General features: G+C 51.6%; 6 protein-coding genes and 1 long non-coding RNA gene across 18 annotated transcripts; 4 read left to right on the top strand and 3 right to left on the bottom strand.

The window, feature by feature from the left end:
- Positions 1–2327: 2327 nt before the first annotated feature.
- On the bottom strand, positions 2328–4742 carry LY6H (lymphocyte antigen 6 family member H). 4 transcript variants are annotated; one of them, XM_012752939.3, is made up of 4 exons: positions 4557–4742; positions 3993–4120; positions 3182–3301; positions 2328–2909 (listed from the first exon to the last, which is right to left on the bottom strand). In XM_012752939.3, the coding sequence occupies exons 2-4, from the start codon at positions 4057–4059 to the stop codon at positions 2674–2676; spliced, it is 423 nt and encodes a 140-aa protein (XP_012608393.1). In that variant the 5' UTR covers positions 4060–4120; positions 4557–4742; the 3' UTR covers positions 2328–2673. The 4 variants fall into 4 exon arrangements, with proteins under 4 accessions (XP_012608393.1, XP_012608390.1, XP_012608392.1 ...); XM_012752936.3 differs by having other exon boundaries at positions 4607–4730; XM_012752938.3 differs by having other exon boundaries at positions 3993–4072; positions 4607–4695.
- Positions 4743–25520: 20778 nt separating this feature from the next.
- On the top strand, positions 25521–28269 carry GPIHBP1 (glycosylphosphatidylinositol anchored high density lipoprotein binding protein 1). 2 transcript variants are annotated; one of them, XM_076004663.1, is made up of 4 exons: positions 25521–25626; positions 26220–26342; positions 27261–27374; positions 27514–28269. In XM_076004663.1, exons 1-4 carry the CDS (start codon positions 25572–25574, stop codon positions 27750–27752), a joined length of 531 nt encoding a protein of 176 aa, XP_075860778.1. In that variant the 5' UTR covers positions 25521–25571; the 3' UTR covers positions 27753–28269. The 2 variants fall into 2 exon arrangements, with proteins under 2 accessions (XP_075860778.1, XP_075860779.1); XM_076004664.1 differs by having other exon boundaries at positions 25538–25626; positions 27553–28269.
- Positions 28270–39754: 11485 nt separating this feature from the next.
- On the top strand, positions 39755–53331 carry ZFP41 (ZFP41 zinc finger protein). Of its 4 annotated transcripts, none has more exons than XM_012752929.2 (4): positions 39755–39952; positions 43125–44678; positions 47611–47732; positions 51192–53331. In XM_012752929.2, exon 2 carries the CDS (start codon positions 43281–43283, stop codon positions 43890–43892), a length of 612 nt encoding a protein of 203 aa, XP_012608383.1. In that variant the 5' UTR covers positions 39755–39952; positions 43125–43280; the 3' UTR covers positions 43893–44678; positions 47611–47732; positions 51192–53331. The 4 variants fall into 4 exon arrangements, with proteins under 4 accessions (XP_012608383.1, XP_020144628.1, XP_075861086.1 ...); XM_020289039.2 differs by having other exon boundaries at positions 43122–44678; XM_076004971.1 differs by lacking the exon at positions 51192–53331 and adding an exon at positions 50430–51179 and having other exon boundaries at positions 43122–44678.
- Positions 53332–56775: 3444 nt separating this feature from the next.
- GLI4 (GLI family zinc finger 4) lies at positions 56776–66159 on the top strand. The gene is made up of 4 exons (XM_012752919.3): positions 56776–57121; positions 58699–58860; positions 63821–63919; positions 65232–66159. The coding sequence occupies exons 2-4, from the start codon at positions 58737–58739 to the stop codon at positions 66050–66052; spliced, it is 1044 nt and encodes a 347-aa protein (XP_012608373.1). The 5' UTR covers positions 56776–57121; positions 58699–58736; the 3' UTR covers positions 66053–66159.
- Positions 66160–76194: 10035 nt separating this feature from the next.
- On the top strand, positions 76195–84356 carry ZNF696 (zinc finger protein 696). Its single transcript, XM_012752915.2, has 3 exons — positions 76195–76482; positions 77680–77786; positions 80649–84356. Exons 2-3 carry the CDS (start codon positions 77771–77773, stop codon positions 81734–81736), a joined length of 1104 nt encoding a protein of 367 aa, XP_012608369.1. The 5' UTR covers positions 76195–76482; positions 77680–77770; the 3' UTR covers positions 81737–84356.
- A 3588-nt stretch (positions 84357–87944) lies between these two features.
- Positions 87945–107667, bottom strand: TOP1MT (DNA topoisomerase I mitochondrial). Of its 5 annotated transcripts, none has more exons than XM_076004964.1 (14): positions 107510–107667; positions 103937–104052; positions 100471–100592; positions 97209–97331; positions 96253–96440; positions 95417–95561; positions 94908–95051; positions 94550–94735; positions 92071–92194; positions 91806–91907; positions 90274–90401; positions 89716–89810; positions 88732–88881; positions 87945–88357 (listed from the first exon to the last, which is right to left on the bottom strand). In XM_076004964.1, the coding sequence occupies exons 1-14, from the start codon at positions 107632–107634 to the stop codon at positions 88294–88296; spliced, it is 1812 nt and encodes a 603-aa protein (XP_075861079.1). In that variant the 5' UTR covers positions 107635–107667; the 3' UTR covers positions 87945–88293. The 5 variants fall into 5 exon arrangements, with proteins under 5 accessions (XP_075861079.1, XP_020144623.2, XP_012608360.1 ...); XM_020289034.2 differs by having other exon boundaries at positions 87945–88250; XM_012752906.2 differs by having other exon boundaries at positions 87945–88250; positions 91793–91907; positions 92126–92194.
- A 10487-nt stretch (positions 107668–118154) lies between these two features.
- LOC142871919 (uncharacterized) lies at positions 118155–124177 on the bottom strand. The gene is made up of 2 exons (XR_012920135.1): positions 124037–124177; positions 118155–118362 (listed from the first exon to the last, which is right to left on the bottom strand). It is a non-coding gene; the product is annotated as an uncharacterized LOC142871919 (long non-coding RNA).
- Positions 124178–139565: the final 15388 nt, after the last annotated feature.

Here is a 139565-nt window from a genome sequence, read left to right as displayed (position 1 = left end):
CATACATATAGGTACAATGACACAAAGACACAAGCGACAGATTGCAGGAAAATACTTGCAGAACATATAACATGGGGAAGGGTCACGTCCCTGACACACAAAGGGTTGTACAAATCGGTAAGAAAAAGATGAATGTCACGACAGCGGGCAGGCAGAGGATGTGCCCAGGCAATCACAGAACCAAGCGGAGATGTTAGGAGTCTACTTTTTGTCTACAGGAGCGGCAAACCTTCCTGACGTCGAGTAACACCCACTACAAGCGAGGGCGTGAGGAACTGGCGGGAATGTAAACCAACAGTGCCTTCTTACAGGCAGCTGTTTCCCCTTCTAGTAGATTTCCTCTCCATCGGTGACCCCTTCTAGGAATCAATCCACACGCATAACCACTTGAGCCCATAAAGACACGAGGACAAGGACGGTCACTTCAGTGTTGCTGATGAGTAAAGACTGGAAACGATGCCGACCAATGAGGGATAGTTAAATAAACAACAGTTCGCTCACTCGGGGGATACTAAGCAGACATGGAAAACAAAAGGTTGCCTTAGACATACTGACCTGGACAGCTGCTGCTGGTGACCTGCTCGGTAACAAGGCTGGGCAGCACTGCCACGCGCCTGCCTAAGCGCTTCCCAGCACTGTGGAGCTCCACCCACCAAAAACAACCTTGTTGTGGAGGGACGGTGGGTAAACCGTGTTAGAGGAGGGAACTGGCTGAGTGCAGGTGGGAGCTGAGATGCGCAGGTCTGGCAGTGTGCTCCCTGCACCCCATGAAGCCCCTCCATCCAGAGGAGGAGGGGAGGGAAAGGCAGAGGGCAGCTCCTTCGAATTTTATATAATTCTTCAAAGAAGTGCGGTGCTCCTTTTGCGTTTTTAAATACTTCCTGAGATAATAAATTCAGCACGCAAATATTTAAGTGGAAACTGACTCAAACTTCATCCTCATGGGACGTCCTCCCTATACCACCAAGGCTTGGGGGAATGGTGTTCCATTGCCCCAGGGGTCTTCACTGGCTCTGGCTTTCTGCCTCTTCTGAATTCTCAAGCTTCTCTGCAGTCCTCACGCCCCCAAAACACCAGACTCAAGACAAGGACAGCACATTTTACTGAAGGGGGTGGGGTGGCAGGGAGGGGCCAGGGGCACAGAGTGAGCAGCCAAGGAGCCAGCTCCCTGTGGAAAAGTCCCTTGGCTGCATCCACCAGCAGGGAGTTGACACCATTTCTTGGTGAGGGCTGGAGGCCCCGCCCACTCTCTCCCTGGTTCACCACCCTGCACCCCAGATTTCTCTCCATCATTCTGGGAAGAATGCCAAGCCTAGCTCTTACAGGAACCATTTTTCTTCCAAGGAGTCCAGGATTCAGCAGTGACCACAGGTCTGGGTCAGCCACAGGTGGCATCAGTAAGTATGGCCCAAGACCAGGCCCCAGAGAAGCCCTAGGGTGTCTGCCAAGCATCACATGGTGAGCTTGGGCCACAGGACGAGCCACTGATGGAGCACTGAGCACTGTGGCCAGTGGGTGTGAGAGGCTGGGGTGGATCAGGGATGCAGGGATGAAACTGGCAACCCACAGCGGGAGCAGCTGCCTGGCTGGGTCTTCCCTGCCCAGCGTAGATCCCAGGCCATCTGTGTGAGCCCACAAGGTGAGTTGGCTTCCTTAGTCCCTGGCCACAGGGGTGATGTCCAGTGAGGCAGGGTCTCCACCTGCAGCCTGGAGCAGCCCCAGTGGCTCTCAGCAGGCCGGAGGCTCAGGGGAGCGGGCCCCAAGCACTGACCCCCCCAGGGGTGGGGGGTAAGAGAAACCAGGCAGGAGCTAGAGGACACTCATATGCATCAGCACGTCTGTGCGTCTGCAAGTGACCACGTGTGCGCTGGACACTGAGCATCCAGGGAAGACATGCACAGGTGCATTGGGACACAGCCGTTTGAGCTGGTGTGATGTCAATGTTTTAGTTCATGTGCGTGGAGACGCCTGTGGGAGTAAGCACATACGTGTATGCGAGCAGGGTGTGGATGTAGAATGTGTCACTGCAGGTACAGGTGTGTGCATGTGTGCCCATCTGGTGTCTGTGGTATGTGCACACACAGTTCCAACGCCCCCCGGCCCCAGGCCCATCCTCTCATCTTGTTGATCTCAACTCTGCCCCCACAAGTGCTCCCAAACCTCACCAGGCCCAAGCAGCCACAGCACACCCAGCCAGCACCCTGCCCCCAGGCCTCCTGAGCATGGGTGAACCCCCCCTCCCACCATCTCTGCTTTCTCAGCACCTCACTCCCTACTCTCAGCCAGGATCCCACTCCCGCCCCCACTCCCAGGCTCAGACCCGGGTCTCAGGACTCATAAGTGACTTTATTTCTCCGTAGAAGATGCCTTTACAGCCAGGCTATTGGGCTGTGCCTAGCTTGGCCTCACCTCCCCTCTGGGACCTGGGGGTCCCAACCCCGTGCCTTCACTGCCAGGTCTCCTGCCCAGACGCCTAGTTTACTGGAGACATCTGGCCGCCTGGGACTCAAAGTTGGTGGAGAGACAGGCAGGTCTCATATCTGGAGAGGGGTGAGAGCCACAGGCCACGGAGCTGGGCCGAGACTGCCCCGAGCCCCAGCCAGGCCAGGCTGAGGAGGGGGCAGTGACCAGCCCAAGGGAAGGAGCTCAGAAGCCCCTAGGAAGGAGCAGACCTCAGGGCCCAGCCCAGAGCAGGGCAGGCCCCAGGCTGAGCAGCAGCCCCCCAGCCAGAGCCCAGGGGCTGTGTCCCACCCCGGCCGCCCCATTGCACAAATCCTTCTCGCAGCAGTCCACCTCGACTTTTAGGATCCCAGAGTTAATAAACCCCATCAGATAGTCTGAGAAAAAGTGCCGCTTAACGAAGTCGCAGGACGAGGCACACATCTTGTTCACGGAATGATCCTTCCTGCCTGGGGAAGAGAAAGTAGGGTTTGGGAAAGGGGCTTCCCTAGCCCTCTCTGCCCCACCCTCCCCAAGACCCAGCCCAGGACCCTCCAGGGCAGCCCTCCACCCACCCATGCTGTTTCCAACTATATGGAAAGGGCCACCATGGAGCCAAAGAGGGACAAGCACCTGCTCACTGCCATGGAGCTGGGCAGCATGCTGACACAGACCCATGCTCTTCTCCCAGGCCAGAGGGGCTCAGAGGACACCTCTGACCTCTCCCAAGAGCCCAACTTACTGCTGCTGGGATCAGTGATTCGGACACTGGCGCACACTGTGTCTGACGGCTGGCACTGCTTCGGGGTGCAATGGCTGGAGTTGGTGGTCAGGGTGCAGTCCTGGCACCACAGGCCATGAGCTGGGCAGGGCATGGGGAGGAGGATGACCAGAGGCCAGCCAGGCCCCTGCACCCCTCATCCTCCCAGCCAGCTCCAGGCACTCCTAGCAGAACCCTGAGGATGGAGGCTCAGGCTCCCACCCCACAGGACTGGGTAGGCCAGAATGACCCTGGAGGGGAGGCTCTGGTACAACCTGTGCCCATCCTGGACTCTGAAGTCCTATAGCCCCTCCCTGGACCCCCACCCACGCACAATTACACACCCGGCCACACACATCTCACACCTACAGTGCCTCCTATACACTCCCACCCCACCTCACACTCCCCCAAAGTTCTGTGGGTTCCAAGCCATGAAGGGCCAAACTGGATTTGATGGGAGGCCCCGTGAGGCTGAGAAGTGATGGGGCAAGACCCCTGCCCTCGGGAGCGAGGGCATCCATGCAGGACAAGCTGCCCACCCGCACAAGGCCCGAAGGAAAAGCTCTCGGTGCCTTCTGACACTGGGAGAGGCCCGCGTGGCTGGCGCGGAGCGGGCGAGGGCCAGGCTTGGGTCGCCTGGGTCCAGGAGGGGGTGTGGGCTTTCCAGGAGGCACAGTGGGAACCGTCGGAGGACGGTGGCCTCACAGCCCGGCTTCTTCGGGAGCAGCCGGCTGGGCTGGCCATGGGCTCTCCCGGGGGAACCCGACCCAGCCCCCCGCGGGCCCCCACTCACCGGGCGCAGAACACAGCAGGACGGCCAGCAGCGCCAGACCAAGGCCCTTCATGGCTGCAGGCAGCATGCTCCGGGCAGGCCTGCGGGAGGTGCGGGGGCTGTGGGCGGGGGTCCTCTGGGGAGCAGGCCTGGCGGGGAGAAGCCTCGGTCAAGAGACCCAACCCCAAGGACCCTCCCCTCTTCTAGCCTCAGGACGCAACCTTCTCCCGGAATCCAAGGCGGGGGTCAGCCTCGAGCTCGAAAGCCCCACCCCCAGCCCATCCCCCCGAGGGTCCACCATCACAGCATCCCCACCGAGAGAAAAGGTCTGCGCTCTCAGGCGAGGTGACAGCCCGAGGTGCCCCCTCCCCGCGCCCGGCACCTGTACGGGGGTGTCTTCTCCTCCCTGAGGAGCTGTGGGTGCGTCCGGACAGGAAAGGGCAGCAGGAGGTGGGAGCCGACTGTACCTGCCGACTGGGGGAGGGATGCGCGCCACGTCCCCACCCCCACCCCTGGGCTGGGGGGCCGGGAACCCCGCATCGAGTCCCCTCCCGGCCTCCCGCGCGCGCGCGCTTTGGCGCTCACCGCGGATCGGGGCGTGGAGCGCGGGCCTCGGGGTCGGGGGGCGCACTCACATCCCGGGGGTGTCCGCACTTCAGGCTTGGGCGGCGTGCGCGGCGCGGGGAGCTGTGCCCTTCGGTCTCCCTGCGGACGGGAACCCGGGCGCAGCCTCGTCTTTCGGGGAACGCAGCCGCAGACGCGGACCCCGCGCGAGGGGCGGGGCAGAGCCGGGGCGGGGGCCGCGCGGGGGGCGGGGGCGGCGGAGATGCGTGGGGCGGGGGCGCCTGGAGCTCGCCGACCCGTGGCAGGTCGCTGGCCCGGGCCTTGCTGCGCCCCCTTGTTCACGCGCGCTCTCTCTCCGGGGTCCCTGCGCCCTCCTCCGCTGCCCCCCGCCCCCACACTCCTCCCCACCTCCACGTCTCCCTGCCAGGCGTCCGCAGGGTCCCTCCCCCGTCTGCTTGGCTGAGATTCCCCTTGGAATTTCTCGGTAGAACGTTTATTGCGAAAGGAAGCAAAACGCACAGAAACGCAGAAAGGAGAGGAGGGAAGAGCTGCGGTGTTGCGCACAGGTCCCTGTTCACAGACCTTTGGGACCAGACTTCCAACCCTGGGCCCCTCCCTCCTCATCTGCGTTTCCGATTGTTCTCGGCGGTTCTCTTCCTACGAGCATCCGTGAAGCCCCCACCGGAAGCTGCAGCCCAGGGACATCTGTTGCCAACGACACCCGCACCCAGAGCGCAAAACCCAAATGCTGGCCTGGGCATTCGAGGCTTCGACCAGCTTCTCAACTTACTCTCTCGCCTTCCCGACCTGCCCCACTGGCCTTCCCAGGTGCTGCGCCTTTGTGCTTCGGGTCCCAGTGCCCGGATCTGTCTCTGTCTCTGCTGGGCACTGGGTAAGCCACAGTCGGCCTTTGGTGGTCTTCATCTTGTCTTCATCCACTCGACTAGAAAACCACAGACTTGGGCTGCCCTGGGCCCTGGGAAAGGCAATGGAAAGACAGACGTGGTTTCCACTGTGCTGGCTCTTACGTGAGCCACGTGGCTATCACTAATGCAGTGTATCTTTGCAAGACGTGCCCATCATAGCTAACATTAACTGAGCACAAACTATGTGTTGCAATTGTTCTAAACACTTCATATGTATCATCTCATATGAAGTCTCACGGCAGCCCTCCTGTGCAGATATGACTATCATCTCCATCCTACAGATCAGGAGACCAAGCACAGAGAGACTGAGCTCCCTGCTTAGGGTCTCACAGTGACCAGGTGACACAGCCAATGTTGGAACCCAAGCAGTGTGGACCCCAGAGCCTGTGTACCTCACCACTCCACTGTGCAGCTGCAGAGGAATGGTGGCAGAGGAAGAGGTGGACAAGAAAGCATTCTGGTTTGCATTAGGGTCAGAGAAAGCGTCTCTGAGGATGTGACATTTTAGCTGAGACCTGAGTGAGGAGTTGAGATTGATAAGGTGCAGAGGGCAAGAACTGGATCCTGGCCCAAACACAATTCCTTTCAAAGCATTGCAGAGCTCTCAGGAAAGTAAAAAAAAATCTCTGAATTCATAAATAAATACATAAAGATAACAGAGCCACAAAGCCTGTCTGCTGAGCAGGATGCTGATGTGGAAGCCAAAGTAGTCCGGAGCAGAGCCTGGACCTGCACTGGGCCTGAGGTCCCAGGTCTTGGTGCGGATTCTCCCAGAAGCAGAGCCTGAGGCAAGGATTCAGGGCCAGGCTGTAGTCAAAGGTGCAGGGAGCAGCCCTGGGAGTGGGGAAGGAGATCAGGGAAGGTGTGGGATTGAGTGAACTGCCATAGTGGGGAACTGGAGCCTGGTCTCATAGAGGAGCTCAGGGAAATGGTTTGGAATGTAAGCCTCAGAGTGGTCTCACCCAAGGGATGAAGGAACTGAGGCATTTTTACAGCAACTCTCAAGAAGCTGGGGGTTCATTCTTCAATGCTTTCCATTTGCCGCCCACACAAGGCAGGCAGAGTAGCTTCCTTCTGGCACAGAGATGCTGACACTGGTCATTGGAAGTTATGTTAGAACACACCAGCGTGGTTGGGGATTGGGGCAAGTATTTGTAACACCCACCCAAAATGTGTGGACAGAGGAGAGAAGAGGGCTGAGCTTTCACAGGGAGACTGAGAAACTCTCACAGGAAGCTAAGATCCCCAAGAGAACCAAGACTACTCTGGGCCAGGCACCACTGCATGCACAAAAGCAACCCCCAGGAGCTGGGCTGGGTGGCTCACACCTGTAATCCTAGCACCCTGGGAGGCCGAGGCAGGCGGATTACTTGAGGTCAGGAGTTCGAAACCAGCCTGAGCAAGAGCGAGACCCTGTCTCTACTATAAACAGAAAGAAATTAATTGGTCAACTAAAATATATATAGAAAAAATTAGCCGGGCATGGTGGCGCATGCCTGTAGTACCAGCTACTTGGGAGGCTGAGGCAGAAGGATTGCTTGAGCCCAGGAGTTTGAGGTTGCTGTGAGCTAGGCCGATGCCACGGCACTCACTCTAGTCTGGGCAACAAAGCAAGACTTTGTCTCAAAAACAACAACAGCAACAACAACAAAAAAAAAACACAAAAGCAACCCCCAACTTAGGGACTGGGGTTCTCACAGATTTAATGGAATCAAAAATGAATTCAAAATCAAAATTCAGCAAATATCCAAAGAAAAGCCTCCCAAGTAAGACTCAGCAGAAACAATGGCAAGCAACAGATTAAATCATGGCAAGCTTTCCAAATTGAAGGTGTCAAATTTAGAATATAAAATTAACCTTTACTATGTTTAAGATATAAGGAACAAGACACTGTCAAACTGACCACCATCCTTATCTGAAAAAATAGAATCTCTAGAAATGAAAACCTTTTCATTGAAATTAAAAGGTCAGCAGAAACCTTAAAAGATTTATGATCAGTGAAGGAAGAAGCCAGTCACAAAAAAACACATATTATGTGGTTTCATTTGTATGAAATACTCATAACAAGAAAAACCAAAGAGACACAGAAGGTAGCTTAGTGGTTGCCTTGTGCTAGGGAAGGAAGGAATGGGGAGTAATTGATAATAGGCACTATAAATAAATGAAGTGATAAAAATCATTTTGAAATGACGAAAATGTTATAAAAATAGATAGTGATGATGGTTGCATGACTGTGAATATACTAAAAACCACTGAATTGTATGCTATCAAGGGATACATTTTATGGTATGTAAATTATATCTCAATAAAGCTGTTATAAAAAAATACTTAGCAGATGGATTAGGCAGCAAATTAGACATGGCTGAAGAGGGAATTTGTAAACTAGAAGGTAAATCTAAAAATATTACCAAGAATGTAGCACAAGGGATAAGAAGATAGAAAAGAGAAGTTAAGAAACATAAAAGGAGGCCGGGCATGGTGGCACATGCTTATAATCCTAGTACTTTGGAAGGTTGAGTTGGGAGGATCGCTTGAGGTCAGGAGTTTGAGGTTGCAGTGAGCTGTGATGATGCACTCTAGCCAGGATGACGGAGTGAGACCCTGTCTTAAAAAAAAAAAAAAGAAAATTCTGTCATTTGTGACAACATGGATGAACTTGGAGAATGTTATGCTAAGTGACACAGACACAGAAAGACAAATACCAAGCATTTGTCACTTACCTGTGACAGATCTCACTTATCTGTGGAATCTAAAAGAGTTAGTTACGGAAGTATTGAGACTGGAATGCTGGGGACAGGAGAGGGAGAATGAAAAGATGTTGGTTAAGGGGTACAAAGTTTCAGTTAGGAGGAATATGTTTTTGAGATGTATTGCATAGCATGGTGACTATAGTTCATACTAATGTAATCTATATTTCAAAATTGCTAAGAGTAGATTTTAAATGCTAACACCACAAAAAATATGATAAGTATGTGAGGTGGTAGATGGGTTACCATCTAGGTAACCTAGATAGGTTAATTTGCTTGATTTAAGCATTTCACAATGTATACATGTATCAAACAACACATCATACCCCATAAGTATATACAATTTTTATGTATCAATTAATTTTTTAAAAACTTTAGATAAATAGATCTTTTCAGATGAACACAATTGAGAGAAGTGGAGAGGGTTTACCATTAATAGTCCCTCACTAAAGAAGCTTCAAAAGAATGCACTTCAGGAAAAGAATGTATTACAGAGGGCCTAGAATGCAAGAAGAGCAGGTGAAGAAATTGGCTAACAAAAAGGGAAATCTAAATTCACACTGTCTTTTAAAATCATAAGAAATGTCTGATATGTGGAGTTCAAAAGGACTTCACTGGGGCACTGGACAGCAGCAGCACGTGATGATCTGAATTAAAGGGTTCTGAGCCCCTCGTGTTGTCGAAGGCAGCTATGATCACGATGCCTTTGAGGTGCCTTCAGGGGCCAAGGCACACAGTGAGGTTTCAAGGGTGGCCACCAGTAGGGCTCAGGGAAGAATATTTCATGTGGGGGTTCAACATGTGCAAGGCTGGGCATAGGAAAGACCTCCGCTAGTTCAAGAAATGGAGAGGAAGTCAGTGCGCCTGGTACATGGCAAGCCAAGGAAGCCCTGAGGGGGATGAGGTAGGAAAAGAGGGTAAATATCAGACCCTAAGTGGCACTGAAATCATATTATAGATCATGGACTGTGTGCTAAGGACTTTAGCATGTGAGTCAGGAAGTCTTTGGGCTGCAAGTAACAAAATACCCATCCAGGAGTGCAATGGTTAATTTTATGTGTCAGCTTGGTTGGGCCACGGTACCCAGGTGTTTGTGAAAACATTATTCTGGATGTTTCTGTGAGAGTGTTTGGGGGTAAGATTAACATTTAAATCAGTGGGCTTTAAGTAAAGCACATGTCCTCCATAGAGTGATGGGCCTCGTCTAATCAGTTGAAGGCCTGAATAGAAGGAAAGACCAACGTCCCCTGAGCAAGAGAGAATCATATGCCAGATGGCCTTTGGCCTTGAAGTGCACAGTCCCCAGCCGCTGGCTTCCCTACAGGTTTCAGACTTGCCATCGTCTGTGATCATAGAGGCCAACTCCTTAAAATAAATCTCTGTGTATTCACGCATCCCGTTGGTTCTGTCCTGCAGCGAACACGGAATACAAGGAGTGGCTCGGACCAGAGGCTCATGCTTGCCTATGATCCAGCGAGCAAGGGCACTGGCCCCTCTCCTGAGATTCTTGTGGCCCTTCCCTCATTGTCAAAGACAACTGGCTGTTAAGAAAAGTGTGTGGGCCAGGCGCGGTGGCTCGGGCCTATAATCCTAGCACTCTGGGAGGCCAAGGCAGGCGGATTGCTTGAGGTCAGGAGTTTGAAACCAGCCTGAGCAAGACCCCATCTCTACCAAAAATAGAAAAAAATTAATTGACCAACTAAAAATATATATAAAAAAATTAGCCGGGCATGGTGACGCATGCCTGTAGTACCAGCTACTCGGGAGGCTGAGGCAGTAGGATCACTTGAGCCCAGGAGATTGAGGTTGCTGTGAGCTAGACTGATGCCACAGCACTCACTCTAGCCTGGGCAATAAAGTGAGACTCTGTCTCAAAAAAAAAAAGAAAAGAAAAAGGAAAGTGTGTGAATGACTTTGCAGCAAGTGATCAAAGATGTCTACAGAAATGGGAAACACAAGGTGGAAGCAAAGGATGGACGTTGTTGATTTACATTCGAGAAGATCCTATGACTACAAGTGGAGAATGGATGGGAAGGTTCTGGAACAGAACAGGGAAGCCAGTGAGGAGGACAAAGCTCTGACCAGGGCTATAGCTGTGGACATGGAGTGAGTGGGGAGGCTCACAGCCTCAGTGGTGTCCCTGTCTAGGACAGCTGCCTTGCAGGCCCCCAGGTGAGATGCAGTTGGGTCTAGTGCATGAGGCCAGGAAGAGCAGTGACTTGAAAGGTGTGTGAAGCACTTTATTAAGTTGGGGATTCCTGGGAGGCACCCAGCAGGAGATGGGACTCCAAAGAGAAGTCAGGGCTAAAGACAAAGACGTGGGCATTATTGGCACAAAAAAGAGAGCAAATGCAATCACCTAAGGATGCACTGTCTCCAAAGAGGGGAGAAAGGGTCCTCAGGCCCGCCCCCTGAAGCACTGGCCGTGGGGTCCAGCCCTGAGCAGCAGAGGGCTCAGGTTCTTCTTGCTAAGGGCGTAGCAGAAGCCAGGTCCTGATACGGGTGCTTGGCACTCATCACAGTTGGGAGTGCCAGCCCTACATATCACTGACCCTGGCAGCTCTGAGTCCGGGAGCCATATGTCCGTGTGGGGTACTCTGCCATCTACATTAGTTGCTGCAGTCCCCAAAGGGTCACACAGAGCCCTTTCCACCCCAGGTCCCATTGTTCCTGTTAAGCTACCTCCTTCCCCTTGAGCCCAACCACTTCCAAATGTCTCAGAGCTGTTCCATCAAGGCCCCAACATCCTTTCTGCTTCCAAGATGCTGCCTCCTCTCCTCCCCGCTTTACTCCACCCCCATCCTTTGCCCCCTCACCTAGTCCCCACACCAGGCTTCACAGCCATCTCACCTGCATCTGCCTTTGCCCAAGACCCAAATCTCAGCATGCAGGGTCTGAGAGGATGGACAGAGCACTCCAGGGCGTCTGGAGAAGGGGCAGATCTTGAGTGGGGCAAGGAGGGGGCTTTGCAAGCTCCAGGTCCCAGAGCAGGAGGGAGCAAGGGTGCAGCCCAGTGGAGGGGCAGCTGAGATCCAAGAGGGACAGGAGGCTCAGGCGCGTGCTGTGGAAAGGGGCTGGATTTTATACTGAAAGCCACAGGGGCTGGGAAGGGTTTGAGGCAGGCAGCATCCAGATCCAGCGGTTCTAGGCCTGATTCAACTTGTCCATTTCAGACTTTACACTGCCTTCTCCATGGGCCAGAGAACAATATAGGCTGTGCCTGGATGCTCTGGTGCAAGGTCAGCCCCTGTCCCTTTTTGTCTTCTGGACTCTGAAATCCCTGCACTGGCAAGGGTGGCACTTGACGGGTCCCTGCTGACCGCAGCCAGTCTACTGCTGGGATGGGAATCTCTGCCAGACTTCTGTTCAGAGAGGGGGACAGTCCGTGCCAGGCCTGTGAGGCAGGCCCTACCTGCCCACACCCAGGACTGTGGTGTGGTGGGCAAGCTCCCAGTGACCCGCACCCCCTGTTCTCATCTTGCATTTTCCCAATCCCTGGAGCACAGGCCAGCTTACTGACTTGCTTCTAATGAAGAGAGCACAGCAGAGTGTTGGGGTGTCACCTCCGTGGTCAGCTATGAAAAGACTGTGGCTTCTGACTTGGCACTTTCTCCCCGACCCTCAGACCCTCCTGCTGGGAGAAGGAGGTAGCCATGTGGAGGGTCCAGCTGACCAGGGTCTGAGCCGACAGCACTGTGAGCGAGCTTGGGGGAGTTCCCCGACCAGCCAGGCCTCCGGATGAGCCTGCAGCCCCTGTCCGACAGCTGACGGCAGCCTCATGAGGGGACACGAGCCAGAGCCCCAGCAGAGCCTGGATTCCTGCCCCATAGACACTTAAAGAGAATACAGTTTGTTGTTTAAGTCCCTCAGTTGTGGGGAAATTTGCCACACAGCAAAAGATTGTGCAGGTGGGTAGAGCCTGGCTTGTACATGACCTTGGGCAGGATGGGCTGTGTGCCAGCATGGCCAAAGCATTGTGCCTGAGGAGGGGAGGGCCAGCCCCAGGAACTCTACAACCTGAGCTCGGCTCTCCCCACGCAAGGCTGGGTTGCCAGGGAGACAAGATTCCTAACCCAGTTTCCAGGCTATTCTGTCTTCTTCCCAATGAACGCAGGGCGGTTTCACCCTATCGGGGCTTTTTCAAACACGAATAAAAATCTCAGTCATGATTAGGAGAAGAAATGCCCTTTTTCTGTGAAACAGAGCACACCAATGTCAAGGAGTGGCCTGGCCTTTCCAGTCTGGGGAGCCCCTATGGGGACCTGGTGACAGTTGGCCTTACCTCCCTCCTTCCAAGCCTGTTTCCAGAGACATGAGGAAGTAGGAGGTAACAGGCTACCCTGACACCATGTCCCCACGCTGGAGACACCTGACAAGTGCCCCACAGCCACATCCAAGTCTCCTTTGTATGCTCAGAGCCTGGTGAATGATTGGAAGGCAGCTGACAGGTGCAGTGCGGACAGGGCCTGAGCCAGGTGCAAGGGGCAGGGCACACCTGGGACGTGCCACAGGGCCTCCTGCCTTGCGGTTTTGCCCAACATTTTCTAAACACTCCAAGCGCCATAGATGTGGGTGAGTCAGAGAAAAGACACGCCTGTCCCAGGGACTCACCCTGTGTTTCCCCAAAGATGGGCTCTGCCTCACCAAGGGGACCAGTGGGGGTTGCACAGAGACACTATATCATTCACACATCAAACATGTCTTGACGGGCTGTCAGATAAAGAGAAAAGCCTCGGGATCCCCAGGGTCTCCCAGAAAAGTGGAGGAGACAGGGTGTGTAGTGGGCTGATTGCTGGCCCTACAAAAGATATGTCCACATCCTACCCCCCCTACCCCCGCCGAGACCTAGAAACATGGCCTTATTTGGAAAATGGGTCTTTGTTGATATAATTAAGTGAAGGATCCTGAGATAAGATCATCCTGGATCTAGGCTGGGTCCTAAACCAAATGACAAGTGTCCTTATAAGAGACAGAAGGGGAGAGACAGACACAGGGAGAAGGCTACATGACCATGGAGGCAGAGATTGGAATCATGTGGCCACAAGCTAAGGACACCTTAAGCCACCAGAAGCTGGGAGAGTCTAAGAAGGATTCTCCCCTCATCCTTTCAGAGGGAGCGTGGCCCTTGCTGAACCTTGATTTCAAATGTCTAGCCTTGAAAACCACAAAAGGATCAATTTCTGATGTTTTAAGCCACCAAGTTTGTGGCGATTTGTTATGGCAGCCCAGGAAACTGATCCACCATCCTTGGTTAGTGGGAGCCTCTTAGGTTTATTCCTGTGTCCTCTGACACGACCCTATGGGCTTTTCCCCAACACACTATTATGAAAAATTTCAAGCATGCAGAAAAAGTTAAAAGAATTTCACAATATACAGCCATATACCCAGCACCTGGATTCTACAATTAACATTTTGCTATATATTTGCTTGTCATATATCTACCCATCCCTCTATCTACCCACAAACCTACCTCATATGCTCGATGGACTTCAAAGTAAGCTGTAGACACCTGTACATTTCCCCTCTAAAGACTTCAGCTCGCACATCATTAACTATTTAGCAATTATGTTTTGAAGTAAAATTGCATTCAGTAAAATGCACAAATCTTGAGTGTAACATTCCATTGCTCTGACAAAGGCATACATACACCTGCATAACCCCAACTTCTATCAAAATACAAGCATTACTATCACCCCCAAAATTCCCTCCTGCTCTCTCCCTGTCAGTCTCCAACTCCTCCCATCTGCAAAGGCGACAACTGTTCTGACATTTTAAAAACCGTATGTTAGTTTTGCCTGTTCCAGAACTACTTCACATAAATAGAATCATACTGTATGTATTTTTTTGCAACACTGTTTGAAGACAGCACTGTATGTATTCTTTTGTGCTGGCTTTCTGTGATATATGTTGTTATATATGTCAGCAGTTTGTTCCTTTGCATTGCTGAGTAGCATTCCACTGGATGAATGTTCCAGAGTTTGTTTATCCAGGTTCTTGTGGGTGAACACTGGGTTGTGTGCAGTGTTTGGCTCTTATGAAACAAGCCTTGGTGTGTACCTGAGCTGCCCATTCTCTTGGGGAAATAGTTGGGTGCAGAGTTGCTGAGTCCTGAAGTTAGGTCAATGTTTAGTTCCTGACCAGGAAATTGATAGACTTTTCCAGAGTGGTTGTGCCATTTTACACTCCCTCCAATGATGTGCGGACATGCTGGCTACTGCATACCGCACAGACACTGTGTCAGCCCTAGGAACTCCCAGCCGTCCCACGCGTTCCTGCCCTGGACTCTGACACGATTCTGCAGCTCTGTTTCTTTCCGTGGTAATGGTATTCAGAATCCATAATGTAGACACTAGGCAGGTCGTTGTTACAGGATTTTCATTTGCCTCTGGGCCTCTGTGGTTAGCAAAGTTAGGAGATAAGTATACTTTCTATGAAGGAAAAAAAAATCACCATGTCCACCCTTTTTTCAGTTCAAACTTAGGATTTCAGTGGTTTTATTTAATCTGATTTCTTAACATGTACCTCTTTACTTTTATGCTGAAAAATCTTTGTTTTTAGAAACATTAACATATTTATTTGCTTTATTCTGTGATGTACATTCACTTTCTGGGTTTTTTATTTAATATTTTATTATGTGTGGGAAAATATATGGATATTATTATGGCTTTTTAACAAATTGTATTCAGAGAAGTTTCACTTTTATTCTTGTCTCCCCTGCAGTGTTCTCTCCCTGCACCTGTAAGGCTAATCTTTTCATTGTTTCTTTTTTTGTAAATATAAGAAATTATTATTTATTATTTGTATAATTGTATAATTAAGAAATTATTATTATATAAGAAATTATTCTTAAACGTACATTCCCCTCCTTACACAAAATGTAGCATATGAACAGTGCTGTTGTTCCCTGGCCTTTTTGCATGTATTAACACAGCCTGGAGAAGCCTTCCTACAGTGCACAAGGGCCTCACTCACTCTTTTTCACGGCACTGCAGTCTCCAGTGGGATGTGCACCTGTGTTCTCAGGCAGCATGCAGTGATGGGCCCTGGGAGGTTTGCAATCCTTGCTGTGTCAAATAATGCCACAGTGAGAACCACTGTGCTCTGTCATTTTGTATGTTTGGAGTACACCTGTGGGATGGATTCCTAGAAATGGGTCAAAGGGTAATCCACATGCAATCTTGCAAGGTATAGACAGACATCTCTCCATGGGGGTTGTAGAATTCTGCATTCCCACAGCCATGCCAGGGAGAGGTATGGGACCTCCAAAAAACAATGGTGATCATTCTATAATTTGGGTTTTGAGTCTTTTAAAAAAAATCAAAAATTTCCCTTAAAGAGAATAACTTGAAATTGAACAAAGAGACTCCATAACTATAATAGAAAAACCTAAAGAAAATGGAGCATGTGGAAAATTTACTGAATTGATTCCTCTTCCTTCTTCCACCCCTACCTCTCCTCCCCTTTCTCCCTCTTTTACTCCTCCTTCCAGCCAGATTCCAATCTGGCATCTCCAGGTAACCAGAGGTCTCATGGAAGTGTCAGAGGTACAGTCTTCATGGCATTCAGTGGTACAAGAAGTTCTCTCTCTCACAAGTCATTAATAATTGGCTCATCCAGGGACATACATGAGTGTTGGTCACCCAGTGCTCCAAGGCCCCATGACTGCCTTAGGCAAGTGGAGGGAGAAACCAAGACACATAAGATGAGTGACGGCCATTGGAAATGCTTCAAGCAGCACATTCTACCCACCACATTCCTCACTAGCATTGCTGACTTGCTGAGCTCTCACAATGGAAAATAAATCATCTAAAACTGAAACAACAGGACACCAAACATCCAACCTTCAGCCAGCACTCTGGCAGTCTTCATGGATACAGAGCCTATACTTGCAAGTATCTCCCTAGATGGCCCAGTAGGGGGCGGTTACTAAAGAAGATTTAAGACTGAAATGGCCAAAGACATTAAGGCATGCAGGTTTTCTATGGCTCCAGCTGGCCACATATTATGACCCATTCTAGTGCACTTTTTTAAACTGATGGTCAAATTACATCAAGGAAAATTCAGAGCTCAAATAATCATTACTTAAAAAAAAAAACAAAAATGCTGCAACTATAGAGTCAACATGTAGTCTTCTAAGTTCCCTGCCTACCTCTCTATTTTTTGTCCTACCTACTTTGAATCTGCTGGCATTTCCACTGATGTTGAGATAAAACTTACTGCTCATGGTATTACTAGCTCAAGGTTACTTGGCTGAAGGAAAGGGGAAAAAAACTATGAAAGAGATCTTTTTAAGTCAAACTTCCATGGAAACTACTTTACTCAAATATTGGTCCACAACCTTCATTAGATTACCCATCAGGGCAAGTAAAGTTTAGCCATGTGAGCAGGTTTCCATTTTGTCAGGAAAGTAAGTTGAATCTAGCTATCTTTTAAACTGGTAAATTTACATTACTGTCTCATAACTAAAATTTTTAAATGTAAGCTATAAGATCTTTATTTGTGTGTCTTTATATGTGTTTAAATATGTTTCTGTATATACATATGTTATATGTTATGTCTACATGGTGCCAAATTGACGTATAAATAAGCACTCATAAACTAATACGCCCCAATATTTTCCAAGTTCATTTAGGTAAATCTTTAATACATAAGCTGATTTTAAAATTGTTAGTAAAATAAAATAAAAACTTCTTCAAAATTTAATTTAAGGCCGGGCGCGGTGGCTCACGCCTGTAATCCTAGCACTCTGGGAGGCCGAGGCGGGCGGATTGCTCAAGGTCAGGAGTTCAAAACCAGCCTGAGCGAGACCCCGTCTCTACCATAAAAATAGAAAGAAATTAATTGGCCAACTAATATATATAATATAAAAATCAGCCGGGCATGATGGCTCGTGCTTGTAGTCCCAGCTACTCGGGAGGCTGAGGCAGCAGGATCGCTTGAGCCCAGGAGTTTGAGGTTGCTGTGAGCTAGGCTGACACCACGGCACTCACTCTAGCCTAGGCAAGAAAGCAAGACTCTGTCTCAAAAAAAAAAAAAAAAAAAATTTAATTTAGACATTTTTTGCCTGGATCTATTGGTCAGATAGGTTTGTGCTTCCTCTGACAGATGTTTTAAAAGTACAGAAGCAGTACTTTTGATACTCGCTGAATGTGTCTATAAGTTAGAGCTGTAAGGGCTGGCCTGCTGGGCTCCTCCAAAGACTGACACATGTCTTACTGTGGGCTTGTCTTTAGTTTTAAGCCTTTGGATTACAAGATCCAGACAAGTGATGATGGTGACTGGAGACAACAGCCGGGCCTCCCCATCTCCCTGGCCCAGTTCCTCTAGTTCCTCCATGCTCCTGCGCGTGCCTCTGCCACCCCTTGTTCCTCCACATCACTCCCCCTAACCCCCATCCTGCTCACCCCCCTTGCACCGAGGATGTGGTTCCAGTGCATTCGAGGCCTCTGTTTTACCCGCTCCCACCAGTGCAGGCATCCTGCTCTATGGTGCATGTGGATGCCCCACCGTGAGTATAGACACTGTGCCCCACGGCAAATGAGGACTCAGCCCGTACCCTGCTCAATCCCAGAGGTAGCAGATTCCACAGAAGACCGTATGAGTGCTGTGAGAGCACAAAGCTCGGGGTGGAGGGTGAAAGGCTTCTCTGGGGAAGCAGCAGTTAAGATGGGATTCCAGGGGGAACAGGAATTGGCCAGCCACAGGAGAAGGGGGAAGACTGTTCTCAGGGAGCAGCAAGTGCAAAGGTGCTGAGGCAGGACAGAGTCTTTGAGCACAAGAAGCTGAGAGGAGGACCGAGGCTGGGGCTGAGAGTGAGGGGAGGACAGGTGGGAGAAGGGGCAGGAGTAGGGTCACCGGAGGACTTTGGGCTTAGTGCAGCAGTCCCCAACCTTTTTGGTACCAGGGACTGGTTTCATGGAAGACAATTTTCCATGGACTTGGTGGGGGGCAGGGGAGCTCTGTGGCCCAGTTCCTAACAGGCTTCTGGCTGATACCAGTCCTTGGACCTGGAGTTGGGGACCACAGAGAACAATGAGAAGCCCTCAAAGGGTTTAAACAGGGAATAATCAGGCCCCCTGTGTGTTTGCTGAGGCAGTTCTGGCTGCCACAGGAGAATGGATTGGAGGACAGGAGTCCAGGAGGGGCTTAGCAGGGGTCCAGGTGAGAGGCTTTATGCCACTACCAGTTGGTGGCCTTGGGAGGATGAGAAATGGCCAGTCCTCCCAGAATGCCCACTGGCTCCCACAAGGGTCAACCTCTGCCCTTCTGTCTCTCCGTGCTGTGGTCTAAATGTTCATTCCTCCCAAAATTTATGTTGAAACTTAAACCCCAGGCTTTCATGTCTCTGCAGGGCTTCCAGGACAGCACACTCTCCACTGTCCAGTCCCTGGCTTCAGGACACATCTGAGGGGACAGGGCTCCGACACTCTCAGTGTACACTTCTCCATGCCTGCACCACATCTGCACAGAGACAGAGAGAACCGAGACGGTCACGGAGTGTCGTGGACTGAATTGTGTCCCCAAAAAGTTCATATGCTGAAGTCTTAACCCCCAGCACCTGAGAATGTGGCTGTGGAGAGAGCAAAAGCCAAGGCTGACTTTGATCCTGCAGGATGCTGACTTGCAAAATCAGGTGAACTCCACCCCCAGCAGCTGAGTGGGAAAGTCACAACATGGACCAGGAACTGGGAGGGGAGCCTGGAGTATCCCGGAGTCCCCGAACACCGAACACCTGCAGCCTGCTTTCCAGCCACAACAGCCTCCTCTTGCATCTGCTAGGCTGTCCCAGCCCCGTTTGCAGACCCTGTGATGATGGCACCTCCCAGAGATAAAGGGAAGAAGCAGCCAGTGGCGCCCACCACCCTCCTGGCTCCTCCTCCCCAATGCCTCCCTCTGATTTCTGACTATAGTCAGAACATCACACCCCAGGGGACAAGGCATATGAAAGGAGAAGGCTATCTGGCAAAAGATTCACAAGAGTTTGTTGTTTCACATCAGCAAAAATCAGCTGAACGTGGGTGGGAATGGGGAGGCCATCACTGTAGCCTGCCTGGACGTGCTGGTGCGGACATAGCCCCAGCAGAAACTTTACATTCAAAGGGGCGACTCTAGCAGCTGGCAGGGGTTCTAATGCTCTGCTCACCTTGGTGACAGAATTAACAGTCCCTCTGTGGCTGAGGTGCTGGAAATGTGCAGCTGGTAAGGAAGGAGCCCCCGAAGCAGGTGCAGGCCATGGAGGCCCCTGAGCTGGGAACAGAGGCACAGCCGGTCTCTGCACTCAGTCCTCAGGCCTGGGTCAGCTCACAGACCCTGCTGTCCTTGCAGGGCCTGCTGCAAATTTCCTCTCAGCCTCCGCACAGGGCTACGCCATGTGTCCTAGTTGTTGAGGAACAGGCAACAGGGAAAGAAAAGTGCCCAAACGTCCTAGGGGAGGTCAGCACCGGCTCCAGCCAACACTGTCTATTTCTGGCCACCCTGATTGCCCAGGGGGTTCACAGTGATGTGGGGACGTATGAGGGTGAGGTGTGGGGCTGCAACCTCCTCCTTGGTAACTTCCCCAATCCTGGGTGCTATAACTATTGGGAACCCCCCAGGGGCTCCCCAGTCCTTAGGGGAAGGTTCTGTGGGATATGAGCCCCAGCAACACAGCGGCACCCTGGGGTCTGGCAGTGAGTAGGGAAGCAGGTGCCTCAGCCAGCACACTTGGCACCCCCAAGAGATGGGGGTGGCATCAGGGATCATACAGATGTGGTCTGAATGCCAAAGGACCCTCCCTGGAAAGTCCAAGTTGCCTAAAGCCCAAGGAGGAACAGCCCTGGGAGGGGGTGCTCGTAGCTGGCTTGAAAGCCTAGGCCCAGCAGGGAGGGATCCTGCTCCCCACACCAGCTCCCTGCACCGCCCTAGCATGCCAGCCTTCCCTCTCCTGACGCCACTCCCAAGCCCAGAGGTGGGGGGTCTGGTGCCCCTCAGCTCAGCAGCCTGATGGGGCGGGGGCAGTGGGTGGTGGGTGTCTTTGGCCTCTGACAGGCCTGGCCAAACTCCGGTTCCATATTCCTGGGATGGCTCTAACCAGCCCCTCCCTGTGCCTCCGTTTGCTCATTCACAAAATTCAGAGACTCATTTCTCCCTCAAAGGGAGGGAGCCCTCTCCTGCCTGGCCACAGAAGGGCTCTGAGAAGGCCAGCAGGGGCCTGGGCAGATAGTACGGCGTGGTCTTCCCTGCCCCCAGGAGACAGGCCCCCAGGAGGGAAAACAGGGCACCTGCTGAGGTGAGGCCTGTCCCTGACCAGATCTGGTCCGAGGGTGCTCACCAGCACCTGTGGCCACAGCCCTGGGACAAGGTGGGGAGGGGTGACAGCAAAAGCCAAGAGGGACCCTCGAGGGCGTGATGTGGCGGTTACTGTGCCAACTGCTTTTCATGTATTGATCTGCCCCACACCCCTACCCCTTAGAGGGAGGCTGTGGTTATCCCATTTCACAGGTGCCTAGACTGAGACAGATGCCCTGACCCACCCAAGGTCACACTGGGAAAGCAGGCTCGGGCTCCAGATCCCCCAACCTTCCTCTCTTGTTTCTGTGAGCACCTGTTTGCCACTGGCCCAGTCCCCTTCATACCCAAACCCCAGCTGAAATGCCCCCAAACCCAGTGAAGAAAATATTGCCAAGCCTGTCCCATAGACAAAGACATGGTGGCAGGGGCACCCGCTGGCAAGTGGATGTGGTGCAGCTCCCCGCCTGGGGCTCATCCTCCCTGGGGGGTATCGGAGCATATGGGGTGGGGTCCTGCTCTCCCAGGCATAGGGCACCCAGGCCTGAACAAGCACCTAGGGCCTCTGGCTCTGCCACCAGCCTGCACTGGCCTCTCTGGGCCTGTCTCCTCATCTGTAGGTAAAGTCAGATGCAGAGTATCCAAGCTCCAACCAAACAATGCACTCAACTAAAACCATGCCAGGCCTGGGAGCAGAGCAGAGAGCAAAGCAACCACTCTTCAGTAGCTGTCATTCCAGGCACTAGCTGGCCCTGGCCAGCAGTTAGTCGCAGCTGCTGTGCAAAGCAGTAACCCCTACAGAGGGCCCAAACCAACCTTGGCCTGGGCAGGAGTCTCAGCCTCAGCTTTCTGGACCTCCACCCGCCCCCCACCCCCTGGCCCCAGACCCCCATCCAGAGCCCCAGAGTCCCAGAGCCACGTGCTCTGGCTGAGATGTGAAGGCTGCACCCCAGGGTCATTCTAGTCACCCTGCTAAGCACAGAGCTCCTAAGTCAGGCTAGGAGGAGGAGAAGGGACCCAGGCAGGGGCAGGAGGCCTAGGTTGAGCCCTGGACAACAGGGAGGGGCAGGAGGCTGCTGGTGGCCACCGCTGCTGGAGGGGTGGACAGGGCTGGGGCCTGGGGCCCTCACCCAGCCTCCCACCCAAGCCCACCCACAGCCAGGACCCTTCTCCCCACCAGGGCCCATTCCAAAATGAGCAGGACAATGCTGTACATGGGAGCTTTGGGGTCTTAAGAGTCCCAGGCCCCATTTCCTCTGGAGTCGTGAGCCCAGAATGGAACAGGCACCAGATGATGGCCGAGGGCAGTCAGGAGGAGGTGCCTGTGGGCAAGAGTAGGGGATGGCATCTGGCCTAGGCTGGGGGGACCAAGGAGCTGATGTGCACCACCACTGGCCACCATCCCTGTCCTGGCCACAGTGTGGGAAAGTGAGCCCAGAGGGGCAGTGTCCCTGCGTGAACAGGCAGCGGTGGCATGCGCAGCCGCCTTACTTCCTGCTTATACACAAAGTAGCTCACGGCAGCACCCGGGTCCCTGGCTTCATCTGTTTCCTGAGCTCTGACTCAGGATGTTAAGAGAGCCTTCATCTTCCACACAGCTGCAGAGTCTCTGCATAATTATTTTTAGTCTTTTTAAACATGCCAGTGTGAGGGAGATTGATTTCTAATGGGGTAAAATAATGATATGTACAGTGTGTTCCTTGCCCTTGTGTTTTTCTGGTGGGAGGGTGTTAAAGCCGAGCCTTAAACCCTCAGCCGGGCCAAGTGCCCCGCGCAGGGGGTGGGTACAGAAGGGGTTCGTGGAGAAAGGACTCTGGAGAGGGCAGTGATGGGCCTGAGTCTCTGCAGCCAGGAGAAGACACTGCCAGGAAGGGCAGAGGGCTGGGGCCCTGCTGGCTGGCGTTAGACAGATGTCAGTCTCCTCCGTCAGCCACCCTCTGTCAGCCACCCTCTGTCAGCCACCCTCTGTCAGCCACCCTCTGTCAGCCACCCTCTGCTGGTGGGAGCTTGGAGGGGTGAGGGAAGGGGAGACTCTCCAGAGTTGATGTGGATGGCCCGAGAGTGTCTAAGGACTAGAGAAAGGGCTCCTGGGGTATGGGCTGGCATGGAAGGGAGCACGGACAAGGGAAGGATGCCCACATGCACGAAGACTTGATGAACCAGCTTCTGAGACCGTCACACGTCTCCCTTGTGGGTTCCTGGGGGTGAATGCGGGTGCAGGGTGTGGTGGCTTCTCTAGGACCAGACAGACTGCTCCCTCTGGCCCGCCACATCTGCCTCTGTCTGCAGCTGGATTCCAGGGAAGAAAGGGGCCTGTGCCTCAGTTGGACTGTGGTGAGCAGCCTGCCTGACATGGCACCAGGGGGTCCTCAGGGGGAGAAGGACCCGGGAGAGCTGCCCTTCCCCACCCACCCAGGGTAGGAAGGTCTGGACTTTGCTCTAAAAAGGAAGCCCCTCTGTCTGCCAGAACCAGGTTCCCTGATTCCCAGAAACAGAAGGTCAGCTGCAAAGAGGGTGGGAAGGAGCCGAGAGCAGGGAGATGGTCGTGAGGGCTGGCACATCTGCAGCCCCCACTCTCCCAGTATGGATGCCAGACCCTTGGCCCTCGGTCAGAAACATTCGCTCACCCTTCCTCACAGGCAAACACTGCTCACCCCTCGCCCCCCGACCCAACATGCTCCCCTCGAGGGTGCATCCCTGATACTCCCACCCCAATCTCAGGGGCTGCCTCCTTGGGGACTGGATCTGACTGGATGTGTCCCCAGAGGTTACCAGGGGAGTGCTCAGAGTAGTCCCTCAAGGCCAGCAGAGCCCATAGCCCCTCCCTGGCAGGATGCCAGCACTAACTTCCCCACAAGCCCCACCCTCACCTCTCACCCACTACTGGGCAGAAAGGAGAACCGAGCTCTGGGTCCAGGGCTGCTGCTGCCAGAAAGAGCAACGTGTTTCATGAGGGCCCCCGGGGAGGAGGGGACCCAGAGACCAGCAGTGTCCAGAAGAGTCACCCATGGGAGCCAGCCCTGCCAAGCTAGGCACAGCAGGCAAAGCCAGGGCCCTGAGGCACAGGGGTCTGTGGGCAGGGAGTTGGGGTGACTGGGCTTCCCTTAAAGGGCACTGTGGGGTGTGGGCACGGCCTGGGGAGGAAGCGTGGGCCTGGAAAAGAGGTCAAATGCAGGGTCTTATAGGACACAAGCTTTAAAGTGGCCCACAGTGGCTGCCCTCAGGACCATCAGCCCTCAGCCCTGGCCCTATGGGGGCATGGTCCGGCCCTGGATTCTCAAGGAATATGTCCCCACCCTGGAGTATCTGAGAGGACACAACCCTGCCCTGGGTGCGGCGCGGCAGGCTCCACACACACTGAGCCAGTCACTTTGCCCTTTAGGCTGGAGCAGTGCTAGGGACCAGGTGTCTGTCACCAAGGTGTCAGGGCAGGGGGCAGAGCTCCCCCAGCCTCGTGGGGCCATGTGGAACCTTCTGTATGGACTAGGCCAGATCCCACAGCCTTTCCTGGCTGGGAGAGAGGGAGCAGGATGTGGGGCCGTGGGAGGGATGGAGGCAGCAGTAAAGCAGGGATAATACTACCGCCCCCTAGAGTTTTTAAAGACCAATACATTTAAATTTAATTTCAATTAGTGAATTAAATGTTGCTGATATTGTCCCTAGGTAGACTGTCACAGGCTCTGGCTGAGCTGGGCAGTTTGCACCTGGGCCCAACAGGCGCTGGGCCCAGAGGGGGGCAACTCGAGGGGCCTGGGCCCGTGTGGAGGGGGTGGCAGGTGAAGACGCCCCTGCTTCCTAACAGAGTTCTGAGAACCCTGGGAGAGCTCTTCCTGGACGCAGCTCCCCCAGTCAAAGGGGCTGTGATAAGGCTGGGCACCCAGCGAGAGACGGGGGACCAGACAAGGGTGGAGGGCAGGGGTAGGGTGGGGCAGAAGGCTGGACACGGGTGGGAGGCAGGGGTACGATGGGACTCGAGGGGGCGGGGCCAGGTGGGGCACGGGTGGAGAGCAGGGGTGGGATGGGACATGAGGGCAAGGTGAGCATTAGGCATGCAGAGGTTGGGGGCATGAGTCCAGCTATGGCGGTGAGCACTGCTATAGGAGACCCTGGTTTGGAAAGTGACCTTGGCAGCCAGTACAGGGAGGGCTGGAGGCTGGGGAGTGGCCCATAGGGTAGAAGAATGACAGGTTCCATAGGAATTAAGGAGGGCCTGTTGGCTGGGTGACTAGAACTGTGATCCTACCGGACCCTGAAGAGCTGTCACCTGCACCAGGCTTTGTCCTAAGCCCCAGCATGAGATGGGGCTGCCGGGGAAGGCCTCTCTGAAGGGGTGACATCTGAACAGAGACTGAATACGGTGGAGAGACAACCAGGTGCATACTGGTGGGAATAGCATGCCAGGCAAAGGGAACAGCAGGGGCAAAAGCCTGAGGTGGGAGCAAGGGGCAGCCAGGAGGCCAAGGTCCAGCGAGGGCACTGATGAGGGGCAGGGCGGAGGTGAAAGGAGGGAGCTGAGAGTGTAGCCTTAGCAGAAGGACATCGGCTGTTTTTTTATTTAAAAACACTGAAAGAGGCCCTGGGTGTGATGCTGATTTGAGGGCAAGATGCCTGGCCAAGGGTCTGCAGATAGAGGGTCCCTGACCCGGAGCTCCTGCGGCTGTGCAGGGCCACGGTGTCCACACTCCAGACAAGGGGGTGAGGGCTGCCAGGCGTCTCCAGGAGCTGCCCAGCCCAGAGTGAGGCTCCCTGCCCCAAGCTGCAGAGCTGAAGCTCTGAGGCCCAGTGAGGCAAGGTGGGGCCCAGTGCCTCCTGTGGCCGGCACCATCTTCCGCCAGGTGCAGCAAGCAGCGCAGGTGGACAGGACGCTCCAAGACCGGCCACAATGACTTCTCCTCCCCCTTGGGCCGCAGAGGTCCTGGCGGGAAATGGCTGTCCCTGGCCTGGTGCCTGGAGCTGGGGACCAGTGTGAGGCCCATTGTTTGAGGCTGGAGCTGGTGGGGGCCACCAGGAACCCCCCAGCAATGCCCTTCATCCCACTTACCACAGATCCAGAGCCCAGAGCGAGGACCCAGCGTGAGTGAGCAGCAGCGTCCAGCATGATGAAGGCGCTCGGGGCTGTCCTGCTCACCCTGCTGCTATGCAGGCAGCCAGGTGTGGGGCCACCCGTGGCCCTGCAAGCAGGGTCACACAGTCCCTGACCACAGAGACCTCCTGGGACTCCCAGCCTGGGGACTAGATGTGGGCTTAGGGAGAGGAGGGGATGAGGCTGGAGTCTCTAGCCAGAGGGAGGAGGATGGAGGCTGTCCTGGGCTACCACGGGTCCCCAACATCTGTGGCCCCAGCCAGGCCCTGGGGGCTCTTTTCCCCCAGGCTCCCCCTCCTCCCCTGCCCCAGGCTTGGCCTCTCCAGCACTGCAGTTTGGGGATCTGGCTTTTCTCCTAGCCTCAGTTTCCTCTTCTGTAAAACAGGCCGGCCACAGAGAGGGTTATGTGGGGTGGGGATTCGGGTGGCCACAGCGAAGGGCCGGTGCACAGCGGCTGGGTCGTTGGTAATGAAGATGCCAGGACACACTTGGCTGCAGGACAGGCATGGAGGGAGTGGAATGAGGCACTCAGGAACGCGAGGGCGTGGGGGGCAGGGGTTGGGGGAGAGGGTGGAGGGCTGGGTGCGGGCATTTGCCTAGAGCAGAGCGGGTGTCCTCGGTACCGGGCAGCTGATGTTTACAGGTGTTCCTGTGTGGCTAGGGAGAGGACAGCTACAGGAGGAGGACGACGACGGGGACTATGGGCTAGACACCTACGAAGAGAAAGATGACGATGAGGATGAAGAGGAGGAGGCCAACAGTATTCCTGGCAGCAGTGGCAGAGGTACCCCATCCACCCCTACCCGGGACCCTGCACTTCCCAGTCTGCCAGAGCATTCCTTCCACACTCAGTGTGGTGCCAGCTGGGTGGGGCTAGTGTACCAAAACCGATCCCCCCACAGCCACCGTCCCTTTCCCTCCTCGCCCCCCCACTGTGAGCTTGCCTCCAGTGGAACAGGGGACACTCAGCACACCCCTTACCTCTCACCCTCAGCATGGTTTGCAGAGGTTGAATAGGGGTTCACAAGGGTGGAGACTGGTGAATGCAGAGGCCCCAGGGCTGGGGTTCAGGTGGGAAAGGCAGGAGCAGGCAGATGGTGGACAGCCAGGGAAGGGTTTTGAGCAGAGCAGAGTGGGGGTGAGCAAGAGCAAACCCAACAAGCCCCTCCCCCCATGGCTGGGCCCACCCTCTCCTCTCTCCAGTTCCCAAGAAGAAAGCAGAGCAAATGGCCACATGCCACCTGCACGGTCTGCCCCTGCACCACCTGTGCCTGCAGCCCAGCCCCATCCCCTGCCTGCCAGCTCTCTCCCCATAGGCCCAGCCCCACCCCATGCCCCTCCATGAGGTCCCCCCAACTGGGTCCTCTTCTGCCAGGCAGGATTCCCTGAGGTGGGACTGAGTCAGGCTCACCTGCAGGTCCTCTGCACCCACGTGGAGCAGGGGCCTGGGCAGTGCCACCCAACAAGAAGATGAACGGAAAGTTCACCCTTGACAGCACAGGCTCCTGCACAGCTAGGCATGCGGGGCCCGATGTGGGCTTGCTGGCCAGTCTGAGCAGGGGTGCAGGAAGCTGCAGCAGGGCAGGCTTTGTGGGGGGCAGCTGAGAACAGGGAGGTGGACCCGGACTTAAGAGGAAACTGGAGGGACACAGAGCACAGGCTCGGAGGGCCCGCCTGGGCCTGAGCCAGGCCTTGTCCCCAGGGCTGCGGTGCTACACCTGCCAGTCCCTGCGCAGGGAAGAGAGCTGCAACCTGACGCAGAGCTGCGCACTCAGCCAGACCTTCTGCACCACCCTCGTGGCCCACGGGAACACTGGTGAGTGGGCATGGGACCCTGGCACATACACATCTGGGCAGCCAGAAAGTGAGATGCCCCAACACCCACCCAAGATGGTAGAGCCCCCTTGGTAACCCCCACCCAGCCTCAGCCCCTATTCTCCAACCCTCACCCCCAGAATCAGGCCTCCTGACCACCTACTCAACGTGGTGTGCAGATAGCTGCCAACCTGTCACCAGGACAGCAGAAGGGACCCAGATGACCGTGACCTGCTGCCAATCCACCCTGTGCAACATCCCACCCTGGCAGGGCTCCCGAGTCCAGGACTCGCCGGGCAATGGAGCAGGTGGCTCTGAAAGTGTGGGCACAGCCCTCCTGCTCAGCCTCCTCACTGGCCTTTGGGCAATGGGGCCCTGAAGACCCTGACCTACCAGCTCCCTGACCCCTGCCCACCCCACCTGGCCACACCCTGGCCTGGCCAGCATTCTGCCAGCGACTTCCCCTCCTCTCCCCTCCCCATTCCACCAGCTTTGGAGAATAAACCTGAAGCATCTTTCATGATCCAGCCAGCACTGGCTCCTCCCAGCTGGGTCTGTTTCCTCAGTTTCCCTGCCCAGCAGCCTTGGCCTCCGTGCTCCACTACCTGTGAGCAGCATGATGGCAGCTTGCGGGTGTCAGCCCCAGGCCCCCAAGAGCTGCAGCTCACAGGGTGGGTCCACCAGCCCAGCCCGAGCTAAGATGACACTCACCATGCACCTGGGTGAGCACCCCAGAGTCCCACCGCGGAAACTCCTCTGTCCTTTCCCGTGTCTGCCTCCCACCTGTGCGGAGGGAGGAGGCTTTGGGAGGGAGGCTGTAGGCCACCCACTGGGGAAAGGGGCCCGGTGGGGCTGGAGGGGCTGGGAGGGAAATAAATTTCTACCATGTGAAGCCAGTTATTTGGGGTTTTTCTGTCTCATACATACACAGACTTATGTATACAGCCCCTACTGGAGCGCAGCTCAGGGGTCAGGCTGCCTCGGTTCAATTCTCGGGTGGACCCTTTACCAGCTCCATGATCCTTGGAACCACTTCACTCCGCTTGGTCTCCTCCCCAGTGAAGTGGGAATCGTGGAAAGCAGCATAATGAGACCCTGTTTCTAGGATAAAAGAAATTCTGAAACAGTTTAGAGAATAAAAAATAAAGGAAAAAAAAATGAATCCACTGGCAGAGGGCTTGCCCTGGCCTTGGACTCCTGCCTAGGTGACAGCCCCACTCCCAGGGTCCTAGGGCCCTGCTGGTAGCTGGGGTGCCCCATCCCCATCCCTGAGGAAGCAGGAAGTGCAGCCCAACTCCTCACTGGGGTTCTAACCTGCCCTGTCTGAAGACGCAGGAGGCAGGTGGCGTTTTGAGTGTGCCAGTGGCTTGGGAAGTAGGCGAGGGGCTGAGCCAGGAACAGAGAAGCCTGGTCTGCCGGGCACCCACCCAAAACACCAGCCCCCAGCAGCCCACAGAGCTCTCTGTCCTGGCACCAACTCAAGCTCTGAGCAGGAGGAGGGGCACTATGCCAAGCTGTTTAAGGGGGACCCTGTCACAGCCCCCTGGCTGAGGAGAGGCTGGGACCTGAGGCTCCAGCTCGAAGTCACACAACTGAGTGGAGGCAGGTCCAAGATCCAGTCCCAGGGCTTCCTGCCAACCGCAGCCAGCTTCCCCAGGGTGTGTGTATGGGGGGCAGGGGGTGGGAGGGGTGGGGAGGGTGCTGGACTCCAGCCAAGGCCAGGCTGGATTCCCAGGCTGAGTCCAATCAGAGCCAGGCAGGTCAGAGGTACCAGCAGATGGTCACAGCCAAGACATCCCAGGCCCTTCCCAAAGCCCAGGACATGGTGTCAACCCCAAGAATGAACAACAGGATATGGTGGGAGGCTGTGTAGAGAGGCAGGGGGCGGGGAACAGATTCCCATGATCTTAGTGACTTAAAATAACATGAGTTTGCTCAACGGTTCTGGAGGTCAGAAGTCTAAAACCAAGGCTCTAGCAGGGCTGTGTTCCTTCTAGAGAGAACCCATTCCTTGCTTTTTCTAGCTCCTGGTGGCCATTGGCACTCCTTGGCTCCTGGCCCCTTGCTCCCTCCTCAGACCACAGCTCCTAGGCTTGCTTCCCTCCCTGCCCTCTGCTGCCCACTCACGAGGACCCTGAAATGACATTCAGGGCCACCAGGACAGTTCACTAAAGTCTCCCCTCTCAGAGCCAAAAGTTCATCACAGCCACAAAGTCCCTTCTGCCACATCATGTGACATTCACAGGCTCCAGGGATTAGGATCAGACCCTTCCTGGACACCTGCCCATGTCTGGCTGTGCTGTAAGCCTAGAGACCAAGGAGCCAGCCCCAGGTGCCTGGACACTGGTGGGCACAACCCAGAGTCAGACCTGGTCATCAGAGCCCCAGCTTGGCTTCTAGCAAAGGCTTCTTCCCGTCTAGACACAATTCATGCCCTTTGCATACAGCTAGATTTAGGCTCCTCGAGACAGGCATTTTTAAAGTTGAAGTATCATCTACCAGTGGGGTGAGGGTCAAAAAATAAAACATTTGATGGATGAACAGGCCGTGCCACGGTGCCTGGCCCCACCTGCATGCAGAGCGGCCTGGCCAGCCTCTCAGAGCCCCTTGGGGCGCTCACCCAAGACCAGGCCTGGCTGTCCAAGAGCCGGGGGGTGTGGCGCCCCTCTCCAACTGGTGCAACAAACTCCAGCCACATGCACCCCCCCATGAGCTCTGGCCACTCACACTTGAGGGCATACATAAGGAGAGATGTATGTCTCCTAACCCCCAGGCTCCGTGCTGGCCAGTGCTCACCAGCCCCTTGGGGATAGGAGGACACAGACACCCTGGCTGGGAGACCTGGGTGCGGGCAGATGTATAGGGCTGCAGGAGAGACACGGAGGGAGAGGACAGACTCTGCCCAGCACCCTAAAGGCCGTCAGACTCTCCCCAGAGCTCACCATGTTCATCCCTCCTCCTCCTTAGGGACTGGGACACGAAAACACTGCTCCAATGCCTGCTCTCCGAGGGGCAGAGCCAGAGTTGCCTTGGAAACAGAGGTCTGGGAATAACTCCGCTCTTTGTCTCTTAATTCATTGGACCTAATGGTGACGTCTACAGCCCAAATGGGGGAGCAGATGAGAAGCTGAGAGGAGAGGCCCACCTTGCCAAGCCCACCCTTCCCCCAGCCCTGCCTCTGCTCCTGGGGATCCTGCAGCTCAGCTGCACTCCAGAGGCTCTGAAATGCAAAATGCGAAATGCGATGCAAGTCACGCTGCACCTGGGCAAAGCTAGCTAATCCCAGGGACCTGGCAGCTCTCAGGCTTTTGTCCCCACATCAAGCTAGGGAGCTCATTAAGCTGGGGCAACAGGGCCCCATTACACTCCTCCCTCAAACCTTGCTTCTCCGCAGCTTCTAATTTCCAGGCCCTTGGCTCACAAACATTGCTCCAGAGAAGCACAAAACTCCACCTCCACCCTGAAAGGACCTAACACCCACTGATACTGGCTCCCAGCTCCAGCTGAGAAACAAGATGGAGGGGAAAGCAGCAAAACATCTGTCAGATGTCCCTGCACTCCCAAGTCCCAGCACTCGCCCTGGCACCCACACCCTCCCTGGAAGTCCCCGGCCCAGCGAGGGCCTCAACCATTTGGTGTAGGGAAGGAAGCTCTGTCTGCACCTGAGCTGAAATTGCAGCTTGCTCAGCCTGAGGTCTGGCTCAATTAGAAATTTGCCTTCAAACTGCAAGGAACAGAAAATCCATCTAATTGTACCTTTTAAAATGGAGGTTTTGTTTTGCCTCCATAATGAGAATTCTGGGGGCAGGTGGCTGCTAGCATGACTCAGGGGCTTAACAACGCTGGTGAATGAGTGGGCAGAGGCCTGGCTGTACCTGTTCAGAGAGAGGAGAAGCAGGGACTGGCACACAGGGCACATAGAGCATGAGAAGGTAACCTCAGAATGTCCTGGACCACCTGCTTCTGCCCTGAGTGACCGCCAGGTCCAGGGACCCTCAGGTCCAGCTCAGGATGTTCCCTGCTGGCCCTCAGCCTTGCTCTGTGTGCACACACCCATTACTCAGCAAGCCCCCCATTTTCCTGGCTGGTGTGAAGGGAACTGGTGACCCAGCCTAGAATCTAGGAACCCGGAGAGCTCGGACAGAGCTTCCCAGGCCCTTCCTTTTCCTGGGCTGGCTGCAAGTTTCTAGGAGACTTACCCCAGGGCTGGTGCCCGAATCCTTACCCCTTTGGGAATCTGTGGAGCTAGCTTCCCCAGAACTTGCCCCACATAGTGACAGAATCTACCTCATGGCCAGACAGCCCCTACCCTGAGTTGTAGCTGTGCCTCCCTCAACCAGACCCTGAATGTCAGGGCCAGGCTCACAGCAGTACAGGGGCGCACCTGCTGAGCCAAGGCTCCCCAGTGGCTGGTGGTGACACAGACCACTCCTCTCCCCACGTGTGCCTGCGGTGCTGCTGTGTGCTAGGCACAGGGTTATCTGCGTTGGCTGAGATTCTTGTCCTTGCTGGAGGCCCAAGGATGGGAGGGTACACAAGGGCTGAGGGGCTCCAGGGGGCACAAAGCAGGGTCAGCAGAGCTAAGCCCTAAACCGAGTTTATAGGAGTCTGCCAAGGAGTTGGAGGAGGAGGAGCTGTAAAGGTCCGCCCCACCAGGACCTTCGGGTGGACAGGGCTCAAACACTGAGACCCGTGGCTCAGCCTCGCCGGGTGCCGGGCAGTACTCATGGCCCTGGCTAGTGCTTTTGGTGCCCAGACAGGGTTACCTGCCCCCTGCCGCCCAGGCTGGAGAGGTGCCTTGGCGGTGACAGAGCCCAGCACGCTGAGCACTTTGAAGGGTGAAAGGGGCCTATCTGACCCAGGGCTTGTGGCCAGGGGTCCAGGCTGTGGATTGGCCTCTGGACAGTGGCCTGGCAGGCAGGTCTTGATGACCCCAGGGCGCACCCCTCAGCCCAGCACGTGTAGGCAGCAGGGCCCACCCAGAGAGCACCACACTCCAGAGAGTGTGGTGCAGGACACTTCCACAGCCTGGTGGCCTGGGGCAGGCCTCTGCCCTGCAGCTCAAGACAACTGTTTCCTGGTCTTTGTCAGTGAGACATGGGGGACCCCTGAGATGGAAAGGGACCTGTGTGGCCCGGGGTTAAGACTACTCAGGCCTTGAGTGTGACTCTGCCACTTGCCAGCTGTGTGATCTTGGGCAAGCTGTTTAGCCTCTCTGTGCTCAAGCCCTTCAAAATTAGAGAAAACAAAGCCCATCTTGTGGGAGTGGTGTAGAGGGTCACTGCCCTGCTGGCAGCCACACTGGGCATGGTACCCCAATTTGGCAAAGATCCTGCTCAGTGTCACTCAAGTTTATCTCCCTGGAGCCTCCTTGCTCGAATTTACCACCCCCTCTGGGCCCCACCCCTTCCCTGTGACAGATCTCGCAGGGATTTGACTGGGCCTGATGTTGTCCTGGGGATATTCTGTCTCCAGGGACAGGAAGCAGAAGTCCATGGTTAAGCCTCCTGCTCCTTGTTCTAGATTGTGGGAACTCGCATGGGAAGGAGGCAGCCTTCCCAAAGCAGGAAATTCCTGAGGAAGGAGACTCTCTCGGCATCATGAGCCCCAGGCAGACCAAGTGGCGCTCTCCTGAGACCACTGAGGTTTGCAGAAACCGATGGACAGGGGACAGGTCAGTGCCGGGATGCAGAGCAAGGCCATGACTCCTCTGCATGTGGGTCCTCAGCATGAGATGGCCACCATCAGGCCTCCAGCTCAAGGTCATGGAGGAGGCACCCTCAGGCCAACCTCAGGCCTGTGCACATCAAAGGGCTCCTGCCCAGAGCAGGGCAGCGGGTGTGGGGAAGGGGCTGGGGACCAGCAGGGGGCAGGGACATGGGGGAGGGCTGTCAGACTGCAGGCTTCTCAGCAGCAGAGAATTCACACAGGGAAAAGCCAGTTGAGAAGCTCAGCAACACTAGAGAAGCCCCAGGCGCCCAGCCAGGAAATCCTCTGAACAGGGTGACAAGGGTAGAAAGGGTGAAGTCCCACAAAGGAGGCCTCATCAAATTAAGAACTTCTGCTCTGGGGAAGAGCCCCTGAAGAGGCTGAAAAGACAAACCGCAGTTTGGGAGAAAGCGTTTGCAAATCGCATAGTGGACAAAGACTGGTGTCTACAATCTACCTAATAATACAATGTATCTCAAAACTCAACAGTGAAAAAACAGTCCAGTGAGAAGATGGGCGGGAGACAGGAGGAGATATTGCACCGAGAGGACTTGCAGATGGCACATAAGCTCATGAAAAGATGTTCAACACTGTCAGTCCTCAGGGAAATGTAATTTAAAACCACAATGAGATATCACTATACACCTGTCAGAATGGCTAAAATAGCAAACAGTGATCACACAAAATGCTGGTGACGAAGCAGAGAAACTGGATCACTTGTTCTCTGGGGGTGGGAATGTCAAACAGTGCAGCTACTCCCAAAAACAGCGTGGCTGTTTCTTACAAAACTGAACATGTAGCTGCCATAGCACCCAGTGACTGCACTCCTGGGCCTTCATCCCAGAGAACGAAGACTACACTCATACGAGAACCTGCACATGAATGTTCACAGCAGCTATATTTGTTATAGCTTAAAACTGGAAACCTGCCCTGATGTCCTTCAAGGGGTGAACAGTTAAACAGGGTATGTACACCCACGGCAGACAACTCAACAACAAAAAGGAGTTGCCATTGAAATACACAGCCGCCCGGATGCATCTATGGAGAATTAGGCCATCTCAGCAGGTCACACACAGGTGGTTTCATTCATGCACCTTTCTGAAGTGACCTCTCTAGAAGCAGAGAGAGCAGATTGGTGGCTTGCAGGGATCCAAGATGCGCCCCCTCCCACAGAGGAGGTTGTATTATTGTACTATAGTTATGCAAAGTGTCATTCTTGGAGGAAACTAGCAAAGTATACAGTGGATCTCTGTAGGAACAAGAGTGACTTTATTTTAAATGTTAATCTGCCAGGCTAGCCCTGAGTGTGGGAGAGCCTCCGAAATGTCCAGCTGATATTTTACTCTTCATGCAGGGACAGCTATCCACAGTAAGTTTCACCTCTCCTCCAAAACAACCCGGATGCTGTCCAAGAAATAGTACATAATGCATTCTCTCGGCCACCTGCACATTCCTTCGAGAGCATGTAGACTTTGTCCCCAAGATATAAGCCCTGGGAGTGGGGATTGCTATGCAGAGATCTACTTGTCTTGTGACCACCCAGGACCACTCCTGTCCATAAGTCCCCCAATAAATCATCCTTTACCAACAAACTGGATTTGCCTGCCTCATTCTTTGGTTTCTGAACTCCTTTGGCATTTGGGGGTCACTTTGCACATATGGCCCTTTCATGGAAAACTCTCTTATAACTGCACGTGAATCTAACAATTACTTCATTAAAATCTTAATTAAAAATAAAGGCAGCAGATGTCAGCAGCCTTAGAGAGTCTGGCTGGAGGGAGAGCCCAAAGGTGTCCTAGGTGTGGACCTCACTGGACAGGGGAAGCCCTGTGGAGGGAAGCCCGGGGCTAGGAGTTTGTCCATAGGTCAGCCTCCCCTGGGCATTCAGGAGTTCTCCCTGGAGGGAGGCTCCATCAGCCCCCAGCCCTCTTGCCCCCCACCCCGGAGTGGAAAGGCCCTTCCTGTCTCAGGATTTAGGCCAAGGAGACCCAGGGATGGACAGGTTGCAGGAGCATCAGACTCTGTGGGCTGAGTCAATTTGGAAGAAAGAATACAAGGTGACTAAGCTCTGCAAGAGCAAAGCCAGGCTTTTGGGTGGGTTTTGCTTGTTTGTTTTGTACAGTGCTTTGTTGAGCCATGCATTAAATCAGAAAATAAGTATTTTATATTTATTGATTGGTTTCAACTGATGTTGGAAAACCTGGGCACCCACTCCTGTGCTTCAGCGAAAGTGTCCAGGCCACCAGCTTTGGAAGCCCATTGCAGGTTACACCTAGCACTGCCTTGGAGTCCCAGACGCAGGGAGGGAGACGGGTACCACAGGGGATCAATCCCGAACTCAGGGCCCTCTGGGTGGCCACCCTCACGCCTCTGCCCTGGCACCACAAGGCCACAAGGCAGGACCACCTGGGCTTGGGTCTACCTCTTCTGGGGTTCTCCAGTTCTCTTCTGTACCACAGAGCGGCTCCTGCTGAGGGTCCTGGGACTTGTGAGAGGGCAAGGAAGGTCAGATGTACAGAAGCCACTCACACCAGGGACTTCCCAGCCACCATGTTCCTCTACTGTTCCATAAACCTGTCCTGAGGCCTCAGGCACTAGGCCCCTCGTCTGGCCTCCTCCTGCCCATCCACAGGCACCTGAGGTGCCATGCCCTGCCTGGCAAGATGTCCCTGGCACAGCCCGTCATCTTGGCCCATGCGTTGGGGTTTGACTGTCTCCCCTGGACTAACGTCAGCCAGCCCTGCAGTTTATCCCTCATCCAAGATGCTCCTTTCCCACACATGGGAACACACCTGCTACCCCTCCTTCAGGCTCTGAGTAGGCCTCCCCTGACCCCACCAACCTGTGACGGCCCAGCCACACCTGCCTGCTCCCCAGTGCCCGTGACAGAGCCAGGAGCACAGAAGGCACCTACGGTTAGTCAGGAACCAGTGGGTTTTGTTCTCAGGAATCTCCAGCTTTGGGACAAGGAGCCTCCTTTCAGTAATCAATACCTGTTCCTTTTAACCCTCCCTCCCCATTCCCCAACCCTCGGCTCTCCCAGGGTTAATGGGCATCCTCTGGTTGAGGGGAGTTTGTCAAATGGGTGTGGTTTTTTCACTATATCTCTTCATCTACAGAAAGGGTATTATATAGTCAATTCTGTTTATTCCTCACGCAGGCAATGGAAGAGTGTGTGTGTGTGTGTGTGTGTGTGTGTGTGTGTGACAGAGAGAGAGAGAGAGAGAGAGAGAGAGAGAGAGAGAGAGAGAAAGAGAGAAATGAGAAGCATACTGATAAATACATCAGACGCATAGTTTGGGCCTAAGACAAGGACTTGGGTGCTGAGTGCAGATATTCTACTTGGGGGTCTCAGAGCGTGAGGCAGGGAATGGGAAAGTGAGACGGGAAAGGACAGATGTCAGTAGAGGGTGTGCAGTGTGCCACAGGGCGCACTACCCGGGAAACTCTCTGGGGATTGGGTGAAGGTGCCTGTGAATAATCCCTGTGAGGGGGACACTGACATCTGCCCGAAGTCCCGTGGGGTGTTTAGGGGTAAGGCAGGGCTGCTGCATGCTGTGAAGTGTGGGCCATTTTCTGTAGTTTCCACAGGGGTGCCAGGAGTTCCAGCACCAGAAACAGAGAGGCCCATCCTTCCCTACTTCTCTGCAGAGCAAGGCCAGGTGTCTGCACCTGGGTTACTCTGTTCCCCAGCCCTCTCTGTCTGCTCCAGTGCCCAGACCACACTGTCTTAATTGCTGTCATGAGAATTCACTATCTGGCTGAGCAAACTTTCCTCCATCATTCTAGTTCCTCAGCTATTTTTCTTCACTTGCAATTTCATGTAAGTTCTGGAAATAGCTTTTCAAGTTTACAGAAACCATGCTAGGACTTTGATCAGAACTGCATTGCATCTGTGAGGTAAAATTGAGAGAACTGACCTTTTAAAAATATTAAGTCCAGCAATCCATGAACATGGGCTTTAACACCATTTATTTGGGTCTTGTTTAAGGACTCGCAAAAACATTTTATAATTTTCTCCATAGAGACCTTCCACGTGTTTTGTTAGATTGATTCCAAGGTATTTCATATTTCTGATACTGCTGTGAGTGGTGGCTTTTCTTTTCCGTTGTCTCATTGTTTGTTGCTGATGTACGAGAATACAATTGATCTTTATATGTTGATTTTTAAAATTCAACTTTGACTCTTATTAATTCTAATCATTTATCTGTATTTTAATGGATTCTCTCCCTACACAATAATGTCACCTGCAAATAGTGACTATTTTGTTTCTTCCTTTTCAATCCTTCTAGCAGTCACGAGGGTGAACACCTGACACTGCACTCCACAGCCAGCTGTATTGTGTAAGTACGTGAGATGTTCCACACTATTGTAAAATAGGTGTTGTGTTAGATGATTTGCCAGCTGTCACAAGGTAGGTGTCTGAGCACTTCTGAGCTGGGTCAGGCTGCGCTACAATGTTTTCAAATCTCTCCTAGGACAGGGAGTGCTGGGTCACACAGAAACTCTAGGTTAAACTCTTTGAGCAACTGCCAGGCTGTTTTCCAAAGTGGCTGCATTATCTCACGCTGCCGCCAGGGGCGCACGAAGGCCCAATCCATCTTAACGTGTCACCTCCCTTCCGCTCCCCACCACTGTCAGGCAGTTCTCTCCCCCGGAACAGGGCATCAGCACCGTGACCCACACTCTCTGGCCTCCTCCTCCCCAGATAATTCCCCAACAGCCTCAACAATATTTAGAAAACACAGATCGTCACACTCCTGCTCAGGATGCTCCATTGACTTCTCGTGACCCTAAAGTAAAACCCTCCCTCACAGGCCCCCCAGGCTCGGGTGCTTGCATCTGCTCTGAAATAGCTCCCTGAAATGCCACCTCTGCTGCAGAATTCCTGACCCCCAGCACCACACTGCTCCATGTGGGCCAGTGGCAGGGGGAGAGGACCTGCGACCTCCCATCAGGAGCTCAAATGAATGGGCAATGAGGACAGGTGAATCCTGCCCACAGCAGAGAGTTTGCAGACTTTCCCAGCCAGGCTGGCATCCACTCCTCATCCTGGCTACCTGCCCCCAGCCCCACCCACAGCCACATTCTCCTCTGCCCTGCCTTAATCAATATCATAAAATTCATCCTAGAAAGAATGTCCTACAAGTGGCAAATGGACAGCACCTTCAGTAGAACTTGGACCTTATTCCACATAAGAGAATTCATCCTAAAGAGAAACCCGTGACATCCCAACATCTGAAAATTCACCCTTTGAGTACAATGGATGCAGGGAAGGCTTCAATTCCAGATTATCTGTTAACAACACCAGAGGAACCACACAGAAAATTTGCATGTTAGAGAAAGCTTACAATTATATTGGGAGTGGATTTTTAAATTTAACATAGAGGAGTTATACAGAAACACCACAGCCTTTGAGCAAAGGTGCATCTGAGAGTGAATCTGTACTGGAAGGAAGCTTCCTTTGCCTAGTAAGTCACCTCCCTGTAAGTGTGTAAATGGACAAACCTGGGAAAGATTGTGTGATTGAAGAACGCATGCACTAACCACCAATGTCTTATCATAGGTGGTAAGCCAAGGAGCAGGTGTTAGTTTTTCTAATTAAATTTGTGTGACATATAATTAAGGAACATGCCCACAGGTAAGAAATCAAATCGATATTTCTTGGAAGAATGATTAAGCTGGAAGGCCCAGCTGTTCTGCCTCCTCCTCCATGCGGACAGCCTCCTGACACACCTGCTCAGGCAGTCCCTCCCTGGCATCTGAAACAGCGGTCTGCACTCTGGCTTCTCCCGGAGTCATCTAGGCTGCTTTTGAAAAATATCCCATGGGCGCCCCGCACCCCAGTTAAACTCGAATTTGTGCAGGAGGGCCCTGGGCAGCACTTTGTGAAGCTCTTGTGTGTTACAAATGAACAGCCTGAGCTGCACACACTACACCCAGGAGAGTATGCCATCTGGTGACACTTAATCCTGACTGACCATCAAAATCACTGGGAAGCTTCTAGAATCACGGGTTACCATGGGTTACTAGGTTCAACCCCAATGGCATTCTGTTTGGATGACACATGGAAATCCCTTTTTAAAAAGTATTCCAAAGTAATTCTGACTATGAGCAGGTTCAGGAAGCAAAGTCACAGAGGGTGTGAACATGAAAGGGGAGGCAGCAGCCCCACCGGGCAGGGGGAGACCCAGGAACTCCGTGGGGTGGGGGGATTGGTGGAGGCGCAGGTGCAGGGCACGAGGCCAGAGGGCGAAAGAGGCCCGAGGGGGAACGAGGCCGGGCGGCATGAGCTCTGGGACTCTCGGCCAGGCAGGGTCGCTCTGCTGGTAGGCGCGGGGGCGGGAGAGGCTGTCAGGGTCTTCTGAAGGTGCGGCGCAGGCGAGGCAGGCGGCGGGGAGCGTACACCGGGCCAAGTTGCACCCCACCGTGGCCACCACCGTCCTCCCAGGATCCCAGAGCCGCTGCATTCACCCAGAGAGCCGAGACACGGCCGGGGAGGGGCGGGGACGGGATCAGGAGGGACAGAGGACTTGGGCCTGGGAGGGGCGAGGCGGGGCCGGGCCGGGATGGGAGGAGCCAGGGAGGGGCGGGGCCGGCGTCCGGGCCACACACCACCATCGAGAGGTCGGGCCTCAGCGGCTAGAGCGGCCCCGGAAGGGGCGTGTCGGCGGCCGGGCGCTTCCTGCGGGCGCTAAGGGCCGGCCAAGCGGCTGGGCTGCTAGGCAAGGGCTGGCGCGGTGAGCGGGAGTGTCTGCGGCGAAGCGGGCGCGCCTCTCCTGCGGCTGGCCCCTGCGAGGGCGCGCCAGCCCCGTCCACCCTCCGGCTGTCATCGTCCGCGCCCTGTTCCGTTATCGCGTCTGCAGTCAGGTACTTCTGAGCTCCTGCCGCGTCGGGTCTGGGACGCGCGGCGTCAGGAGGGGCTCTGCTGCGGGGGCAGCCGCGTCCCCTCACCCGCTGCCCGGCGCGCTCCAGGCGGGAGGGGCGGACGGTCCGAGGCTGTCTCCGCTCCGCACGCGGGTCGCGGATCTGTGGTTGGTGAGGGGCGTGCCGCTCTTCCAGGAGCGCGGGAGACCCTGGTGGGCTCCTCTTCTCTGCCGGTTTTCAAAGGCCTTGTGTCGCAGGCCTTGACACAGCTACCTGGCGGGCTGTGGACCCGATGGGCTGTTGGGCCCTGAATCGCAAGCCCACCAATAACGCAGTCTCTCCCTGACACCCTGGTTCCTGGAGGCAGAAGGAGTAAGTAAGGGTAAGTGAGGTTTCCTGGGAAGCCCCACTGCTGATGGACAGACACCCAGAGATTACAAGTGAAAAGGTCTCAGCCCAGAGAGGTAACAGAGCGATAGTGAAGTTGTGCAGTAGAACCAGAACCCTAGCCTTTAGGCCAGGTCCCTCATTTGCTGTGCAAGTGTGGGTTGTGTTGTCTGTGTAGCTGTAGCAGTCACTCATGTCTGCAAGCCTGTTGAATGAGGAGGCCAAGAAGACAATCAGGGTAGTCCACTGTTTTTAACAAATATTAAGTGAGAATTCCAGTCTCTGCTCTTAAGAACCTGCCAGCTTGAGTTGGGCAGACAAGACTGTTATCAGGAATGTTTCCTGAGCACAGTATGTGACGGAGATTTGGAGATGAAAAAGACATGATTCTTGCCTCTGCCTCATAAGAAAACTGGCACGTTAGTAACCAGTGACAGATGTCCTGGTGGAGGGCACAGTGCTATGGAATACAGAGGACCCCCCATAGGCCTGGGGCCAGCAGGTGTCAGGTTTCCTGGGTACACAAATCACGCCTCTCCATCGAGTGGAGTCAATATAGAGCTCGGGAGAGGAGCTGGTGCCTACAGTTCAGCCCCACCACATGAAGCACAAGGATCGTTTGCCCTTTTGTATTAGTTCTTGGTTTTTATCTCAGTTTTCTACTAAAGCTAGACCCCCTGCCTCGGACTCCAGCCTGGTTGACTGGGGTTGTGATTCTCTGCCCATCTCAGCAGAGCTGCCACCTGATTCCTGCGTCCTCCTCTCAGTGCAGATAACCTTCCTTTATCTTCAGTTCTGGCTCCTACCCAATGCTGAGAACCACCTCCTCCAGAAGCTACCTTCAGATAGAGCGCTCAGAAAGTGATGTTGGCCTGAAACTGAATCAAGTTTATCTAAACATTTTCATTTAGAAAAGACCAGACTCTCAGACTCCTTGCTGACATAGGAAATTTATATAGGCATTTTATGCACTACTTCCACACATGAGGAGAGAAGAGAGAAGGCCAAGCATTCCCCTCTTGACTTAACAAAGAGAATTCGAAGTATTTATGCATTAAAGCATACATCATTTGTATCTGAGCTCAATTTGCAACTAAAGTTCGACTCTAGCCTTACACTGCAGCCTGGTTGACCAAGAACTAATACAAAGAATTTGGAATATCATTACTTAGAACACCACATTTTTGGGTAAGACAGCTGTCAGGATTGTGGACCGCCTAGTGGACAAGAGTAACTATCACAGGACACGAAGCTTCTTTGCTTAGTACACCTTCTTCAGGGTGGTTTGAAGAGTCAGACAACGATCTGCTTTCCTTGGCATTGCAAAGGAAACAGTACTTTCTGCTAATCTCATGGAGATTTCTTTCACTATCAGTTAAAAGAGCCTGGTGTTTTTTGACGCTGTATGCTGGAATTTCAATACTTAGTACCGAGAGAAAGAGGCAGGTCAGAAAGCTCAGAAATGATACAGAAAAGAGACAGCCATGCAAGGTGATGATTCTGTAGACACCTGGGCCTTACCAGTCACTTCCTATTGCTGGGATTGGCTAATTCTTATTTGACTTTGTAGTGAGATCAGGATGCTGCTAGACTGAATGATCTTTCCCTCCCCTTCAGAGTTTATGAAAGACATTTGTGTGGAATAAGGTTCAGACAGTGCCAGCAGGTCCTGGTTAGTGATCATCAGGGGCTTCTACCCCGAGTCCAGGTGAGAATTTGCCTGGGCTGCAGAGAAGGGGCTGTGCCAGGGACCAAATGTTGTCACTTGCTATCGTGTGACCTGGGGAAATGGTGGTGAAGATGAGGATTAAATATGTTGATACTCCTTAAGTGCTTAGACAGGGGACATGTTAAGTGATAGCATTGTTTTAATTTTTCAGTCATTCAACAAATATATGATGAGGAGCCTCCATGTACCAGGAGCTGTAGGGAAGCACTAGGATAGATAGCACAGTGAACAAGCCATGTTTAGTTAAAAAATAACAAAGGTTTAGCCCATGTTAAGTGCTTGGAGGAAAAGTAGTGCTGGGAAAAGAGGGGCAGCGTGGGTGGGGCATGTCATCAGGTCAGGGGTGTCTCTGAGAAGGGGCCACTGGAGCAGAGCTCTGGAAGGCAGAGGGTAGAGGGAGCCCAGCGCAGAGGCAGGAAGGATTGAGTATGTTTGGGGAAGCCAAAGAAGACGAGAGTGATGAGGGGGTCACCAGAGGAGAGGCATGTAGTGCCTGTGAATCTGAGGGAGGCCATGGCCATCTGCACGGGGTGTGATGTGATAGGGCTAGCTGGCTCTGTGGGCCAGCTGGGAGTCCAGGCTCCAGGAGGCCCCTCCCATGGGCACGAGGCTCCTGCAGCCTGTAGCTCCAAAGCATGTGACTGGCTCCAAGCACAGGATGGTGGAGGAGGAGTAAGACCCTGGCGGGAACAAGATAAATTTGGGGATGTGGAGATGGGACAGCCACAGGGCAGATGTTGGTCCATGTGCCTGTCAGATTCTAATGCAGCCACAGCAGTGTGCAGACCCATCCCCTGGCAGAGGGATAAGGATTCTTTGGTCAGCAGCTGAGTGAGTAGTGATGCTGCTCACCGAGAGAAAGAAAATGGGGGAGAGTGACTTAAGGTTCTGGGGAGATCAGGAATTCAGTTTGAGATGCTCCTTGGGGAAACCATTGGAAGGGAGGAACCGCACCCCCCACCATGTCCCCTTCCCAGCACTTGCCATCCCGCCCCTTGATTGTGCAGCCTCTGGAAGACATGTTAATCTGAGGTTTGTGATCTTGCTTCTCTCCAGCAGCACAAGGACAGGCCACTCTTTCCTTCCTGGCACAGAGTGTCAGTCACATGCTGGAAAAATGGGGAGTTCCTGGGCAAGCAGAGCCTGGGAGGAAGGCACCAGGAGCCCCAGGCTTCCTGCAGCTCAGGCTGCAGACCCTTAGTCCGGGCAGCTTCCATGGAGCTGAGAGAGATGGAGAAGGCTGCAGGCAGAAAAAAGAAGACACAGACCCCAAGGGAGGAGGCAGATGTGCCGAAGGACACTCCCACAGAAGAGCAAGCCTCTGGGGGAAAGAAGCCAAACAAGAGATCTGCTGTGGCCAGAAGGCACAGTAAGGGGCCCAGCCTGAGTCCGGAAGATGAAGAACACATCTTTGACGCTTTCGATGCTTCCTTTAAAGATGACTTTGAGGGAGTTCCTGTGTTCATTCCTTTTCAGAGGAAGAAACCTTACGAATGTAGCGAATGTGGACGAATCTTTAAGCACAAGACAGATCACATCCGCCATCAGAGAGTGCACACCGGAGAGAAGCCCTTTAAATGTGAGCAGTGTGGGAAGACCTTCCGGCATAGTTCCGACGTCACTAAACATCAGAGAATTCATACTGGAGAGAAGCCCTTCAAATGCGGGGAGTGCGGGAAAGCCTTTAACTGCGGCTCCAATCTCCTGAAACACCAGAAGACGCACACTGGAGAGAAGCCTTATGAATGTAAGGAATGTGGGAAAGCCTTTGCCTACAGCTCCTGTCTCATTCGCCATCGGAAGCGCCACCCGCGGAAGAAGCCCTGAGCACAGGGAAGCTGTGACTGGAGTCTGTGCCACGCACTCCTCCTCTTTCCGCATCCGAACGAGGCAAGGACTGGGGCCGTGTTCCCAGAAAATCAACCCCATCAGATATGGGAATGCCAAGCAGGCAAGAGACCTTTCTCACTCCAGATAATCTCTTTGGATCAAGACACCGGCTGGTGTGGAAGCTCCTTGAGGCTCTGTGGAGCTACAGGCCATTTTTCTGAACTACCTGATGCCCTAAGAATCAGCACCATGGATAGAGGAGCATAACAGCTGCCGTCAGTGCTGCCCAAGAACACTCAGCAGGAAAGGCCCCTGGCACTGTGGACCAGCATCTCCTGCCGCCATCTCTGTGGCATCCACTGTGCTTGGGCCCTTTCAAGGCTCCAGTCTGTGGACTCTCCACCTTCTGGGTCCTCAAGCTAGACAGGGGTGCTCTACAGCGACCTCGGGGAAGCAAGTGTCCACTGCACTGCACCAAACCCCCCTAGTCCTGGTCAGCTGGCTTCAGTGACCATTCTGTGGTTTGTCCTCTGGCTGGAGCACCAGCCCCAAGAGCTGGGCCACACCATGTGTCCTAGCCCAGATGGGCAGCCTGACTTACCTGGAGGGACCACTCGGGACCTGGGCTTCTCAGGGCCTTGAACCTCCCACCATGGAGACTTTGTCCCCAGCCACAAAGTGGGGTCCCCAGCAGACGACAGCAACTTACATCCAACCTGTGTCTGCCACTCAGCCTCTGGACACAGGCAGTGGCCCCTGCCCCACAGCCAGCCCTGTATTCAGGTTAGTCCACTTCCCCATGCCTGTCTCCCAGGTCCACACTCTCTGCCCCTTGGTGTTCCTCTGAGAGTGGTCTTTGTGAGGCTCCTGCTCTCCAGGGGACTATGGTTTGTGAGAGAGTAGTGAGGTGACTTTGTCAAGCAGGAGGTAATATGGCTTCTTGTTGAGAAAATTGGCACCTGTGTTTCCAACTGGACACAGAAGACTAAAAATGGCCTTGACCTTTGGGATTCTGAGAGAAGGGTCTCGAGTTGGAGCCAGAGATGGGCTTGTCCATCAAGCAGTCAGAGAAACCAGCTGGGGGGGTGGGACGCACCCCAAACAATGGAGGACAGTTGTGTCCTGGTGGAAATTGTCATGGTCTTTCTAAAAGCTATAACATTCTAACCCTTCTGCATGGGCCCAGCCTAGCCCAGTCCCTGGCAGTGCATGAGACTGCCATCCTTAAGAAGTGGCTGGGGGCAAGCCTCCTCTTCCACCTTCAAGAGTGCTTTCAATCTCTGCCCTCATGGATTTATTTAAAGTATGTTCCAAAATATATGCCAAGCATCTCTCTTCTCCTTGACTGCTCACACTGGCCAGTGTGGCCCAAGGAACCCACATCATGGCCTGAGGAGCCTGGGTGTCATGGTGGAGGGGGGCAGGCTGCTCAGCTCTCAGCCTCTCTCATACCATTCCCCAAGGTGGGTGCACAGACAGATGGCAAGTACCAGTTCTCCCCCGCCCCCCAAAAAATCACCTCTTAGAACTAGAAAATAAATTCACCTAAATCTCAGAAACAAATGAAAGCCCACCATGGTTTAGTCTCTAGCCTAGTCAGCTTCCTCTACCACAGGTCTGAGAAGAGCCTGTCCACATGTTCCCAGCCAGATCCTGGCCCCAGGACAGTATCCCACAGGTTGTTGGAGGAATCTCAGAGGTCAGTATTGGCACTCATTCCCCTGGGCTGGCCATGAACCTGAGCAGGCTGGTCTGAGGGGAAGGTCCTCAGCCCTCCCATGCCCCAGCACACATGTTTTGTTAGTATAGTTGTGGTCACCTGCATGGCCCTGCTGTGTTTGGGCTGAGGCTGTGTTGGCCTTCATCAGACTTGTCCGGGCTCTTCTGCTCTTGTGACCACACTGGCGGGACACCCATCTCCAGATGCACAGGTGATTCTCAGTGTCTCCCAGAAGATGGCCTTCTCACTGTCCTGTGCCATGGTCAGTGCTGGAAGCACGGCCTTTGCAGCCCTCCTTCCTGGTAGCCTGTGGTCCCAATGAAGGTGGGAGGCATGTCCCATAGTCTCGTGTGCCTGCCTGTGTCCTGCACTGCCAGGGTATGTGCAGCCAGCCTTGCTGTCTGGCTTCCCAGGGCTGTGGTCAGCTCACTGCTTTCTGCATTGGGGTGAATAGAGCGAGGTAGGAGGTGGCCCTGGCTTCACCTGGACTGTTCTGGATGCTACAGGTGGACCTAGGCAGTACTGTGCCTCCCCCAGGGTGTGGAGGGCCCTCCCTCAGTGGGATCTCCTTATGCCGTTGTTCCCTGGGGCTGTCCTACCTGGGCTGGATCTCCTTGGACAGCTGTCTCCAGGAGAGGAAGCCTCCTGGTCCCAGAAACAGAGAGCTGATGAGGTGAAATTATTCAAAAGCAGGGATCAGGCCGGGCGCTGTGGCTCACGCCTGTAATCCTAGCTCTTGGGAGGCCGAGGCGGGCGGATTGCTCAAGGTCAGGAGTTCAAAACCAGCCTGAGCAAGAGCGAGACCCCGTCTCTACTATAAACAGAAAGAAATTAATTGGCCAACTGATATATATATATAAAAAATTAGCCGGGCATAGTGGCACATGCCTGTAGTCCCAGCTACTCGGGAGGCTGAGGCAGAAGGATCACTCGAGCCCAGGAGTTTGAGGTTGCTGTGAGCTAGGCTGATGCCACGGCACTCACTCTAGCCTGGACAACAAAGTGAGACTCTGTCTCAAAAAAAAAAAAAAAAAAAAAAAAAAAAGCAGGGATCAGAGCTGACGTGGGAGACACACAGGTCAGTATGAGCCTCACTTGGAAGAGCTGCTTAAAGGACTTTGTTGGGACACTTGGCAGACCTGGCACCAGTTTTTCATGGACCATGGCCCTCCTAGGTTATGTCCTTGCTAAAGATGCACGCTAAGGTTGTCGGGTCATAGGTCATGATGTCTGCAGCTTATTCTGAAATGTTCAGGAAGGAAACAGTAACAATACATGAGTGCTTGTACTGAGAGAGTGACAGAGCAGATTGGCTAAATGTTAGTCATTGGTGAGTCTAGAGCAGGGGCTAGCTGGCCTTTTTCTATAAAGAGCCAGATAGTAACTATTCTTTGCTCTGCAGCCCTATGGTCTGTGTCACAACAACTCAGCTGCCGTGTAGGGCAGCAGCAGTTGTAGATAGTACATAAGCCATGGGCATGGTGTGTGCCAATAAAACTATTCACAAAAAAAGGCAGTGGGCCAGACTTGGCCCATTTGCCAATCCCTGTTCTAGATGAACGGTATGTGAGAGTTCACTCCCTATCCTTGTAAGCTTTCTGTACATCTGAAAGACCTTCAGAATTAAACGTTACAGGGAAGAGCTGGCTTAGGAAGTCAGAAAACCTGGATGCAGGTAGTGGAATGAGACCGTGGGGGCAGGAGCTGTTCAGAGCAGGTGTCCTCTCCTGTTTATCTCAATGTGCCAGGGAGGGTGGTGGCTGTGGACAGCTCAGGACACTCGCACACATGCCCTGGTTTAGTTTTACTTATTATAGTATTATAATTTTTCCATGTTTCTACCATTGGGAAGCATTACTTTTAATGACTGCATGGGGATCCATTGAATAGAAAAGCCAGAGTTGACATAACCATTTGCCAACACGGGTACATAGACTGTTTCCAATTTAGGTTACTATAAATAATGCTGTGATAAATATCTTTTTCTCATTTAAGGCTGATAGGATGGACCCCCAGATGCAGAATGACAAATTGCGAAAGACCTGCCTCCAGGTGTGCCCACGTAGACGCCTGCAGAGTGCATGGACACAGGGCCGCCTCCACCTCTCCAGCAGTGGGTAGGTGGGTTCTTAGTCCTTGTCAATTCACTGGGAGAGATAAAAATGTAGTTTAACTGATGTTTGGTTTGTAGGAAGGGTGGTGCAGAGCATAGCTCTGGAGTCACAACTTGTAGACTTGACCCTCACTCTGGAGCTGTGGGACCTTTGTCTCAGTTTCCTCAAATATGAAATGGGGATGCTGACAGTGCTTAACCCATATAGTAGCCAAGAATTCAGAAACTCAATGTGTGAAGTTCTAAGCACAGTGCTGGTTCCTAATTGTTTAACAAATGTTAGGTCCTGTCATGTTAGTGCTCTTAATGAGACCAAGTATTTGTTCACATGCATGCAGGGATGGCTGTGAAAGCTGATAGCCTTAGATGCCTCTTCCAGAAAAGATGGGCTGACTTCAACAAAATCAGTCTGGAAAACAACAAAAGATACATTTTTTTAGGCCAGCCAAAACTGGCTGACGTGGCTGACGCCTATAATCCTAGCACTTTGGAAGGCCAAAGTGGAGGATCATTCATGGCCAAGAGTTCAAGATCAGCCTGAGCAACATAACAAGACCCTGCCTCTACTAAAAATAGAAAAATTAGCTCTGCATGGTGGCATGCTTCTAGTCCCAGCTACTTGGGAGGCTGAGGCAGGAGGATCACTTGAGCCCAGGAGCTTGAGGTTGCAACGAACTGTGATGATGCCACTGCACTCCAGCCTGGGCAACAGATTGAGACCCTGTCTCAAAAAAATAAAAAGGATACTAGTCAGCCATAAAAATAAGTGAAATTTTGATTCATGGATGAACCTTGAAACCATGATTGATACTTAGAGAAATAAGCCAGACACAAGACAAATAAACATTGTATGATTTCATTTATAAGAGCCACCTAGAGTAGGCAAGTGCAGAAAGAAAGTAGACTGGTGATTACCAGGGACTAGGGGAGGGGAGATGGGAAGTTAGTGTTTAATGGAGACAGAGTTTATGTTGGGGATGATGGATGGACAAACATTCAGTGGACTGAATGTTTGTTTCTGCCCAAATTCATGTGTTGAAATCCTAACCCCCAAGGTAATGGTATTAGGAGGTGGGGCCTTTAGGAGATGATGAGGTCATGGGATGGAGCCCTCATGAATGAGATTCATGCCCTTAGGAGGCCAGAGAGCTCGCTCACCCTTTTTCCACCATGTGAGGACCCAACAGGAAGATAGCTGTCTGCAACCAGACCCGACAGCACCCTGTTCTCAGACTTCGGGGCACCAGGACTGTGAAATATAAATTTCTGTTGTTTATAAGTCACCCAGTCTATGGGACATTGCTATAGCAGCTCCAATGGATAAGACAATGTGAAACTTTTGGATATAGGTAGTGGAGATGGGTACATAACATTGTATTATGTGTTTAATGCCACTGAATTATATACTCACAAATAGTTAAAATTATAAATATATTTTACTGCAATGAAAAAAATTAAATTTGATACATTATTTTTAAATGCAATTTTCAAAATATTGTTTATTATAGCAATAAAAATATGCAAGGCCTTTATGAAGAAAATTTTTTTACATACCTAACAAAATGAAGGAGATATACCATTTCATTGATAGAAGGTCCTAAAATTATAAAGACATTGGTTAGTACCCAAATTAATTTAGAATCAGTGCAATCAAAATCCCAGCCAGGTTTCATTGTGGATCCTACATTGATTCAAAAGTATGTGTGGAAAAGCAAATTAACAAGACATTGAAGAAAAAACAGATGGAGGTATGGGGAACCTGCCCTATGAGAAACCAGACCTTTATAAATTATGAGTATTGGGGACTGCAGGACCTGGAGCAGCCCACGCACTTGGAGCTGGACTTGAGCCAGTGCCCACGCAGGAAAGTTAGAATGATCTGCCCCTCAGCCATTTGGAAAAAAATCTCAGATGGATCAAGAGAGTTTAAAACTTTCAGAAAAATAAGTATAGGAAAATAACTGTATGATTTCAGGGTAGAAGAGGAATTCCTAAACAAGATATTAAAAAGTACAAATCATAAAGGAAAAGACTAATACTTTTGATCATATTAAAATTGACAATTTCTGTTCACCAGAAGAGAGAAAAGACAGCAAATAGGAGGATGGTGATGCAGTCCCAGAGCCAGCAGTGGCAGGGCACATGCTTACAGTGCTGAAATTGTCTCATTTAATTTCTGGACACAAAGGAAGACCACAGATCACAGACCTCCTTGCAGCCAAGGGGGCCCATGGGAATGGGTTCTGGCCAGTGGAATGTGAGCAAAGTGGTAGACACCTCTTTAAGCCTGGCCTCCTGGAAGGTTCCCCACGATCCACTGCTCTCCCCCCTTCTATGACTGAAAGAGAAGGACTCGGAGATGGCAGAGCCACACACCGGAGGAAGGAGCCAAGACCCAGAGTCACCCTCAGGGAGAGCCTCAAGCACCTTCATGATGTGAGCAAGAAATGAACATCTACTGTATCAAGACACTGAGGTTGGAGGTTCTTTATTATCACGGCCAGTGTATTCCCCTGACTGCTACAGTGACAGATGACTAATATTTGAGTATATAAAGAATTCATAGAAAGCAAAGGAGTGCTCATCCATGCTGTTAGACTGTTATGTGGTAAAGCAACTTTGGAAGATGGTCTGGCATCTTCTGGCAAGTTGCAGAAAGGCATTCCCTGCTAACCCAGAGACTTCGCTTGTTCATTTACAGTGGAGACACTTTCGTACGTGCACCCAAAGAGACACATACGCTAATATTCACAGTGAGCACACCCTGTCAGGAAGACTGGAGATAACCCAAGTCAGCAGCACGGTGGACATAGGATTGTCTGTTGGTGCAGGGAAACCTATTCAGCCATGATGATGAAAATAGCCACGACTGCACCATCACTGTGGACCTCAGACTGATGGCAGGCAAAGAAAGTAAGGCACGGAGACAGGTGGGAGGATTCTAATTACCATGAATTTCAGAACCAGACAAAACCAATTGTGTTGTGTGGAGCACATGTGGTAACATGCTAGAGAAAAGCAAAAGCCTGGGTCATCCCAGACTCAAAAGAAGAGGGGCATGCACACAACTCGGAGATCTGGGTAGTGTCTTAAAATGGACAAAGGTTGAGTGGTTGTGTGATCTGCTGTCACTCATTTATGTGATCTCATCATATACACTTTTACTTTATGTATGTTTGATATATCTTCCAACTTTCTTAAATTTTTTTAAAAAAAATATTAAGTGTTTCCCATGAATGTATTGCCATCCAGGCCGGGGGTGCACAAGCTTGTGCCCCACTCCCCCTCCCCACCGCACTCATCATGAGGCACCCACCCCATGCCATCTACAATCACTGACAGGTGCCAGTTACTACCTAATCAAAGCCATTCTCTTGTTTTCATAGTCTGGTTTTTACCAGCAAGGGAACTAGGTAATAACTGCTTCCTTATTTACTGAGAAGGTGTTTATCCTCCTTTTCAGGCTGTTAAAGCAAATTACTCCAAGCAAGAAGTTCCTGATGAGATACGCTTACAAAGGAACCTTAAAAGTAACAAGAAAGATTCACCTGTTCCTGAGTTCAGAGGCAGAGCAGAGACTAAGCAGGAAGAAGAGAGCGCTCTGGGGAGAAGAAAAGTGAGCTTGTCCAGAGCAGCAGTCCCCTGGCCCAGGACAGCATCCATGTGCACGAGGCCACCTTGGCCCTGGGAAGGGCTGTTGCTGCAGGGAGGGTGAAACAGGGTAAGCGCAGGGAAGCATTTTATCTGAGTCACCTGACAAAAAACTAGAAACAACTGCAGGGAGCTTTCACTTGGTCCCCAACCTCTTCAGAGATTTAAACAGTCACAGTGGGCAACTTTTCCTCAATCCTTCGGTCCTTAAGCACCGTCAGTGGGGCCAGGGCCATAGGAGAGCTGTGTTAGCAGGGACAGACTGAGGCTCCTTCTAACTTCAGCATAGCCACCCTGGAGGGGAGTTCTGGGAACCAACTCGATGTTCAGAACCTGAGAAGCATATGGGGGAAATCTGAAAGCCCCTCAGTCAAGCATCAAGGTTCTCTTTACAGGAAAAGGTGAAAGCAAAAACCCAGAAGCTTCTCAGGAGCACAGAGTGTCCACACAGCCCTCCTCGACTGCCCTGCCCAGCAGGCACTGCCCACCGGGCCTCGTTCTTGGGGAGGAGCACTGACCAAGACAGCTCTGGCTGGACCTCAGCACAGAGAACCTCCCGGTGTCTCATCTCTGTCTTCCCACCAGAAGTCTGGGGGACACACCCAGCTCTGGGTGGCAGAGCCCTTCCCTGTCTGGGCCTCCTTTTTCCTGTTCCACATGGAAAGGGAGGGCTGACAGTGACTCAGGTTTGCTGGCTCTGGGCAGGTCCCCCTGTGCTGCTGGGTGCACCTGGGCCTGAGTCCTAGTGAACTCTTGTATCAATCCCCAATTTGGGCACCACGATGTGATTGTTTCTTTCCTGTGTGAGTGAGCTGAGACACCAGGACATGCTGTAGAGGAAAACAGGACTGGAGCATAAGGTTCTATGGCCTCAGCACCAGGGAGAAAAGCCACAGCCTCTGGGGAGACTTGGATATTTGCTCTGGAACAAGGACAGAGAATTGGTATTGAGGCATGGCTCTCAGGGAGCCAGGACAGGGTGGGGGCATTCCGTGGTCAGCAGAGAACAGCTGAAGCCCAGGGAAGATGGAGTAGGCTCTGGGTCCCGTCTCAAACACATTATCCCGTGGGCAAGGAGGGCACATCAGCCTGTGCCTTCAAGAGCCTGTGCTCCCAGAGCTTGGCATTGCTTTCTTGTGGTTTCCTCCTCAAATCCAGCCACGTGTTCAGTGCACTGAGGGCAAGTAGAGTGTCTAGCTACAGTCCCCCTGGGATCCCTCCCTGGCCACAGTGGTGACTCCCCAGTCTGGCTAGAAAGGATGCTGTTGCCCTACAGTTCCTCTTGGAGATGGCTCCAAGGAAGGTGGCTCTGGGGCCTGATGAGGGTTCCTGGACAGAAGAACCCCTGAGCCTGGGGCCTTTCAGCCCCCACCTGCCTGTCTGTACCTCATCTGGCCCTGGTGTCCTGGTGTGGTTTAGGAAGCACTGCACACATGCCTGTCGCTGCAGCCTCAGCCACTGCAATTCAGCTGGTGGTTTTGTTTTTTTGTTTTTTTTTTTTGGTGTTCACAACTCTTTGTCTTGTGTGTGTGTGTTTCTTGGTCAGGTTGAATGCTGTCATGCCTCAATACTCCTCACATTCCCTCATGGCATGTGTGTTAAATCGCACAGCTCATGTCCTGTGAACGCTCTTGTAACATGGTCTTGGCCTCCTGTGTTGGTGGCAGATATTGTCCCTGGTCCAGTATTTCCCACTGTTATTTTGTATTGCCCCCAAATTTAACTTTCCTACTAGCCAAAGTTGTTGAACTTTTATATTCTATCTTTATTCCTTAGTAAGTATCCTCTACATTTGGGATAAATACTCTATTTTGTTTTTGACTACTTTTTCTGTGGCTTTTTACCTGGTTTTTTCTTCATTCTGCATGGATCACAGGATTTGTTACAGAATGCTTCCTTCTCCTGCTTGTCCGTACCTATTTTCTCATACAGTAAACATCTGTTTCTGACTTGTTACTGTCCCATTGGTCTCTCTGCAGTTTGGGGGTGCAGTCAAGATCCCCCCCAAGGAGGCCACTGGCTTCCTCCCAGGGAACAATTGTAGTTGCCATCTCCTGGGTCCTCAGGACTGCAGACGCTGGCTGGTCACTGCCTCTGGTGAGTCTCTTCAGGACTGCTGCCCATGAACCAAACTCATAAGAGACTGATACATAAAGCAGAACAATAGTTCACTAACTTATAGTGGATGTGACTCCTTTTCAGTGACAAAATGCACTTATCACCTCTCTGGCCCCAGATACCTGGGAAACTGAGGTTCAGGGGGTTGCTTTGTGCCTGCAGTCAAGACCCCAAGAGGGAGGCCGGGGAGCCATCCGGAATGTCTTTCAGACCCTGTAATCAATCCATGTCCAGCTCCCCTAAGTTCTGAGTACACAGTATTGTCCAGTGCTCTGTGCACTAGCTTACTCATCCTTCGTTTGGGCAGTCATTCCCAACAAGGGGCAGTTCTTCCCTTCCGGGACACTTGGCAATCACTGGGCACAATTTTGGTTTCACAGCTGGAAGGAGGTGCTGCTAGAATTGGTGCGTGGAGGCAGGGATGCCACCAACAGCCTACTGTGTGCAGGTCAGCCCCCACGAAGGAACAAACAGCAGTAGGGTCAAGGGTGAGAAATGCCAGTTTAGACCCATGAAAACTAAGCAAACAACTGACAAGGTGATTCACAAGGACACAAAGAATAGCATACGAGATGTCCAGGGTTTTGGAAGCTAAAAAACAGTGGAGGAGCATCTTGGGGGGGGAGGGGGGGTCAGGACCCGCCCAGCTCTCCCTGCCCCGGTAACTACCCCCCTCTACCAAGACTTAGCCAGCAAAGTGACACGGGGTCATCGGACACAGTAGAGCTGAGGGCCAGGCTGAAGAGGATAGCTGGTGAAAGGCAAATGCATCCAGCTGCCTCGGTTTGGCAGTTTCTTAAAAAGTTAAGAGGAAACTTATGACCATGCAATCGACTCTTGGGCATCTGTCCCAGAGAAGTGAAAACTAATGTCACATAAAACTGGACACGAATGTCCATAGCAGTTGGAATAGCCCCAACATGGGAACATCTTCCGTAACTTGTACGATATCTAAGCCTGCACTGTTGATCTCCTGCCAAGCCCTTTCTAGAGAGGCTGCCCCATTTGCATTCTCAACAGCAATGAATGCGAGTTCCAGTTGCTCCACATATTTGCAAGACAGTACTTGTTAGCATTTTTTCAAAAATTGTAACCCAAACAAAACAGGGCTGTGAGCTTAACGGGGCTCAGAGCCACCTATTTTTTGCCTCTGGTTTAGAAAAACAATACAATCACTTTGTGAATATCCAAGAAAAATTCCGAGTCCTGCATAAAATGATCTCCATTAAATACAGAATAGTTCCACTGTTCTCCAGCTCACATTCAAAACCTTCCCTGATTTGGCCTCTGCCCACCCACCTTCTTCCCCATCCCAAAAAGCCTGCATGCAGCTCCATGCATGTCCTGCCCACACCTCGCCCACATGACCCATTCAGGGCAGTGATGCTGGGGAATTGCATGAACAGGATTTCCTGGGTATGAGCTCCTTCTTGGGAGACCAGGGTCAGGTGTGTGTTCAGGAGCCCCCACCTGATCCTCGGGGCCTCCAGCACACACAGGAAACTCACTCAAGACCCCAAGGTTCTGCCCAAAGCTACAGCCCTGCTGAGAAAGCCTGAGCTCCAGCATTAATGCCTGTGGACTATTTGACACTTGCAGAATGCCATTTCACTTATTTCTCAGGGCAGCCCCCAAAGTTTATCCCCTAACACATAGTCCAGAGGGAAGCTTCAGAGAAATGGGCACAGGCCTTGTAGCCTTAAGAGCAGATCAAGGACTGGAACTAGCTCCCACCTGGAGTACAATGTTGTCACTCAGCAGATACACACAAAAGTACTCAGCTCAGATGCCCCAACTCAGTCTTCCTCCACTCGAGCAGGATTTGCCAACTCCAAATCAATGCCATGCACAGCTGGAATCAGCACAGATTTAGTGGAGCATCAAGGGGCCTCCAGAGGACAAGGGGCCCTGGGGATAAGACCTCATCAGAAGGGCTGACCGACACCTGGGACACCTAGTGATTTCAGCAGGGCTGGACAAGGTGCAGGCAGGACAAGCCTCCTGGTCCTGGGCTGCACAGTGCAGCCCACTCTCTTGTACCTACGGACATTCCATTGAAGGCTCTGCATTGTTCCTGTCTTCCTGGGACCCGGGACATCTTGCCCAGGGTCTGAGTGTCCCTGGACTTCAGGGCCAGCTTTCTCCCAAGGCCTGAGCCCTGCTCCCCTTGCTCCCCAGGGAGCATTCTCCCACTCCAGATTTGCTTCAACCTCTGCCCCAGCTCTTGTCCTAGTTGTTCCATTGGCCCAGTGTCACCCAAGGGCAGCACCTCCCCCATGCTCCTTTAGTCAGGGGGCCAAGGCTTGCCACACATCCCTGATGGCCCAGCTTCTCTCTCCTGCCTCAGCACCCCACCCTGACATTGGACATCTCTCCCTGGGGGGGTCCCTCCGTCTCTGGGCTGCCCTCCCTCTGCACACACCCAGCTTGGTGGTCCCCTGGCTCCAGATCCTCCCTTGCTGAGGCTGCCCAGAGGAGTTGTCTTCTTGCCTGGAGGCAAGTACCTATGCTGGACAGACTCATAGAACCCTCCCCTGGCCATTTATCCCAAGGAGGAGTGACACAATTTTCTCTTTTCCAGGTTATAAGGACAGGACTGAGAAACTATGGATGAACATCAGGAAAATTCAGGAAGAAAGAATTCCATGAAAAGGTCTTAAGAAAACTTAACAGCTACTCCTCAGGCCCTAGAGAATACATGTGGATGCCAGGGCAGTTTAGAGGAGTACTGGACGTAACAATAAGGAGTGAGACAGCCTGTTTTCCAGCAAGTTCCCTGGCGCATGATGGCCATCTGTAGAAAACCATCCTGAGGAAAGAGAGGTCATACTGAGCACGATGTGGGTGGAACTTTCAAATTGAATCTCACATCAATTACAGACGAGAATTCCAAGAGTAAAAATCTTGCCGCCACCTTTGTGTCACCTCCAGCACTCGCCCTGCCCCGGGGTACAAGGCACCCTGCACCCTTTAGAGTGTTGAAAGGGGGAAGTTAGCGTACAAACTCACAAACACAAAGAAGCCGTGTGGACCCAAGGACGGCGGGAAAGGATCCCACCAAGTCTGCAACCCCACTGACCCTGCAATCCTGCCCGAGCCAGGCTGCTCAGTAGCAGGTGCGCGGGAGCGCACGGCCCGGCACCGGGGGCAGCCTGCCTAGCGGCATCTCCCCGCCACCCCAGCCCGCACCGGGAACCGCGTCCCCAGGACTTAACAGGGGCAGGGGGGGGACGGGGTTGGAGAGGAGACGTCCGCAGCACCTGGCCCGGTGCGCAGCACTGGAGGACGGCGGCCGCTCCGTAAGGTCGGTGAATGCGCCGGCCGGTGGCTCCGCAGCTCCCGCGCCCGGGTCACGGCGGCAGAGCCGCAGCAGACTCCTAGACCGTTAGCACGGCCGCCTATTGCGGATTCCCGGCCAGTGAGGACGTGGAAGCCACGCACCAGCAGGGTCCTTGGAGGGGGCAGGGAAAGGCCCGGGCTTGGCTGCTGGCCCCGCCCCCGCGCAGCTACTGAAGCGCACGATCCTCCCGGAGCCCAGAGCGTCCCGGAAGTGCACGCAGGCGGGGACAAGGCGGAGCCGGGCGCGCTTCCGGCTGGCGCGCGGCGGCCTCCTCCCGCTCCAAGGTGAGTGGGCGCGGGACAGTGGTGGTGGTTCGAGGCGCAGGGGACCCGCCCGGCCCGCGTTACTGCGCGGTCTCCCGCGGTGCCGTCTTGTCCTGCCAGGCCGCACCACCCCTCCCTGAAGCCGTCCCTTGCCGTGGCCTTGGTCTTGGGCCGGGCCTGGGGGCGAGGGTGGGCTCCGCGTGGCGGCAGCGCACCACCTTGCCCCGCAGCCGTGGGCGCACCGGTCCCCGGGGATCGCGGTGTCCGTTTGCGGAGCGCCTTCCTCACGCCGGGTGACGGGAGCTGTGATCATACCCTCTTTGCAAGTGGGAAACTCAAGCTCGTGGTCCCTTGTCCGAGGTCCCACGGCTGGATGTGTGAAGCCGCCAGACCTGAACCCAGCCAGGCCGCTGCGCTCCGTGGCTAAGCTCCCCGAGATCGGGCCCTTTCCCACGGGGCTGGGAAAAGAAGGGGCACAGGTTAACCCAGAGCCGGTGGCAACCCCTTCAGCCTGTCGCAGCAGCGTGGGCGTGCAACGCAGTGTTTGTGCCCGAATCCTTGTGGGTGAAGGGGCTTCCACCCTGTTACTGCCACCTCTGCTCAGCCCTGAGGCCAAGACAGGGATCTTTTTCCAGATGAGTCCCCAATAAGTTAGCTAAATAACTTCAGATGTGACTCAGGATGGTGAGGACCTGCACCCAGCGTCACGCTGCAGCCCCGCCCTGGGTCCACTTACCTGGCTGCCTACCCCCTTCCCATCGTTAGGCAGTGGGGCTGGCCCACAAAGCTGGTCACCTTGCGGTGGCTCTACTGACTGCCTTTCCCCCTTGTTTGAAGAAGGTACTGTCTGTGACCCTTGCTGAAGGTGTAACATTTGTCCTTCTCTCCTCATGTTCTTTTTCACTGTCCACCCCAAATAAGGAGTTCCTACTTTATCACAGTATGAAAGAGAAAAATCATTTGTCCTATTGGACTCAAGCTATTTTTGCAAACCAAATTAAGGAAAAGTATCTTTGACCCCTGAATGAGTTTCAGAGCACTGTGGCAGTGACAAACTTGGGGGATTACAGCCTGCAGCCTCTGAGGACGCCATAGGATTTGAGAAAGAGGGTTCTGTTGTATGGTATTGTCTCCCCTTTGCTATTCAGGAAATGCTTTCCTAAGATTTCATCTAAAACATTCATGCCCCAGTAGGCATGGTTCATTTTTTTCACCCTCCCACAGGGCCAGTGACCCCCAGCTGAGGTTTTTCTGGAAGAATCAGCATTCTTTTCTCTGTGGGTCATGCTGTAGCTTGGAAGGACACTGCAGATCCTTTGCTGGGATGAGAGCTTTGGTTTAGCCCCTGTGGATCTGTCGGTGCATCCAGGTGGTACCCATGTAATAAGCGTTTCTTACTGAATAAACGTGCCAGGTCTCCAGATGGCCTAGTACTCCAGGCCCCACACGTCCCCACGGATGCACCTTTCATTCTTGTTCCCCGTTGAATGAGCCTCTGTCTCAGCTGGAGGGTTATCCTGTTCCCCTCCCTCCACCCCCCCCCCATCCCAGCATTCCTCTCCATACCCCTCATCTGCCATGGTTTTCATTTTCCCCAGGTCCTAGGTGTGCACACCTTCAGCAGGTCTCAGGGAAGATGGCAGCCCTAGGGGACGTTCAAGAGTCCCTTCCTGTCCAGTCCCCTGTCAGTCTCTCCTCACCGGGGACACCAGGAGCCCAGCACCACGAGGCACGGCTTCACCTCCACGGGCATCAGCATGGTACACACCCCACTCTGCTACTTTCCCTCTGCCCACATTCTCTACCCCATCTCCAGCACCATGGAGCCCTCCACTCTGACCTGCCACCCTGGCTGACTGAGTGGCACCACCAGACACTTGTGCAGCTCAACAGGATGCCGAGGCTCCCACATGCTTAGGCCAGAGCCCTCGGGGGGTGACACTGGGCTAGGATGGCTAAGACTGGGCCTGGGCACAAGCCCAAGCCCTGGCTCCCTAGGGGACAACCCCTAGGACTGTTTCTTTCCTGGGTTTGGGGTGTAGAAGGAAAATCTGGGTCTAGTGTGACCGGGAGCAAGTCATCTCCCTGGGTCTTTGTTCTCATGCCGGGAAGATAGAGTATCCAGAGTTCTTTCAAGCCTGTTGTGGGTGTGGCCCCTGAGGGACCTGCAGGGACAGAGCTGCCAGCCTTGCTCCACCCCCAGTGGTGTGGCCTCACTGGTGACCTGGTGGGGACTGGGTATCAAGTTGTGGGGGGAGTCCTAGTCCCATGGTGCCTCTGGGACCTGCTCCCTCTCAGAGGTCAAGGGGTTCTGAGGTTCTCTGCTGCACATACCAAGGATGCCCGGCCTCACCACCCTCAAGAGTAGGATGCTGGTATGGGCCAGTGCCCAACCTCAGTCCCACCCTTTGGCCAGGATCCTCACTCTTGATGGGTTTTGGCATCACAGTGGATAATGTAGTGACCGCTGAGGACTGTCGAGAGTGGCTGTGCTGGGTGTCAGGCACTGTGTGGATTATCTCCAGGTGAGGTAGGCCCTCCTGTCCTATTACTGATGAGGACGTAAAGCCCAGAGAAGAGACCATGAGGCCAGCAGAATCCATTCTACATTGGTCTGACTTGAGCCTATGCCCTTGACTCCTCTGAGGCCCTGAAGTGTGGCTCATCATGAGGCGCCAGTGTTTGGGGGAGGTGGGCAGACCAGCAGATCATCTGGGGGCATCAGGGGACACAGGCTGACGAGGCTGTCAGAGTGGGTTCTGCAGAAGGCCAGTGCCCAGGATGGAGGGTGGGCCTGGGGGTGCAGGGTTGGGCTTCCCCTGGCCCTGTCTCCACCAGCCATGGGTGGCTGGAGCATGGAAGGCCAGGCTTGGGCCCCTGCCTCAGAGGCCTGGAAGCCAGCCTGTGCGTGCCTCTTGGATAGTGGAACCATGTCCAAGTGCCCTAAAATCCTAGGAGCTTTGCCCATGGAGAGAGTCTGGGCTACATCAGTAGCTTTAGCTCTCTCTGTGCTGTGCCAGAGTCAGAATGCAGGAACACAGAGTGGCTATAAAGAACAGCTGTGAGGAGAGGAGGTGCCGGTGCTCCAGCGTGGAAGGGCCCATAGGGTAGGCCCTCCCGGGCACCACTAAGGGGCAGAGGCAGGTACCTCGGCATCTTTGGAAGCTGCCCAGGGCTTTCATGCCAGTCAGGGACCAAGCAAGGACTTCTTGGAGCCCCAACTCCCAGACCAGAATCTGAGATAGGCCAAAAAGAGGTTCCAGGGACCCACGTTGGAACGCCTGGGTCTCTCTCACCTACCTTAGGGCCCAGCAATCTCCGGAGCCCACCCAACATGCCTGGTCATTTCAGGAGCCTCCCAGTCCTCTCCACTCCCCACTGACAAATGGCTCCTCCAAAGGACATCCTTTGCCTCCCAGTCTGGGTACAGTGCTGTGCACCTGGCTGTGAGGCAAAGGATGTCCTTTGGAGGAGCCATTTGTCAGTGGGGAGTGGAGAGGAGGGCACAGCACAGGCAGAGGGGGTTTGCAGTGTCCCTATGGGCATGTAGCTGGGGTCACGAGGCAAGAGTGCCAGGCCACGTGCTGGCCTACCCTGAGCCTCTCAGAGCAGAGAGGCCGGGCAGATGGGGCAGGACACAGACCTTCTCCCAAGACCTCTCTGAGGGGCCTGGCACAGCTCCTAAGGGACTGCATTGTGTCCACCAAAGCCAGCACTGCCAGAGCTAGTTCTGGAAGGTTTGGTCAGGAGTCCTGCAGGTGGAGGGCTATCTGTGGGCCAGGGGATGGAGGAGGGCCTGTGGCCCTGTATGTGCTTACAAGTGCCTAGGCTGGCAGGGAGGGGGCCTGTGGCAGGGCCTACCCCATCTTTCCAGGTGGGGCACCTGAGACATGGACTCCAGGTGACCCACTGGCTCCCCCCAGCCAGCTGCCCCCTCTTCCTCACCCTGGGCCATAGCCAGGCACACATCACTTGCTGTGCCATTTTACATAGAAGAGAAGCCCCTTCTAGCCAGGGAAGTGTCACCTCCTTCCAGTCCCCTGGAAGGCTGAGCCTGCACAGCCTCCTTGCCCTCCACCTGGACAGCCCCCAGCAGGTGGACAACCTGGTGTTTCTCCAGTTGTTTCCCCACCCAGCATGGTGGGGAGTGCAGCAATGGGCTCAGTAGGAGGAAACTCTGGGAACTCACCAGGTGAGGGAGTCAGTGAGCCATGGGTGGGGTTGGGGCAGGCTGTGTACCTGGCAGGGACTGGCCCAGCCCAGGCACCGGGCGGCAGTGATAGCGGTTGATCAAGCTCTGCAGAAACATCCAGTTGTGGGGACAGGTGCTGGGAGCCAGGGCTTAGGCAGCAGAGTGACAGTGACCCACACTGTGACCTGCCTGCACCCGACCCTAAGGCGACTCCCATCTTCTCCCAGAGAAGGGCCTAGGAAGTGCTGTGTGTAGCTTAAAGGAGTAAACTCTCAGGGACCCAGGGGGCTGTACTGAGTCATCTCCTGCCTGCGCCAGTCCCTCCCATACCAAGGTGAAAGCTGTTCATAGTTGTCCAATGTCCTTTAATCCCATCACTTCAAAGTACTTCCAAGGGTTTCTCCAAGCACTCCTGCAGGTGGCAGCAGCTTTGGCTTGTTTTGTGCCCTGGGTTGTGTTGGTGTCACTGTGCCTCTTACAGTGACATCCTGCCTGTACATGTGAGGGCCCCAGGAACAAAGCTGGAGGCCAGAGTCTGAACTGCTTTCTTTCTCAGAGTCCTGCTAAGTCCCCTCTGGCGGCATCCAGCCCAGGCAAGGGTGGCAAGGGTGTCTGCAGCTAGTGTGGGCACAAGTGTGCCTGAGAGGTGGCTTTGGGAGGCCCACTCACACCCACTGCTCTGCAGGAGTATGTTGGGGGAAGCCTGCCCTGCATTTGGCCATCCATGGAACAATCTAGCTCCTTTGGCTGCTAGGCGATGGTGACATGGTGGCCATAAGTGGGTCACAGCTCAGAGACGCTGGTGCTCCCAGCCTGTCCCCACATTGGGGAGGGCACCTGGACCCCTCTACCTTGCTTCAGGGCAGCCATGCAGGTCCTAGCGACCCCTCTACTCTCAGGAAGGGGGTGTCCCACGGCTGCACCCACCCCTGGAACGTCCCAGCCCTTCATGGCTCTGTGGAGGGGAACTACCTACAACAGGCCAGGGCCCCTTCCCTGCCACACAGCTACCAACTCCCCTGGCTCTGCAGAGGGACTCCAAAGGGGGCAGATGTGAAGGGCCAATGGGTGTGTTGGGTGTACATGTGGCCAATGGGCAGAAGAAACCAACAGCAAAGGCCCTGCCCTCGAAGGCCGTCTCCCTCATTCATAAAACATGCAGCCAGGGCAGCGCCTGCTTGAGGTTGGAGAGTTCCCTGAAAGGCTCACTGCTTGGCACTGGCATAGGGCGTGAGGATCCAGACCCCGTGCCCCCCTCTCCATTGGCACCACGTGACACTGGGGGCACCCATGCCCAGAGAGGCCCAACGTGCCCTCCATGCTGTGGGCAGAGGGCAGAGGAGGCACTGTCGGTGGGGGAGCACTGAGGACACGGGTCAGACACACATACACACACACCCCTACAGAGAGGGGTGAGCTGACAGCTGGCCTCAGGCAGCAGAGCCTGGGACAGGGCCCCTCCCTGGGAACACTGAGGGCCCTGCTCAAAAGCAGTGCGTTCCTGCATCCTCCCTGCTGTGGTCATGCTCCACTAACACTAACGTGACGTGCTTGGAGACTCAATGTACCATCTTGGCTGTGGGCACCTGCACCTGGAGTGTCCTGGGGATGATGAGCTGACCAGTGGGCCCAGCCCATCCCTGCTTCTCTGCCCGAAGGTGGGGAGCAGGTCCCCTCTACAGCTCAAGCAGCCAGCATCAGTCCCGCAGTGGGCCTTGGTGTGGACTTGGCAGCTGGAGGGAGCCTGGGGCTTTGGGGCATGTTGGAAATGGCTGCTTCCACCTGTTCTGGGTGCTGGTCAGGGGCTCTCCCCTTTGTGGGCAGGGTCCTGGGACTGGGTCAGGCAGTGGGGAGTCCAGGAGGGACAGTAAAAGCCACAGGCAGAGAGTGACTTTGTGAGGCAGGAGCACTCCAGTGTGAGAGCCTGCAGGGTGGCAGGGGATGGGGCAGGGGCAGGCTGTGCACCTAGCGGGGACTGGCCCAGCCCAGGCACAGGTCAGCAGAGATGGCAGTTGATCAAGCTCTGCAGAAGCGTCTAGGTGTGGGGGCAGATATAGGGAGCTGGGGTTTAGGCTGCAGAGTGAAGTGACCTACACTGTGTCCTGCCTGCATGTGACCCTAAGGGGCCTCATGGCCAGGGCCTGTCCAGAGCAGCGAGAGCCATCACAGGGTGAAAAGGTCAAGCCAGAGTCGGCCAAGATGACATAGCCACCCTGGGTGAGCAGGAGGGCCGCTGTTTTGTCTCTGCTTACTGAATTAAAGGGGGTGAGCTCCCAAAGCGCATTTCAGGAAGGCTTCCTGGAGGTGGGGGGGCGGGTCTTGACCAGGCTGGGAATGAAGTTAAAGGGTGTTCCTGGCTGGAGAAACTGTAAGCAGCAGCACCATTGCAGGCTGGTCTGCTGTTCGGGGCAACACAGAGGCCAAGGAGGTGTGCTTGTAGGCATAGCTGCCAGTCCATGTGGTTCTAGAGAGACGAGGGAGGCAGCACTGGAGAGTGGGAGGTGAGCCATGGCCTTCCTGCCCCCCAGGTTCCCCCAGTTCCATCCCTGAGGTGCTCTCCCAGCTGTCGGACCTGGATCTCCAAGACATAGAAGAAGTTGAGATCGGCAGAGACAACTTCTGGCCTGGTGAGTGAGGAGAACCTCCCCTGGCGGCCTCAGGCTGCTCTCAGGGGCTACTTGGGGCTGGAGCTCCTCACAGTGCCAGGCTCTGTCAACACCCACAGCCATAGGCACCCCTGCCTGGGGACCCTTCCAGTCCCTGGCTCTGGCCTCCTCCCCCATTCTAGATGCTTCCCAAGGCTGTGACTACATCCTAGACCCCTCCTGTGGATCCCAGACACCTGTGGCCACCTGCCCCAGTGGCCTCCGGTGTACTCCCGCAGACCCACTCTGAACATAAGAAAGCAGACTCCTTTCCTTCCCCTACCCCCTGCCTTGGGCTAGGGTCTCTGACTCAGGGCACCACTGTCCCCCCCAGCCAACTGGGGAGTCATCCTGGGCCCCCTCCTCTTCCACTGTGTGTGCCCTGGGACTGCTATCTGTCCCCTTTGTGGAGCTCTTGGCTGAGCTGTGTTAAGCCTGACCCCCACTACCATCCCCCTGAGAAGTCCTCGGGACGCTTCCTTGAGGTCTTCAGCACAGCACGTGGTCAGCATTTGGTGGCATTAGTGATACCAGCTGGATTTCACGGCTCTGAGCTCTCCACCCACACCTGGGTGGTCCTGGGGGACAGGTGTCTGGGGTCAGGTCCCTGGGAAGTAGACCTTACAGCAGAGATTTTGCAAGGAGGTCCCAGGGGGGTGAGCAGCAGTGCAGTTGCCACGCAGGCCTGAGCCAGCCCCATGGAAAGATCTGGAGCAGGCATGAGCCCATCGGGACTTACCCTCAGGCAAGGGCAGAACTTGGGATTCAGCAGCTGGCCTTGCTATAGGGATGGGACTGCACCTGGTGGAGTCTGGGCAGCCCCACAGAGCCCTTTCGAATAGGATGGCTTCACTTCTCTCTGATCCCTGGCGTGTCACTTATCTTCCGTGGCCCTGGGGCCATCCCTCTCCCCAGCCTCTCAGGTATAGGACCACTTTCCAGAGCCTTCCAAGTTCTAGACCCTCACTGACACTCAGTGTCCACCTTGGCACCTCTTTCCCAGGTCATAGGTCTCATTAGCCATTGCAGGTTCCATACCTGGGTTCAGGCCAACAGAATGACTGGGTGGTCCTAACAGCTCTCAATCACCCTGCAGCCTCCCGACCCCATCCTTAGGACAGCCCTCTGGCCAACACTCAGAGCCTCTGCCTGAGTTCTCATGGATCTGGTGTCCGCCTCCTCCCTCATCTCTGAGCCTCCCTGGTCCCCGCCCCCTCGAGTGCCACAGCAGGGGCTTGGCAGGCGGACAGAGGCATGGGCTGGCACTATCTGCCTCTACCCTTTCTCATTTCAGATTCCGAGTCCCAGCCGGAGCAGGCTGCCTCTCCCCACTTGCACATCCCTGCAGACAGGGTGGACCAGGATGGGGGGACGTTGCGGGGCCTCCTGAGGAGCCTTCCCCGTGGAGCCAAGTGTCCAAGCCTTGGGCAGGAGTCCAGCTTGGAGCGGGCTGCCGAGCTGGGCGGCGGCGGCTTCAGCCTGGGCACAGGCCTCGGGACGCAGCAGGGCAGCCCGAGGGGGGCCAAGCCGCACCGGTGCGAGGCCTGCGGCAAGAGCTTCAAGTACAACTCGCTGCTGCTGAAGCACCAGCGCATCCACACAGGTGAGAAGCCCTATCCCTGCCACGAGTGCGGCAAGCGCTTCCGCGGCTGGTCAGGCTTCATCCAGCACCACCGCATCCACACGGGCGAGAAGCCTTACGAGTGCGGCGAGTGCGGCCGCGCCTTCAGCCACAGCTCGCACTTCACGCAGCACCTGCGCATCCACAACGGTGAGAAGCCCTACAAGTGCGGCGAGTGCGGCCAGGCCTTCAGCCAGAGCTCCAACCTGGTGCGCCACCAGCGGCTGCACACGGGCGAGAAGCCCTACGCCTGCAGCCAGTGCGGCAAGGCCTTCATCTGGAGCTCCGTGCTCATCGAGCACCAGCGCATCCACACGGGCGAGAAGCCCTATGAGTGCGCCGACTGCGGCAAGAGCTTCCGTGGCCGCTCGCACTTCTTCCGGCACCTGCGGACCCACACGGGCGAGAAGCCCTTTGCATGCGGCATCTGCGGCAAGGCTTTTGGCCAGAGCTCCCAGCTCATCCAGCACCAGAGGGTGCACTACCGAGAGTAGCCAGGGCGGGGACTGGCTGGCTGGGGCCCAGGGAGGTTCCAGGGTGGAGCTTCTGCCTCTCCTGACCGCAGGCCGAGGGTCCCCAATAAATTCTTTTTGAGGATGGACATGTGAGCACAGGCTCCTGCCTAGGGGAGGCCTCCAGCTGCTTCCTGTCCCTGAGGGCCTGATGCGGAACAAAGTGACAGGGCTACTCCATCAAGACCTGCCATGTGGCACCCCATTGTCCCCTGAGGGGCCTGAGGCCTGGTCTTACCCAGAGTCAGGCTTGCCTAATGCTGACACCTCAAGAGAGAAACCCAAAGCAGGGGGGACAAGGACAGTGCTGGCTTGCCTAGAGGAGGGTACACAATGCAGGCCTGGCCAGGCTGCCTCTCCTCCATCCTGAGCCTGGGATCTCTTTGGCAGTTAAGTTCCCTTAACTCTTTTGAAGGTCCCTGATTCTAGTCCATTCTAAATGTGGCGCATTCTTCAGGAACAGTTCTCGGGTCTGTGCCCCCTCACCCCTTGCCTTTGCATGCAGCTGTGGCCCCGGGCCCGTAGGCTACCCCAGGAGGTGCTTCCTGCCCACCTTTCCCTGCCAGGCCTTCAAAGTGGCTTCCAGCTCTGGGAAATTGGGGCAGGGTGGGTGCACAGGTCTTGACAGGTGCAGGCTGCTACGGCTGGGTCAGAGCCATGGCCGTCTGCAGATCTGCTGTGACTCCTCTCCTTGACAGGGCAGTCTCAGTCCAGCTCTGGGACTTCCAGCCCCTTGTGGTAAGTAACGAGCTCAGCTGGGTGGTGGTGGCAAGGAATAAGTGTAACAGCACTTTCTCCCTGCCCCACCTGCACATTCTGGAATGGTTGGGGGGGCCCACCCCACCTTGACTAGTCATCCTGCCCCTCTGCAGGCTGCACCTCTCCAGGTCTCACTCCCCCAGTCCCTCCTCTCCTGCTGTGATTCAGATGTACCTGTACTGGAGCAGGTCGTTTATCCTGTTGGAAAACAAAAGCTAGTGGCTTTTGTGGCATCGTCTCTGGGTGCCTGCACTGTCCACATATGATGTCATTGGCCCCCAGCAAGCCCATTTTCCAGAGGATACTGAGGGTCCAAGGTGTCCCGTAGCTTGCTCAAGGTCACAGGAGCAGTGACAGCACACCAGACCAACCCCAGGGCTCCCTGACCAGCCATCCACCTTGGCCATCCAGACCCCTGCCGAAACAGCAGGCCACGATTCCTCATCATGAGCTCTGCAGTCACGGCTGGACACAGCTGTGAGGGCAGGGCCCATCCACTTCCCTGCCGCCTAGTGGGCCTTGGCTTGAGATTCTGATTCTTGGGCCTGAGAGGTGGGGGTAAAAACGCATGCCCGCCTTCCCTTCACCTCAAGTGTGTAGCGTGAGGCTTTGGCCCTTGGGCAGCCAGGCTGAGGAGCTGCCTCTGCAGGGACTGCCCTGTGGTCCTAGACTCTCCACCAGTGGCCCGGGGTGCCTTGAGGGATGGGGCCAAGTGTGTACAGCCTTGCAGGGGTAGGACCAGATGACTCCCCTACGGCCCACACCAGACCCTGGGGCCACAGGCACGTGCTGGGAAAACTTGGGGGGAGGGGCCTGGCGCATGCCGTAGGCCAGGGCAGCTCCTCCAAGCCACCTCATAAAAGCTCAGCAAGGTCATTGGCCTTTCTTGTTGGGCAGGGCCTGCCAAGATGAGCTGGAATGGTACCTGTGTCTCCCTTGGTGTCCTTGGCTCCCTCTCCAAGCCCAAGAGCACTGGACTGATTGTCAAACATTCCATCTGATCCCCTCAGCATTTCCCAGGAACCCAGAGTGGGCCCCGTAGGACCCAGACGTGACCTTTTAAGGGTATTTTCTCTGCCTTGTGCCCACCCAGTTCATCAGCACCTTGCTGAATGGGACATGACATCATCCCTCCCTGAGCCCTCCTGGGACGCTTAGGTGTCCCCGATGAATCCACGCTGCGCTCTGTCCCCCTCCATGGTTTACATCACCCAAGGCACCCTGTCAACACCTGCCAGCCCTAGGGCTGGTTCCTGAGCCCCCAGTTCCAGCGCTGCTGCCTTTGCGTTCTCTGAACCAAATCTGGGCGCAGCGCCATCCAGAGGTCTCTCAGCCAACATCTGAGCCCAAGGTGCACCAACCCCACACCACCATGCCATCCCTTCTCTGACACAGTTCCTGAGCTCCCGGCCTTCAGCCTCTCCCTCTTACACAAAGTGACCAGAACCCGATGGTCTCCAGGAGCTCAGGTCTGGGGTCTAACAGTGCTGATTCCAGGCCCTGCATAGAACCCATTTCCGCCTCTGAAAATGGAGCTAGCACAGCCCTTCTGGCACTGCATATGGAGGTCGGGTGTTGAGTTCTTTGTGCACTACTCGGCACAAATCCCCATAAAAAGGGCTCCCACAATGGCTCTGTCAACACCCAGGGACAGTGTAAGTGGACAGTCATAGCAGGCTGCCACCTGAGGCCCTGGCTGGCCACAGCCAATGTGAGGGACCATCAAGAGGATCTGGCAAGGAACCAGGAGCAGGGTTGTGTTTCAGAACCCAGGAAGTGATTGTGTCTGGCACAGTGTCTGCTTTGGGCCACAGAAGGAAATGCCCTAGAGGGATGCTGAACTCCAAAGCACTGGAGCTGCAAAAAAAAGGGGGCCCTCTGAACAGCTTGCAGGAACCCCAGCCACGGGAAGGGAGGACTGAGAGCTGACCTGGTCTCAGGCTTGGGTTTTGTGTGGAGGCCTTGGAGCGGGCTGTACATGCCTATGGATTAGCAAATAAATGAGCTTTAGCTGGGAGAGTTTTCAGTTGGATACAATGGTTTTTATTTTTACATAGATTTAAATCAACTTTGAAATTTAAAGCTCAACTCCACACTTAACTGTGAGGTTGTATTAACCTCTCTGAATCTGTTTCCTAATTAGTAAAATGACGTATTGGGTTCTCCAGAGAAACGGAACTAATAGAGTATGTGGTGGGCAGGGAGGGAGAGAGAAGAGAGAGAATATAGGGAACTGGCTCACATGATTATGGAGGCTGAGCAGTCTCAAGACGCAGAGCTGGAGGCAGGAGAGCCAAAGGTGTAAGTTCCATTCTGAAAGCCAGCAGACTTGAGAGCCAAGAACTGATGTTTCAGTTTGAGTTTGAAGGCAGGAAAAGAAATGTCCCAGTTCAAACAGTCAAACAGAAGTTCCCTGCTCAGGCCTTTAACTGACTGGATGCGGCCCACTCACATTACGGAGAGCACCCTGCTCCACACAGTTCATAAATTCAAATGTTAATTTTCTCCAGAAACACCACAGCCCAGTGCTGGTTACTCTCCAGACAAGGATAACAAATTGGCAAGGCCCCTATCTATGACACTTTTAAAATCCCCACAACCTTTTCAACATGTTCACTTGTTTTTGCATGCTTGATAGATTCACGATATTACTTTAATGAGAAACATGGCTCTCTGTTGTCCCACGTCCTTACTCCATCACGTGGCAAGGTGTCTGCTACACACACACACACACAAATACTCACAAGGACTGGTCCAGGTCTGTCCTTGCTTCATCACAGCACCTAGCACAGGGCCTAGGTCCTGGTCAGCTGTGGACGAATACACGCGCAACTGATGACTTGTTCTCACTCCAGTATTCTCTTTTCAAGATGTCTAGAGCAACTCACCTTTTTTCAGTCCTTACTTCAGACTAGGAGGGAGAAAGAGCCTGAACAGAAGGTCAAAGTCTAAAGGAGAGGACGGAGAGACCCCGCAGGGCGATGCTGAGAGCGCCAGAGAGGAGCCCGGAGGCCTGGGCATGTATGCGAGGGAGGGCGGAGAGAGCACTGAAGATCCAGTCAGGAGACAGAAGCCTCACCAGTTATTTCAACAGACAGAATTTTATGAATTGTAACTACGTATAAGCTGGCTAACTCGGCAACCGAAAAAGCACGAAGAGAACCCTAAGGCACCTCCGAGGGAGCACCGCAGGGAGCGGCTACCACTCTACAGCTGCGGAAACAAAGGGAAGAGATTGGAATCATCGGTCCCAAGGGTTGGGACCCCTCTCCGCGGAGGGGTCGTCCTGGCTGGAGCCCCCGCAGGGGCGCGATAAAACTGCCTCAGCGAAGACGCGGACGCTCACCCAGACTTCCCCAGAGTTGCACAGCAATGCCCGGAAGAGACGCGGGAGGACCGCAGGCAGGCCGGAAGGAGTGTGTCCCTCCCTCCGCCCGAGGCTCGTCCCTTTCTCTGGCGCCCCTAGCGGCAGAGCCTAGCATGATGGTCCATCCACGCGGGTTTGCAGAGCCCGCCCCGCGCTGCAGGGCTGGCGGGTGTGGACCTGAGAATTGAAAACCTGACACCTGGATCTGGAGGGCGGGGAGGCCTCATGCATCGTGCGTTATTCACAAGATAAATTCCGAAGGCCACAGTTTATTCGGTGCCTCAGGAGCGTCCGGATGTTAATGGGCCAGAATCGAGATCTCGAGCCAGACAGTCCCCCACAGTGCAGGGAAGGCAGAGGCGGACATTTGTCCAGATGTGTGCATAGGGTGAGAACTTGTGGGCTTCTAATTTGTCCTGGGTGATTTCCAGCCCTCTTTTGGGTCTCAGGCAGGCAGAATCACCTGCCCACTACTATGTCAGTATCTGCTAGTGCCAGCACCCAACCCTGGGTGTGCCTGACCCGGGCACGGGCAGCACTTCTAGGAGGTGCTGCCCCTCGAGCGCCCTGTGGGATGAGGCGCCCCCTCGTTCACAGGGCAGAGTGTCCAGCCCAGTGAGACCCTGAGCCCAGCTCCTGCCTGGGGCTCTGTGACGACAGAGCGGGAGGATGCTGCATCTTAAGTTCTGGGATGCTCTCCATTGCTTTACACTTGAAGGACAGCTTGGGTGGGTGTCAAGTTCCTAGGCCATGTGGTTTTGGTTTGGGGCTTTTTTTCCTTGCAGAACTTTGCTGAGCCTGACCCTGACCTCACCATGGGAAAGCCCATGACCTCTGCCCTTTCTCTGGAATGTACCTCTTCAGCCCAGATACCTTAATCATGCTTTCCTTATCCCTGACTTTGAATACTTCACCAAGATATGTGCTGGTGTTTAGCCAGGTGTGGTAGTGTGTGCCTGTGGTCCTAGTGGTTCAGGAGGCTGAGGTGGGAGGATTACTTGAGCCCGGGAGTTCAAGTTCAAGGCTGCAGTGAGCTATAATGAAGCCACTACACTCCTGTCTGGGCAACAGAGCAAGACCCTGTCTATACACACACACACACACACACACACACACACACACATATGCTGGTGTTGATCATTTTATGTTAATTTTCCTGGGATATGATGTTTTTAATTTTTTTTAATTAGGATATAACTTATATAATTAAAGTGCCCAAATTCTAAGCACACTGCTTAACTTTTTACATATGTTTACACTCTTGTAAACCCACCCAGGTCAAGACATGGAAACTTCCAAAGCCTCCCCTCCCAGTCAGTGTCCCCCAGGAAGACATCTATTCTAGCTTTTAGATGGCCACCTGAGTTTGGACTTTGAGTCAGTGGGATCACAACACGTGCACTGCTGGATCTGGCTGCATTTGCACAGCGCCGCGTGTGAGATCTGCCCACGTCGTTCCCTGTGCCTGTAGTTCGCGCTCTCCTGACTGACAAGTACTTTTCCTATTTTGTGTTCTTTCGACTTTGGGCTTCAGCTCTGCACCATGGAGAAATTTTATTCCTATTTCATGTTTGAAGGGCTGCCTCTGTCCTTTTGCTCTTCCTCTTCTTCAGAAGAACCGTCTAGAAGTATCTGCCTTCCACATCTTCTTTTAACAATTGTTCTCTTGTTCTTTACCCACTCTGCACCAAGATCTTGGTGCACTGCATTCGCCTGTTGATCTCTCATTTTCTACTCTTAGATCACTGGTGTGTCTCACTTCAGACCTTCTCACACACAACCCATTTATTACCTCTCAGGGAGGAGTCTGCACACAGCTTAGCTGGGGTCCCTGCCCGCGGCCTCATCAGGTGCAGGCCAGCTGTGACCCAGCTGTGCTCTCTACTGGAGCCCGAGGTCCTGTCTGAGATTGGTGAGGTTGCTGGCGGAGCTCAGTTCCTGAGCTGTAGGGTAGAGCCCTGGATTCCAGGAGACAGTGCCTGGCGAGGCCCTGCGCTGCTCCTGCTCTCTGCTGGGAGCCTGTGACACCTTTCCTACCCTATTCTGTGCCCTGCTAGCTCAGGGTCTCTACTTTGACTTACAATCTCTTCTTTGAACAATAGTATCCTTTCTCTGAGCTCTTTTAATTTTTTTAAAGAGATGTCATTTGTAATTTATCCAGTGTAATATTTTTGCAAGTTAATGTGTCAGGTGTATAGGTTCATGGAAATAGTTCTAAAGGCCACCGCCTTTTCAGTCTCTCAGTTATATAGTTCCCCCACTGAGTACCACCTGCCCAAAATAGAATCCCTCCACCCCTCCCATCAGACAGAGATCTTGATCTCCTTTCCCTGCCACCGTTGAAGAGTTGGTCTTGTCTTCTTGGTCTCTCCGTTCTCTGGTTCAGTCTGGTGACATTTGCTGCCACTCTTTCTGGTTTCAGGCCCTGAGGAAGAGACAGGACCCCAGGGCGACCGTTGGGGAGAGCGCCCAAGGCCGAGCCACGGGGTCAGGTCCTGCGGAAGCATCAGAGCTCGCAGAGGCAAGCTGCGCTGCCGCACCCCAGGCAACTGTCGGGGAAGAGGCGCCACGGAGCAGAGCCAGCCTCGTAGGGCCCCTGGTGGCCCGCCAGGAAGACTATGCGGGAGGGAGCCCTTCGGAGCCGGTGGGTATCAGAAAGCCCCGAGAGTGGCCTACAGCTTGGAGCCCCCAGGGGGGCGCGCGGCGAGTGCCACAGAGCTTTCGGCAGAGGTCAGACGTGGGAAACGCCTGCGCGTGCCGCCAGACCTCTGCACAGCTAGCTCTGAGCGCAGCGCCTGCGCTCCCACCGCGGCGAGGGGCCCTGCGAGAGCGGGACTGCGGGCGCGCGGTCGGGCTCACATGCAAATGGCTGTGGCGCGTTGTGCTGCTCCGAGTGCGGCGGGGCCTTCCCTGCAGCACCGGGGGGTGCAGGGTACCTGGCACAGCCAGCCAGCCCCCTCCGAGGCCTCGGCGGGGGCGCGGCGCGGCTGTCCCTCCCTGCTCCTCGGAAGCCGAGGCCCTGAGCGTCCAAACACCTGCTCAGAAGCGGCCTCCAGCGCCCGAGGTGCGCTCCAGCAAAGCCTTGGCGAAAACCCTGGGCCAGCGCCACCACCAGGCCCCTCGTAGAGCCTTCAGGCAGCAATGGTGTTTAGGGTTATTAAAACAAACAAAAAATGGTTAATCCGCACCAGGCACATTCACTATGTAGCCTTTTACAAAAAAGTGCGCAGACTTGTGCCCCAGGTAACTTATATTTTTCCAGGAACTGCTGTGAGACGCGCCGCCCTGCAGCAGGCCTTCCCCAGTCCCCAGAGCAGGGGCAGCGCCCAGAGTGAGAGGGGCCCGGAGGGGGCGGGCTGCGGGCCACAGGGTCTGAGGAGGGCCCGGGCGGCCGGGACCAGGGGGCGACTCCGGTTCTGGTGGGTGGGGAGAGAGGGGATGCGTCTTTGGAAAGGGGGCAGTGACATCTGGCACGGTGGGAAGGGGCCCGGACTGTGTCCAGTAGGTAGTGGGGAGTTCCAGAGAGCGAAGCGCCTCAAGATCAGACTTGAGTGCTGGGAATACCACTTGCCGGGGAAGAGCAAGTCTTCAGAACACCAACAATGTTCGCTGAGAAAAGGGAAACTTATACTTACACTTTTTCCATCACTCCTTTTAAGTGTTTTCCTTTTTGTATGTGTTTTGTAATTCTATATAATTTGTTACAAATAAAATGCAGCATGTGCTGGGTGTGTACTCAGAAGTGTGTACTGCTGCAGTGTTCAAGGGAGAAGATTGCAGGCAGGAGTTGCTGAGGGTAGGGTGGGTGAGAGCCGCAGGTGCAGGAGCCCAGTTACCTGGGGGTGGGGGTGGCAGGCACACTGGGGAAGGCACACTGGGGACAGACACCACATGGCATGTTTGTGGACACAGACCAGTGAATGGGGCTTTGGCCCTCCACTCTGAGCCCATCAGACCTGCCTGGCATCACTTGAGCCTCTTCAGGTCCTCTAGGGACTTGCCAGCCCTCTGAGCCCCCTGGGGCCTGGACCTTTGGAGTGGGGCAGACCCCTACCAAAGCAAAGCTGCAAGTGACAGAACACTCCTCAGCACTGTCTTGGGCAGCACATGAGGGGGGGGGCTCTGAGGCAGCTCCCAGGATTGGAGGAGGAGCTTCAGGAATCCAAGCAGCTCCAGGTTTTCTGGTTGGGACCAGAGCCCTGTGAGAGACCACGTGGCCTTTCTGTCAGCTCCTGATTCTCATCTCTGTCTCATCTCAAGTCTGTGTGTGGCCTCAGTCTCCAATGCTGACTGGCCTTGTCCTAACACTGTCTCAGCCCAGGGCTGTGGAGGATCTTGAGGACTCTCACTCTCAGCTTCTGGGTAAAACCCTAGAGAGACTGAGCCACACCCCATCCTGTAGGGGGTAGAGTTCCAGAATGATCCGGTGGGAACAGAGGTGGAGGAGCCTTTTCCACCCCAGTTGGAAGGGGGTGCTGTTAACAGACTGCATGAGGAGGGGTCTTGAACAGAGCCAAACAACAGGTCCCCTCAAATGCATCCTGAATCTGTTGGAAAAGCAAAGCCAGCACAGATTTAGTGTGAATAAGTGACAGCTGGGCATCCAAAGCAACACATACTGTGATAGTGAACTGGGAAACGGGAGCCTTGAAGAGGAGGGTCACTTGCCATCTTAGTTCACTGGCATTCACTGGGTCACCTGAGGACATACTTGCATTTGATTTATAGTCTGTTATGGGGTCTAGATGAAACAGCCTTTCCCCACACTTTTACAAGCTTATAAATATCTTATTTTACTTGTGCTTGTCAGGACTTCACATTATTGATAAAACTTTTGACAAAACTCGTTTTTGCTATTATATAAGCAGAGTATATGGTAGAAAATTTGGAAAATGGAGAATAGAAAGAAGGAAGAAATCACACTAGTTTCACACAGCATGGAAGAAATACACTCTTAATTTTCTTCAATAGGAAGTCAAATTGTTCCTGTTCACATTAATTTTAATATCTATACTAAGTTTTTCCCTAATCTTTTTAGAATGGTTTGTATACATATGTCCCTTGGCCCCACAACACTTGAGTGTATACTTCCTGTGCTCAGAGATAATCTCTTAGAAAACAGTGCAGTTATCAAATTCAGGTTCTAGAATGGGGAGACAATGCCTTACCAACGCCCGAACTCCAGTTCCGTCTTCTCTTACTAGTGTCCTTCGTGGCATTGTTCCCTCCGGGCGCGGATCCTGTCGCAGGAGCATATCCTGCCTACTGTGCCAAGTCTCCTCAGGATTCCTTACTGCAGGTCGCTTCTTCAGCCTTCACTCTTCTCCTCAGAGATAGTCTATTCGTTGCAAGGGGAAAATACTAAGTACACAGTGGAAAACCAGGCAACACTGTGACCACAGGATCAAAATTATCACTGGATAGAGAAGAGCCGACGGACACCAGGCATCTCCGAATGGGATACCCCGATGACACCTCACTTTGCAGTGTTCCCGCTGGGAATGCACGAACCTGTCCAGTGACGAGGAGAGGGAAGGAGCTTGAGGAACGCGCAGGTGGCAGGGCAGACGCCAGAGCAAGAGACTTCCAGAGAAGGGAAAGCTTGTTGAGGACCGTCAGAGCTGTTTCCAGGAGCTCCCTGGGCTGAGAATGAGAGGTTTCAAGGGAGACCCAGAGGTGAGAAAACCCCGCCACGACGCAGCGCCCGCGACAGGTGCAGCCAGGTTTCTCAGCCGTGGTGAAACGCCAGAGCATCCGCTTCGCAGAGAAGCCGCAGGACGCAGTGCCCGCGGGAGGTCCCGTCCACACCTCAGCGTCCTCGTGCTCCGGAGGATCCCCGCCTTCCTGCAGGGCTCACAACGGCTTGAGGTCTTGTGAGCTGCGGGCGCCGCCTTCCAGGCGCGAGACCCAGCAAAGACACCGACCCCTCGGAGAGCCTGCCCGCCCCTTGGGCAGCCGAACGCGCAATCCTCCCGCGGCCCAGAGCGTCACCGGAAGTGCCCGCGCCGCGGGGGCGGGGCCGGCGGGGCTTCCGGCACGCCGGGACTGGTGAGCGGCTGGCCAGGCTGGGGCGGGTAATCGCGAGTGTGGCCTGGACAAGGCGTCTTTGCGCCGTCTGCTGTGTGCCGTCCACCCCAGTCCTCTCCTGGCGGCGGGCTGCTGCTGCGGGCGGCTGGAGAGGAGACGGCCCGCGCACCCGCTGTTCGTTTGCGGACCCCTGTGACCGGCCGCGGGGGCTTCTCTCCAGCCGAGAGCGGCAGCGCCTCCTAACCCCAGTCCCTGCCAGGTAGGTATAGCCGTTTAAAAAATCTACTTTTCAGAGGTGGTGGCAGAGGCCGGGGAGGCTTTGGAGGCTGTGGAGGCTTCCGAGGTGGAAGAGGAGGAGGAGGAGACCACAAGCCACAAGGAAAGAAGACGAAGTTTGAATAGCTTCTGTCCCTATGTCTTTCCCTCTTCCATTTGAAAGGACGGACTCTGGGGTTTTTTCTCTGTTACGTGATCAATGACAGAGCCTTCTGAGGACATTCCAAGACAGTATACAGTCCTGTGGTCTACTTGGAAATCCATGTAGATAACATTTCAAGAGCAATACCCTGTTGGTTTTGACTGGATATTCATATAAACTTTTTAAAGAGATGAGTGATAGAGATAACCCTTATCTGTAAGTTTTGAATTTATATTGTTTCATCCCATGTACAAAACCATTTTTTCCTACAAAAAGAAATCTACTTTTCAGAGTAAAAAAATGATATTTTAAATTACATGTCTTAATTGCAAATAATGTGGGACTTAAAAAAATATATTTCCCACTTGTTTTTCTTTTGTGAGTTACCTGTTGATGATCTTTGGCAATTTTTCGTACTTTCTCATTAACATGTAGAGGTCTTTATCAATTAAAGATCTGAATCTTTATGTTGCAAGTATTCTTTTTTGTTTTTGTTATTTAACATTAAATTTTTTTACTTAGTTAAATCTGTTAGGCTTTACGTTTGATGCCAGGCTTGAAAAAATCATTCCTCAATCCTAATTTGCACCATTCAAATCATTTGTTCTTATTTTTGGGGGGTTCTAATTTTTATATCGAAATCCTTATAATTATCAAGAAAATTTTAAAATTCATGGGCATTTGTCTAGACATTAGAGGACTGAAGGTGCTGGGTATGTTTGGCATCGATCTGAGAAGCCCACAGCAGGCAGCTTACGGAGGAGGCTGAGTCCATCTGTGCTCTGCATCTGCTGGGGCCAGGGTTGTGGGGGCAGAAGAGCCTGGGGTATCCCATAGAACACCAGTTTCTGGAGGTGTCTGTTTAGTCAGGATCTTCTTGATTGCTGGTGACAGAAGTGGGCCCAGCTGGGAGAGGCTGTTCCCTCAGGGTCCTCCAGGGCCCATTCTCTAAAGGCATTCTGACCTTACCCTGTACTTTTCCTCTTCCTAGCACTCACCATCATTTTTTTTTCCTTTTCTTCTCTTTATCCTAAGCAGAAATCGTTCCCACTGCTGGCGTTCTGCAAGGTGGAGTGACAAGTGGAGTCCGCAGGTCTGGTCTGTAGACACCAAGGAGAGGGATACCCTGATGGAGACCCCCACAGGTGAGGGGACACATTCACAGTTGGGCCCAGAGGCATTGGGAAAGGAACTTCCTGGGTTTAGGAAAGTGGGCACAGGATAGAAATTTGGGCTCCCCCAAATTCATCTGCCTGGTTGCTGCAGGGATGTAGCTAGGCTGAGGGGCATGACCCCACCCCATCCTCTCCTCAGCAACAGCCTGCTGCACGGCTCCTGCCACCCACTGTCCTCCCTCTTCCTGCTGCATCCCTGCCACCTGTGTCAGGTACTCTTCTGGCCACACACTGTGCGTCTTAATCTCTTCCTTTGGTCCCCCACCTCCTAGCCTGAAGACTTCTAAAGACGAGTATATTGATACCTGGCCTTGCTTGTCTAGGGTCCACCAGTGTCGGCTGCCCTAGGTTCAGAGAAGGTGACCAGACAGTGTTATGAGAGAACGTTCTGGCTAGCCTCCCGCTTTTGGGCCATTTGCCCTCTCAGGCTCCAGGCTCTAGGCTCCCTCTGTCCTGATGATTTAAGGCCACACCTGAAGGTTGTCAAAGCTACAGGCTCATACTTTAAGTTATTATGGTGCTATTATCACATTTTTATATAACTAGTACTAACAAAATGCCATCTTCTCTTAGCCGAGAAATGTGTGCATTTGTAGCTTTTTTACACTCATACTCTGATGATTCTTGTTCAGCAGTGAGACCCTGAGGACGATGTACCTGTGGCTGCCCAGAACATACACACATCTCAACACACCTATGGCTGAGTCTCCCGTGGGGTCAGAGGAACCCCCGTGTCCATGCACAGACACTCATCCTGGGGCGAGGGAGCAGTGAGGAGGGAACAGCCCAGAAGTGCCAAGGGGCTGCTCTTCAATCCCAGGGCTTCCCAGCTGCACCTCTCCCTTGTTTTCTTCCATCATGTTCAGGTCCAGTCCAGACGGTGCTCTTCACAGCCCTGCAGCTTCGGGCTGAATGGTAATTCTGACAAGTGCCAAGATAGAGTGGTAGAAACAAGTTAATCACACTAAAACCACCCGTTTTGAAAAGGAGTACAGGAAAACATACCTTGGCTGCTGCTGCAGAGCATGCACTGTGCCTTCCGAAGCAGGTCAAGGGAGTGGGGTAAACAGTGGATCCGTCAGATATCATGGGCATCTGTTTGATGACAGTGGACTGAGTTTCTTGGGCAGAAGGTCTGGCAGCCCCAGGTTCTGCCTCTGAGAAGATTTCTCTGTCAGGGTTTCTCAAGCTCAGCACCATGGACATTTGGGGCACATGAGTCTTTGCTGAGGGGCTGCCCCGTGCACTGTGGGATGTTCAGCAGCATCCTTGACCTCTGCCCACTAGGTACCAGTAGCACCACCACCAGTTGTGACAGCCAGAAGTGTCTCCAGACATTGTCAAATGTGCCCTTGTAGGGAGCGCAAAAATACCCCCAACAGGACACTGTTTTGTTTGGGGGCCCTTGGGGCCACCCTGAGAGTTTGTCACTGGAAGGAGCCCTTAGTGCAGGGCTGGGCAGTGCAGGGCTGCCTCTTGGTGCCTGGGATCACCTGAGGAGGGACGTAATGCTCAGGACCTGAAGGCTTGACCCAGGAGAGCATGAGCAGTTGTGTGTGGCCCTCCTCTCAATGTGATTTTGAAGACCTTTGAGTCAGTTTCTCGAACCTCTAAGTCTGCCAAACCATAAGACCAGGCTTGGGTTTCCTCAAAGGGGCTTTTGTTCTGAGCACCACACGGAGGCCTCTCCCACCTCCTACTGCTCAGTTGAATACTCTGTGCCAGGGTGTAGGTGGGAAACACCAATGGGAGCCTGTTGCTCTCCTCCATCCTGGGGTGGTGTACCTGCCCCCAGCGCACCCACATGGGCATCTCTGTCATATCTGCACAGTCTAAATTCTTGAGGGGTGCAGTGGAGAATTTAACTGCTTCATTTCAGCAGCCGCAGGTGGTCATAGGCAGAAAAGTTTCCCTCCACGTGCTGACTTGCTTGCCTCGGCAGTCCCTGTCCTCCACTGTGCCACCTCCTAACTAACTGTCCCTGTCTCTCATGAAGGCTGTGATACCAGCCAACATATTCTCATACCCCAATATTTTGCCACCACCTCCCTAAAGCCTCTAAGTGGCCACATGGTCCATCCCTGTGAGCCAATGGAATGAATTTAACCAGCTGCATCACTGCCCAAAAACAAGGGCCATCACTGCCCAACAACAAGGGCCGTCAGTGCTTAGCCTGTACAGGGAGGCCCCCAGCCCAGCCAGCACCACAGTCCTCCAATGGGATGCTGCTTACAACTCTTGGTACTAACTTCTGTCCAGATAAGGACTCTTTATATGCACATAACAGAAGACCTTTGAGTTTGGTGGGTTGTGGGGGTTGTTAAAGATACAGTGTTGTCTCAGGGAATCCAAAGTCAGAGAAAGAAGGTGAAACCAGGACACACCACCAGGTGCTTCTGTTCCTGTGCCTCCTGGAACATCTGCTTCCCTTTCATTCTGTTTTGCTACCAGCCAGTCCCCTGTGCATTGTGCATTCCTGGCCAGCTGGCAAATAAGGCAGTGCCAGAGCTTGTGTTTCTGGCCCCTCTACTCCCAAGACTGGGCACACAGAGGCTAAAGGCTTAGCCTGTTTCTGGAGGCACAGTGAAGGAGTCTATTTGCCCTCCTGCAGCCCCTTGCACACGCCTGTGACCACAGGCCTCAGGGAGCAGGGAGGGAAGCCAGGTAGGAGCCAGACAGGCAAAGTGCCAGGCAGCCACCATACACTGACTTCATGGCCATTGTTCCTCATGTCTGTTGACTCCCAGTGCCCTCTTAAATGCACACACAGCGTTTATGTTGTACTAGAGTTTTTTTATGCCTAAAACCATACCTATCTGACCTCTTTTCCAGCTATGAAAACTGCTTTTCTAACACAGGCCACCAAGCATGCAGCCTCATCTATCGAGCAATTAGCTCGGAGCACAGGGTTGACACCAAAGCAGGAAGCTTCAGAAGGAGAATGCCATAGAGAGGCTGCAGTACAGGGGCTTCCCAGAGCACTAGGGTCTATTGACATTGGTGCAAATGAGGAAACCGGAGAGAGACCCAGAGATGCTCCTTGGTGCCTGGTCACTCATGAGAAAACTGGAGGGCAGAATGGCCCTCAGAACGGTGTACCTGAGTCAGATGTTACTCTGAACACTGGCTCTGTGGCATATGGAAGAGCCCACTGGAAAGGGCGGCCCTATCAGTGCAACACCTGTGACCGGAGCTTCAAGTGCTATTCGGATGTGGTCAAACATCAGAGCATCCACTCTGGGGAGAAGCCCTTTGAGTGCAGTGACTGTGGGAAAGCCTTCATCCACAGCTCGCATGTTGTCAGACACCAGAGGATCCACAATGGGGAGAAGCCTTATGTTTGTAAGGAGTGTGGGAAAGCCTTCAGCCAGAGCTTCAACCTTATTAGACATCAGAGAATTCACACAGGAGAAAAACCTTATGAATGTACTGAATGTGGTAAGTCCTTCAGCCAGAGGTCAGATGCCATCAAGCACCAGAGAATTCACACTGGAGAGAGACTGTATGAATGTAGCGAATGTGGGAAAACCTTTATCCACAGTTCCAACGTTGTTCGGCACCAGAGAATCCACCATGGAGAGAATCCCTATGAATGTAAGGAGTGTGGGAAGGCCTTCAGCCAGAGCTCCAACCTCATCCAGCACCAGAGGGTGCACACCGGGGAGAGGCCCTACGAGTGCAGTGACTGTGGGCGTGCCTTCAGCCGCAGCTCCTTCCTCAGCGAGCACCGCCGGATCCACACTGGGGAGAGGCCCTACGAGTGCAGCGACTGTGGGCGTGCCTTCCGGGCCCTGTCGGGCTTTTTCCGGCATCAGAGGATCCACACGGGCGAGAAGCCGTTCCGCTGCACAGAGTGCGGCAAGGCGTTCCGCCTGAGCTTCCATCTGATCCAGCACCAGCGGGTGCATGGTGCAGAGTGAGCCAGTGTAGGGGGGAATGTGAGTGGAACGCCATGTGAGCAGATTGAGGGGTGGGCGAAGAGGCAGAGGTCTATATTCGTGCCATGTGTGGTACCGAAAATAATAAAGCCGTCTGGGTGATTTAAATTCTTGCCTCTATGAAAGCCTTGGGTCTGTCTGCCCTTGCTCAGGATCAGTCAGAAGAGAAAGGAGTCAAGGGAGAGACAAGCGTTACGGGTGCAAAGACCAGAGCAGGTTTTCCCAAAAAAGAGATTTGAGGTCCGGTCCTGGGCCTGGGTGCCTGCTGCTTACATGTCACCTCAGGCAGTATGTCGCCTCAGGCAGTATCTTGCACCCCTGTCACTCTCATGTGGAGCCTCGCCTGAGCCACCCTCACTCTTCACACGCAGTCAGCTGCAGTGAAACTCGTTTCCATGGCACTTGGTTTTCCCTGAGGTATCATTTACATATGGTGAAGTGCATAGATCTGAAGTGTTCAGTTACGAGTTGTGACGAACGACCTGTTTTGACCTTCAGAACCACCGTCTTGTCCAGACACTATTTCCATCACCCTAAGGAGTCCCATCACTGTCCTATCCACAGAGGCAACCACTACTGTTGTTTCTGTCAATGCAATCCATTTTCCTTGTCCTAGAACTTTCTATAAATAGAACAATAGACTCTTACGTTTGACTTCTTTCCCTCTGCTCAATGTTTTGGAGATTTATCCATGTGTCAGGTTTGTCTCGTTTTAGTTCCATAGCACTTTTTTTTTTTTTTTTTTGAGACAGAGTCTTGCTTTCTTGCCTAGGCTAGAGTGAGTGCCGTGGCGTCAGCCTAGCTCACAGCAACCTCAAACTCCTGGGCTCAAGCAATCCTACTGCCTCAGCCTCCCGAGTTGCTGGGACTACAGGCACGAGCCACCATGCCCGGCTAATTTCATATATATATATATTAGTTGGCCAATTAATTTCTTTCTATTTTTATAGTAGAGACGGGGTCTCGCTCAGGCTGGTTTTGAACTCCTGACCTTGAGCAATCCGCCCGCCTCGGCCTCCCAGAGTGCTAGGATTACAAGCGTGAGCCACCGCGCCCGGCCTGTTCCATAGCACTTTTAAGTCAGGAGTCACTTTTTACTATGTATCAGAGCTATGGGCTACTGTTGGTCTCCATCAATGTGTGTGTTTCTTGTAGCCAGATTATTTTACCACAGCCCTGGACACAGACTAGGCACTCCACAGAAGAATAAGTAAAATATGTAAGGGAGGAACGGAGAAGAGTCCCTAAGACTTGGCTAGAAGGAGAGGAGAGCACTGATTCGCATGTTCTCACGTCATTTCAGAGTGTGCAGCTTGTAGAACTCCGCTCTGCTCTTGGTAGTGCAAGAAAATGGCCAATATGTTCGCACTTTCAACTGATGTTTCCTAGTAACTAGTCCCAGTGCTTTGCCACTGTTCTAGGGGAAATACCTACCATGATGACTGCACCTGAGACTTTACAGGTTAGAGTGTAAGACAAGTAAAGGAATCACAGTGATGCCCAGTAAAAAGTCCAATGATAGAAGTGTATACAAGGAACTATTAATAGCATAGGAGACAGTAGTCAACAGGATGATCTGGGCAAGGGAAAGAAACTTAGAAGAGGCCTGGGGGAGGTGATTTCAGACCTGGCTTCTCAAAATGTTTAGTCAACAGCTGGATTAAATGTTACGTATAATGCAGAGGTCTGGGTCCATTAAAGGAATGCAAAAGAATTTTAAGAATGTTGCCTACCCTTAGGACCTTACAATCTGTAATTGGAGAGGTAAACACAGTATAATATAAAACAATGGTCTATTTGAACTCAGTACTTATGATCTAATATTTTCATCTAAAATATGTTAATTACTAAGAGTATAACTGGTCAATACATCTCTAATCTAATAGAAATAAAAAATGCAATAATTTTAAATGAACAAAAAACTTCTGTCTTTTAAGAAATAACAAAAATAATCAGAAAAAACTGCAAATAAAGAGTAAGATGGTAAAAAGAAATTCAAATATGTCCATAGTCACTCACTGTAAACATAACTGTGTGGAGTTGCTATTTAAAAGACAAAGGTTGCGAGGAGGAATCTGTGACCCAGGACCATATACATGAAGATAGAAAGCACATGGAGTCATGAATCAGCCAAGGGAAGAAGGCCAAAAACTTAGTTGCCCATTGAGGTGAGAAGCAAGCCAATTTGCTCTGCAAAACCCAAGAAGGGCTCAATAACTACAGATAACAGGAGTATGGCGGGTCCTTCCCTGGAAGAAATAATCCCGGAGAAAAGACAAAGTGCTGACCTTTGGGGTTCTCCCAACCTCAAAAGCAACCAGTCTGCTGCTCTGTTGTCAACAAGCCTCACCTGCCCACACACAACTTCCCATTACCTTCTTCACTCTTCTTTATGGATGGAAAGAAACATCGCCAGGTGTTTGGAGAATGCTTCTAACAGGCAAGTAAGAAATCAAACCAAAGAAACAAAATTATGAACTCAAAGGATCTAGAGACTGCAGGAAATGAAGAAAAGGTAAACAAAATTATAACTAGTAACCTCAAAGAGATTGAAAAGGAACTGTATTATTAAGAAATAAAGAAAAGTTTGTGTTTTTTTTAAGAGATTGGGTCTTGCTGTGTCACTCAGGCTGGAGTACAGTGGCATAGTCATAGCTCACTGTAACCTGGCCTCAAACAATCCTGCCTCAGCATCTTGAGTAGCTAGGACTACAGGTATGTACCACCACACTCAGCTAATTTTTAAAAATTTTTGTGTAGAGATAGGATCTTGCTATATCGCCCAGGCTGATCTCAAACTCCTGGCCTCAAGCAATCTTCATGCCTCAGCCTCCCACAGTGCTCAGATTATAAGCATGAGGCACTGCACCTGAGCCAGAATATTGTTTTTAAAAGAACAATTGAAAAATAAAAAAGATATCTTAGAAATGAAACTGTGATAGCCAAAATTGAATTAGTAAGAAGGTTGAAAAGTAAAGTTGAGAATATCTTTTTTCTTTTTTTCTTTTTGAGACAGAGTCTCACTTTGTTGCCCAGGCTAGAGTGAGTGCCGTGGTGTCAGCCTAGCTCACAGCAACCTCCTGGGCTCAAGCAATCTTATTGCCTCAGCCTCCTGAGTAGCTGGGACTACAGGCATGCACCATTTCTATATATGTGTTAGTTGGCCAATTAATTTCTTTCTATTTATAATAGAGACTGGGTCTCGCTCTTGCTCAGGTTGGTTTCGAACTCCTGACCTTGAGTAATCCACCCGCCTCGCCCTCCCAGAGAGCTAGGATTACCGGCGTGAGCCACTGCGCCCCGCCAAGAATATCTTTTTAAAAGAATGAAAAGACAGGAAGGTGGATGATGAGATACAAAGATTAAGACTAACAGGAGGAGTTCCAGTGGGAAAAAGAAAACAGAAAATGGTGGGAATGAAATTATTAGATAATTTTAATTTTCCCCCAAAGTTGAGAGACGTGAATCTCCAGAGTAAAAGCAGCCACCAAAATTCTGCACAAAGAATGAAGATAGACATCAAGGCATGATGTCGTGAAATATCAGACAATCAGTGATTAGAGAAGATCTTAGAACAGGTCACACACAGAGGATAAGGAACACAAATCGTTGAGGGAGGTTCTTAAGAGCAGTACTGGAAGCTAGAAGACAATGGAAGAATACTTTGAAAATGACAAGTGAAAATAATTTGCAACCTAGAATTTTATACTTACCCAAATGGTCAGTCAAGTGTAATGGTACTATGACAGTATTTTTAGATAATACAAACTCACCAAAGTTTTTATCATTACTTTTCATGAAATATTTTTTCAGGAGCCTACTAAAAGAGGAGCTCCAAAACAAGGGAGTAAACTGAGAAAGAGGAAGAAGTGGGATCCAGTAAATGGAATTTAATATAAAAAAAGTGGTGAGGGGGATCTCCACCATGACAGCAAAGGAAACTCCTGGGATGGACAAATAGACTCCATTCGATGGGAGAAACTACAAGATTTGTGGCTGTTTTTCAGAATGGCTTCTTACCCAGGCTGGACTCAAACTCCTGGGCTCAAGTGATCCTTCCACCTCAGCCTCCCAATAACTGGGATTAAAAGTGCTCACCTCCAAGCCCAGTTTGTGGCTGTGACCATTTTTAATTCACCACAGACCACTCTGTAGCCATGTTATTTACTTTCCTTCCTCTTGCAAAATATGCCCCACCTTCTTAACCACTTTGGTGCTACGCCCACCGGCCTCGAAACCTTGCCCACAGCTGGCACTCATAGTCCACATGATAGTTTGTGCTGTGCATTGCCGACGATTCCATTTTGCTCTTGTGTGATGAGGAAAGCTTTAAAGCACTGAAAGCTTGTTTTACTTTATAGGCAGCTTTACTTGTAATGTAAATCAGAATCGGTAACATATACATACATGTTTTCATTACATTATTTTTAAATGTTCACAATTTTATTTTGAAAAATGAAAAATTAGAAAAGTCATATCACAGCTGTTAGCTAAAGTCGATGCTCAGCTGTGCATGTTCATCTGTGGCTGTCAGCTATAGTCGACGCTTGTACTGAAGTGGTTAAGGCATTTAAAAGTCCCTTCCAGGCAGGGTGCAGTGGCTCACGCCTGTAATCCTAGCACTCTGTGAGGCCAAGGCGGACGGATTGCTCGAGGTCAGGAGTTCAAAACCAGCTTGAGCAAGAGCGAGACCCCAACTCTACTATAAATAGAAAGAAATTAATTGGCCACCTAATACATATAGAAAAAATATTAGCTGGGCATGGTGGTGCATGCCTGTAGTCCCAGCTACTCGGGAGGCTGAGGCAGCAGGATTGCTTGAGCTAGGAGTTTGAGGTTGCCCAGGAGTTTGAGGTGAGCTAGGCTGACACCACGGCACTCACTTAGCCTGGGCAACAAAGTGAGACTCTGTCTCAAAAATAAAATAAGTCCCTTCCAATTGCTGTCTCAGGCTCAAAAGCCATTGTTTCATGGTTTTCATCTGCTCTGGATGTAGATGAGATGCCTCTTGAGCTAGAGACCTATAAACCAAAAAAGAAAATTATCTGCCCTTCCCCCAACATAGAATTTTGAGACCAGGGCCAAGGCCAGGCTAAGCACAATGGACTCTCCCATTTGAAAAGAGAGATGGAGACATGTAGCAGACACTAGTCTATAGCAATTTTGTAAGTCAGTCAATAACATGTTGCCAAGTCCTCTTACTTAGGGGGCAGAATTTTTGCCTTTCTTTAGGGCCCCATTTTCCCTGGGAGTGACAGTCTTAGCCATTTTTCTTGCCTCAGATTTTGGCTCTGCCCCTGATCTCTTTTCTCTGTATGAGACATCAAATGGTTCATATTTATAATTGAGTAGCTTTCTCAGCCTGTTTACTGCCTGGAGAAATATGGGAACCCAAAGGCCTCTTTTCATTTTGAACTGGCTCACTCCCTTTTCATTCAAACTGATATAACTCCCTTAAAAATCTTGGGGATTTCCTATGTAGAAGAATATAGTCTACTCCATTAGACCAAAAAAAATGCTTCAAATTTTTTTTCAAGTCATTTTTTCTATTTTGTAAGGTGTGTTAGGATGCTGTGGGACAACATACCTTAGATTTCTTAGAAACTCTTTTGTCTAGCTTAGGGGGGGTTGTACTAGATACTATCTTAAACCTTTCTGGGGCTTTAACAAAAGTTATGGCCACAAACTTGATTCTGTCTTCACCCTGAGGCCATTTATTACTTGAAGAGTCTTATGTTGACTGGAGAAACAGATGTTAAACAGATGTTAAAACCAGTTTGGTTTTACTTACCAAACTAGTACAACTCCTATATATTTCCTCTAACTTCTGCTTGCAAACTGGACAATTCATCCTTTAGGTCATTTCACACTTGCAGACTTTATGCAGTTAGAAGCATTCAACTGACAGTTTCAACACTGTATGTCTGGAGCTCTCCTGGATCTAATGGAAATTAGATCCATTTTCTAATTTCCAAGTTACTGAAGGCACTGTTTTTTTCACCCATTTCTTTTCACTACTACCTATCATAGCCCCCACCGGTCAGGCTGCTCAGCTAACAGAGCTTCCTCACCATTTTTCCAGCCTCCATCACTGGACTCAAAGTCAGAGCAGTACGTCTTAGGTTTTAGCACCTGTTGGAGCAACACCTGTCTTAGAGCAGGCTGCTATAACAAAATTCCATAGACTGAGTGGCTTAAACAGCAGACATTTATTAATATTTCTCTCATTTCTGGAGGCTGAGAAGTCCAAGATCAAGATGCCACCAGGTGTCAGGGACTGTTTTTTTATATGATGACAAGAAAATACTTGTGCAAAACAGTTCATTGTACAAAATTTCCCAATATTGCTTTAATAGTGAAAAAACTATGAAAGTTTCAATGGAGACAGAGCCATTAGAATTCAAAGTCCTCGCCTGCCATGTTGAGTGCCCAGGTGAACTTCTCCCTCTGTGTTTTGTTGTAGATCTTCTCCACAGGCACCCTGAACCTCTTACACCTGCGGAGAGGACAGTGTCGACCTGGGCAAGTCAGCAGCTCACTCACCTCGAAGACCAAGGTGCCCAGAAGAGAGCAGTGTCCTCAGTGTAGCCGGGAGACCAGAAACTACATATGTGAGGGAGGTGTCAAAGACTATACCTACTGCAGCCCAGGTGTCCACTGAATGGGGCACTCGGAACGCAGACCTGGCCACTTCCCACTCCCGGTGGGAGAGTGAACACCATGGTTGCTCTGTTTCCCAGGCTGCCAGCCCTGCCCCAGCCTCACCCTACCCATCCCAAAGCTCAGGGAAGGGAGGACTAATGGCACAGGACTCAGCCTCAGGGACATACCAGTCAGCCCTGTCAGGGAAAGGACCTGTGTTGCCCGTGGAGGGCATAAGAGACACAGGGCACCAATGAGACTCAACTGGGGCCTCCTGAAAAATCCAGGTCCCTCTCAAGGCTATAGGTGGGAACCACAACCCTAGGCCTACACACCAGGCGATGCTGATCCGGGGATCCAGGTAGTTGAGCTTGGACGTGCCCAAGGCCACCTGTTTGTTCTCCTCCTTGTCTGTGGCCTGTGCACTCAGCCTTGCCAGCTGGTCCTGCAGCTTCTCCAGAACCCGCCTCTTCTTCTCCAGGAGACTGGCAAAAGAAGGCAAGGCCTCTGGTCCCCGCACCATGGCAGGAGGGCACAGGCCAAGCCCCTGAGGAGACCGCACCTCTCCCCTACCCCTGGCGCCATCCCTCCTGGATGTTGACAGTGGCATGACTCAATGTAGCCAAAAAGTGGAAACCACCCAGTGTCCATGAAGGGATGAATGGACACAGTGTGGTCCATCCATACAATGAAGTGTATTTGGCCATAAAAAGGAAGTTAGTTCTGACAGATGCTAGATGTGAGTGAACCTGGACATCATACTAGCTGAGAGAAGCCAGACACAAAAGGCCACATAGTGTATGACTCTATTTCTATGAAATGCCCAGAGCAGACAAATCTAAAGACACTGAAAGTGGATCAGTGGTTGCCAGGGACTGGGTGAGCACAGTGGGGAGTGACTGCTGATGGATTCAGGGTTTCCTTTTGGGGTGATGTGAACGATCTAAAATTGTAGTGATGGTTGCACACCTCTAAATATGATTTAAAAACACTGAATTATACACTTTAAGTTCTGAAAATTGTTACCTAAAGCTACTAAAAACAAAAAACAAGAGTCAGAGCAGCTGGCAAGGCCTGCACCACATTGACCCACCATTGATAGGCCACATCGGAGTGGGGCTTCTCCTTACCTGGCTCCATACTACCTCACATTTTCCCACAAGTACTATAGTTAGTATTTTTAAAAATTACAATATAACAATTAAAAAGGTAAATAAAATGGGCCAAAAGAAAGCTGAAGTCCAAGGCTGACCGAGTCCAGGCTCACACAGGCTGGCCCCCAGGAGACACTCACGTCTAGGAGCAGCCCCCATGCTCACCTCCTGGACTTGCCATCCCCTCGGGTCTCATGGTCAGCCTTTGCCCTCTTTAGCTCCACCCTGGCCTCAGCCAGCTGCTCCTTCTTCACCTTGATCTGCAAAGGAAGGGGCCCAGGCAAGGCTGCTCTTGTCCCCACCGGGTCCAGCCCTGGGGCTACTGTCCACAGCCTGCTGGCCTTGACAGGGTACAGCCAAGAGGCCTCTGAGCCCCAAAGGTACCACCAGCTCCAGCCACAGAAACTGATCCAGCACCCCTGAGGGCTCCCTGCTCTGTTGACATCCTTCCTGGACTAGAACACACAGACTGTGTCTCACCAGGAAGACTGATGTCTTCCTTTAGGGGAAGCCACCTCCTGCCTGGGACCTGGGCCCAGGCAGCCTGACTTACCTGCCACCAGCCTCCAGGGAGCTCCTCTGCCCCACAGGAACCCTTCACACCCACCTATGGGTGGCTCGTCTGGCCTCATGGGGGTACCAGGGAAGGGGGAAGTAAGAGGGGGAGGAGGGAGAAGAGGGTCCATGAGGGACCAGTGAGGGGCTCTCCTGTGAGCTGCGTACCTTTGTTTGGAGATTTTGCATAGACTTCTCGAAGGTCTTGGGAGTTGCTCGCTGATGGTTGCAGAGAATGGCCACGGCTCGGTTGGCACGGTTGTAAGATAAGATCTTGGCTGCTATGCTGTCTTCAGCTGAGCAAAGACAGTCGGTTAGAAGCAGCAGCCACACTGACAGCCATCACTTACACACACTCACTCTGAGCCTGCCTTTCTCAACACGTCACAAGTTGGAGTGCCTTCCATTGGCACAAGAATCTTGCTGGGAGGGTGACTGAGGTCTATGCCCCATCCAAAGTGGCCCACAGGCCAGGGGTCAGCTGGGTTCAACCACAATAGCAATGCCTTGGGGCGGGGGAAGGTGCCCAGGAGCCCAAAGGTGCCCCTCCGGCCTGCTCAGGGGAACTGCCTCAGGAGCTGTCTATATGCCACGGTCTGGGGGGTCCTACCCTGTCATGAGTCCCTGGTGACAACACAGAGGCCCATGACCAGGACACGATGTGCTGGTACCTGGTTTTACATGACACCGTCCCATAAGGCACCATCATTTCCATTTTCTAATCAGGAAACTGAGGCTCAGAGAACTTAAGCACCCACCCCAGATCACCTGTCCCAGTGGCCACTCCTTTTCACACTCCTTCCTGCACCTGCCAATCCCAGTACAGGGCAGTGGTGCCCCACCCAGGTTTATGAACTCCTTCACTTTCTTTCCCAGGCCTGGCCTCGCCCCACTTCCCCGGGGTCTCCTGCCTCCTGCAGGTGGATTCCTCTGCTGGGGACTCCCCTACCTGGAACCAGCAAGCTCCTCCTCATCCCCAAAGCGTCTGTGCTTTATCCCAAGGCAGCACAGGCCCACTGGCCTATGACGCCCATAGCATACACAAAACTGATGTCTGGATGTCTGTACATCCACAGCTGCTGGGGGGCAGTGGGGAACACCCCACCCTGACCAGAGCTCCTGGACCACCAGGCCTCAGCACCTCCTCGAGGAAGCTCCTCTTAGAGAGCAGGACAGGCGGACAGAGAGACTGGGCCCTGGGCTGGGCTCAGAAGCACCCTCTGTGCCAAGGTGTGAGGCACCAGGAGAGGGCCCCAAAGCTGAAGAGACCTGAGGACAGAGGCACAGAGGTCTGAGGTGGGGGAGCTGAGTGACCAAGCAGTAGGAGACAGAAGCTGTTACAAAATGCAGAGGCCAGCTGGACCTTGAACTGACTCTGAGGGCTGGGAGAGGTAGGGCTGGGGGAGGCAGGGCCTGGGGCCTGACTGCAGGGCTGGGGGGATGCAGAGAGCTGAGCAGGAGGGGCCACCCTGCAGGGAGCACACCTGAGGACCAGCCACCCCCACACCCACCCCAGCCCCTTCCTTCCAGGCCAGGCCAGCAGCACTCCCTGATCCAAGCCAACACCTCCCTCCCCCACCCACCCACGGGTTCCCTAGAACCGGGTCCTGCACCCTCAATCAACAGGCGGCTCCTGCCCAGGAGCCCAGCTGGGGCGCAGGGACGTGCTCCCCACCACCAAGCTCACCACATGTCAGCACCTGCAGCTGCTCCTGCAGGGTGACAGAGGCATTGTAGGTCCGGAACACCTTGGCTGTCAGCCCGTCCATCAGGTCCTGAAGATGCTTGTTCAGGCTGGCCGTCTGAGCGCAGTAGGAGGAAATGGATCTCTCTAAATGTGGTTTCACGGCACCATTCCCAGCCTCCGGCAGGAAGGAAAGAAAGGGGAAGGAAAGAGCGGGTGGATCAGGACACAGGCAGCCCTGGGCTTGCTGTGATCGGGACTGAGCTAGACTCAGGGCTCACGCTCTCTCCCTGGGTCCTGCCACCGCCAAGCGCTGGGGAAATGCGAACAGCTCACAGTCAGTCTGTCGAAGAGGTCGTCCCCAAGGTCTTTGTTTTCCATAAACAGCTGTAAGTTCTTGTACACCTGGAACAGAAAGAATAATTTCAGCCCTGGAGAGTCCTGTGGAAAAGACTTGTAAGATAAAAGCAAAAAGAGGAAAGAAGCCTCTTTTGAAGACACAGGAAACAGGAATTAAATTAGGAGCTAAAGGGGCATTTGCACAATCACAGCTTGGAAACCTGCAGTCGGTTTTCCTTGAGGAAGGTGGTCCGAGCAGCCCCAGGTTCACCCTGGGTCCGAGCAGCCCCAGGTTCACTGGGAGCCACCAGTGGCATATTCACCCCACGTGCCCGGCCACCCATGCAGTCACTCACCACTAAAGCACCTACCACCAGCATGTTTGAGAGGCTGGAGTGTGGCTCCTGCCACTCTGCAAACACACCAACACAAGCCCTCCACCAAGTGACCCCAAGTTGAGGGCCCCATGCTTAAGGCGGCCCCCACCACAAATTCACCACGAGAAGCCCCACGCCTTCACCTTGATTCCCCACCCACCGATGAGCCCAATTCTACAAACCAGCAAGGTGCTGGTGCCTCCCAGGAGGAAGCTTTGGAACCAGAGGCACCACCCCGTAACTCCCAACCCTGGGTTTGTTTTCTCAACTTTTTTACATGTTTAGTTTTTACACCATTGACATCTTGACAAGACAGTTTCACAGCCTGCGTTTTCCCTTATATCATATGCTTTTGCTGTTACTAATATTTCTCCATTCCACCACTGAAATGGTTCCTGATCCTCCGGACAGACCGGTGCCCTGTGCAGGCCTCTATCCGCTGCCCACCCTGCACCAGGCGACACTACAGCGCATAGCCCCTGGCCTCTTCTTTTGTTTATTGGCCTCAGCCTTGTATCTCCATGAATTCATCCCTTATGACAGCCCACACCCCCTCTCAGAGCCCCACCTGCGCCAGCAGTTCTATTCCCTTGCTGTCCTTGATACCTGTCCCCAAATTTCCCATTTCTGATTTTGGATGGCCCTACTCCACAGCTTGGCCACATTTGTCCCTGTGAGGTACAGGTGGCTGGTGTTGTGTGGTCTGCTCGGTGTTGCTGCAATGCTGCAGCCACCCAGACAGGGGATATGGTCACTCCGCAGCACGGCCATCACAAAAGGCATGGATGCTCCCCAAATTCCAATTTTCCTGCCTTCAAACTGACCTGCAGACCAGAAACCAACCTGACCCTTCCAGACTGCACCCGTCTGTCCACCAGTGCTGCTGGACACAGCATTCCGGTCACGGTGGTCACCGCAGGCTCGACCCCTGCACCACCCTACCCAGAAGAGGAGTCAGGGACACGGTGGGAGCCCCCAAAGGGCTAGGAGACCCTTCCCAGGTATGCTGGGTTGAACAGTTTCCCCAAATTCAGGTTCTTCCCAGAACCTAGACTGTGACCTCACTTGGAAACAGGGGCTTTGCAGATATAATCACCGCAGAGTAGGGTGGGCCCTAAATCCAACACAACTTCGGTCCTTATCAGAAAAGGAGAAGAGGCTGGGCATGGTAGCTCACGCCTGTAATCCTAGCACCCTGGGAGGCCGAGGCGGGCGGATTGCTTGAGGTCAGGAGTTCGAAACCAGCCTGAGCAAGAACGAGACCCTGTCTCTACTATAAATAGAAAGAAATTAATAGGCCACCTAACATATATATAGAAAAAATTAGCCAGGCATGGTGGCGCATGCCTGTAGTCCCAGCTCCTCGGGAGGCTGAGGCAGTAGGATCACTTGAGCCCAGGAGTTTGAGGTTGCTGTGAGCTAGGCTGACACCATGGCACTCACTCTAGCCTGGGCAACAAAGTGAGACTCTCTCTCAAAAAAAAAAAAAAAGAAAGAAAGAAAAGGAGAAGAGACAGAGACAGGGAGGAGATGGCCATGTGACAATGGGAGGAGAAGCTGGAGCGACATAGCCACAGCCAAGGATGCCTGGGATCCATGGCTACCACCAAAAGCTGCTGGCGGCCAGGAAGGATCCTATTCATAGTCTCAGAAGGACTAGGCTCTGCTGACATCTTCATCTCAGACTTCTGGCCTCCAGAACTGAGGGACAATAAACATCTGCTGTTTTAAACCACCCAGCTATCTCACCTCACGAGGGCAGCCCTGGAGGACTCACATGCCAGGTAGGTGACAGAAGCTTACAAAGGTGGGTCTGGTTCAGCCCCTTCCTTGTTTGTGGGCAGGGGCAGGCCTCTCCATCACCCTACTTAACCCCAGGGAGCACAGCAGGCCTGGCCTCCAGCAGCCAGGACTTGGTAAACAGGCCACAGACCCCAGCTGTAGCTCTGCCATGCCCGAGAGAATACCCAGAGCTGCCATGTATGTCAAGCAAGGATGGGCAGGTGAACCCCAGGCATGAGGCCTGCAGCCACTGTGCACTCACAGGCTTCTCCACGGGCACTCTGTTACAGTAGCGGATCGAGTCCTTTCCCAGGAAGTCGAACTCCACAACATGCTCCTGGCCATCGGCCGCTGGGTGCAGCCGGATGTGTTCCACGCGGAGGGAGCAGCAGCCCACGGTGTCAGCCGCCTCCCCTTCCTCCTTCTCATTCCCTGCTCTCAGCGCCAGCTAGTCAGGGTGGAAACCAGGGCATGTGTGCACACTCGTGCACAGCCGTGCGCAAACACGCACGTACACACATGCACACCCCAGACACAACCCGCCATCACCAAGCCGCGCCTGCCAAACCCAGAGAACCCTGATGAACAGCAGCCAAGAAAGACTGGGCAAACCACCGAACCTTATCGATGAGGTAAAGGGCCACCGCACGTTGTCTTCGCTTCATTTCTCGTGATTTCCAATCTGCCCGATACTGAGAACGGATCTCATCTACAACCCCTTTCAAGCGTCGAGCTATTTCATACTTTTGCCAATCTTTCTCCCCCTAAATAAAGAAAATAAATAGTAAAGAAACTCTTCGTAATCCCGCTAAATAATTTTGGAGAAGCTATGACTCTCCCTCCCCCACTTCACACATCTACACTTGGAGCTGGTAGGGCTGGAGACTGGGGGCGCCACGTCCAACTACAGCGAAATGTGAAAGGAATGCAAACATCCAGATGTTCCTGGTTTTCTTTCAAGACATGTGGCTGCTGGGCACAGTGACATCTCCATGCTAGCTGGCTGGCTCCTGGCCACTCTGCCCCTAACACCTGCTCTCAGTTCCTGAGTGCAGCCCATGGGCCAACCCCTGCCCGCCTGAGTCCTGGGGGCTTCCTGGAAGGGAATACCTCAACGCCTCACGCGCACCTTCAGCTTTGAGCTTGGGTTCAGCGTGATGTACTTGACAGAGCTCTGGATGTTTTCTTTCCACGAAGCCAGCCACATAACAGTGTTGTCTGAGCGTACCTCCTTCCACTGGTGACCCACTGGTGGCTCAGGAATCTTTGAGTCCCTGTGGCAAAACAGAGACCCAAACATAACTTCAAGACCTTGTTCTCCGAAACATGAGCAAAAGGAGTCTCTCTGGGGCACCCTCCCACTCAGTGCCCACAGCACTGGCGGGGCTCCAAACAGAGACTGGCCTTGGACCACAGCAGCCCCCAGCCCACCCTCTGCACACACACGCAGACCAGGGTCAGACCAAGAAGCTGGGTGGCCACCCCAGCAAGGTGTCACGCCGCAGCTCCGACTGACAGATGACGGCTGCTGTGGCCCCAACCAGCTCTGCTGCCTGGGTCACTCAGGCGGAGGTGTTCCTCGACACTCTGGTAACACAGACTGTCAGTAACATGGCACTACCAAAACACCTGAACTCTTCCAGTATGTTCAAAATACTGAAGTGCCATTAAACTATCTGGATAATATGGAATATGAAAAAATATATGTTGAAAACATGCAGGAAAACTTTCTTGGTGGGGAAAAATCTCAACCACAGGAAAAGTGAGTAGGATTTCTGGTCACAGGCCCCCCCGTGTGGAACGTCCCTGCCCAGCCTGTGCTGGGCCCTGCTCCTGGCTCAGGCAGGAGTGGCGCATGGAGTTGCCAGCCCCATGTTTTTCAATCCAGCTCACTCTCCCAGGAACAAAGCCTCGCCCAGGTGGCCAGGGCCCCGTGCTGTGGCAGCACACCCTGCGTGGCCGCACCTGCTGCAGTTGATGACCACATCCTCCGGCAGGATTCTCCTCTTCACCATCCCCATCTTGGGGTGGTCACCACGGCCCTGGAACAACCCGGGTGGCTCTGTCTTGAAATTGCCTATTTTTTCTCGGTGACCATCTAGAATACAGTAGCCAAACTCTTGCCGAAGTTTTTCTGCTGCTTCTTTTAGCTTCTGAGTTAACAGAACGGTACGTGGATGTTAGCAGCAAAGAGAACAGCACAAAGGTCAACCCCCTGTAGCTAACTCAGGACTCGCCCCTGCCTTTGCCAACTTGGCTGGGCTCCTCAGAGCGCTTTGTGTCCACAGAGCGCTGAGGGGACCCAGCGCAGCATGCACCGTGGGAGCACAGAGGCGTCAGCTATTTCAGATGTGAGCAGTAGAGCCAGGCAGGGCGAGCGTGGCAGCCCCACGAGTAGGAGGAAAGCTAAGCCAGGTTTTAGAGTAAACCTGAATCCCTCTGTGACCAGTGACTGAGAAGGGACTACCCTTCCCTAGGAGTCCCTGTAGGTCAACACAAGAGATGGCAGCACAGCAGGCCCGTCAGGCTCAGAGCAGCCTGACACCGGCTCCCCTGCACTGCACAAGTCCTGCCCTCGGCCCACAGGCCCATCCTGAGTCCACCATCATCACTGCCGGTGAATTACTGCCTGTTATCCAAACAGCACATTTATCCTCAATTTGCTCTGGGTAAACTGAACTACATTTTAACCACATTAACTCAACAGTACCCAAGAACTGGTTGGCACTGCATGCCTTGGGCTGTAACCACACCTTCTAGGGGATGCTAATGTAAAAAACTGGACAAGAGGCGGTCTCGTGAGAAGAGGCTTCTCTAAGGCGATGGGGCCTTTCTCAGCCCTTGGGCTAGGCTGGTCGCTCACCCCCAGGGGCGACTCGCAAGCCAGCCACTCAGGGTCACCAGTGCTCAGGGCAGCTGACCTGCTTCTCCTCTCTGGGCAGGGCTTTCCGGGCTGCAGCTTTGTCCACAAAGTATCTGTGCATCTCTGTGAAGTCACACTTGTCTAGGTGCTTGATGACTTTTCTCTCTTCTGCTGTCATTTCCTGCACCAAACCAGAGACACACATGCTTGCAAGTGGGCAGAGCATTAGCACGATCACACAGCATGGGAACCCCCAGCTGGGGACGCAACCACAGAGATAACATGACATCTGCAGTAGGGGGACAGACTCCAGGCAGAGTGCTAAGGCCCCCACTGAGTATCAGCCAAGAGGGACCCAAGTGGGCAGGTGCAGAAGTGAGCTCTGTTGCCCGGGCTAAAGTGCCGTAACGTCAGCCTAGCTCACAGCAACCTAAACTCCTGGGCTTAAGCAATCCTTCTGCCTCAACCTCCCGAGTAGCTATGACTACAGGCATGTACTACCATGCCCAGCTAATTTTTTTTTCTATATTTTTAGTTGTCCAACTAATTTCTCTCTATTTTTAGTAGAGCAGGGGGTGTCACTCTTGTTCAGGCTGGTCTTGAACTCCTGACCTCCAGCAATCCTCCTGCCTCGGCCTCCCAGAGAGCTAGGATTACAGGTGTGAGCCATCATGCCCGGCCCAACAACATTGTTAGAGAATAAAAATATAAACCATAGACTAGATGGAAATTTTTTACAGATCACATTTCTGATAATGGACTCACACAGGATGAAAAAGTACTCATCATAAAAGAGAAAAACACTGGGTATTCTAAAAAATTAGCCAGGCGTGGTGGTACAGATCTGTAGTCCCAGCTACTCGGGAGGCTGAGGCAGGAGGGTCACATGAGCCCAGGAGGTCAAGGTTACAGTGAGCTGTGAATGCACCACTGCACTCCAGCCTGCAGTCTGGGTGACCAAGTAAGACCTCGTCTCTTTAAAGAAAAAAAAAGAAATAAAGAATAAGAGTGATAAACTGACAAACTGAATAATTGATAAATTAAAATTTTCTCAGTGAGGTTCAAAGACCTCTTACTGACAAAGCAATGGCAAGTAAAGTCTGACAGAATATTCCTAGCATACATATCAAGCAAAAAACTTATATCCAGAACATATTTTAAAAACTCCTACAAATTAGTAAAGAACATGCAAGTAACTCAGTTTTTCAAATGGACAAAGTTCACAAAAGAAAATATCAAATATTCAAAATGACAAATAGGAACACAAAAAGATGCTCAACATCATTTCTCATTAGGGAAATGCAAACTATATCCACAATGAGATACCACTTCACACTTCCCAGGAGGGAAGCCCGGAACCCTGGTACGCGTGGGGGCACGTGGACGGTACCACCTGCGGTTTCTAGCGAGCCACACCCATGCGCAGCCTGTAACCCCGCAATCTCACCTCTGAGTCCTGTGAGGGGTAACTCACGTGCCCACACCCTGACCCACGTGGGAACGTGCCCTGCAGCTTTATAACAGAAGCCAAAAAGTAGAAACAATATAGTGTCCATGAATAGTAAAATGGACAAACTGTGTAGTCACACAACAGAAGAAATACTACCCAACAACAGCCAGGAAGAAGCTGCTGGAACAGCAACCTGAGGCCAAAGCTCACAGGAATCACGCCAAGAGCGACCCTGGGAAGGCTCGTGGGGACTAACAGGGGTGCCCTCACTTAAAACTCAACTGAGCGGCCGGGCGCGGTGGCTCACGCCTGTAATCCTAGCTCTCTGGGAGGCCGAGGCGGGCGGATTGCTCAAGGTCAGGAGTTCAAAACCAGCCTGAGCAAGAGCGAGACCCCGTCTCTACTATAAATAGAAAGAAATTAATTGGCCAACTAATATATACAGAAAAAATTAGCTGGGCATGGTGGCGCATGCCTGTAGTCCCAGCTCCTCGGGAGGCTGAGGCAGTAGTATCGCTTGAGCCCAGGAGTTTGAGGTTGCTGTGAGCTAGGCTGACGCCACAACACTCACTCTAGCCTGAGCAACAAAGTGAGACTCTGTCTCAAAAAAAAAAAAAAAACTCAACTGAGCTATACTCGAAGATTAGTCCAGACTCACGTGTAATTCAACTTTTAAAAAACAAAAAGGAGGCCAGGCACGGTAGCTCACACCTGTAATCCTAGCACTCTGGTAGGATGAGGCAGGAGGATCACTCAAGTTCAGGAGTTTGAAAACAGCCTGAGCAAGAGTAAGACCCCATCTCTACTAAAAATAGAAAGAAATTAATTGGCCAACTAAAAATATATAGAAAAAATTAGCTGGACATGGTGGTGCATGCCTGTAGTCTCAGCTACTCGGGACTGCTTGAGCCCTGGAGTTTTTGAGGCTGCTGTGAGCTAGGCTGATGCCATGGCACTCTAGCCCAGGCAACAGAGTGAGACTCTGTCACAAAAAAAAAAAAAAAAAAAGGAAAAAGGAAAAAAACCTTAATGTAGCACTGTTATCTTCAAAAAGCTTCCCACCCAGTGTCTGTCTTCCAGGAAATGCCACTGTGGCCTTTTCCACTCGCCCTCTTCTAAGAGCCAGAGGCCTTTCAGCCGTCCCTGGAGCAAGGTTACGGCAAAGCTGGCTCCACACTCTGCCTGCCTGGGCAGGGAAATGTCTAAAGAACACCAGGCCAGGTGCCACGGTGGCATCTGCAGCCGTAGCTACTTGGAGGCTGAGGCAGAAGGATCCCCTGAGGTCAGGACTTTGATCAAGGCTGTAGTGTGCCATGGTTGCACCTGTGCATAGTCACTGTGTTCCAGCCTGGACAACACAGCAAGACCCATCTGCAAAAAAATATAAAACACAACAGAGGCCGGGCGAGGTGGCTCACGCCTGTAATCCTAGCTCTCTGGGAGGCCGAGGCGGGCGGATTGCTCGAGGTCGGGAGTTCGAAACCAGCCTGAGCAAGAGCGAGACCCCCTCTCTACTATAAATAGAAAGAAACTAATTGGCCAACTAATACATATAGAAAAAATTAGCCAGGCATGGTGGATCATGCCTGTAGTCCCAGCTACTTGGGAGGCTGAGACAGAAGGATCGCTTGAGCCCAGGAGTTTGAGGTTGCTGTGAGCTAGGCTGACGCCACGGCACTCACTCTAGCCTAGGCAACAAAGCAAGACTCTGTCTCAAAAAAAAATAAAAAAAAATAAAACACAACAGAGAGCACCAGGCTGTGCTGAGAACACACAGTGGCCACGGAGAGTGTGCAAAGGCTGCCCAGAAGCAGCAGCCAATGGAACCATGGCCTGCAGGGGCCTGGCCAGCCTGGTCTATGGCACTTACCTTTTGCCAGTCGCTGAAGAAGTTGTTTTGGAAAACTTCCTTTGTCGTATATTCACGATCCAACATTTTCGCATAAAAAGTGGCAACCTCCTCAGCTGCCACGCTCAATTTCACAGGCTTTCCTGCAGACACCAAAAGACACTCTGCTTTAGGAACCAGCTGACATGACCCGTTACTTTAAGTTACGCACCAGTACACACGATGCTAAGAGCAAGAGCTGGGTTTTTGCCTTTTAAGTTCAGAAGCATATTCTAAATTACAAATGATTAATGCACCCGCATACAGGTAAAGGCCAGGAGGATCTCAAGTAGATCCTGAGAACCCTGCAGAAGATTTCAACAGCTACAGTCATTCACACTTTCCCTCCTTCAATTTTGATACATTTATATTATGTCATTATATATGAAATGTCCAATTTTGAATCAAAAGTGTAGTTTATTATATCTCAAACGAGAAGCAGTACAATTAATCAAAGTATGCACCTAAACCATTGACACAGTTTTGCCATCTTAGGGATAGCTTGCTTATGCCAGCAGCAAAGAAGTCAGGTAAGAGAGTGACAATGAAATCGCAAAAGGCGTTTTCCACAGCTTGTTGAGAATTGAATGTTTTTCCTTGCAAGAAGTGGTCCAAAGCCTGGAAGAAGTGGTAGTCAGTCGGTGCAAAGTCTGCTGAATACAGTGATGACAGAGTAAGTCCAGCCTCTGCAGTTTGAGCGGCGTTGTTTGTGCAACACGTGGTCAAGTGTTGTCTTGCGAGAGGACTGGCCCGTTTCTATTACCAATCTCCACTGCTTAATCACAAGCATTCTCATCATTTCATCCAACTGGGTGAAGTAGACATCTGCTGTAATCAATCGACCAGGTTTCATGAAGCTATAGTGGATAACACCAGCGCTGGACTCCCAAACAGATACCATTAGCTTTTTTTGATGAATATTCAGTTTTGGACAGTGCTTTGGCACTTCATCTGTAACCAACCATTATGCTGAACACTTGCAATTGTCAAACAGAATCCGTTTTTCATCACACATAACAATACAGTGTAGAAATGGTTTAACTTTATGTCGTGACGGCAAAGAAAGGCAAGCTTCGAAATGATTTCTCTTTTGACACTCGTTAAATTCATGTGTCCCCCATCTACCCAGCTTCTTTATCTTGCTGATTTGCTTCAAATGGTCCAATATCATTGGAATAGTAACATCAAACTTTGCTGCTAATTAATTCATGCATAGGTTGAGATGGATTCACTTCCACTACAGCTTTCAGCTCATCATTATCCGCCTTGGTCTCAGGTCACCCATGTGGCTCATTCTCAAGATGAAAATCATCAGAAAGGAACTTCTCAAACCACTGATGTACTGTGCATTCATTAGCCACATCCTTCCCAAACACTTCCATGATATTTCCAGCTGTCCGTGCTGCATTGGTTCCATGATGGAACACATACTCAAAAAAAAAAAAAAAACCACAAATTTTTGACTTATCCATGGTTTCACCAAAACTGTTCTCAAAAAAAAAATTGAAAGATAATCACAAGCCAAACCATGCATTTGAAAGACTGAGGATGTACCTTCACAATAAAAATAAAACAGGTGTCAATGCAAAATGTCAGCAACATCAACTGTCAAACTTAGTACTTAAGGAAATTGGACATTTCATACTTAATAACCTATTATATAAAGTCCAACAACATGTGCAATTTTAAAATACACAAATTTCCACATAATTACAGAAGCAAAATAAAACTTAAGGCTTCAAAGAAGAAAACCATGTATGACTGTAGGTGTAACCTTTTAGAAATCTTCCTCTCTGTTCAATCATTCCCTATGTTTTATTCTTTCTTTCTGAGACAAGAGGCTCACTTTGTTACCCAGGCTAGAGTGCAGTGGTGTCATCACAGCTCACTCTAACCTCAAACTTCTGGGCCCAAGTGATCTTCCTGCCTCAGCCCCCCGAGTAGTTGGGACTACAGGTGCACGCCACCATGCCTGGCCAATTTTTTCTATTTTTGGGAGAGATGGGGATCTCGCTCTTGGTCAGGCTGGTTTTAAACACCTGAACTCAAGCAATCTTCTTGCCTCGGCTTCCCAGAGTGCCAGGATTACAGCACCAACCTCCCCTACATTTTATTCTAAATCAGCACAATGGAAAAGAGATAGGCCGGTGTGGAGCAGGCAGAATGCTCACAGTGGGACCAGACCACTCACCACAAAACTTTTCTAAATGTTTAAAAATCTTTCATAACAAAATGTTAGAAAAACAAATGTGTATTAGTTCGGTAATAAGGAAAAAGGCATTCATGATGAACGGTAGCAATCCTTCTCAAAATCAGCCTCTCCGGACAGAGGATGTGAGGCCTAGCACAGGGCCACAGACTCAGCTCCTCAGCTCCCCCCACAGAGCGCACAGGCCACCCTCTCTCACTTGTCCCTCTGGGCCAGCAGGGGCCTGGTGGGGCAAGCTGGGCACACGCTGTCAGACACTCTAGGGCAGCAGGGAGCACTCAGTGCAGTCCCCTGCAGCCACCACTCCTCCACCAGGAGCCCACAGCTGGGTGCTTGGGCTCTGAAAGCACAGCGAGCAAGAGTCTCTGTAGCTCAGAGAAACAGATTTTAAACAAAACTTACATCGAAGGAGTTCAGTAAGTGCAAATGTGAGTGTGACTCAGTGGGGACGGGGGGGGGGGGCGGGGGGGTGAGTGCTCCAAAAGCCCCAAGCAAAAGATAAGAGGTGCAGAGGGTTGAGAAGCCAGCCATCAACCAGCCCGGGCAGAGTGATGAGTATAGGCTGCTAAGGGCTTCGCTGGACCCCACAGGAGACATTTGCTTTTTCTAGAAGGCTCTCTTGTAGGAGAGATCCAGAAAATGGGCTCAAACAGCTACAACAAGCAGCACAGGAACCAAGCAGAAGCTCCCAGGCATTGGTGTGGAAAGGATGTGGGCCTGAGGGTGGTGAGGAAGGGTGCAATCCTGGGGTCCCCGACTCTGAAGGGGCTCAGTGCTCCTGTAACTATTAACGCATGTGAATACAGCGTATATAACACACAAACTTGAAACACAGAAACCAACAGCTTTCCCAGACGTTAGTTCTACATACAAAACTACACACAAGCCGACTCAGCCTCAGGAGAGCTGCCTGAGCACAGCAGGAGGGGATGGCTTTGCCTGCCCAGCTAGGTGAGCTCAGGGTGAACTTTGCCACCTCCCCACTGTAGCCTGGCACACACCGTGGTTTCTGGGGGATGCCAGGCAAGCCCCACACTGTTGCTGCCCTCTGTGCCTTCGGCCAGTGGATCAAGAGCCTCTCAACTCCAGCCAGGCAAGCTGCCCCTGCACACCACCTGTGGGAAGGTCGGCGCCGACCGTTGACATTCATGAGGAAGGCCGCACCCTGGTCTGAGGGAGTGAGTCCAATACCAACACGAGAGCCCCACCTGGCGGGGGGCCGCTCACTGGCATCCTCACCATCATAGAAGAAACGAACTCCGTCCGGAAGGGGCTCATATGCGGGGCTGAAGTACGGGCCTCTGTGCTCTAGCTGTCTCCACTTCACCCGGTCTGTACTCTTCTCCTCTTCCCACCTAAAAAGAACAAAACCAGAATGCGTCACTCCCATGGGTGCTGACACTGTGGGCCAGGCCTTGGGCTGAGCCTGTTCTGCCTTTGCCCACGAGGCCCCTCCTCGTGGCTCCTGGCAGGTGGGCACCATGGCCTCCACTGTACAGGGGAGGAAATAAGGCCTAAAGAGCCAGGTAAGAGGCAGGTGGCCACCCTGCAGGATTCAAACCTGCCTGCCCTCAGACCCCTGTTCCTGGGCACCTGACTACCTGACTGCACCTCCTACCTGAGCTGGCCAGGTGTGCTGCTGCATCGTCACCAACTCAGGTGAGCTTGGCTGAGTGGGAAGGGGTAGGAAATGCTCCTCTCTGAGGCTCAAGGGCCTCTCCCCAGTTGGGACCCCTGAGAGCTGGCCTAGAATCCTGCAGAACATCTTGATAGTGTCCCACAGAACCTCTCCGTGTGACTGTTTCATTTGCTAAAGGGCCTGGCTGTACACTGGAGAAGGAACTTGGAGTCAAGAGGGAAGACAGGCAGGACATGGCAGAAAGCAGGGAATGTGACTGTGGCCCCACAGAGGACTGGGGCAAGGAGCCTCAGGGGCTCTGGGGAAGGGCTCTTCAAGGGGTATGGGGCACCACCTGTCAGGCACCAGCACAACACGCCCCCAGGTGGTTCTCTGCTGAGGTCCCCTGTCCCAATCTGTCCCCAGATCTTCTGGAAACAGGACTTTCCTCTCCAGGGCATCACCTCCCATGCAAGCTCGGCTCTGGAGGCAAAGGGACGTGGCCCAGAATGGTGGCCACTGCCTGTCCTAACGCTCCATATGAACGCTCATTGTCCATCCATCTGGGCCTGAGAGGTCTCCCAAAGGTCTGCCCTGAGGCAGTGCTGCACTACGTCCTGAGGACACACAGATGGCCAAGGAGCCACAGGGAGGACACAAGCTGAACTCAGATGCTGAGATGTGCCTGGTAGAGGAGAAAGAGGGATGGGGCTCAGCTGGCAGTGGTGTCCCTTTAAGGCTCAGCTCTGTCAACAGCGCTCAGAGAAGAGCAAGTCCAGCACACGGGACAGCAGTGCAGTGGCCCCAGCAAGAGAGGCTTTAGCAGGAGGGTCAGGGCCACGGTGGGTGAGTGGAGGTGGCAGGCACATGCTTCCCAAGGAGGACAGCAGTAGCCTGCCCAGACCACACAGTGGGTTTGCCAGAGCCAGGAGACGCATGCTGAACCCATGGCCAGGCAGGCTCCCAAGGGCCTGGTCACTTGGATGAGTTCCTAAGAGCAGCAGAAGCCTCTGAAGGGCTGAGAAGAGTGGGAGACGCGTAAGACATTTCTGAAAGGGCTCTGGCTGCCTCTGCAGAGGAAAGAACCACCAAGGCAGAAGGGGGCAGATTCCGGAGGAGCTGATAACCTGCCAGAAGGTGATGAGTTTAACACCCTAGGGTGGAATCAAGAGCCCTGTTGACTAAATGTGTAATGTGTATAGGTCGTGGGGTGGGGGATGGGAGCATAAGCCGGGGCTTGTCCTGAGGCAAACACTGCAGGCAGCACACATTGCTTCACAAATTCTCAGAGCTGCCCAAATCCGGAAGCCTGGAGGGCAGGAGGCAGGGGAGAAAGGCCTCTGCTAATTCCATCTGTCCCAAGATAACAGCCCCACCTATTTTACTATCTATGGTTTTAGGATCTTCAATAAACCGCCTGCCCTATTCCAGCATAAGTAGGGTGGGGCTAATAGGAATGCTACTAAGACAGTGGATTTTTTTTTTTTTTTAAAGAAACTGGGTCTCATTCTGTCACCAGGCTAGAGTGCAGTGGTGCAAATCATAGGTCACTGCAGCCTTGAACTTCTGGGCTCAAGCAATCCTCCTGCCTCAGCCTCCCCAGTAGCTAGGACTACAGGCATGCACCACCACTCCTAGATAATTTTTTTTTTTTGTAGAGATGGGGTCTCACCATGTTATGTTGCTTGGGCTGGTCTCAAGCTCCTCACCTTAAGCGATCCTCCAACCTTAGCCTCCCAAGCAGCTGGGACTACACATCCCACCATGCCTGGCCAATTTCTCACAGAATTGACTTAAGATGCATCCCACGGCCGGGCGCTGTGGCTCACGCCTGTAATCCTAGCTCTTGGGAGGCCGAGGCGGGCGGATTGCTCAAGGTCAGGAGTTCAAAACCAGCCTGAGCAAGAGCGAGACCCCGTCTCTACTATAAATAGAAAGAAATTAATTGGCCAACTGATATATATATAAAAAATTAGCCGGGCATGGTGGCACATGCCTGTAGTCCCAGCTACTCGGGAGGCTGAGACAGGAGGATCGCTTGAGCCCAGGAGTTTGAGGTTGCTGTGAGCTAGGCTGACGCCACGGCACTCACTCTAGCCTGGACAACAAAGTGAGACTCTGTCTCAAAAAAAAAAAAAAAAAAATGCATCCCAGTTTCAGATGTGAGAAAATGTGAAACCACATGCATCTTAGAACTGACTGACAAAACACTGACTGCCAAGTTCTTCACCAAAGCCTCCTGGGTAGAATCATACAATCACCCCCATTTCACAGATGAGGATGTTAAGGTCAAGGTTAAACCCCTTGCTGGCCAGCAACTGAGCAGCTCTGAAGACTGGGTTTGTGCTCAAGCCCACCAACGCAGGTGGATGGTGGAGTGCTACACATGGTGGTAACAACATTCTATCTTCCTTCAAAGATCCAGCTACCAAGCACAGCCAACAAAATCAAGTGGCTTTAAAAGGGACATGTTGCTCCAAACCTACTTACCCACACCTGCCCAACTGCAATTCAGCAGCTTTTTAGAAAGCATCTGCCTGTATAGCTACCAAGAGACGGACACTAGCAAAGGGGCCTGCAGGCCAGCCCAGCTCCACACGGGTCAGACCTCTCTCCCTCCCCCTACCTGGGCTCTCTGAGGCAAATAGGGCATTTCTGCTGTATGGATTTGGGAAACTGTCCAGGCTCCTGGCTGCAAATGAATGACAAGTGGCCAGCCTAGAAACATACCATTCTATAAACACTAAGGGACAGGAAACGGGGAGACTGGCCGAGGGCACAGGGATGACCGGTGAATGCCCCACATTCATGCAGAATTGGTCCTGGAAACACCTGGGGACCTGAGAACCCAAACTCCAGGAGAGTGGGAGTCTCAGAAGAGCACAACGGCAACATAAGCTTTCCATAAAGTTCAAAACCAAACATCTGTGCTGAGGCCCAGCCACAGCCGGATCAAAGATGAAACCAAACTAACAAAGGGGGATGAAACCCAAAGGGGGAATGGGGGGAGAGCTCAGGCGGGGCCTGCACATCTGGGTAACATGTCGTTCAGGGGATTCCAGTGATCAGTAACACAGCTACATGCCTTCTCTCAGATTATGTGGCCCGGCTTTTAGCGTAAGGCAAGGCGGCCGCACAAGGCCTGGCACAGACTTTCTGGATCTAGCCCAGCCCGGGGCTCGGAGCTGCCTTACCCAGCTCTGCAGTCCTTCTGCGTCCTGCGCTGGCGGGGGGCACCCCGGGAGGCCGAGCGCTGTGGGGTGTCCCGGAACAGAGCATACGCTGTCCGGAGCCAGCGGCCAGCCCATACCACGCGCATCCGCCACGCTTGGCAGTCAGGCGGAGTGCCGGCCCCGCCCCCGCCCCGCCCCGCCCCGCCCAGACCTCGCTCCGCCCCCGCCCCCGCCCCACCCAGGCCTCGCTCCGCCCAGGCGTCTCCCGGCGGCCCCTCCCCTAGTCCTGCCCCAACTCCGCCCCACCCAGGTGGACAGGGAGCAGCCGAGGGGGGAGGGGGGAAGGGCTTGGCAAGAAGCCAGAGAGTCAGCTAACCCGCTGGACCCCAGGCCTGCAGAGGAAGGTGTGTGCGGAAGGGCACTTCCGGTCCTGCCGAGCTGGTTTGCCTGCACTCGTGGTCTAGCAAACCTCTCAGGCTGGGGTCGGGGACCTAGATCCAAATCCAGTCCTGCTGACCCCGCTGACACTCAGCTGCCTGTTAGGACGCCCCATGGCTCACACAACACCATTGCACTGCTCTCTCCTCAGACCCTCCTAGAGCAGGGGCACAGTGCAGGTCCTTCCTAAGCATGGGCTACCCCTGTACCTCAGGAGAAGGGGACCTCACATTGTTGGGAGCCCTGCCCCACAGTGCACAACGAGGCTGCATAAGCAGCAGCAGGTACCAAACCTCAGCACATCCAGGACACAGAAGCCCACAGACACCCCTGCTATCCAGCCAGTGCAGTCCCACAGGAGGGGCCTGTGAACACCTGCCCCAGAAGTCCTGCAGTATCAGCACTGCTACCAGCCTCTCACCCCAAGACCACAGACCATGCACAGTAACAATCGTGGTCTCCGTCCCTGCACTCATGGTCCCTAGGACAAATGCTGACCTGGCCAGGGTGTCCCCACTGGGCAACATGGCCAAGCTGCAAAACCTCTACACCAGCACTTGGTGGCGGCCCTGGGCCAGCAGCAGGCCACGCTGGCTCCACCTCCAGTGGCTGTGCAGCCTTCTTCAACTGTAAAATGGGGATGCCAGGACTTTGGGAAGTAGCTGAAGTCACACACATCTTCACCCTCAGACTGGTGGGCTGCAGTGAAGACAGGCAGGGAAGGAGGTGGGCCTGTAGCTCTCCCATGACCACCAGCCAACTCAGTTTCCACAGATGTCTCATGGCTGGAAGCCATGAGCAAAGGTGATGGGCTGCACTTCCTGGCTTTTAGCACCGAGGCTGGCTTTGCAGGTGCCCCCAACATTTCAGAATGAGCAACTCAGTTGCTGAAGGGACTGACCTTCCTAAGGGCCCACCTCCCACAGATACTGCTAAGGACAGCTGCATATATTGTTCCTTACAATCCTTTCTACAAACCAAGAAGTAAATCCCAGCACAGGCCCACTATTCCCTCACAGAATCCTGAGGCCAATGTGTTTTCCAACTTAGATTCTCAGGCTTTGTAAATGAAAATGTGGCAGGACAAAAACCATAAGATCTCTCAATAGGCAGAAAAAGCATCTCACAAAATCCAACACCCTTTCATGATAAACAAAACAAAACAAAATAACTACTCAAGAAACTAAGAATAGAAGGGAACTATCTCAACCTGAACAAAGACATCTAAAAACCCCACAGCCAACCTCATATGCAATGGTGACAGGCTAGATGCTTCCCCTGAGATCAGGTACAAGAAGAGATGTCTGTGCTCATCGTCACTATTCAACACTGTACTAGAGGTTCTACCCAGAGCAAACAGGCAAGAAAATGAAATAAAAAGCACCCAGATTAGAAAGAAAGAAGGACATCATCTCTATTTGCAGATGCCATGATCTTATGCATAGAAGATCCCAAAGAATCCACAAAAACTACAAGAATTAATAAATGATTCTAACAGAGTTGCAGGGTATGCAATATGCAAACATCGGTTATATTTTTAACTAGTAGCAATGAGCAAACTGAAAATGAAATTAAGAAAACAATTCCATTTACAAGAGCATAAAAAACAAGGAATAATTTAACAAAAGTAGTATAAAACTTATACACCAAAAACTGTAAAACATTGCTGAAAGAAATTAAAGACAGACTAAATAATCAAAAGCCATCCTGAGTTCATGGCTTGCAAGACTTCCTGCGCTTAAGACAGCAATACTTCCCAAGTTGATCTAAAACGTCATCACAGGCCCCACCAAAATCCCAGCTGGCTTTTTTACAGAAATTGATGACCTGATCCTAAAATTCACACAGAAATACAAGGGACCCACAATGGCCAAAACAATCTTGAAAAAGAAGAACAAAGTTGGAGGATTCACACTGGCTGATTTCACAACTTCAAAGCTGTAGTGATCAAGGCAGCATGGCTCTGTCACAAGGACAGACACACCAATCAATGGAGTCCAAGGAGAGTACCCAGATACAAACCCACACATCAACAGTTACTTGAATTCAACACGGATGCCAGACCATCCAATCCAGAAGGAACAGTCTTTTCAACAAGTGGTGCTAGGCTATCCACACAAAGAATGAAGTCAGACCTCTTTCTCACATCATACACAAACGTTAACTCAAAATGGATCAAAGACCTACGTGTAAGAGCTAAAATTATAAAACTCACAGAAAAAAACATAGGTGTAAATTGTTAGGACCCTGAATTAGACAATGGGTTTTCTTTTAAAAAGAATATACAAAAACTCTTGCCACTCAACAATAAAAAACAGATAACCCAGATAGAAAATGGGTAAAGGATCTGAACAGCCATTTTTCCAAAGAGGAGACACCAATGGCCGACAGACACATGAAAAGATGTCCATCTCTATCCCTTGGAGAAATGCAAGTCAAACCCACAATGATGTCACTTAACACCGGGATGGCTGTAATCAAAATGGTGGAGAAGATGTGGACAAGCACCCTACTGCCCTTAGCCAGAGCCATGGTCAAGGAGCTCTGGTCCTGCTGACCAGGATGGGTTTCTACGAACTATCTGCCAATATCCATGGGGTTTATGGCCTCCCCCCACCCCCAATTCTTCCTTCCCAGACCACTAGAGGGTTATCCAGGGAAGGATAAACCAGGCTTCACACACAGGCTCCTACTCAACATCACATCCTCGGAGCAGGCAAGAGGATTCCCAACTTGCAAGAGAGAAAATAGGCTTAGAAAATTAAGTAATCTTCTCAGAATCAAACAGCTGCTAACTGTCAGAGCTGACACCCAAAAAGACCTTTCCACCTCAACCCTACAGCCCCAAAGCTGTGCAGTGACTGTTCCCCAGGTAGGAAGCAACACTGCCCGCAGGCCCCGAGTGGCGTTCACATGTGTCCAGAAGCCACACTGAAAAACAAACAAATCAACTTAAGTCTAATAATGTATTTCATTGCAACCAATAAATCCAAAATATTGTCATTTCAATATAATAAACTAAGATGGCTCATGCTGTTTTCCTCACACTAAGCCCTGCACATCTCCCAGGACAGCTGTGTGGTTCGTGCCCATGTCCAGGCAGAGCCAGGGTGAAAGCAACAATTACAGAGTGGCTGAGTCCAGTGTCTGCTCTTCTACCTCATGCTGTGTGACCTTGGACAAGTTATTTAACTTCTCTATACCTCAGTTTCCTCCTGGGAAAAATGGATACCCCAATACGTACCTCAAAAATGACTGACCAAAGCAATGCCACATGGTAAGCACTTCTTCACCACTGTCGCGGGAATCCAGAAAACTGATAGCTCCAAGCTGCCAATACAAGAGAACATTCTGGATTGTACCCCACGCCAACCCAGCAGCCTACAGTGGGGCAGCAAAAGCCAGTGCCACATCTGTACATCACTCCCACCCCCTACCCGACTGCAGGAAAGCAGCCCAGGTGGTCCCTGTCCTGGGCAGCAGCAGGGCAGGGTGGGCATGTGGAATGCCATTTCCACCTGCTGCCTTCCTCTTTCCTCTCTTGCCCATTCTTGCTCTCTGTCTGTGGTTTCCCTGCCTCCTGGCCCTTTTCCTTCTCTTTCCCTCTGGACACTCCACCATCCACTGGCTCCTTCTTCAAGGTCTCTCTGCTTCTAGCTGGTTTCCTGCTGCCCTGGGCATTCTCTTCCTTGGGCTTCCTGACCAGTCTTCCTCCCTGGTGGCCGCCCTCAGCCAGGTCCCACTCACTCCTGCACTGCGCTCTTCTCTCTGGCCTGTCCACCTTCCCCTGGGTCACTAGCTTTCAATTTTCCTTCTTCTGGTTTTCGAGCTCTTCCTTCCCCAGCTTTGTTGGTCTTCCTTTTCTTTTCCTTTCTGGAAACCAGGGTCTCTGACTTGGACCTGCTGTCCTGTGTTTGCTCTCTTACCTTTGTGCCATCTAATTTTTCATTTTCTTTCTTGATTTTTTCAACCCACCTTTCTCACCCCTCCTTGTCCTCACTGTGTGTGTGTTTCCCTCTTGGAACTCTTCCTTCCCCATGGGCCCTGGCCATGTCCTCCCAGCAGGGCTCAGCTCTGCACCTCCACTTTGTGCTGGTCCCTGCTCCTGTCTCATGGGGGCGACTGTGCTCATCCTCTTCCTCTCCAGAGCACTCTTCTCCGGCTCCTGCCGCAGCCACCCTTTTATCTTACGCTCCTGCTCCCTGCAGCTAAGGCCCCTGTTCCTGAGCCCCCCTCCAGCATCACTGCCTTTGTCCACTTCCCAACATGTTTCTTCCCCTTCTCTTCAGATTCTTTTCATTGTTTTTCACTTTTCACACAGCCCTTGCCATGGCTAGTGTCTATGAGCTGACAGCCGCCCTCCTCCAGGGCTCCCTTCCTCCCAGACACTGTGTGCAGGGCTGTCTCCTTCACTCTCTTCTTTTGGTTCTCAGAACACGGCCCATCAGAGACCCACTGGCATCTGCTGAGAATCATCTTCCTCCCATCTGCAGGACCTCGTTGTGGCCTCGGGACCTTGCCCAGGAGGGAGAGAGCACGCCATGAGAGGGGCCACACACCCCACTGGCGATGCCCACCCAGAGATCCCAGGGGAGGAGGGAAGGCAGCTCAGCACCCCACCCACATGACTGCTCCACATCACAGGGGCACAAACCAGGGCTGTGAGGTTCTAATAAATGCTTCCAACTGAGCTTCGGAAAATGGCTTCTTGATCTCACCCCTGCGGCCTGTGCAGGAGCAGGAACTGAGAGTGGTGAACACAGACGTTGGCTTGAGGCTGCTCCCAGCCTTGGGGCAAGCACAGGCCATGCCACCAGCGTCCACCTGACTCAAGCACAAACACCATGAAGGGAAGGACACTGGGATACTGCCACTGCCCCATCCAGACAGTACTGACTTATTTCACAATAAAATTCTATTAGAAAATCAGACACTAAGTTCATTCGTTGTCTTTGTATATTTGTAAGAATAAACACTCACCAGGCATGAGTGCCTATAAAGTTGCTCATCAGAATCATTTTCACAAACTTATTTACTAATTAAGATGCTTGCCTGGCCTCTTTTCTTAGGCAGCTTTTCATGGTTATTAGTCTTCACTAGTTTGGTGATCTGTACAAACCTAGAATACAAATTTATACATGAATACATGTATTCATGTACATGTATTCATGTCCTGTGTTTCCTCTCTTACCTTCATGCCATCTAATTTTTCATTTTCTTTCTTGATTTTTTCAACCCACCTTTCTCACCCCTCATTTAGAGAGCCTGCCATTTAAAAAACTGGGCAAAAGATTCAAAATAATCTCACAGAAGCGTCCCATCTTTTTAATGTCCATTTTTCCCCCTTTTTAAAAATATGCTTGGCAAAAGTGACAGTAAATCTACCAGCAGGGGCATGAAAGAGCCTCTGACTCTGATCCCAACACCAGCAAGTGGATGGAAGTGCTCACCCAAAACCAAAAGCTTCCAATACCTCTCTTGGCAGCTCCCAGGCCACAAGAAATGTCCACGGGCTGCCAAAAGAGCTACAGCAAGGGCAGCTCCTGGTCATCCTCCAGGGCCACCTCTGTCCTGATGATACGGTGAGTTTTGAAATCATCGCCTTGGAAAAATGGTCCTTCAAAAGTAGCTTTTAAAATAATGGTAAGTCAGAATACATTTGGAAACAAAACCCAAGCTAAACAGAGAGGAAGAGCCTGAGGAGGACTGGTATGGGGCACCAGCGGGGACCCCCAGCACTGGTTATGGGGGAGCCAGGCATCCTCGCCTGAACATGCTCACCCATTAGCTGACTGACACCTACAAACCGTCCTCAGACACCCTGGGCTAGCAGAGGCAGGTAAGGAGGGGTCTCACTATAATAAGACTGGAAAGCAGGGTTTGTGGGTAGAGTTGATATGGAACGCAGGCAGGGGAGCTGTCGCAGACGTCACCAAGGAGAAGATGGCCAGAGCAGCTTCACTGAAACAGAAGACTGCAGAGGGAAAGACAATGGAAATCCAAGCTCTTTTCTGGACGTACTGGCAGGAGAGCCCAGCAGCAGCCCTCGGGGAGGCCTCTCCTGCAGCAGCCTGGCCCTCCTACCTGAGGAAGGAGGAGGGGAGGGATGCCACCCCTAGGAAAGCTCCTAGGAGCAGCAGCAGGAGCGCAGACTGCTTCGGGAAGACCCCAAGACACCATCACCCACTGGTTGAAAGCAGCTGGCCACCGAGGCCACCACAACTCCTCTGGAGTCGGAGGGACAAGAATAAGAAGCTCCCTCACTTCCTGGCTGCTTCTTCATTCAGCAAAGCACTATGGGCATTCACCTCGCACCCTCCCACGCAGCACCCATTCCCCAGCTACTGGAACAGCTGATGATTATAGGGACACCCAAGGCAGCGACTGCCTCCTTTAGTAATCCCTGTTGCAGGGGTGGAGGGGAAGAGTGAGAGGTACAGATGTTGTCACATCAGAGCATCAAGCTACACTGTTGTCCAGAAACTCAAAGCCCAGTATCTAAAGATATGACCACGGATACCAAATACAACGGACGGGGAAAGCCTAAGCTGACCTCAAGGTGGATCAAAGTGAACAAGGGCAGGCAGGGGGCTGAGTGGACAAGCACCAAGGGACAGGGTGGGTGTTGCTTGGTTAAAACGCAGGACCATAGTTTAAAGCAAATCCATCAACTTCTGGGGTGCTGGGTGCTGGTTTGATGCATATACATCATTTTACCATAGTAACAATCATCACAAGCTTTAGTCTAAAAGAATAAAAGGTTAAATTTTCAAGTAATAAAAGACCCACGGGCCATGTTAAAGGGCGACTCATTCCACCTCTGGTCCCAGTTCTACAATGTGATTCTGGCAGGACCCAGGACAACACAGGGACTTGAGAAAAGGACACCCTTGTAGGATTTTCCACAGACAGACCCTAAATGAAACACAGAGGCACAGCCCCACCACAGGGTCACCAGCCAGTCCTTTCCTAGGGTTTGTCCTCACTGGGCAGAGCCTGGATGCCCACTGGCTGCCATGATCACTCAGACCTGGCCTGGCAGAGCCCTACAGAAATGAGCCCTCGGGCATCCCTGGTGGCGTGCTGAAAGGTCCGGACTCTGGGCACGGGAGCCTGCTGGTCTCTGGAGGACACGGTTACAAAGTCTATACCGGCAGAGAGAACCAGGCTGGCCCCTGCGGCTCCTGCTGCCACCCACACTGGCATGGAGCAGAGGCTCTCGGGCTACACTCCCACTTCTGGCTGGCACTTCAGTAGAGTTTTTCTCTGTTTCCTATTAAAATACAGATAAGGTCTGCTTTAATTTGAGTAGTAAAGTTTAGCACCACCTCAGGGCTTTCATAAAATATACAAGAATGTGTTATACAGTACCAGAACATAGAGAAGAAATAAAGTAATTCACACTTAAAATACACTGATAAAGTTAGTCGTCAGTAAAATGGCAAAATCCAACTCCTCACATACTTCATCTAAATTCAAGTCCCATAAAGTATTTATTATTGGTATTGTTTTTCAAACAACCTGTATCTAACAATCCATTTGTTATTTCAGTTGGCAAGCTGATGTTTAAACGACTCCCACTAAACATTGGAGGTAGAATCTGGAAGAGGTTTGATTTTGCCCAATCAGCACATTACCAGGAAACACCTGCAGAAAGTCCTGAGCCAGAGGAAACACTGGGGTGGGGATGTGAAGTGGGGAGGGGACACATCTGTACTCAGTGCAGTGGCTTTGCAGGATACTTCTGCCAAAACTCACCCTGTTGTCACTGTAGATGAATATGACTTATCACATGTAAATGGTACTTCTGTGAAGTTCATTTCTTAAAAAGTGCTTGTATGCAACTTCAGAACCCTGGGGGAACTGCAAGGGGATTCTAACTCTTAGCTGAGGGTTTGCACAAAGTTCGGAAGCCAATGCCAGTTGTTCTTTGATTCAGGAGTGAAGAAGAAAACAGCAGTTTGCTAAATTTGAGGCTGTTCCTAACTCCCAGGAAATGCAAGAATACCTACATGAATTATCTTCATAGGACTGTATAATACAATACCTATTTAACCACTCAAATTCACTGGATTATTTGGACACCTAGGAACTGAGTTCTCAGACCAGGTACTGTCCCTCCAATCTGTTTTCCTTTGCCAACATCCCATAAAATGATAACAAAGATACATTTTAAAGAAACAAAGCAACACTGGAGAGGAAAGGGGCCATGCCACATGAGGTGATACACACCTGTAGTCCCAGATATTTGGGAGTGTTGGGGGGTATCAATTGAGACCAGGAGTTTGAAACCAGTCTGGGCAACGTGTTAAGATGCCATCTCTCAAAAAACAAACAAAAAAAAAGGCTGGGCACAGTGGCTCACGTTTATCCCAGCACTTAAGGAGGCCAAGGCAGGAGGATCACTCGAGCCCGGGAGTTCAAGTCCAGCCTGAGCTACATAGCAAGAGCCTGTCTCTTTAAAAAGAAAAGTGAGGTTAAGGGGCTGTGTCTTAGTCCATTTTCCCACTGCTATAACAAATACCATAGACTGGGTAATTTATAAAGAACAGAAATTTATCTGGCTTACTGGAGGGTGGGAAGGCCAGGATCAAGAGGCTGCATTTGCCGAGGGCCTCCTTGTTGCATTATCCTACGGCATAGGACAAGCAAGCACGCAAGACAGAGACAGAAAATTGAGCCAAACTCACCCTGTTTATCGGGAACCCACTCCTGGGGTAACTCACTCACTCCCCAGATGACATTAATCCATTCATGAGGATGGAGTCTTCATGGTCTAATCACCTTTCAAAGGCCCCGCCTCTTAAAGAATTAAGTATTTAGTATTAAATATTAATATTTATCAGTGTAAGTATTACAACGGCAATTAAATTTCAGCATGACTTTTGGAGGGGACATTCAAACCACAGCAGGCTGCCAGTGGGCCAAAAGTGTTGAAAAGTTCCTGAAAGTTTACAAAGCACAATGGAAAGAGATGGGCAAAGACACCCTCAGTCCAAGGCAGGCTGGGCCAGGCCATGGCCTCAAGTACCATGGCCAGCAGGCCCCAGAGCTTGGGGCACACAAACTCAGAAGGCTCTTTCATGACTCTGCTGCAGCAGCTGGGAGTCTTCCTGCACCGAGGCGAGGTGGGTGCTGTGGAGGGTGCACAGGAGACTGAGGGGCCTGGCCGGGGCCTCTGCCCCCCACAGCAGGCCCACAGGCCAGAGGACCTCCACCCAAGGCCTCCTTCTGTGCTAATGGTAGGGTTCCTGGAGTTGCAAAGTCCCATCCCTATGGCCCACATCTCGTTCAGGTGGCAAGCACAAGCCTACCCCACCCAGCTCCCTGCTCCCAAGTCCCTTAGTCGTTCTCACAGACAGTGAAGAGATGTGTGAGGAAATCACAACAGGAAGAACATGTCCCAACAGACGACAGCCGGGAGCAGGGAGCATTCAAGGGGCAACAAGAAAACTTAAAGAAACTTTTGTGTCCCAGCCTTAGGATAGGCTGGGACCTCACAGCTGCCACTCAGAACTCCACAGCTGACACTCAGGACCCCACAGTAATCCCTGCAGCCCTCCTGCCCCATACTCACCCACCAGAACCCCACCCAGCCTTCTCCCATAGGCCCAGCTACGGGGCTCCTGACCCTAGAGCATGTGGGGGCCTGCAGGGGCATGGCAGGTGGGTCTTAAGATAGCAAGGACCCTCACCAGTGTCACCCCTGTTGTCAGCAGAAGAAGGCTATCCAAGTGGGCCCCATTTAGCCACAGGAGCCCCTGAAAAGTTCCTATAGTTGGTGACAGAGGGGGAGTCAGAGACTGGATTCAGGTACCTTGCTGGCTGTGAGGATGAGGGGCCATGTGGAAGGGAACGGAAAGTGGGCCCCAGGTGACAGCCAACAAGAAACCAGCCCCCCCCCCCCCGTCCCATCGCTGCAGGGACCTACAAGCATCCCAAGGAGCCTGAGGCCTTGGAGCAGAAGCCCAGCTCGGCCAACACACCCTGAGCATGGCCCGTGAGACCCGACCTGAGGATCCTGCCACGCCTACTCAGATATCGACCTGTAGACCACAAATGAACCACCAGATGCTGTTTAAGCTGCCCACACAGAACACTCCAGAACTGGGTCAGAGGTCTCCAGGGCAGCTGCCAAGATCCCCTGAGGAGCTTCTCTTCAGGATGCAGCTCTCAATGCCTCACCATACAACTACCCAACAAAATCAACTGAGTGGGGTCCAGAAGCTTCTAACTGTGTAATGTTTTATTAGGGAAAACTTCAAGCACATACAAAAGTAGGAAGAACATCCAGGTGTGGTGGTGCGCAACTATATCATCCCAGCTACTTGGGAGGCTGAGGCAGGAGGATCACTTGAGCCCAGGAGTTCGAGGATGCAGTGAGCTGTGATGGCACCACTGCACTCCAGCCTGGGTGACAAAGCGAGACGCTGTCTCTAGGGGGGAAAAAAGTAGAAAGAACAATATGTGAAAATGGATTATAAGAATGGAGTTATTCTTGTCACACCCAACTAAACCAGCTGAGGAACCAGAGGTAAAGCACTCAGGCACAGAGCATGCACTCCAAGAATTATTTGCAATTCAGGCTGCTGAAACCCTAAGACCAGCTTTGCCCACCGCTGTCACTCACCAAGCTGAGCTTATTTGCAATTCAGGCTGCTGAAACCCTAAGTCCAGCTTTGCCCACCGCTGTCACTCACCAAGCTGAGCTTGCCAGCCCCTGGACCCTGGATGGTGCCCATGACCCTTCTTTCAATAAACACATAACATTTCTCTAATAAAACCCCCAACCTTTTCTTTCCTTTTCGGACACACTGAAGTCTGTGCTGCTAACAGAAAAAAAACCCAACTCTGTAAAATAAAGAGGTTATGTTTTTTGGTTCCCTTTTTATCTTTAACGTACTTTTATTTACATCCTTTAAACACTTTTTTGGAAAACTTCCCAACATCTGCAGAAATAGAATCATAAAAAAATCCCCACTGACAAAGACTCTCCTGGACCAAGCTTGAGGCAGGCTCCTCTGAGTCCTTTCTTGCTTTTTTTTTTTTGTTTTTTTGTTTTTCAGAAAATGAGTCTCACTCTGTCACCCAGGTGGGAGTGCAGTGCCCTCAAACTCCTGGGCTCAAAGGATCCTCCTGCCTCAGCCGCTTGAGTAGCTGGGACTACAGGTGCATGCCCTTATGTCCAGCTCATTTTTTCTTTTGAGACAGAGTCTCACTCTGTTCCCTGAGCTAGAGTGCCATGGTGTCAGCCTAGCTCACAGCAACCTCAAACTCCTGGGCTCAAGCAATCCTACTGCCTCAGCTTCCCAAGTAGCTAGGACTACAGGCATATGCCACTATGCCCGGCTAATTTTTTCCATATATTTTTAGTTGTCCAGCTAATTTCCTTCTATTTTTTTTAGTAGAGATGAGGGTCTCACTCTTGCTCAGGCTAGTCTCGAATTCCTGAGCTCAAATGATCAGCCCACCTCGGCCTTCCAGAATGCTAGGATTACAGGTGTGAGCCTGTGGGCCTGGCCTGTGTCCTCATTCTGACTAGGCCTGACCTCAGGCTCTGCCTTTGACCAGCTTAGTCCTATTTCAGCAAGGCTCCTGCTGGGTCAATTCAACAAAACTCCACAACCCTCAATATCTGGTCAGATTCCTCCTTCCTGTCCCTCTATGGCTAGTCACCCTGCCTGCCTTCAGCCAGAATACTCCTACCCCTGAGGTCCTCTTGGTCATTTACCAACCAATGACCCCCACTCTGCTTTGGGGCTATCAATCCTCACATGTCCTTGTATTATGAGTTGAGCCCAATTCCTCTTCCCCATGTGAAAACCCCATCACAGTGGTCCCTCTTGGATGAAGTCTGCCTTATCACCTTTGACAAGTGTCATGAAAAATTCTTCTTTAACGCCATACATCCATCACCCAGTTTTAAGTCTCTTTTAATCCACAGGAAGCACCTGTATTTTAAAAACCTTACAGGTTAACAGTCAACAACTAGGAACATAAGGGAACTTCCTCAACCTGAACAAAGATATCTACAAAAACCCCACAGCTAAACTCAAACACAATAGTGTCAGGCTAGATGCCTCCCCTGAGACCAGGAACAAGACAAGATTTCTGTGCTCACTATTGCTATTCAACATTGTACTGGAGGTTCTACCAAAAGCAAACAGGCAAGAAAATGAAATAAAAGACATTCAGATTAGAAAGAAAGAAGGACATCATCTCTATTTGCAAATGGCCTGACCTTGTGCATAGAAGATCCCAAAGAATCCACAAAAACTATAAGAACTAATAAATGAATCTAGCAGAGTTGCAGGGTATGCAATATGCAAACATCGGTTGTATTTTTAACCAGTAGCTATGAGTATGAAATTAAGAAAACAATGAAACAATGAAAATGAAACAATGAACAAGAAAACAATGAAAATGAAATTAAGAAAACAATTCCATTTACAAGAGCATAAAAAACAAGGAATAATTTAACAAAAGTAGTATAAAACTTATACACCAAAAACTGTAAAACATTGCTGAAAGAAATTAAAGACAGACTAAATAATCAAAAGCCATCCTGAGTTCATGGCTTGCAAGACTTCCTGCGCTTAAGACAGCAATACTTCCCAAGTTGATCTAAAACGTCATCACAGGCCCCACCAAAATCCCAGCTGGCTTTTTTACAGAAATTGATGACCTGATCCTAAAATTCACACAGAAATACAAGGGACCCACAATGGCCAAAACAATCTTGAAAAAGAAGAACAAAGTTGGAGGATTCACACTGGCTGATTTCACAACTTCAAAGCTGTAGTGATCAAGGCAGCATGGCTCTGTCACAAGGACAGACACACCAATCAATGGAGTCCAAGGAGGGTACAAATACAAACCCACACATCAACAGTTACTTGAATTCAACACGGATGCCAGACCATCCAATCCAGAAAGAACAGTCTTTTCAACAAGTGGTGCTTGGCTATCCACACACAAAGAATGATGTCAGACCTCTTTCTCACATCATATACAAACGTTAACTCAAAATAGATCAAAGACCTACGTGTAAGAGCTAAAATTATAAACTCACAGAAAAAACATAGGTGTAAATTGTTAGGACCCTCAATTATATAATGGATTTTCTTAAAAAAAAAAAAAAGACACAAAAAGCACAAGCAATTGAAGATCCCATAAAGTGGACTCACTGCGATTAAAAACTTTGTGCTTCAAAGGACACCATCAAGAAAAAACACAACTCACAGAAAGAGAGAAAATGTTTGCAATTCAGCTACCTGCTGAGGGTCTGGTATCCAGAGTAGACAAAAACTCTTACCACTCAACAATAAAAAACATATAAACCAGTTAGAAAATGGGTAAAGGATCTGAATGGCCATTTCTCCAAAGAGGAGACACCAATGGCAGACAGACACATGAAAAGATGCTCAACATATCTAGCCCTCGGAGAAATGCAAGTCAAACTCACAATAATACTACTTCATACCCACATGGATGGCTATAATTTAAAAAAAAACATAAAATAACAAGTGTTGACAAGGATGTATAAAAATCAGATTTCTTGTACAATGCTGGTAAGAATATAAAATGGATGCCGGGCGCAGTGGCTCACGCCTGTAATCCTAGCACTCTGAGAGGCCAAGGAGGGCGATTGCCCAAGGTCAGGAGTTCAAAACCAGCCTGAGCAATAGCGAGACCCCTGTCTCTACTAAAAAATAGAAAGAAATTAATTGGCCAACTAAAAATATACAGAAAAAATTAGCCGGGCATGGTGGTACATGCCTGTAGTCCCAGCTACTTGGGAGGCTGAGGCAGAAAGATTGCTTGAGCCCAGGAGTTTGAGGTTGCCATGAACTAGGCTGATGCCATGGCACTCTAGCCTGGGCAACACAGTGAGACTCTGTCTCAAAAATAAATAAATAAATAAATAAAAAATAAAATGGTGAAGCCACTTTAGAAAAGTTTGTTCTTCAGTAAGTCAAACATAGAATGACCCCAAAATTCCTTTCCTAGCCATATACACAAAAGAATTGCAAACAGGAATTTAAACAAATACTTATACACAAATATTCATTAAACACAATGCTTAAAGGTGGAAACAACCCAAATGTCCATCAATAGATAAACGGATAAACAAAACGTGTTTCAGCCACAAAAATGATGTATTGATACACACTACAGAGTGCATGGGCCTTGAAAACACTCTAAATTAAAGAAGGACAAATATTGTATGATTTTATTTACATGAAAAATCCATAATAGGCAAATCCATATAAATAAAAAGTAGATTAGTGATTGCCAGAGGCTCAGGAAAAGGGAAATAAGAGTGTTAAAAGAAAAACTCAACACAAATTAAATTTAACAGAGTTTAATTGAGCAAAGAATGATTCAAGAATTGGGCAGCTCCCAGAAGCATAATAGGTTCAGAGAGACTCTGGTGTTGCATATGGTTGGATAACATTTATGCACAGAAAAAGGAAAGTGACTTACAGAAAACTGAGTGAGGTGCGGAAATAGCTGGATTGGTTACAGCTAGGCCTTTGCCTTCTGGAACCTGGTGTGAACAGTCAAGGGCTTGTGATTGGCTGAGACTTGGCTAGTTGTTTCAAGAATAGGTTACAGTCTGTTTACACACCCAGTTAGTTTACGGTTCACTATGTGCAGAGAAACCTTTAGAGGCTGAACTTAAAATACATAAGCAGGCAGCATTAGGCTAAACAATTTAACAGGACTAACTGCTTAAAGGTATGAGGGGTATTTTTAGGATGATGAAAACGCTCTGGAACTAGATAGTGGTGATGGTTGCACAAGATTGTGAATATACTTTAGTGCTGCTGAATCGCAGGCTTTAAAATGGTTAAAATAAGGAATTTTATGTTATGTAAACATTTTATCAAAATTTAAACAAAAAACACAGAAGTAAAGTTTCCATAACTTTCTGTCATTTTCCATGAGACAAAAATGAACAGAACGCCAGGCAAGAGGCAAATCCCACCTCAGCCTACAGCTCAGAGGCTACACTGCTGCCCCGTGAGCTAAATCTGGACACACACATTTTTGTTTGCACAGCCAAGCATTTTATAAAATTGCAGCAACATTTAACACTTGGAGTATTTCACCATAAAAAAAAAAAAAATCCCAATTTCTGCCTTCACATGAACAGATTCAGCAACCTGGAAAGTGTGGGCCTGTGTACCCCAGTGCCTACTTAGAAGTGACACACAGCTCACGTGTCCGTGGCTGGGGATGGCAGCAAGCATGCTGAAGCAGCAGATGGTGAACGTAACACAGAACAGTCCGTCTCCTCCCCAGGAGAGCAGATTACAGTAAATTAGTAAACACAGTTTGACGTGACTCGGATAAATCATCAAATTAAACCCCTGTGTTCCAAGGCCAGGTGCTTAGTTCGTAAATGGATATCCTGTTTAAAACAACACAGCAAACTAGGTGATCCTAACTTAGATTCCATTCGCCATGAACCAACACACAAATCCTGCCGTCAAGCCACGGATGCGTTTACTGTATCACATTTTTCAAAAGCAAAACGTAACAGTTTTTCCACCAGGCTTTCTTCTCTGTTGTGCTGGACAAAGGGAGCCATTTATGTCACCATCTGATACAAGAAAGCAGCGGAAAACAGCGAACAAGGTAAGGAAAGGTCAGTGACAACCACATGCCTGATGCCTTCTGGATTGTTTTCAGTTCTATTCCATGAGAACAATGAGATTCTACTGATTAATATCAAGCTTACAATTATTTCTGATACAATCATGTATCTAAAACAAAAACAAACTAAAAGGGCCACAGCACACAAGGGAGATGCCAGTCGCCTCCGACACTCACATTACATCTCGGCTCTCACACAAACATACAAGAGCTGGATCTCCATGCGTCAGACGCATCTCCTGTTACCAACCTGCTTGCTCCACAGTCCTGGGGAGTCTCAAACTTCTGCTGAAGTGAAAGCAAAGACTGGAATAAAAACAGGGAGTGCAGGTCCAAATTCCGTCACAAAGGCCAGACTCTCAGGATGAAAGGTGATATGCCCCCTCCCTTTCCTCACCATCCCCATTTCACTTTGCTCTACAAAGGGATAAAGAGAACAAACCTTACCCGAGAGTAACATTAGTCTGCCCTGGATTTTCTTCTGAAATGGAGAATTTATTTTCTTCTTTCAAGTACGGCTATAAGTCACAAGGTAACAGTTATACTGAGAGCATTTCCATGTCACAATAAAGTTAGAATGTCTATGAAAACACTAAGACCACTGCCACCACTGTGGCCACTGAAGACCAAATGTAACTCTTAGGATGTCAGCTGTCCAGGTCCAGGCCACCTTGACCCCCCAGCCAGTGGCTGCATGCTAGTTTAAAGTCCAGCCTAATCGGTGGCAGCAGCCTCGTCAGAGGATTCCAAGTAACAAATAACCAAATCCCCTCTAGGACAAAAAGGGATTGTCTGATTCCCACCCTAAAACACCAGCTCACTTTAAATCCCCATGCACAACATGGAAGCAACAAGGCAGGAGGCAGGTTGGGAGGCAGACCCAACCATTCCAAAATTTGAAATAAGTGTGTTTTATGTGAACACAAAGTACATATTTTTTAATTTATCAAAAGAAATGATCAAAAGGCTTAAATTCATAAAATCCTCATAAAAAGCTTTGAGTTAAAAAAAAAAGAAGGCAATATATTGAAGACTGTGAGTTTAAAAATGAACATAAGCAATAAATTAAAAATTCAAACCTGGTATTCCCCATGTCTTCCCTTCATTTTTTGGTTTGACTCCTTCACTTTCTGTTTCTTTGAGTTTTCTAGATTCATCTGCTCGATATTCTCTCGCTTCCTTTAATCAAAGATATATGTTAATGTAACTCCAAAGGGAGAAACTGGAAAGCTAATGTCAAAATGATGTCTTTGACAGGAAGAAACAAACTATACAGAAAAGCGGTAACGTCACCTCCCTTCTTCTGCATTGATACCAGACTCCCAGTTCAGACACTACCTGTGCTGTGTTGTGTTACAAGAGGCCCACAGAGCTGGTCCCATCCCACTCTCCACCAGCCCCGTGATGAGGTCAAATGAGAGTAGAATGTTACAAAATTTGAGAAGGCAAAGCACCCCATTAACAAATATCACCCAAACAGGCAAAGGCCACTTATTCCCAAAAGTATTGTTACCTCTCAAGGACAACTTTCTCCTTCACTGAGAAGTGCTTCCAAGCAGACCCCCGACTCTCCCCCATCACCGCTTCCTTATGTGACTGTGTACCCCCAACTGTAAGAAAACAAATAGGCCAGGACACATTACAGATACCCTCAGGTCAAGAAGGCAGGATAGTTCTAAAACAGGTGAGCTTGGAGCCATGCAGCAGGGACCTTCTATGGCCTGTTGTGCCCACTGCTGATGACCCTAGCTGAGTCTACCTCAAAAACACAGCCTAAATAGCTCACATCAACCCACAGCTGAGACAAGAAAAGCCACTCTATTTGGAAAGTCCTTACTGGCTCTGACCATCAGTAAAAGGTATTTATTCTTGACCCCATTACTATGTAATTAGTCTAAGAAGAGTTTAGTTAACTGGTCCTGAGCACTTTTCTGGGTTTTATACATGATTACGTTTATATTTTCAAATATCACAATTTGCCAGGCACCATGGCTCACACCTGTAATCCTGGCACTTTGGGAGGCCCAGGCAGGAGGATAGCTTGAGGCCAGGAGTTCAAGACCAGCCTGAGCAAGAGCGAGACCCCATCTCTACAAAAAAATCCAAAAAGAATCCAGGTGTGGTAGTGGTGTGCCTGTAGTCCCAGCTACTCAGGAGGCTGAGGTAGGAGAATCACCTGAGCCCAGGAGTTTGAGGCTGCAGTGAGCTGTGATGATACCACTGCACTCTACCCTAGGCAAGAGTGAGATTCTGTCTCCCCGCCCTCCCCCAAAAAAACCCACACACAATTAAGCACAGTATTTTGATAGCCCGTTTGCCCATTACACCTGAGTACTTTCTGCTTTAGGCGCATAAGACCAAAAGAAAAGCTGTAAACTGGCGGAGGTACAAAGTGATGAAAGAGGAAGGAAGCAGATCAGAACGTCAGGAAACAAAGAGCACACGTGAAAGACCATAGGTTGGGAGGACGTAGATTCCAGGTCAAGGGAGGAAGCCCTTCAGTAGGTCAGGCCCCAACGGCAAATGTACCCATCGAGGACCCCATGGGGCCGGGGACGGGGCAGAGAAGAAGCTCCATAGGCAAGAGCTATTCCCAGCCTCTTTTCCTAGAAAACTGGTCATGAGCAGGGAGGCAGCAGTAGGCTCAGCAGGCCAGGAAAGTGGAGAAGCGAAGGAACCAATGGGGTACACAGAGGGGGAGGGAGCACTGAAGGGAAGGGGGAACACCAGCAAGGGTGGAAGGGCACTGAGAAGGGAGGGACACCGAATGGGAAGAGCACATGGAGGAGGAGGGGACACCTGGAGGTGTGGGAACCCCGAGAGCAGGAGGGGCATACGGAGGAGAGGGTCTTCATCAAGAGCATGACCCGGGTGGCCCACAGGAAAAAGAGCACAAAGGACACAGCGGAGCGCTTCCCGTCCCCACACCGGGCCCTGCGTCCTCCAACGGAGGGCCACCTCCTCTGCAGCTTTTCCAGGGCCCTGCAGACCTCCCAGAGCCTCACCAACAATGCCCGGTCTGCGACTCTTGGTTTCCAACAGGATCCCCGCGATCGAGCCGCAAAATCCCGCCGGCACATGCGCAGCCACAGCCACGTGCTACGCCTCAACTCAGCCACGCGCTCCGCTGGGACGGCGGCTGAGGGCCGCGCATGCGCGCGGTTCGGTGTGCAGTTGGGCGGCCACGCAGAGCTGCCGGGCTGACTAGGCTGCGGGTGGATGCTGGTCGTGCTGTGCACCACGCGGGGCCTATTTGCTAGCCAGTCACCCAGAAGGTCTGGGCAAGCGGTCCTGGAGCGGGCAGGAAGCTAGGTGGTGGCCAGGCAAGGCTCGAGGGGCCACGGCGGGGCCACCACGTGGTCTGAGCGTGGCCGGGCTCTGGGCGCAGGGCTCTGCCCAAGACCCCGGCAGCTTTCCGCACCTGTTGCCAAACACGGCCAGGCCTCGGTTTCCTCGCCTGTGAAATGGAGGCATAGCAGTGCTTTTTGCTGTTCTGAAGACTAAACTATCCAGGATAGTGTTTGAGAAAAGCTCACGTGGCAAGTTCTAAACGCGAGCTCTTACTAGGTTGCCTGACGGCAGCAGCTTGGAGCGTCGCACGGTGGAGTTTTCATTCAGCCAGAATGTGCTGGGCAGGCACTGGGAATGCGAAGTGGCAGGCAGCGTACATGTGCTGTGCTGGCAGCACCAGGTCAGGGTCTGTGATCTGGGGTGACAGGCCGAGTCTGGAAAATTGAGTGTGTGTGGTCAGGGTGACAGAGGAGACAGCCAACGGGGAGCTGTGTGGACAAAGACACAGCGAGTGGCTACAGATTGCTAGAGCTGGGTGGGGGTTCCAGTGCCTACCGTGTATGTGCAAATGTCTGAAGCAGACCCTTCATGCAAATATTTTATTTGGGAGGTGGGCCCAGGAAGCACAGGTAAGGGAGTAGAAAATGAGACAGGAAAGGGAAAGAAGCCAGTCTTAGATGTGTGGACAAGCAGGCTCCCTGGGCACAGTCCGTTCTCCTTGAGGCCTCAGGGAGAGCATAGCACACACTTCCAGAGTGAGTTTGGTCTTGTCTCCACCCACTACTTCCTGGGGCTGCTTTCGGGGCCATCAACCCTCCACCACCTCCACTGTACTTCCAGCAAGCCTTGGGCACAGGCCACCACCCCTACACATTGAGAAAAGCCCTCAGGCAGGAAGTCAGGTGCCTGCAGGAGGGGCTGCAGCACATGGGAAAGGCAGAGTGCCGAGGGCATCCGCCAGCCCTGTGTGTGTGCATATTGAGGTCAAGGAAAGGCCCTGTGGGTGTGACGTGATAATGCAGGCACTAGGAAACACCCTCACGACATGCCCCATTTGCATTGTAGACAGATGACTGGACATCAGTGGGCAGGAAGGACTGCAAGAAGCCTTGCTTCAGGCAGTAGGCAACAGGAGCCCACACCACAGGCCTGCAAAGGATGAAGGGAGGCGTGTGATAATTAACAGGGTGTGGAAGTGAGGAGGCGAGTTGAGGATGGCACCCAGCCTTCCTGTTTGCGTGGTTGGACGTTGTTGCTGTCTTTGGACCCTAAAACCCTGTCATCAGAAAGGAAAATGGCCTGAAAAAAACGTACACTAGCGAAAACAGAAGGCTATTACAAACATATTCCCTCACTTTACAATTTGGCTATTTTATAATTTTTAGTGCCTTTGTTTGAGGTTATTAAAGATGCCATTTTTCTGCCTTCTTAACAAATGGACGTTAGGCAAATAGCTGTTTTCCTGTTTTGGTGAATAATGGCCAGGCGAAGCAACTTTCTATCGTGTGGATGGCCTCACCCTGCAGAGCCTTTGTATACAGATGGCATCTGATCTACAGTTGCGCCTGGATTTGCTGGAGCCACACAGAGGCTGAACTCATTTTGTTCAGAATGCCACAAAGACAATAACCAAAAAAGGATACCGTGAAGGCAACATATATCATATGCTTCTTGAAAAATTCATTGTCAGCATCAGTGACGACAGCGTTACCGCTCAGTCACTAAGATTAAAAATTAGTCATACGTGGAAAATAGAAACAGGCTTTCAGGGAGAAGTAGGCTTTGGTTCCACTGAATAATGTCCCCTCTTTTGCTTGGTAAATAAATGATATCTATTTTCGAGGGTAGCTATGCTTAGGTGGTCTCAGATTTGGGGTAAAAGCCTTGTCAGTTGACCAGCTGGGCAGGTATTAAAAAATATTTGATTAATAGTATCCAACGAAGTCTGACAGACTGAGAGAGGTGCCTCATGCCTGTAATCCCAGCACTCTAGGAGGCCAAGGCGGGAGGATCTCTTGAGATCAGGAATTCGAGACCAGCCTGAACAAGAACAAGACCCACCCCCATCTCTACTAAAAATAGAAAAAATTAGCTGGGCATGGTGGTAGGTACCTATAGTCCTAGCTATTTGGGAGGCTGAGGCAGGAGGATAACTTGAGCCCAGGAGTGTGAGGTTGCTGTGAGCTAGGCTGACACCACTGCACTGTAGCCTGGGTGACAGAGCGAGGCTGTCTTAAAAAAAAAGTCTGACAATGAGGTACTCAGTAGAGGCATCACAGTTACCTCCATCCAGACTTAATCTTTTTGGATTAGGTCACAAATGAATTATAGTCTTCGGAATTCTGAATATTTGGGGATCACAGTCATCATCCCAGCCATCTATGGGCTGGCCTCTGTCCCTCCCTCCCTCTCCTTCCCTAGAGCCCCATTTAAGCCCGGCCCTTGCCTTCTGAGCACCATACACCTCGGCTGGGCCCTGCCCTGTCCCTCCCCCTTCCCGGGCTGCTCTCTCTCTCATTCTCACAGAGGACTTGTCTCTTGTATCACCCACACACGGAAATAACCCAAAGGGATGCCCCTGCCCTCCCAACACTGCAGCCATCCTGCCCACACCCGATTCCTCTGCCTTGTTGCCATTGCTGTGGTTGAATTGTTCATGCCTCTATTAAAAGCCAGCCTGCCCCTCAGCCCTCCCCTGACCCCACAACCAGGTACTGTACCAACTCTCAGAATTCAGAAGTGTGTCGGCTTCCTGTGTCCTTCCCCCTTCTCTGGCTCACTTTGATCCCTGTCAAAGCAGCCTCGTTATTACACCCCCAAGACCACTTCCAGCAGGGTCCCCACCAGCCTCCTCTCATCCTCCAGCATTGTCCTGCTGGCCATTGGCAGCACTGGGTGATGCATCGATCCCTAGCTCTCCTTGGAGCTCATCCCTCCCTGGATTTCTGGGTGCCACTTGGCCCTGTTTCTGCTGCTCTAGACTGCCCCTCCTCTCCTGGGCCTCTGTTGTTAACTGTCTTGGCACTCTGTCCCCCATGACTGTGCAGTGAAGATGTCTACAATGTGGATCCTTGCCTCTAGCCTGGAGCCCTGAGCTCCAGACTCAGCAGCCTGTTGGACATCCCCACTGCTGTCTGACGCAGCTCCAGCTCAGTGCTCCAAAACCCAAGTATCCCGCTGCCCCTATCTTCCCCGTCTGAGGACCACACCACCCTTCTCCAAGCTGCTCAGGCCAAGATCGTGGCTTAATCCTTTACGCCTCTCACTCCCACAGCGCACATCAAATCCATCAGTAAAGTTTCAAACGTGTTCCCAGTCTGATCTTCCAGTCCAGGCTCCTTGAGGGCCTACCCACAGTGGTCCTTCCGCACTAGGATGGACCACAGAGGCTGTGGGAAAGCTTCAGAATGACTAAATGTGCAGGTAGATCAAGCTACCTTGATCAAGCCCACTAAGTGGCCACTGCTAATGCTCAAAGCACTGTGCCCATCCCGCAACCCCCATCCCCTGGGCCTCCTCACCAAGGCACTATTCTCAGGATGAAACCCATGCCAGGCACTCTGCCAAATTTGCAGGAACAGCAGTTTGTCCTCCCTATATTTTTTCCCTTTATTTCCCAGAAAAGTGCTGTTCCCCACAGTCCAGGAGGCAAGCCACATTCCCTGTTCTGAGTGGACAGCTCTCTCCCTTCCCAAGGGCACACCCAGCACCTTTGTGTCCAGGAGAGACATGAGCACACACAGCCTGGGAAGGTTCCAGAGTATGCTGGGCATTCTTCACCCACAGAGCCCCCCACTGCCAGGGGCCTGGACAGGGCACCCAGAAGGAGGGGGCTTTAAGAGTTCTCACTGTCCCCACATGGCTTTTTCTACTGCACCCACTGAAATCTAATGTTTTAAGTGACTTTTTTTAATGACTCTCAACTTGTCTTCAAATAAGAATAAATACATGTGTCTGTTCTCTGGGGCTTTTGACAGCCCCAAGCCGGCCCTGTGACTTGGTTGGGATTGATGGGACCGTCTCACTGGGAAGCCAGGTGCATCTTTTACTAAAGGTGGTTTCCAAATGATGAATGGCTTTCTCACAAACACAAAATTGTTGATTGTATTTACAAACAACTCATTTTTCACGTTCTGTTGATTGTGCCCCAGCCACCCCTCAGTGACACCTACACAGATGATGCATCGGGGGCTATTACCACCATTGATTAAGGCTTCCTTGTCATCCTGTGGTACCTGCTACTCCATTCGTCACAGACAAGTGGCATGCACACAGCAGTAGATCATGTCTGTTCATGCTTTACGGTTATTTATTCTTCAATTTGTGGTGTTTTGTGTACCCTGTAAATACTGGTGCATACCAAAACTCCAAAATCTCAACATGCCACAACAGTGGACAAATAAGCGGATAATTAAATTCTTTGGCTTTAGCCAATCCTGTGCCTCCAAAGCCTACTCCTCTGCTCCTGGTTCTGAAAAAATGCAAATGTAAATAAGCAGTGTCAGCAATGTCAGCTAATTCAGACCTGGGGCCAGAAGGAGAGTCGTATTAAGTGCCAGCCACCACTCGCTTCAAGTCATCCGATGTTCAGTGTTGAACCAGAAGACCCCAAACCCAATTCTTCAATACCCACTAGGGAAGGGGCAGTCACTAAAGTGGCTACAGTCAGCTGCTTCCTCCAGATTTCTCCTAATAGAGGTCTCCCCGAATTGCACCTCTGGCTCAGTGGTGGCATTCCCCAAGGGTGATCTGGTTCAGGGGACAGATTGGTGTGCGTGGAAGGAGTCGGATGCTGCTGGAGTCCTGGCTTCAGTTCCACAGCACACAGCCGTTGGGCCTAGAGCTAGTCCTCGAGTCTCTGTGGGCCCTCAGGTCTTCATCCAGGATGCATGGAGGCTCAGAAAGGGGACCAGGTTTCCTCCCAGCATGAAAATTTGCATGTTCCCATCACAAGCCACCAGGCTTGTGCCTGCAGAAGAGCAGGAGGTAGCCGCGTCAACACCCACCATCTCTTGTCTGCAAAAGCCACTGTGCGTACCAACGCCCTCTCCAGACGCTGTCCCATATCTCTGCCTTTGCACATCAGAATTCTCACCTCCCATTCTTGAATTTTTCCTTTTAATTTTTTAACTTCACAAGTGCAGTAATTCATTCTGCTGTGCCAAGTCCCATAATACAGGAAAGGCAGCACCTGCCCCAACCCACTGGCCCAAGGAAGCCAGAGATACCAGGGACTGTGCAAATGGACTCCATCTGAACTTCCTAAACTTACACAGCAAACAGAGGCATTTGCAGATTTCTTCCTTGTCTTTCCTTTTTTAATATACCAGCATGGAATATTTTCCACACATGTTATACTGCAGTTTGTGTTCACTTAACAATATGACATGGATTCTACTTTAGATCATTACATATAGCTCTAGCTTAATTTTAAAATAACTGCGTTATATCCGCAGCATGGAAATGCCAGTATGTATTTGTCCCTACCTCTGTTAAAGAGCACTGGGGTTGTATCCACGTTGTTTCATTTTGTTTGCTAGTAATTCTGGCATTTTTACTTCAAAGGCTTAATTTCTAAAAGCGGGGCCACTAAGCAAAGGGCATGCATATTTTAAGTTTTAATAGCTTCTTCCAGATTTCCTAAAAAACTTTACCTCTTCACACCTTGTGTGCTGGGCTTGGGAATGCTTGCTTCCCAAATTGGTAATGATATCCATCTTTCATGTTTTTGATGATCTGATGACTTAGAAAAAGTATCCTGTGGTTGCTTGGTTTGCTTTTCCCTGACTACTAGTGCAAGAGAGAATATTTTCATGTGTATTAGTGACTTGCATTTTCCCCCTTGTGAACCACTTGTTCATATCCTGGGCAGAATCTACTGGCAGTTAGTCCCCATCTGGGCATACCTGTGCTTCTGTATCACCTATGTGGCAGAGAGTTTGGAAGCTTGAGGGCTGCCTTCCCCAGACTCCCTCGCCAGCTTGGTTCCAGCAAAGTCTGCTGAAAGGGGTGCTTGTGGGTGCAATGTGGGGTGAGCCATGGGTATCTGGCAGCCCTGGCAGAGCATGGACCCTGGATTCTGTGTCACCTGGTGCAGCTCTGCCTGGGGCTCTGGGCCATTCCCCCTCCCCTCTGCTCCTCCAGCCCTTTCCATATTTTTGTACCAGTTCCCTGTACACAATCCCCCTTTTTTTTTTAAATACCTGGGATGGTGTCTGCTCTCTTAGATGGACACAGACTGATATATAACTTTCACCTACTTTTGTCTAAGGTTTCCTCTGACTACTTTAAAGTCCACAGTTAGGAGCTCTTTTATTTGGGATATTACCTCCTCATTTGTCACATAAATTGCACATTTTTTTCTCTTTCCTTTGTGCCTTGTATTTTTTCTGATGTCTTTGGCTAAATAAAAATATTAAATTATATATAGTAAAATCTTCAAAACTTATCTTTTTGATATCTGGAGTTTCTATTTTAATATAGAATGTTCCTTCCAACCTGAGGTTACAAAATTATCTCCTATTTCTGGCTGGGTGAGGTGGCTGTCAACTGTAATCCAAGCACTTTGGGAGGGTGAGATAGGAGGATTGCTTGAGGCCAAGAGATTGATACCAGCCTAGGCAACATAGTGAGACCTATCTCTATCAAAAACATAAGAAAAATTAGTCAGACATCATGGTACATGGCTGTAGTCCCAGCTTCTTGGGAAGCTGAGGTGGGAGGATCACTTGAGCCCAAGAGCTCAAGGCTATAGTGAGCTATGACCATGCCACTGCACTGTAGCCTGAATGACAGTGAGACTGTCTCTATGAAATAAATAAATAGATAGATAATCTCATATTTCTTCTAACATTTTCAATAGTTTCCTTAGGGATGGTTGGCATTTTTATAATATTACATATTTTTATTAAAATGCATGGTATATCCAACCATTACTCAAGTCTGTTGTTAAGTTGCTCAATAAAATGTTATCCATTTCATAGATTATATTCATTTTTAATTTAGTGTCTTCCTAGACATCTTATAATCTTGTTACATTTGTGAAGGAAAATGTCTCAATCTCCATTTCTAGTTTTATTTTTGTTTTCTTGGATTTCTTAAGTAATTGATCTTTATATAGTGTCCTAACTCAGGCTGCCATAACGAAATACACAGAGTGGGTAGCTTAAAGAAAAGAAATTCAGGCCGGGCGCTGTGGCTCACGCCTGTAATCCTAGCTCTTGGGAGGCCGAGGCGGGCGGATTGCTCAAGGTCAGGAGTTCAAAACCAGCCTGAGCAAGAGCGAGACCCCGTCTCTACTATAAATAGAAAGAAATTAATTGGCCAACTGATATATATATAAAAAATTAGCCGGGCATAGTGGCGCATGCCTGTAGTCCCAGCTACTCGGGAGGCTGAGGCAGAAGGATCACTGGAGCCCAGGAGTTTGAGGTTGCTGTGAGCTAGGCTGATGCCACGGCACTCACTCTAGCCTGGACAACAAAGCGAGACTCTGTCTCAAAAAAAAAAAAAAAAAAAGAAAAGAAATTCATCTTTTCACAGTTCTGGAGCCTAGAAAGTTCAAGATCAAGGTGCCTGCCAACTCAATTCCAGGTGAGGGTTCCCTTCTGGCTTGCAGACAGCTGCCTTCTCGCTGTGCCCTCATGTGTTGGGAAAAGAGAAAGAGCTACCTGATGTTTCTTCTTAAAAGCCCACTAATCCTATTGTAGCAGGGCCCCACCCTCATGACTTCATCTAACCCTAATTGCCTCCCAAAGGTCCTATGTCCAAATAGCATCACACTGGGGGTAAGACCTTCAACATATTAAATTTGGGGGGAATGCAAGCATTCGGTTTTTAACATATAGTTAGCTTAAAACTAGCTACCTTACAACTTCTCTAATAGTTCTTGGTTGAATATCTTGGGATTTCAGATTATATAATCATGTCATCATCTGAATATAAAGATAATTTTGCCTCTTTTCTCCTAATATTTAGTTTTCCGTGTTATTTTTTAACTAGGAACTCCAAAACAACTCTGAAGAATAGTGGTGGTAGTAGGTAGCAATACTGATTCCTGATCTAAATGGCAATGGTTTTAAGATTTTAACATGTAAATAGTCATCATCTGTGTTTGATACGTTGTCTTTACAAAATTTAGGTAGTTCCTTCTATTCCTGTTTTACTTAGAGTTTTTTTTTTTTTGAGACAGAGTCTCGCTTTGTTGCCCAGGCTAGAGTGAGTGCCATGGCGTCAGCCTAGCTCACAGCAACCTCAAACTCCTGGCTCAAGCAATCCTCCTGCCTCAGCCTCTCAAGTAGCTGGGACTACAGGCATGTGCCACCATGCCCGGCTAATTTTTTGTATATATATATTAGTTGGCCAATTAATTTCTTTCTATTTATAGTAGAGACGGGGTCTCGCTCTTGCTCAGGCTGGTTTTGAACTCCTGACCTCGAGCAATCCGCCCGCCTTGGCCTCCCAGAGAGCTAGGATTACAGGCGTGAGCCACCGCACCCGGCCTACTTAGAGTTTTTTAAATTAGGAATATGAATTCAATTTATCTGATGTTTTGGGGGCCAGATGCATATCATCACATGGCTTTTATTTTTTTAGTATATCGATGAGATAAATCACTTTGGTTGAACAAGTTCCTGATGTGGAAACTTTTTGCTCAGGGTGGGTCTATGCAAAGCCACTGTATTCCAATACACTGCTGGATTTGATTTGCTAATATTTTTATTCAAGTTTTATATGGATATTGTGTTGGGGCCAGGCACAGTGGCTCAGGCCTTATAATGCTAGCACTCCAGGAGGCCAAGGTGGGAAGATTGCTTGAGGTCAGTAGTTTAAGACCAGCCTGAGCAAGAGCGAAACCCTATATTTACCAAAAATAGAAAAATCAGCTGGGCATTGTGGCACAACATGACTCAAGTGATCCTCCTGCTTCAGCCTCCCAAGTAGCTGGGCCTATAGGCATGCACCACCACACCCAGCTAATTTTTCTATTTTCAGTAGACCTCCTTAGCAAACAGCAGCCTTCCACCCACATCCCTGATGCCTCTCCCCAGGGGCAGTCCTTTGTAACATTTTGAGTGATGGTTTGGTATTTAAACTCCTACTCTGTAAACTCCTGAGCTCCTGAGCTCAAGTGATCCTCCTGCCTTGGCCTCCCAGAGTTGCTAGGATTACAGGTGTGAGTCACCGGGCCCAGCCTTGGTTATAGTGTACAAATTTTACATCAAGTTTTTATAGAATTTTTTTTAGATCTGCCCAGCTCAGGAATGTATTTACTTTCCAGTTACATTTTAGGTAATGTCAATTTCTGTTTTAACTTCCTTTTATTTGAGAAATATCTCTTCATTTCCAAATATTTACATTTTATTTTGGACTTTTTTGTTGTCAATCTCTAGATATCCACTCTTTATTTTATTTATTTTATTTTTCTTGAGACAGAGTCTCACTTTGTTGCCCAGGCTAGAGTGAGTGCCATGGCATCAGCCTAGCTCACAGCAACCTCAAACTCTTGGGCTCAAGCTATCCTTCTGCCTCAGCCTCCCGAGTAGCAGGGACTACAGGCATGCGCCACCCTGCCCGGCTAATTTTTTCTATATATTTTTAGTTGGCCAATTAATTTCTTTCTATTTTTAGTAGACACGGGGTCTCACTCAGGCTGGTTTCGAACTCCTGACCTCGAGCGATCCGCCCACCTCATCCTCCCAGAGTGCTAGGATTACAGGCATGAGCCACCGGGCCTGGCCTTAGATATCCACTCTTTAAAAACAAGCTTTGGGCACTCTAGCCAGGGCCACAGAGTAAGACTCTGTCTCAAAAAAACAAACAAAACAACAACAACAAGCTTTGGGACTGGGCACGGTGGCTCACACCTATAATCCTAGCACTCTGGGAGGCCAAGGCAGGAAGATCACTTAAAGCCCAGGGATTTGAGGCTATAGTGAGCTGTTATCAAGCCTTTGCACTCCAGCCTGGGCAACAGAGTCAGGCCCTGTCTCAAAAAAACAAAAAAAAAAACAAAAAAACTCAAGCTTTGGGACTGCAGTGTTATCAAAGGTATACAAGCACACAGCTTAACAAACCAAGTATCTCTACAAGACCTGCTTAGCAAACAGCAGCCTCCCACCCACATCCCCAGTGCCTGTCCCCAGGGGCAGCCCTTTGTAACATTTGGAGTGATGATTTGGTATTTAATTCTACTTTCTACCCAACATGTTTATCCCTCTGCTTCTGGAATGTTCTTTTCTAATTCAGGCATTACCTATTGATATGACCTTGGAGGCAGAGGCTTCTTGCCCCGCACTTCTGCCATCTTCCTCTCTCTTTCCTTCCCTCCTCCTAATAGAATAATGTTATAATTGTCCTGGGATCAATACCCAGTGTTTATATTATTATGACAATGAAAAAGAAATATACAGTTGCATCAGGTAATATTCATTGATCACTTTTTATTTCCTTCATGGCTTTTTATTTTCCTTGGAGTTAACAATTATTCTGTTGCTGTTGCATTGTTTTGTATGTAATCTTTACTAACAACCCCACGCTTTCTGCCAATCAATGGAGTCTCCTCTTAGTATGTTCAGACACATCAGGTAGTCTATCAATTTTATCTTCTTGGAGAGTGCTCTTCTGATCTGCAGCCCACCAGCCTGCTACGCCTGATGCCCAGGAACTCCACTCATCCCAGAAATTTTCTCCAGCCTGGATTGGATGCCTGGTCCCTGTCTGAGTCTTCCCCTCCCTTGGTTTTCCATGGTGTGCTGGAGCTGGCTCACATGGCCATCTCTTCCCAACTCTGGGCAGTGTCATCGTGAAATGGGCCATGGTGGGAGTAATCCCACCCAGGGAATCAGCAAACACAAAACTCTGGGCTCCTCTTACTCTTGAGGACTGGTTGTTAAATGCCATAGCTCACCACTGGTTTTTTTCTTCTTCTTCTTTTAATATGAAGGGGCAGGGGCTTGTTAGGAGGGGAGCTCAGTTGCCTTGGGGTGTTTTTGTTGTTGAGACAGAGTCTCACTCCATTGCCCTGGGTAGTGGTGTCATCATAGCTCACTACAACCTCCAGCTCCTGGGCTCAAGCAATCCTCCTGCCTCAGCCTTCCAGGTAGCTGGGACTACAAGCACAAGCCTTAATGTCCAGCTGGGTTTTTCCCCCCTTTCTTTTTAGTAGAGACGGGGTCTCACTCTTGCTCAAGCTGATCTCAAATTCCTGACCTCAAGTGATCCTCCCGCCTTGGCCTCCCAGAGTGTTAGGATTACAGATGTGAGCCACCTCACCTGGCCTCCCTACTGGTTTAGTCCCTCATTTTGTTGGTGCTCATCTTCCAGTGACTTCCTGAGAAAGGATGAATGGGAAAGAAAAATTTTTAAGGACATATTCTATACCTGAAAATATCCTTATTTCACTCTCCAACATGGTTTTCAGCTGAGTATAAAATTCTCATTAGAAAATCTTTTCCTTCAGGAAACAAGCATCCCTGGGGGATGGGGGGTGCTCTTATGACCCTCAAAGTTTGCAAGCCCCTCCTAAACCTCCCAATGCCCTCTTCCCATTGAACCAAGAAGCCCTGCAAAACTGTTGAGAGAGTAAAGCAAATATTGAAGAACTGGATACAATTTCAATCACACATGCTTGCCTCCTATGCATGTATGCATGTAGGAGATTCTGAAGACTGTTAAGAGGGTTTGGGTCTGTTTGCTCACACAGGTCGTGCCAGACTTCCAAGGAGATGACCCTCAGCGAAGTCCTCACACAAATGCACTCACTGTGAACTTGAATCATCAGCCCACATTCAGGCCCCACTGGTAAGGTGGCCAGGAGCCCCTGCCCTTGTGGAACCTCGGGCCACGGAGCTGCACATGTAGTGATCTCCTGTGTCTGTGCGATTAGGGCAGAAGTGAGGAGGACAGGTGGGAATTCACCAGGCAGATGACAAGCCGAAGGACCTTCAGGGGAGCAGATGCCCGGAGGGCCCCACAAAGCCAGGAGAGGAGGACAAGTCCTGGGCAGGAGGTCTGGCTGGCAGGGGCCTGATGAGAGGGCTGTTGCTGGGAGGAGCTCACTGCAGATGGTCAGGCCAGGCCAAGGAGCTCAGCTTACAGGATTTAGATCTGGAGATAATAGGGTCAAGTGTGCTTGCTGGGGTGGGGGTGGGGAGCCCAGGGCTCAGCACCAAGCCTTGACCCTGGTTAGCTCGGACAAAGATGGAACTTTAGAGGAACTTGCTAGAGAAGCTGAGGTCACTGCCTATGCCCTTGTCCTCCTGCCCTACAAAGGGTGTGTTCTTAGGTGAGGAGAGCCCCACATGAAATCTGAGTGGGTTTCAGAATCACCAGAAACCTGGAGAGGTATGAAACCACCTGAAGGAGGCATATTGCTGGGGGCCTGGTAGGCAGCAATGCAGGCTCTGGAAAGAGTCCAATTCTGCAAGCAGGTGGTCCTGGAGGCACGCTGGTTCTGGAAGCAGATTCGGGAAGCAGATTCTGGAAGGTCTGTTCTGGCAGCAAACAAGTTCTACCAATAGGTTCTGGAGGCAGGTAGTTCTGGAAACAGATTCTGGAAGCAGGAGGGTTCCAGAGGCAGATTTTTGTAAAAAGAAATTCAAAGTCTCAGGGCCACCCCTCCTCTCATTGTGCAAAAGAGAAAGTAGAAGCCTCAGGCACTGTGAAGAGCAGGCCCCACAGATCA

Source organism: Microcebus murinus, chromosome 7, assembly GCF_040939455.1.
Source record: "Microcebus murinus isolate Inina chromosome 7, M.murinus_Inina_mat1.0, whole genome shotgun sequence".
NCBI classification, from domain to species: Eukaryota; Metazoa; Chordata; class Mammalia; order Primates; family Cheirogaleidae; genus Microcebus; species Microcebus murinus.
This window is presented reverse-complemented; position numbering and strand designations above follow the sequence as displayed.

Coding starts and splice junctions, on each gene's coding strand:
- GLI4 (XM_012752919.3), top strand. CDS start 58,737: ATGGCAGCCCTAGGGGACGTTCAAGAGTCCCTTCCTGTCCAGTCCCCT. Junction 58,861..63,820: donor CCTCCACGGGCATCAGCATG/GTACACACCCCA, acceptor CCTGCCCCCCAG/GTTCCCCCAGTTCCATCCCT. Junction 63,920..65,231: donor CAGAGACAACTTCTGGCCTG/GTGAGTGAGGAG, acceptor TTCTCATTTCAG/ATTCCGAGTCCCAGCCGGAG.
- ZFP41 (XM_012752929.2), top strand. CDS start 43,281: ATGGAGCTGAGAGAGATGGAGAAGGCTGCAGGCAGAAAAAAGAAGACA.
- LY6H (XM_012752936.3), bottom strand. Junction 3,302..3,992: donor CCTGCTGTGTTCTGCGCCCG/GTGAGTGGGGGC, acceptor TGCCCTGCCCAG/CTCATGGCCTGTGGTGCCAG. Junction 2,910..3,181: donor AATCACTGATCCCAGCAGCA/GTAAGTTGGGCT, acceptor TCTCTTCCCCAG/GCAGGAAGGATCATTCCGTG.
- GPIHBP1 (XM_076004663.1), top strand. CDS start 25,572: ATGATGAAGGCGCTCGGGGCTGTCCTGCTCACCCTGCTGCTATGCAGG. Junction 26,343..27,260: donor TCCTGGCAGCAGTGGCAGAG/GTACCCCATCCA, acceptor CCTTGTCCCCAG/GGCTGCGGTGCTACACCTGC. Junction 27,375..27,513: donor CGTGGCCCACGGGAACACTG/GTGAGTGGGCAT, acceptor CCTCACCCCCAG/AATCAGGCCTCCTGACCACC.
- TOP1MT (XM_020289034.2), bottom strand. CDS start 107,634: ATGCGCGTGGTATGGGCTGGCCGCTGGCTCCGGACAGCGTATGCTCTG. Junction 92,195..94,549: donor GAGTGCCCGTGGAGAAGCCT/GTGAGTGCACAG, acceptor TTTCTGTTCCAG/GTGTACAAGAACTTACAGCT. Junction 89,811..90,273: donor TGCAAAATCTCCAAACAAAG/GTACGCAGCTCA, acceptor CTTCCTTTGCAG/ATCAAGGTGAAGAAGGAGCA.